Below are 125,774 nucleotides of genomic sequence, written 5' to 3' on the forward strand. Positions count from 1 at the left end.
GCTGACAGGCTCAAATGTGCGGGGTTTGACCTTTTGCTTTTCATTAATGGGCGTTGGGTGTGGACAGCTGTGGCACCAGGGAAGTGCAGTGTAACAGCAGCAGAGGGGTCCGGCTCCTGTTCTTCAAACCAAGAACATTGTGTTGCTTTTTGCAGACAGAGAAACAGTTGTTGCATTGTAAAAAAATAAAAATAAAAAAAAGCATGGATTGTGCTGATGCCTCTAAACAGCACACTGGTTCAGATTTGGAGATGAAAGCTCTGCACTGCCCGCACAGAGGCTTAGCTGAAGGATGAGTCAAAGCAGAGTATAACTATTTTCTATATTATTATTACGTAACTCAAGGGCACTGTATGTGAGCTGGTTTCTACTAATAACTAACTTTAAGTGTGAGGTGCTACTGTGTTGCAACAGCATCTGTCCATTTCAGCTGCTGGTTCACTTTGTTTACTGCAGAGACAAAGGGTCTACACATTTTTGCTAAAAGCTCCATTGTGCGCTTTTTGTCTTTCGTTCTTCTTTTCCTTCTTCTTCTCTTTCTTCTACTTCTTCCTCTTCTCCTTCTCATTCTCCTTCTACTTCTCCTTCTCCTTCTCTTTCTACTTCTTCTTCTTCTTCTTCTCTTTCTACTTCTTCTGCTTATTGTTCTCCTTCCTTTCCTCCTCCTTCTTCTCCTTCCTATCCTCCTTCTTCTCCTTCCTTTCCTTCTTCTTCTCCTTCTTCTCCTTCCTTTCCTCCTTCTCCTTCCTTTCCTCCTTCTTCTCCTTCCTTTCCTCCTTCTTCTCCTTCCTTTCCTTCTTCTTCTCCTTCCTTTCCTTCTCCTCCTCCTTCTTCTCCTTCCTTTCCTCGTTCTCCTTCCTTTCCTCCTTCTGCTTCGTGTTCTCCTTCCTTTCCTCCTCCTTCTTCTCCTTCCTTTCCTCCTCCTCCTCCTTCCTTTCCTCCTTCTTCTCCTTCTACAAACGTAGCTTTCCACCACTGAGTATGGAGTGAATGTACAATTGTCTCATGTAAAGCGCTTTGTGACTCTATGTCTGTGAAAGGCGCTATATAAATAAAGATCTTCTTCTTCTTCTTCTTCTTCTTCTTCTTCTTCTTCTTCTTCTTCTTCTTCTTCTTCTTCTTCTTCTTCCTCTTCTTCACCTTTATTTAGTATAAAACCATTGTGGATAGATAAATCTATGATGTTGTTATGATGATGTCGAAATACACAATCTATTGAAACAACTACAAACAAATGTACAATGCAGTTGATCTAATACACGTTTAAAATGACCCAGTGGAGGAAATGCTTTAAGTATAAGTAAGTGAGTGCTTTATTTGTCATTGTATAGCAAAACTGCTTTCAGGTGTTGGGTTAGTCCACTTAAAATCTGAAATGATACTGCAGTGTATTCCAGGAGGCTGCTGCCAAAACACTAATAGTATGTCTCCACTAATCATAAACAAGTCAAAAAGAGCCAAGTGCAAATGCTGAAATGATAATGTTACCGGTGACCCTGCTAACCCTGAGTCGGCTTCAGACATGCTTTTAAATGCATGGGATTCTTGTGTTCAGCAGATTATATTTCTCTGTCAAATGTCATCTCCCCTGAAGGTGTTTAAGTGGTGCTCTGTGAACTGAAGTAAATGTAATTGCAATACTCCACTGAATAAAAAAAAAGAACTGATTACCACTCAGCCGTGCAATTTAAAGACACTATAGATGAAGAAAAAAAAGGGATGAAACCTCCTGTCAGCTCCTCCACCCCCAGATCATTCCTGTATGAGCCTGTTAATCACCGCTGGCCGAGTTGGTGGAAAGCTTAAAGCGCTCGTCTCTGGTACTTCAGCGCGTCCTTGGGGTTCAGATAAGAGGACACACACAGATATAGTTCATTGATTACAGACAGGTTGGCTCTCACGGGGTCACTGTGAACGCTCTCTCCATGACGCCTCGAGTTCCTTCCATCACGTTGCTCTGAGCTGTGAATTGAAAAGCAAAACCATTTCTCGCCCGACGCCACACTGTGTCTGCCACAGGAGTCCGTGGGAGATGACGGCTTCAAGGTGGGACAATGGGGAAAATGTGCCAGTCGTCGTGAAGATGCGGCTAATGCGGGATTTGTTTATAAGTCGAGTAAAATGGCTTACCAGACAATGCCATTTAAAGCCTGCGACCAATACAGATTTTATGATGAAACAGATGCCATGCCTTATCACCGATGTCACTGTAAAGCTCCACTAACCCCCTCAGCCTGTCGATCCACTCTGGGCTCACAGCAAATCTTTCACTCTGACAAGTTTGAAGCGAGTCTCTCAAATGTGGAAGACGCTCATATCCCGTATCATTCAGAACAAACTTTGCAACTTCTCTAATAGTTTATTGCTTCACCTAATGATTTGGAAGAAGTTGGAGATGTTTATCAGGGTTTAGTGTGTCTTTTTCATAGGGCTGTCTCGATCGCATTTTTGGTATCGGTATCAGTATAGCCGATCCAGGGAGTTTGAGAATATCGGATCAGATTTAATGACTGGATCAGGATCAATCTGCGGTCTTGAATTTGCAGCAGCTCCAGCGCTTTACAGCAGATTCAAGACGCTACGCTAGGCTACTATCGCTAACCTGCCGCTAACACCTGCGTCTTCTACTCACTGAGGACAATAGGCAACCGCTAAAAACATAATGGCGAAGAAAAGTCCCTTGTTTCCATTGCAGTGCTGTCATTTAGCTTTTACAGAGGAGTCAGAATCCACTCTAACAGCGGAGATGAGGGCGCTCTCGTAGTTACACACTTACATGCATAATAATTAGCCATGTGGTCCTACTGCTGCTTCTTTTTCCGGCCTTACACTTAATGCCTTTAGAAGCAGATAGAGTTGAAACAATAATATCTACTGCTGCTTCTTTTGCGAAGGGGCTTAAAATGCTGCAATTATAAAACTGTTTTGGTTTTACTGTAAAATGCTCATTTTAGCCTGTACAGTACAACACAATAGCCTACCCAACACATAGACATAATATTAATAGAGTCCGTCTCCTCACTCCTCCACGTTTGCCATAATAAGGCAAATAATAAGGTTCGAGGGGTTCCATAAGGTTTCCATAAGGGCGGGATCTGTACTGTAGACTCGGCCCTCGCGACGCGTAGTTCGGTCATTAGCTCTAATGCTAACGGCCTGTCAATCAAAGTCCAGCCCTCTTACGAAAACCAGACTGGTTTCTTTAATTGTAAGTAACCCAGCGTTATCATAGGAAGAGTATCTAGGTGTAGCAAGTTAACTAATAGAAAACTTCATTTTTTTGTTTTGCCCACATATGGTACTGCAGCAATGTCGGCCCTAGTGTCGTGGTCTTAAACGACTATTAATATCCAATAGGTCTGCAATGTCTGGATCTAATATATAAAATATTATATGGTGTATTATATGGTATATAATGATATAACACATAAAATTATAGTACAAAAAGACTTTATCGGAACGGCACTAGAGTAAGCTGCCATGTTTCTTTTGATACATAAGGACAGACCTCTCTTGGGGTTTCCAGCTGTTATTCGTGCCCAAACTCCAGTCGTCAAAGTGTGTAGTCTGGTCTGTTTTCTGCTTCATCTCTGCAAGTGTCTGTATTTTCCCAAAAAATGTCTATCATACTTTCCCTTTCAGGCTTTTCTGAACAGCCATCTTCTGCTTCTTTAATATTAAACCATTTTTCCTATAAAAAACAATTTGAACTCCCATTGAGTAGCAATATCGAATGACATTTAGGCGCATAGTACTTGCTTGCGGTCTAATTGACTTCGAATAAGATCATTTACAACAAGTCTTGCTATAATTCAACTATAATTTCCTCCTTTTTCTTGAGGCGTTGACAGCTTTTAATTTGTTTTGTCACCAAGGCCGTAAACAAACACTTACCCACTTACAAGGGAGTCGAAAGTGTTCACGAAGAGTAGAAGCGTCTCGTCATATGGAGGAACAGCAGGGCCGGACCGCAGACCGGTGCGACTTCAGTGCGATGCAGATTTCGTTGGCTTTTGAAAGGTGTCGGGGGGACAGAGCTTGCCTTTAAGTACTCTCACACGTTTTACCAAGCTGTGAGATGAGGCGGCGCGGTGACAGATGACGGCTCTGTCGGGTGTGTCGCTGGGAAAACGGAGGAGGCAGGGGAGGGGGTGTCAGGGAGGTGGGGCGGTCCCATCTGTGGTCATTAGCGTTCCTAAACAGTGTGGAGGGGGAACAAAGAGTCTCATTACAGACTTTTTCTTTGTTTTAATGTTCACTGATTTGTAAAGTTATGCCAGAGTCACGACAGTATTCTCAGGGGTTTCACAGGGGGAAAAAAAGTATGAACAGTGGACTAAGCAAGTGTAGCGTCGCCCACCTGTTCTTAGACATTTTACCTCAATAGTTACTTAGCTTTGATGCTTGTATATGTGCAATAGTTAGGTTGATTATTCCACATTCTTTTAATAACAATTTACTTATTGTTTAGCTCCAGCCTTTCCCTTTAATCTTACCAAATTAAAAGTAACTCTCGGACTCTCATTTTTAGAGAATCTACTCTTCCCTCAGCTCTGTGTTCGTACAACATCACCTTTGAACTTATGAGAACAGAAAAAGAAAATTGAGACCTACGCATTTCATTTTTTCGCGTCACGTGTTGTTCACGAGCAGCGTCACTCACAGGACACAGAGGTTCCTTAAAAAACAGTCAATTAACAGTGCACGAGAGAGAAACAGAGCGCGTCTCCTTCTGTTCATTTCTGTTACAAGGGTCTGGATCTTCACAATTGAGCTCCGTTATCAGGTGGGAGGGGCGAACTCCTTTGAAACGATTGGATCTGATTTTTTCGCTAGCATTTGATCGTGACATATGTAATGCGCCCGAGTGAGTGAAGCAGCTATCATTACTCTATCAAAACTCTTGGGAGCATTCCTTGCGTATTCCAGGTCTTCAGTTTTCATTTCTGGATATTTGGGAGCCGAGCCAGGACGGATTGAAGAGCTTCCATTACTTTCGTATCCGCCGCCATTTCCAAACTACAACCAGCAAATGCGGCGCAAATGCTTGACGTTGCCTACAACCCCCGCCTCCCCCGCACGCTAAATGGTAGGTGGAAATTCAACCGATGTAACGCGGCCACTGAGATCGTGGCGTACATGTAGGGAAATTATAATTGACTGGAGTTTACTGTTTGCTTGTGTATCTATCCCTGTGGGAAATGGAATCGACACAGCGGTGACCAGACTCACCCGCTGGTACAGTGGTGAGTCTGATTCCCAGTCTACCAAGAGCCTCCCCCACACCTGCAGCACAGTGGAGCCGTCACAAGAGGCAAAACAGGAAACAACCAAAGGGGCAAACGAGGAGAAGATGGTGAAAGACCTCTGTGGAGCGGAGGGAGCAGCGGAGGTGGAGGAACTGACCAGTGCGGGACACCACGCACTGAAACAGGGACAAACCCAGGAAGCGGTGCACCGTTTCAGAGGAGCACTGAAGGCAGCCAGCCAGGTTTCTTCTGGGTGCTACGGTTTTCCCCATCTGCAGAACATGCTGGTCAGGTTGGCCCACAATGGCGGCGCGCTCAGTCGCTGCGGCTCAGGACTAGCCCAACAACTGAATACTTACGTACTTAAAATATATAATATTATTATATATATCGGTTTTGGTCAGTTTATGAGTGAGTAACCCCCGGGTTCCTTCTGAAATGTGTGTTGTATATCTGTCGGTTGGAAGATCCATTATGACAATTTTTTTATCGTTATATTTATTTGCTTAATCAGGACTGACCACTGGGCTCATTTGAATTAAATCGCCCTATCCCCTCCTCACTAAATGCCAAAATGCTGTTGCACAGTTTATTTCTCTTCCTGTCAAGTTTTTGTAGAAATGCAGCAAGCCTTGGGGAGCTGCTTGTCTGGAGAGCTCCAGGTTGGAGACCTCTGGTATTACTCATCTGTTGGATCAAACCACATGAACCGGCGTGCGTCACCTGACGGTTAACCTTGCTTGTCAATCTTCCCACAACTTTTGTCTGGGTCTGACCTGTGCAGAGTTGCAATAACCCACGCAGCTTTGAATCACACTTCACAACTTCTTTGTCTTACCCGTACAATATAGCGCACTTGGCTCAAATATATCCTCTAATTGCACATTTTTCTTATACGGTAGGCCAGTGGAGTCCCCAGAGGATTTAAAGATGATATAAAAAGAAAAATACTATTTTTTTGTTGTTGCATTTTTTGGGTGTTAAACAGCATATAATTTATGTAATCCATTCAAATACTCAAAATAAATACATATTAACTCGATTTTAAATATATTTCTGTTCTAAAGTAGCATAAGAGCCAATGGGGATGGGATATAATGACATTGCCTTGCTTTCTGTTGCGTTTGTTCTCATGCATTGAGTAGAAAACACATTTTCATTTTGTCCCCTGTGGTCCACCTGCCGACTGTCTCCATCTGCATGATTGGACTGTAATCGCTTTAAGGCTCAAGTTCAGGCTCAGGCATATCATCTCCCAAAGCCACAGATCCTGTTTCTGCTGCTGTCTAAATGCAACATATGAACATTATAATGGGTGCATGTGTGACCAAATGAGAGCAAATGGCACAGTAACATGAGAAAAGGCAGGACGTCACGGCCCCTTTGAATAGTCTGTGAAAACCCAAAGGTGATGAATGCCTATTAATTCTCATTTGAGGAAGCAGTTATTATGCCCTATTCCATTAAGAAGATCCGGTTACCTATTTGGCAGACTTGCTCTAGGCGTTTGATTGGACACGATCAGAAGGACTGAAATTGCTTCTGCTGCCATAAAATTATTACCTGTAAAAGTACTCAAAGTAATGATGTCAGACCCAGACGTACATGTAGGGAAATTATAATTGACCGGAGTTTATGGATGGCTAAGGCCAGGCTAAGTTAGTGGTTGTGTGAAGCCATTTATAGTCAAACAACTGAGTTTGCTATTTTTAAATCATAATGAAAGAAGAAAGCCAACATTACCCTGATCACAAGTTTACACACCCCATGACAGCTTGGATTCTTTTGTGGTAGCTGTGGATGAGATTCTTTAATTTTTAAAATTCTTCTTCGAGGTCAGGAGACTGAGATGGCACTAACGGCACCTTCACTTTATTCTGCTGGAGCCACTGGCATTAGCAAACCACCTCCATATTTCACAGTAGGCATGATGCACTTTTTTGTTGTCAACAAGGCCAGTGATGGAATTGAAAACCTTTGAGCACAACTCTAAGTAAATAAGTGCTATACTGCTATACTATACAAAAGTGCGTTCAGGTGTTGGGTCAGTCCTGAGACTCTGCGACTGAGTGCACCGCCATTCTGGGTCAACCTGACCAGCATGTTTTTGCACAAAGAGGAAACATGGCTGCCCTCGATGTGCCTCTAAAATGATGCACCGCCTCTTGTGACGCCTCCACTGTGCTGCAGGTGCGGGGGCTTCAGTGTTTCAAAAGAAGACATTTGTAGGTCTCAAATGTCTTAAGCAAAATATAAATAAATATGTCTTTAGCTCATGAGCTAGCTGTTGTTTGCCTTTAAAAAGTTGGGTCCTTCATAGCTGCAGTAAAAATCCACTGAACCTCATAACAACACAGCGTAGAAAAATGCCAAAAATGTTGTTGTACCAAGAGAGAGGGAGGCCTTGGGATAATGTATTCTGTGCTTCAAGAAATGTTTTTCGTTTTCATATTATGCAAGATGTTTAGTGACAGATTTGGGCCTTTAATTTGTTTTAGTCAATGTCTTCTTTGCTCACCTTCTGGTTCTCTTTATGTTCAAACTACTACAACTACTGTGCTTGCACTACTACAACTAATAGGTTCACGTTTTAGAATAATTAGAGAAAGTTCAAGTTTTTCTCCAAATGATTTCCCCCTTCCATGACCATATATGGGCGATTCCAGAGATGTCGTCTGTATCTATGGAGTGGAAGATTCCATCTGTCGACATGGTTACTATAAAATGTTTGCTCTTAAAGGCTGTGCACAGAGCAGACACTCACAGCTAAACCTCTTCAGTCAATTGGCTGGTTTACCTGTTTTCTTAGGTAACTTGACGGCCTAGTTAGACATCGTTGCTACTATCGCTTTGCTAGTTACTCCAGTTAAGGTATCTTTAGTGTTTTAGGGTAGTTTGCATTACTTTGAAGATGGCTAACCTACTTTAATTCACCCAACTTTAGTTTGGCTAGTGTTTGTAGGGATTAGGCTAGTTTCCCTAGTTTTAGGGACTTCTAACCTTTTTCTTTTTTGCAGTTAGTGGGGTTATCAGTTATTTCTGGGTAATTTCTTGTAGTAGAGGTAGATTTTCTTGTTTGTGCACTCTTATCTCGCTAAAACTGTCTTTCATCTGTTAATTGGCCCAGCTTGCCTTCACTATCATGCCGAAAAAGCATCGCAAGAAGAGAATTGCAGGATATGGCAGTGCAGCAGTGCGCCGGATCAGGAGGAGGAGGCTTTTGCGGACACGAAGAATCATGTACAAAGCTTACAGGTCGAGTCCCAATTCTGTTGTCGGCATCAATCAGCTCCGAAGCTCTGCACCTGTACAAAACCCAGAGGAGGATGTCCATGCAAGTACAAGCTCTGGGACGAAAGGAGGCCCCTCAAACGTTGCCAGTGTAAAGGCAACAGACAGTTGCGATGAACGTGTCCCGAGTACAAAGAGAAACCCTGAAGACAGAGTCAACAAGAGACAAAGGACTGATTCCAATGAGAGCTCAGAGGCAGGGCCAAGCACCTCCACCGGAATCAGGTCGGGATTTCAGCTCAGGACGCTTCCCGAGCTAAACCTAACTGATGGCAACACAGATTCTAGCGGCACAGAGCCTGAATCGTCAAATTCTAATCCCAATGAACTGTCCGAGCTGTCTTCAGAAAGAAGTTCTATCTTTAATTCACTACAGTGGGATGAATTGGATGAAAAGAGTATTGCAGAAGCTGATGAATTCCACAAATTGTACCAAATTACAGGTCTCCTGGACAAAGGAGGCTTTGGCACTGTCTACAGCGGCTTTCGGAGAGAGGATCATTTCTCTGTTGCCATCAAACATGTTGAATCCTGCTGCATTGAGAGAACATCAGTATTTCTGCATGGGAAAATGACCAGTGTACCCATGGAGGTTGGTCTGTTGATCAAAGTGGGGGCGTTGTCTGAGGACAATGGTGTGACTCCAGAACTTGTGGACTGGTACGAAGTGGGCAATCAGATTATCATTGTTCTTGAGAGACCAGACCCTTGCATGGACCTGATTGACTACGTCAACAGTATGGACGAAGTCATGACTGAGCATGAGGCTAAGCAGATCTTCAGCCAGCTGGTGGACGCTGCTTTGAGAATCAGGGCTTGTGGTGTTTTCCATAGGGACATCAAACCGGACAATGTCCTGATCGAGACAGGCCACCCCGACCCCAGGGCTCGCTTCATTGATTTTGGCTGTGGAATGGCGTGTTCCCCATATGAAATAGTATGTAACACTCAAGGCACAGAGGTTTACACCCCTCCAGAGTATTACTTAAAATACAAACTCACGCCAGACTCTACAACGGTGTGGCAGCTGGGATTAGTCCTCTACAGCATGCTGAACTGTCGACGAGCCTTTGCTTCAGTGGAAACCATCTGCTCCTCTTATGAGCCTCCGATCAGTGCTGAGATTAGTGAAGATTGCAGAGACTTCTTAAGAAGAATGATGGACAAAAATTATCATACCCGCATATCGATTGAAAAGCTCAAAGACCACCCCTGGATGAAATGAGGTCTTGCTTCCAACTCTAGTCCAAACAGAATTCCCAGATTTTGTTTGGACTGGTCACAGCTTGAACTCTCTCTTCTTTATTTGTGAGGTTCAATGACAAAATATTCAAACATTGTTGTTCAGTGTTGAAAAAAATAAATTCACTTCCCTATTCAAACTTCAGCCTCTTTTATAGTGGTCTATTTTTGACAACATTTTTAGCTTCAGCTCTTGTTGCCCGGTCACTGTTGGATGGGAGTCCCTCTGCAGATTGGGTTGAAGACTGTGGAAGAACGTCCAGTCCCTGTTGGAGCTTCAGGTAAAGCGTCACTCATGCACTACATTCTTTACCACAAATGTCAGTTTTCAGTTACAGTCAGTAAATAATCAGCAAACCATTTCTTCAAACAAGTCCCCATTGAAAAGTTGTAATGCCTTTGAGTGCTCATATCAAGTGCCTAATCACCGGTGCATTGTATCTCGTATCTTCAACAAGCCCCGAAGTATCAGCTTCCCCTGTTACCGCACTTTGCCGCCTGCCCCTGTCTGCCCCTGAGGTCTCACCCGGCGCCCTCTCCCTCTCTAAGGCTCCGTGTTGTCAGACATTAGTGAGGGCAGCTCTGGTATTATTAGCGTGGAGGTCAGCGGGTGTCATTGTGAACTGTAGAGCGATGGGACAGTGTGTTCCAGTTGTTTCCGAGTCTGACAGGATGTGTGAAAGAGGGACAAAATTGGACCCTTAATGACTCCTGCCCAAACAAGAACTGGCATTAAGGGCAACTGACATGCTTTTGTTTCTATTACATTGAAGAAAACATGAATCTTGTGAAACCCGATTATGTCATGATGGTTGTTCATTTACTTATTCATTTGCACCTAGGGGTGGGAGATATTGACAAAAATTAATATCTCCCCAATATCTTTTTCAATATCTCGATATCAATATTCTGACGATATTTTTGCAATCCTTCAAAGAAATGTGTGCAAACTGGCAAAGAAGGTCCAGTTCTCCAGGTCTTTTGACTTAATGTATCTGACCTATTATTGTATAGAATTACTAGTACATAAAGATATGAGACATCATTGATTTAAACATCAGGGCAGGGCAATATAAACAAAAATGTATATCACGGTATGAAAAAGAAATATCACAATAACAATGTGTTTCCGCTCAGATACACAGGAGGGAAAGAGAGAGAGATGGAGACGAGTTTGTCCTGAGACTTACGTGAGATCTGAAGAAAACAGGTGAGAAGGATATTATTAGCCTTAACCGCGTTTGTATCTTTTTTTTTTCTCCCAGTATTGTCAGTTAGCGCCAGGCTCAAAGTTAGGAAACTTAGCCAGGCAGTGCTACAACTTGTCCTGAGCCCTTTCCTTGCCAATATGAGCGACTCAAGTGACAGACTTCATTCAAATCATCAGATTCTTCATCTCTGTAATCGCTCCACGATTCAAACAGTCAAACGAGTCAAAACAGACTGTGTTACCATAGACTGTATAGGGGGAGGGGGCGGCTGGCTCGCACCGCGCTACGGTAACCCACAAGGACAATGTGACAAAGTCCGTAAAAACTGTGGTGGAAAAAAAAACGTGTTTGGGGTCGGATTGTTCAAATTATGAAACATCCGATATCCTAATTTTGCATATCGTCCAGACAACAATTTGAATATTATCATCTAAACGATATTCCTCCCACCTCTATTTGCACCCTGTTGGGCTTTCTTGTTCATAGGAAAATTAAGTTGTGTCAAGAAATAATGGGGAGAAAAAAAGGAAGAATAGTTGATGCTCAAACCCACAATGCTACTGGGTATTCATTCAAAACTCTTTTTGAAAAGCAGTGATGAATCTCTGCGCCTTCTTTGAGTTTTTTTTTTAAAGCTACACCGCGTAGAATTTTACCCAAAAAATATTTTAATGACAGATATTTTTATCATTGAATAATACCTCGTAAATGTACAAACAAACATGAGCTTTTGCTGTGAGCGGCTCAGCTCTACTAAGACAAGGCTGTAACTTTACTGGGAGCGGGTACGTCTCCAGCTCGTCTCCATGGAGATGGTGACTAAAGTCAGCAGAATTTGAGATTGAAATTGGTTAGGTTCTCATCCAAGTCCATTCTTTGGTTACCCACTGCAGTAATAGCATTTTCTGGCCATTAGGAGCATGTTTTGTAGTGATGGCAACAGTATAGTCCAAAATGTTACGCAGTGTGCCTTTAAGTTATTGCACAGATTAACTTCACATACACAAAAGCTTGATTTTATGTATCTATGTTTGTTTTCAAATTGTGTTCCCTACAATATTCTACAAGAATATGTGCTTGTGTTGCTTCTACTATTGTATTTGGCATTATAATCAACTGGATCAATAAAAAAACAAAAAATTCAGTAGATTGTTATCCTGGCTTTGACCTTGTTGTGGTTTATTTCTCTTGTTATTATGCTAATAAAAAGCCTTGTTGCTCAAATGCTCAAATCCTCAAGTTATTTTCACCAAAAGAATATGAAAAATGTGCTTGAAGTTGTAGCAGTTTGATTCCAGTTGTGCCAAGTGAGTGTGCGCCACTTCTTTAATTTTAAATAATTTGTGAATAAATTCTACCTGTGCGACATATTCGTGAAAATTAGCCTGAAGAATTTCTTCATTGAATAACTTTGCACCGCACATTAGTCTTCCAGACATTTCATCATAAAATCAGCATTAGTACAAACATTATTTAGGGAAAGGGCTACAAGATTTGTGGGCTACATTACTTTTTAAATCACATTTTAAGTGGTTTTGTGTTTTATACATTGGACTCCACTGATCAGATAAAGAATTTATCAGCATCAAACCCAGAAGCAGCACATTTGGAATTAAAAGTGTTGCTTGAATTAGATTTTGCATTATGGAGGACAGAGCCGGTGGGGTTTGTACGACTGAAGTACTGTATATTTCCATGAGTCGAGATGAAAGCAGTCTCTTATGGGTCTGAGTGAAGAGATTGTCTGACGCACTTTACTCAGCTTTGCCCCCACACGACCCGCACTGAAACCCACGTCACTCAGTGCGGTGTTTGAAAGTTGTGCACGAGACTGCACAAGTTTGTCCTCATTGGATTTGGTCTTAAATATTCAACTTCCTTTTTTGTGTGACATTAATGAGCAGTACAGATTCTGGATACAGTACTTCCACTGTTTTTCAATTGCATTTTTAAGCCTATTATTCCTTTTGAAAATTTAAATACATTCAGGGATAATGTTGTTTGTCCTACCGAGCCAACTCACTATAATGACATTAATAACAAATTTTAATCTATATGATCATGACATTCATTGTTTGAAAGAACCTCCAGAGGTCAGTCACTGAGCTTTAAAGGAACAGGCTACCATTTTTCCATGCTGAGATATTTTTTTTTACCTGAGCTTAGATGAGTAGATGCGTACCTGTCTGGTCTTTGTGCCCGTGGAAGAGCGTGGTTGCTTCTAAATTCACCCCCGTTTGGAGCTATAGGAATATGTTGGGAGAGGCTAAATGCTAACAATATCTTTGGTCGTTTTGCGTGACTGAGGGCTCGCACAAAGACCAGACAGGTACGCATCAACTCATCTAAGCTCAGGTCTCAGTATGGAAAAACGGTGGCCTGTTCCTTTAACTAATGGAGTCCTGCACTAATCCAGACTTAAATTGCGGACATGGGATTGTGGAAGAGGGAGAGCATCTCTTCATGTTCATTGCCCCACATCCATCAGATCACCAAAACTGCCTTTTTCCACCTCCGTAACATTTCTCGCCTCCGCCCCACCCTCTCCACATCTGCCGCAGAAACTCTCATCCATGCATTTATTACATCAAGACTCGACTACTGCAATAGCCTCCTGTACGGTCTCCCTTCCTCTGATTTACAAAAGCTGCAATATGTCCAAAACTCTGCCGCCCGCCCGCCTCCTCACCCACACCCGCTCCAGAAACCACATCACCCCCGTCCTCCAACAGCTTCACTGGCTCCCCGTACAACAGTGCATCCACTACAAAGTTCTGCTCATCACCTACAAAGCCCTCAACAACCTGGCCCCCCCATATCTCACAGACCTCCTACAAAGCCACCGCCCATCCCGTCGCCTCCGCTCTGTTGACTTAAACCTTCTCAAACCTATTACCAAATCAAATCGCCATCGCCGCCCCCACCCTCTGCCCCCATCCACATCAGAAACTCAGACTCACTGGACACCTACAAAAAACTGCTCAAAACTCACTTGTTTCAGCTCACCTACAACCAACAATAGCTCTGCCATCTTTGTTTGTTCGTCTCATTTGTAAAGCGTCTTTGTGTCCCCCGAAAAGCGCTATATAAGTATATGTATTATTATTATTATTTTTATTGCAGAACTGGTTTCACAGAATCCAACAGTCCTAAGTATTGCGATAATTCTGCTTACTAAGTGCTTACTTTTCAGGTCAAACATAACCACTTTTAGTCTTCTTTCTTTCTTTATTCGGACCATAAACAAAACATAAAAACACAAACTCAGACGAACTCAAAATACAACCTGCCATGATTGTGGCAGTTGTGAGCTCAATTTCAGACGTGTAGCTCAATATATTTACATCATAGTACAAACAATTTTGTTTTACCTTTTGCACATTTGAGATTAGGCTGTCCGAAAAGGAGTGGGGGGAAGTAAACACTTATTTAGTCCCACCCCTTTTAAGTACTGTCAGTCTCTATTATAGTTTTGTTTCTTATAATAGCCTTAACCTAAGAAGACAGTATGAACCTTCTACAAAGACTACTGTCATTCTCTTTTCCTATTTACTATTTAGGCTTCCTTAAAACAGTAATTTGAGCACTGTGATCTAAATCAAGTTGTCATATACAGTGTGAATACTACCTACCAATCAACCTCAGGTTTACAACACAACAGCTGAACATGGAAAGTCAGAGATTTTCTTCCGATACATACTTAGAGAATATCCATTCTTTGTATTGATATTTAAACTGTCTGATATTTGGACATCGTTTAAGGTCTACGTGTAATTTATTCCATATTTTAGGACCACAAACGGACACACAGAAACTTTTTCTGGCTGTCCGGGCATGGGCAATTTTAAAGTGGTCCAAGCCCCTTAAATTATATTTTCTCTTTCAGAAATCAACTGCTGAATTTTTAGAGGTAGTTGCTTATTTTTAGCTTTGTACATTAATTGAGCAGTTTTAAAAGTTATCATGTCTTGAAGTTTTAGAATCTTGGCTTTAATAAACAGTGGATTGGTGTGGTCTCGGAAACCAGCTTTATAAATAGTTCATGCAAAATGCCGGATTTCAATTTGTCCACAATCCTCCAAGAAACCTATCAGTAAAACCAGTATTTGTTTTGAACATGTTGACCTCATAAATTGGGGCAGAACTAGGTCATGTTTCTGAAAAAGGAACAAAAAAACATACACACCCTACCTTTAGTCTCTTCATCTTGTGCTTCAGCGCCACCACAGCAGCCACGCCAGCAGACACCCCTGTGACTTTGCCCTTGAAGATACTGAATCAGAATACTTTATTAAGCCACATGTGAAATTCATCAGTTGCCGCTGCTCCAATAAATATACAAAATATTAAACTGCTTGCGCGACCATCAATAATAAAAGCCATCATAAAGCATGCTGTACCCTCTGCACAGCATGCTGGACGATCTTCCCCAAGATCCTCTTGTCCATTACCGTTTTCAGAGAGTCCATCTCCTCCCTCACTGGCCTTCCGGATAAATGTATTGAGCTTGTTAAAGTCAGCTACCTTCAGCCTGCTCCCACACTTCTTTCATCACATCACTGACACTTCACAAACCTGTGCCTGGCCAATACCAACCAAAAGGTATACCACTTTTTTTTTTTTTTGCTCTTGCCTTTTCCACCAGTTGATTTGTCTGTCATCACTTGTCCAACAGTTTTGGCACAGTTTTTTTTTTCCTCCCCATCGTCTCCTGAGCTTTTATTTCCCTGCTGTCTGTCCCGCCTTATCTGCCTTAGACACGTCGCAAACATTGGCGCCGGCGCTGCCGAAATGACAAGTTGTGTTTGGGAATATTACATACATTTGGTGTTTGTCCCAAATGCATTTTTATCACATTGTGTCAGTCTCACAGTGACATTCAAAATAAGGATCCCTGACACCTTCCTGTTTACCGCTTCACTCAGACACGCAATATTCACCGGAGGATTCAAGCTGGCAAGTTGTCTCCCGCTCTGCAACTTTCTTCAACACATGGTGCAAACTTATCTTGTTTATAAGAAGTGATGCTTCTGTTTTAGTGTTTTCTGAAGTGTTAAATGATTCAGGAAGGGATTTAGGGACTTACGGGGGCTTTTGTTGCATAAAGCAAATATGGGCCGAGGGTGAAAGTTAAATGAGTGCTTGGTGATGACTGAAGGCTGTAGACTCCAGGGCAGATGTTGAGGAGTTAGAGCCAATGAGTATGAAAAATGAATGAACAATTCACCAATTAAACCAATTGAGCAAAAAAAAAAACATGCCTTCTATCCCTACTGTTGTTCTGGCTACTGAACATTCACTGGAGAAGAAAGCAGTCTCGACCCCTCCTCATAGGACTAGCCCAATTATAGTTGTATTTAATGCCTTATGAGTAAGACATTCTCAACTCAAACAACCCAGTCTCATCAGCAATATTTGAAAACCTCTACTCTGACGGAAAGCGACTGAGAGTTTACACAAATAAATTGGCAGATAATGCTCGTGCACAAGGTCTCACATCCACAAAGAGCTGAACATGTTTTCCATCCTCAAACTTGATGTTATTGTCTGCTTTACAGTTTCTAAATAACATGTGTGCATTGTTGACTTAATTGGTCCATTTTTGTGAATTATCACTTAGAAACGGGGAAACACACTTCGCTAAATAAGCTGAATGCCCATCTCGACTGCGCATGCATGGGTCAGTCAGTCTCCTAAATTTCATTCATTTCATTTCATTTTATTTATTCTTTTTTCAAGGTAATGCAACCTAAAATAAAGCAACAATCCAACAAAAAACAAACAAACAATACATTCCATGAAAAGAAGAACAGGAGTTGGATGAAGAAAAAAAATCTTATAAACTCCAACCCCATTCTTGAAGAGAAACTTACAAACTAGATGGCCTAACCGATGTAAAAAACAGCAACAACAAAAAACAACAACAATTACATATACACATACATACACATATACACACATATACATACATTTACACACATATACACACAATACACACATATACATACATTTACACACATATACACACGCAAAAAACAGATGTAATCAACTTTCGATTTTAACTTTTTATTTTTTTATTTTTATTATTATTATTACTATTATTATTAATGATTGTTTGCTAAAACAACAGTGATGCAATGGTGACAACAGTGGCAATGGAAACAACGACGAGGCCACCAGACCACACAACGCACACCCACACACGCACACAGGCAGGCATGCACGGGCACACACAGGCACACACACAGCACACACACAAAAGGAAGAAGAGGATGTATGGATGTATATGTGATGAGCCCTATGCTGTGTATTGCATTAAAAAACAAGGTTTGAGTGGGCATCTGTCGAAAGATGTTTACCCTCTCACAGCTGCCCAGCACCTGCTTGTCCTACATTAGTGATTGACTGTGTGATGCCCTAAAATAGGTGGTGTGTTTAAAAAAAAAGACAGGAGTTAGCAGAAGTCCAGAGGTGCTACGCCCCAGACATTCCCCCACTCCTGCTTACCCTATACTGAGGAGGATGTGTATATTCGTGATGAGCCCTATGCTGTATGGTGTGTTAAAAAGCCAGGTTTGTGTGGGCAGATGTTGACAGATGTATGACCTCCCACAGCTGCCCAGCACCTGCTTACCCTGCACTAAAGAATCTTTAATGATTTTATTATTATTGTTTTTTTTCCTCTTTATTACTTTTTTTAAAATTATACTTTTGTTTCATATACTGTAAGCATACCCGTATGCACCCATACACACACACCCATACACATGCATAGGTACACGCCACACAACCAGACAGTCCCGCCACCGGCCCCATCACCACCGCCGCACCACTACATCACCACCGTCATCATCATCATTATTGTTGTAAATTTTAACGTTTTTCACATTCGTCTTTGTACAAGTTAAGTGTCCTCTGTTTATACTTATATTTAAATTGAAGAATATTTGAACAACATTTTAGATCATTTTCAAGAGAGTTCCACTGTATCACACCAGATACTGAAACACACATTTGTTTAAGGGTTTTTCCTGCGAAAGGTTGATTAAAGTCATTATTTCTTCTGCTTGTCTCACTATTTACTGTAAAAAGCGCTTGCAGTCCATGCGGTAACAGGCAGTGTTTTGCCTTGTGAACAACTAATAAAGTTTGTAAAGAAACCAAGTCCTTCAATTTGAGTAGTCCTGACCTCAGAAACAGTTCTGTAGTATGTTCCCTTGGAGCAACTCCATTAATTATTCTTATAGCCCTTTTTTGTAAAATAAATAAGGGCATTAAATTTGTAACATAACAATTTCCCCATACCTCCAAACCATACATTAAGTATGGCAAAATAAAGGAGCAATATAGGATTCTCATTGCCTTATAATTCAACATAAACTTTACTTTACTCAAAACTGCAATGTTTTTACAAATTTTATTTCTTACGTAAGCTATGTGTGACTTCCACTTAAATTTATCATCAATGAGGACTCCTAAAAACCTAAATTCTGACACTTTCTCAATACTTATTCCATTTAAAGTCAAAGTAACACTTTCAGGGCATTGATGATTTGTAAACAACATAAATTTAGTTTTGCTTAAGTTTAAGGACAATTTGTTTTTATTAAACCATTTCTGAAGTTGAACCATTTCTTGTTCAATAGTTTTCATTAATGTTCTTAAGTTCTTCCCTGATACAAAAAAATTTGTATCATCCGCAAAAACAAACGTAAAATCTTTGATTCCTCACAGAGGTCATTAATATATAAAGTAAAGAGTTTAGGCCCCAGCACAGAGCCTTGAGGGACTCCACACTGTATTGTTTCTAACTTGGATTCATGGCCTATATGCTCTACATATTGTTGTCTATTTTCTAGGTAACTACTAATCCAGTTTAACACTACACCTCTAATACCATACGTCTGTAATTTAGATATCAATATACCGTGATCGATCGTGTCAAAGGCCTTTTTAAGGTCAATAAAAACTCCAACTGTGTGATTTTTATTCCCCAATTCTGTTGTAATGTCCTCCGTGATTTTCATCAAAGCCATAGCTGTTGAGCGGGTGCTTCGAAACCCAAACTGATTGTCATGTATCAAGGAATGTTTCTCAAGGAAATAGTCAAATTTATTAACAAAAAGCTTCTCCAGAATTTTGGAAAATTGAGAAAGCAAAGATATAGGCCTGTAATTTGTAAGACTATGCCTATCACCAGATTTAAAAAGGGGGACAACCTTAGCCACCTTCATTTTATCTGGAAAGAAACCTGTATTAAAAGACAAATTGATAACATATTTTAATGGTCCTACAATGCAATGTATAGTTTCTTTGACAATGTACATATCTAAGCCATCACTATCACATGAATGTTTACTTTTTAATCTGGAGACAGTAGAAATAATTTCACTCTCACTGACTTCGCCAAGAAATAGAGATTGCATGACTCTGCTTTCACCTGTCCAGCTTTTATTTTCGTTATGTAGTGGTATAGATTTGGCCAGGTCAACTACAAAACAAACCACACCGCCAACGAAATGTGTGAGCGAGTTCAGGTAGCGGAGCGTGAACACTTAAGTGTATCGAGCCATAACCGTGAACCGTCAGGCTTACGGGCATTGGTTTAAAGCCTATAAGTCTCAAGTGACATTTCTTGCAAATATTTATGTTGTCAATATCTTGAAAGTGAGGGAAAAGTCAGGACGGCGGCTCCGGAGGCAAGAGCGGACCATAGCGGACAAAAAAAAGTATTTAGATGGCATAGCCTACGTGTATGTGGATCATTCTGGGCACAATTAAAACAACAATTTTGTTTACTGTCCACCTCCTTATTGACCAAATCTATCGCCGTGTACGCAGCTCTGGTTGTAAAAATGGGCTTTAAGCTAATATTTAATTGAAAGCTCGACGATGACAACAAAACCGCTTTAAATCATCAACTTTCCAGCGGTCCAAATGGTCCAAATTATAGCTTTCTTCGTTGCTTTACGATAACTATCAACATTGTAGCCAAAACAAATTCCCTTACCCATAATGCAACGGGAGACCCGAGATGGGCATTCGGCTTATAGCGTCCACTGAACAGCATTTAAGGCTGAGAAAAGCTCAAAGTGGCTCTATTAACATCACTGTTTCCAGATATGCCCTAGTATAGGATCCAGTAATATTTTGACTCTTATCATTGTGTCTGGGCTTTACGGTCTCAAAGTTTCCCTCACTTTTGTTTATTAGGATCTTGGTTTTGTTCTTTGCTCAGTAGGTTTCTTAAATCCAAAGTGAACTTTCACACAGGACTGTGTATCAGCCACATAGCCTCAGTAATTCACAGCTTGATTTGTTTTGGTGGCGTCTGCCTTGATAAAGTGTGGCAGGCAGAGGGTGTTGTGGGTAGAGTAGACAACGTGAAATATCATCCAGTGCATAAACAGTATTCACCGATAACACAACACCGATAAAAGTTAGTGATGAATTAGCATTAAATCTACAAAAGCTCTATTCTGTCCTGACATGTTCCGCTGTAGGAAATCTTTTCAACACAACATGACTATTTTTCTTTCTCTAAGCCTTCATGCCCATCTTACCTATTTGTTTTTGGAAGATGATGATAGTCTTCTCCTCTACATCATCTTTTCTCACACCGATTAACTAAATATCCTCTCACAAGACATTCGTAAAGTTCATAAACATCCTCTTCGGTCTTCCTCTGGGTCTCCTGTTTCTTGGCAGCACAACCTCAGCCTCCTTCTTTATTCACCACACTCTCTGTACATGTTCAGTCCGACCTCTCTGACCCCTAACATGGGTTAGTAACGTCCATAGCATTTCAATTATTTTCAGAGAAATCACCTTTACCCTTCAGCAAGATGTCACTGCATGTATGTTATGGTCGGGCATCTGGCATAAATATCTGCCATGAGAGTCTGGGCCGACACATAATTACTACTATCAGGTTTTAGGGTGATTCAGTCATAGCTGTTTATTTGTAACATGTCAAATACTGTATCTCCTGTATCTTTGCTTCGCTGCATTGTTTCTGAGGTATGTGTTTATTCATTCAGTTTCAAATATTTGCCACCATGTTTGTTTTGATACAGATTTTGATGTGGATTTTCTGATTGGTAAATCCTCCTCCCAATCACACCCATTACAACTTGATGAGCTGAGACAAGGTTCCAGACTAAACATATTTGTCATATATTTATCCATAATTTTACCCACAGCGCTCGCTATGTCAGATTGGTTAGGATTCCCAAGGTTTGTCTAAGCACCATCTTCTCTCAGGTTGTCAGTCATCAGTCATCACTCGACTCCTGCTCAGACTGAGGAGCGGCGCTATCAGTATCCCACTTCACTTCAAGCGTGCACAAAATGACACAGGACTGAGTCTGCTGCTGCCTTTGTGCCGCGGCTTTGATCTCCGGGAGCTGCAGGTCTATCAACCTGACATCTCTGCGATTGGATCCACGTATTGTAGTTCATGACATCTTCAACATCAAGCTCTTTCATCCACCATGCGTGACTGGAACATGGAGGATAAAGGTGTGTCTGTTTGTAGCCTTTTTTTTCATGTCCCCCCCCAGTATTTTTTCCAGATCGTATTGTGTGATAACATTTGTTTATTGGAGAAAGTCCCTAGTTTGCATACCAAGTGAGAGACTTTGAAGTCTTCTTTGAATCCTGTCCAGCTTTTTGCCTTCAGGCTTTAATAGACTGGGCAGTGAATGAATGAGGAGGGAAGAGTGTGAAGAGACCAACTGTCTGAGCTGAGAGTAAGAGCCACAGTGTCTCCCTTTTGTCTATTCCAGGTTTGAGACCTCTGAAATGTGTTGATAAATTTGTGATTAGATTCCCTTTCAGCCAATGAGTTACAGTGACGGTTGATAAATTTAACTTTTATGGATTACTGAAGCATCACTATTAGTATTAGGTGGAATAAGGAACAGGCCACCATTTTTCCATATGTTCTTACCGGAGCTTAAATGAGTTGATGCGTACATGTCTGATCTTTAGAAGCGACCAAACTCTTCCACGTTTTCCCTGTTTAAATACAATTACGTGAGTAGTTACACGATCCAAGTATAGTCACACAAAATTAAACACGTCGATTTCCTATAAGCAGATAAAAGGGGTACTATATTGCAGTGGTTCTCAACCTTTTGGAGCCGCGACCCCCATTGTAACAGGTAAAGTGGTTCGTGACCCCCCCGCCCTGGTCACACCGTGAGAAATAGAAACATTAGCCTACATAATTCTGAAAAAACAAATGGCTGAAATAAAATTCATCAAACTACGAACAAATAATGGCACTCAACACATAACACATGCTACAATAAAACATTAGATTATATGCTAATGAAAATATGTATATTATATTCAAATGATCTGGCGACCCCCCAAATTTGTCTCGCGACCCTCTTGGGGGTCCCGACCCCCAGGTTGAGAACCACTGCTATATTGTATGGCGTAATAATACCTTAGGAGCACTTTGACGTCAGTGCAGTCACATCTTCAGACAAGCTTTTCTTTAGAAGCTTGGTTGCTTCTCTCTTCACCCCCTTCTGGGTCCATAGGAATATGCTGGGAGAGGCTAAATGCTAACAACATTTTCACTTTCCTTTTTTTTTAGTCCGAGGGGGTGTTGTGTTGCGCAATGAACAGCTGTAAACCCGACATTTCTCTCTTGCTCACTGGAGCATGTTTGACAAAGCAGAGCAGCTTCCCATGGACAGATCGAACCAGTTGAGATCAACGTTTCTCTGAGTTTTTAAATGGTCAAAATTGATCCAAGGACGACTGAGAAACATCCTGTTAAAGTCTTCAATCCCAGAACCAGGCTGTTTAAATGCACACGTGATATAAAACGATCGATAACACGCGGCGTTTCAAAACAATATTGTCGTTGAAAATTTACTTGAAACAGAGATATTTAGGCATTTTCCTCTTCTCATAGTGTTAATGTCCGCCCAGAGAAGATAGAGGAGGAGAGAGTTGGAGAGCGGAGTTAATCAGAAAGGAGTGTGTTGCAAAAAACCCACCGTTATCTCCATTTCTGTGATTTTGATCAAAACTCTAGCCTCTGTTTAGCTTAGATTTCATGTACACTTAAACTACGGAGAGCTTACAGTCTCACCTTTCAAACAAGCCATAGCATGTGTCCATAGCTACAACACAGAATACGTTGGGGTGCGTTTGTGCAAAGATATATTGTAAATGAGAGAAACCAGTGAGATGCATGTGTGGAAAACCGCTGTAGCATGATCGGAAATCTATAGGCAATAAGCTATATCTGATTCATTTGGACAGAAGGTCTTTTTTTCCACAACACTGCAGCTTCCTTCATTAGTACTTGAGAGGTGAGGTAATGATCTGTAGAGGTTCATCTGGATCTGTCAAATGTAATGGATAGTTCATGAATGTTGCATGAGGACGAGAAACATCTATATTCTGTGTCACATTCATAAAAATTGTGATTAATTACAAGTCATTACTGAAGTTTTATCCCTGGATGTTGTGGTATCATTTTAAAATGTAGGTAAAAGATGCCAGCCGGAAGACGGGCTATAAACCAGGATTTATATTTACGGGATGAAAGCTACAGCAAAATCTCACAGTACGGGTTTATAGTTGGTATAGTTTGGACCTCACACCGTCATCGTTCCCCTGATACTGTGGGAAGGCAAATTGTAAATATACCAGTTTTTGCCGGCAATTTTACTTTTGATATTGCTCTGAAATCGCAGTTGTTGTTGTGCCTCTATGTGGTCTAGACTCAGACGCAAACTTAAAAAAAGCAGCATTGCACAATTGTAGCCGATGTCCACAGTGGAAAAATGACCGTCTTAAATGTGATAAATGGCTTCAAATGCCAATGAAACAAGCATAAATCACACTTGAAATGATACAAAATAATGAGAAAAATAAGATAATAAGATAATAAGATGTTTTATCTAATACCAGATCAAATCTACTCAGACTTTAGACTTTACTATCTTAATTAACAAGTTGTTTTATGTCATTTCTTCCTGATTATTCTTTTTCCAGTGCAGTGGGTTATTTTTTAATTAAAGATACCAAAAAAATATCTGAAGAAGGCTCTGTCGAAATTGTTATCTCTAATTCAACCTGGATAGACTCAGACAGACAAAAGCAGCGATTAGGAAGTTTTATTGACATGTGTATATTTTATTTGGCGCTCAGACCCCGGCAGTAGACATCGATATATGAATTAAAGGCAGTATGGATTGGAGTTAGGGATGTCTTCCCCTGGTGGAGCCTGGACACTGGTGGTGGTATGGGAGACCAACGAAGGACGAAACAGGGTAAAGCCGTGGATAGAAGAGGTGGTGAAGGGGTGGAGGTGGGTCGCAGAACAGCTGGGAAGCGGCTCAAAAGCAGGACTGCGGGCGAGGATTGGCTGCAATGGAGCCAATCCATTGCCGCTCTTGCTCTGATGGGCTGAGGTGAAGGTGTGACCCTCACGGCTGGAGGCAGGTGATGCTGAAATGAGTCTCCCAGGTTGAATTTACACCTATGCTTCATTTAATAAATACACCCATTGGACGTTGAGTGTGCATTGCTGCTTTTTGGAATTTTAAAGATTGTTCTCAATATCAGTACCTCTAACATAATCTTTGCTGTGCGTTCCATCTCTTTCTTACTAGACCCATCCAGAATTGAAACTAAAACAAAACAAAACAAAACAAAACATTTAACAGGTATAACATCCCCGGAGTTTTGAGTAATGTCTTTACTTAAGATGTTTCTTCTTCTTCTGATGGATGTGTCCACAAACACAGTTTTTTTTTCATCAAAGTAATTCCCCCGTCTGCCAGTGGAAACCGATCCCAGCCTCATATGAGCTCCCTAGAAGAGTAGTTATCGCTCATCAACTCTATTTTCCACGCACACACATTAATTTGAATCGTAAAACACAAAATATCAACGCTTACCTTCTATGCACAAAAGTGTTCGCTTTAAAAGAAACCAGACCTGAGCCAAAACCAATAACAACTTGCTCTTAAAAGTAAACAAGTAACATAATTATCATAAAACTGTCAGGTAATGTGTAAGTTATGAAGTGTTTTCCGCCTTTGTCCCTTGTAACAAAAAGTTCGGTGACACTTGGAGCTTCACATTTACCCGTGAGATGCGCAACCAAACTGCATTCAGCTCTGGAGAGCGCTGGCATTTCATCATTTTAATTGGTCTTTATGTGTTGGTCTGAGCTCTGTGCATGTGAAGCCAGTAAACAAACATGTATTAGAGGAGGAGGAGGAGGAGGAGGAGGCGTCGACTCTCTCCGAACTAAGTGCTTTTGACAGAGCGAGATGCGGCGGACCTATGCTACAGCCCTGCTCCTCTCACCGCTGTCAGCACCACTTTGAACCGCTTAAGTCTCCACCGGGACGCCGTGTCAGCTGCTCCAACGCCGCGGTTGACTGCACGTCCCAATGGAAACATCCAGCCAATAACGTCTCTCAATCAGAACAAAGAGCACATGGAGGAGGGAGATGATATTTGTCTTTTCTAAATTAATTACTATTGTTGGTTGGTGTGATATACCCCCCCTGGAACCGCCATCATAATGTGGTGGAGGGGTTTGAGCACCTGAATGATCCTGGGAGCTCTGTTGTCGGGGACTTCGTACCCCTGGTAGGGTCTCCCATGGCAAACAGGTCCTAGGTGACGGGTCAGACAAAGAGCGGTTCAGAAGCCCCTTATGAGAGACCAACAGGCCTGGTTATCGTGAGGCCGTCCTTCTATGGACCCACCACCTGCAGGAGGAGCCATAGGGGCTGGTGCAATGTTATTTTGGGCAACTCCAATGGCTGTCCCGGCAATGGATGGATGGATGGATGGATGGATGGATGGATGGATGGATGGATGGATGGATGGATGGTGTGATAGAATGTAACCTTTCCATCCTGTGCATCACTGAATTACTCAATAACCGCTATACAAACTCCTTTGTGCGATGTGGGTGCTTTTGTTTTTCTGTCATGTCCGTTCTTGCATTGTGTTTATGTGTGGTATTTGTATTTTTGACTCTCCTCCAAGACAAATTTCTTCCTCGGGAGACTACGATAAAAAAATGAACCGTGAATCATTCTGTCACCCTTGGGAAGAGATAGAAAGAAATTTAAATTTACAAACTTTTCACAGCAAGTGCCAACTCATGAAATGCACGAGCAAGTCTATAAAATAAGTCTAAAATAGGCCTAAATCAGGCTAAAGCATGTCTAAGCGTAAAGTCTGTTTAATTTTTAAATACATTCCTAAAGCATGGATGAAATAATCTCTTGTTGAAATGAATGAATGTCTAAAATTAGTACCGTATTTTCTGGACTATACATCGCTCCGGAGTATAAGACACACTAGCCAAAAAATGCCTAATGAAGAAAAAAACATCAGGCTGAATAGGCGTACGGTATGCTAACGTCACATAAACAGTTCAGATAACTATAGCATAAAGAACATACCAAACTCTCGATCTCACTCCAAATCCATTGAAATCTTGCACCGTTGACTACCCTCTCCTGGCAGCACGTTTTTCAAGCTCTCATTTGCAAACTCGTTCCTCTGTGGCCATCTGGCTTTTAGCCCATGATTAGTTTTGTTTTGTTTTGTTTTCTTCTCCGCTTCTCGCTCACTCCAAACTTTCTTTCTGCTGCTCGATTAGCCTGCAGTGCCCTCTAGCAGCATGTAAAATTATATATTTGAATTTAAAGGGGCTAGATGCAAGTTCGTCATTTTATACTCAGCACTGCCACCTCAGGTCATACATGTAACTGCACCTTCTATATAAGCTCATGCATGACGGCATTTCGGGCCGGAAGCAAAACATTTTTGAGTGACAGTGCAGGATTTTAGAGGCAGTTGTGGTCTGGGCTCATTCTACTCATAAGGACATTGTTGGAACATGTAGGGGGAGGAAAAAAATGACAGATTAGTCGTTCCAGAGTATAAGACGCACCCCCTGCCAAACGATGAAAAATAGTGCGACTTATCGTCCAGAAAATACAGTACCACCTGAAGAAGCTCAAGCACTGATCTACATCACAATTATGCATTCATACAGAAATATTTATTCAGAATAAAGAATGAGTGAAGGTGGGTAAGTATTCCTGAAATTGCAACATAGTCCACCCTAAAGAGAAATCTATTTGTTTGTACAAAAACAGCAGGTCCTTTAATGACATTTATGACATTTCACTAATGCACTGTAGCCGTCTGTCCTGCTGTCTGCTTCATGACTCATTGTTATTATTGGCTCCAGCAAAGTGGATAGTGCTTCAGCCAAACATTTAAGCCAAGACGCTTAGCTTAGCTTAGCTCAAACTTGGGTCCTGCCAGACGGTTCACTGTCCAGGTGTGTGCACCATGATGTTGATGAACTGGGATTGGGTTATGACATCCTGAAGGCACGATAAATGTACATATCAATAACATCAACATAGACTGAAAGATTGACATGTATAGGTGTGAAAGCAGCTGTGTTACAAACAAGGCCCTCTCATGTAATGAGCGTGTGATATTCCCAGAGGTGTCTTTGATGATGGAAAAAGAAATGCCTTATTTTGAGGTTGTTGTTTTTTTCAGGTATATGTTAAGACTCCCAGTGTCGAGACATGAGCTCTCCAATCAGCTGGAAGGGCCCTCCAGACCCACCCCTGCTACACACCCCGACACACACACACACAAATCTGAGACCAGATCGGGTCACGCAGACTGAAGATCTCTCTACAATCATCTCTGTTTGGAACATCATACTCCTAGTGAACATAATTGTTTTGTCTGAGAGCAATCTCTCTGAATAAATTGGAAATGCTAATGAATTTGAGCCATCTTGTCATTTGATCACCATATTACAATGTTGAATCTAAATAAAATGCCACCTTTAGTCGTGTTTAACTTTCACCCTACCTTCACAGCAGAAAGGTTGTGTGTTTGAATCCCCTGGGCAATACATTATTCATTATTAGAAGAAATGTGAAGGTTAAGTTATCCAAAGAGGTTACGAAAGCCACAATAAAGCATAATATATTATTATATCTAGTCATATTGATGTTTCACCCTTCTTCCCTTCACTATCACAGGAGGACTCCGGCCCTTGAAACCACAACCGGTGACAAAGGGCAGCCCTGGCGGAAACCAACACGCACTGGGAACAGGTCTGACTTACTGCCGGCAATGCGAACGAATATGAAGAAATAATGTAAAAGAAAATTCTACACAGTCAGCAGAGGTGTCTTCAGCAAATACAAGTTGACAGTAGTCCCAGTCTCTGTGTATTAATGAATTATAGAGAATTATTCTATGTCAGGGCTATGTTGGCTCCTCTGATAGGGAGATTCTCCGATAGCAGCAAATCACAACTGACTGCTCGTCCCATGGCGTCGAGATTTAGCTGTCACAAATGTTTTTGATCACTGTGTTGCCCGCACTCATGATTCCAGTTATAATGCACGGTGAAGTGAATGCCACTGAAATACACCACCAGGAAGAGCAAACTGCAGTTCACAGGACTATATATACTCGGACTTTCAGCCACTGTTGTGAAATTGTTTGTGTTTTATGATGAACAAGGGGGACTGCTTGATTTTTCTGACGAGTTTTTCTGTTCACAGTGATACAATGGAAAGTGCTAATTGTTCCAAGGGGAAATGAGATAGATTGTAATTTCTACATTGAATATCCGTATGAAGTTTCACGTAGTAGTTTCAACAGTTTTGAAAAGGTCCTTGGCAATGAAAAGGATTGGATTCACAATGGAAGAAAATCACAGCCTGAAGGAATTGTAACAATAGGCCAATTAAATCAAATGGTCACTTTAGTTAAATTATTAATAACACCATTACAAAGATAAATATTAAAGACAGCCTTTAAAGGCACTGCGCAACATTTTGGTTGCTAATGCCAAAACAAAGCTTGCTCCTCATTTAAGCAGTACTAAGTAACTCTTGCCCCTAGAGGCCACAAGCGCAACTGCAGGTGTCGTAGCAAGTTGTGATTTTTTAATTATTGATTGTCCTTGTGAGTAAATACTATGCTGATAGAAAAGGCGAAGGGAGAGAGGGATATTGTACATCCAATTACACGATGGAGATATTTTTTTCACTCAAACTTAAAGTGGCGCTAGCCTGCAGCTAGCTTTGCCCGTTAGCCTGTTAGCTTCTTCGTCATGATTCTATTGGTCACGTTTTCACAGACTGTCCCTCCCGAGCCGACGATCTAGCAAACACCTTACAGTATGTGGGCCTCAAATCTGTCTTATGTAAATGAGAGATTGCTGAGCAAGTTAAAAATCTGCAAATGACTTCACTGTTGATCCACTTCTGCACGAATACTCGATTTGCATATGAGCAAACACTTGGTAAATGACCCCCTTTGTCAGATGAAAATGGAAATTGGCTTCATTCAAACTCTGAGGGCTTTTCCATTTGGTCTCATTCAATCTCAAAAAGAGATGCTATTCAGGGTCCACACATTGCCAGTCAGTCATACATAACGGACCATGGTCTCTTCTTCTTCTTCTTCTTCTTCTTCTTCTTCTTCTTCTTCTTCTTCTTCTTCTTCTTCTTCTTCTTCTTCTTCTTCTTCTTCTCCTTCTTCTTCTTCTTCTTCTTCTTCTTCTTCTTCTTCTTCTTCTTCTTCTTCTTCTTCTTCTTCCCCTTCTTCCTCTCCTTCTTCTTCCTCTCCTTCTTCTTCTTCCTCTTCTTCTTCCTCTTCTTCTTCTTCTTCTTCTTCTTCTATCTTCTTCTTCTTGCAGTAATCATTTGCCTGAGTGATCCTAACTTTATTTTTGTCACATATTTGAAGCACTCTTGTCTCTTTTTTTTGTTGGCTTTTGTTGTGTTTTTTATCACATTTTTGTCTCTTTTTTGCTGTGTTTTCGACACGTTTGGTCACATGTTGGTTGTGTTATTGTTTCTTTTCTGGCATGTTTTTGTTGCTGTTTTGTTGCTTCTTTGTTGTTTCTTTATCACACTTTTTGTGGCTTTTATCACTTTTAGCGATGCTTTTTTGTTGTATTTATCTTGCTTGTTTATTTGGGATACTGTTGCTTTTTGATTTTTGTTGCACTTTCATTGCTGTTTTGCCACTTGTTTGTTGCTTTTTGTCACATTCTACACTTCCATGTACATGAATAAATGCAGGTAATGCAATAGGGAAATCCATCCACTATACTTTGCATGATACAGTATATGGCGAACGTCCCAAATGATCAACTGCTGCCCCTGGTCAAAAAAGCCAGACACGACAATCTGTATTTCTGTTTTGTGCCCCGCTGTATTCCGCGGCCGTGGTTTTCTCTCTGCACTTTGATCTACAAGCTCAGGTGTGGTTATTTTTCTTGCTGGTTAACGGCAGGGCGGTCTGACACAAGCCAAACAGGCCATCTGTTCATCCACGGCAGCAAACATCACCTGCTGCATCACAAAGCCTGCATCTGCGGAACCTTTCCCCCCCCTCTCCTCTCTCAGATCGCTTCCTCAAACTTTCAAACGTTTGACATTTCTTCATACGCATCAAAATTCAATCCCTATTTTGTTCAATAACGCCTCTTAAATATTTGCCTTCCCCTTCGAAATGGCATTAGGAACCTTTGCATCTTTTTTCTCCTATAATCCTTATTTACCCACAGGCAGCAGCTTTCAATTTCAGCGGCTGATTAATCTATGCAGAATTATCTTGCTCACAAGTTAAACAAAATAAAACAAACCTGTCTTTTGAGGGAAATTGGAAATGTATTATTGGCTTGGACGAGTGTAATTGAGGTCGTCTTTTTTAAATCCCATTTGAAATCGTGGGTAAACAGCGGCGTTATTGAAAAGCCTGACTGGAAACCTAATGGCGGCATTTATCTTTCTGTTACGTCTCATTCATAATGCAGCCAACAGAAGGAAAGGGCAAGTCTCCCGACGATTAGCTGGCGATATTAAATCTCATTTTTTCAGTTCGGGTGAGATTTAAATTTTCTTCAAAAGTTACAGTCTGATTCTGAGCTACTAATCAAAGTGGTGGAGTGTTGTGCCGGGGAGGCCATGCCCACATTACCTACAGTAGGCAGGGCAAGTTCATTTGTAGAGCACAATTCATACACAAGGCAATTCAAAGTGCTCCACAGTTATAAATAAAGAATCAATAAAGAATCAATAAAAACATCAACATACATTTATCAATTACAGTAAAAGGCAAGATAAAAGTGCAGATAAAATACTTTCAGTCATATGCATGGGCAAATAGAACTGTTTTCAGCCTGGATTTGAACATTGTCAGAGTTGAGGCCTGTCTCACATCCTCGTGAAGACTGTTCCAGATTTTAGCTGCATGAAACTGAAACGCAGCCTCACCGTGTTTAGTCCTGACTCTGGGAGCCACCAGGAGACCCCTCCCTGAAGTTCTCAGGGCCCGAGATTGTTCATACGGCTGTAACATGTCAGAGATGTTCTTCGGTGCTAAACCGTGAAAAGACTTGTAAACAAGCAAAGCTGTTTTAAATTCTATTCTCTGACTGACAGGAAGCCAGTGCAGAGACCGGAGCACTGGACTAATATGGTCGTATTTCCTGGTTCTGGTCAGGACTCGAGCAGCAGCGTTCTGGATGTACTGCAGCTCTCTATCTCTTACTTGAGTAAATTAAAAGTGTGGTCACACTTACAGTACCTTGATACATTGTACCAAATTAAATTTAGTACTATGTAATCTGCTTTGTAACGATGTGTAATAACTTGTATGTAATAACTTGACTGGAGTTTATAGCTTTATAGGCCAGAGTAACACCTCATTTGAAAGCTTAGACCTACAAAACTAATCGTAACTTGCGCTGTTGCAGAATTTTTGAAGCTTTTTTGTCATGTTTTGGTAAGTTTTTTAAATCTTGTTTTTGTAGTTTGTCATTGCTTTTTGTCACTTTTTAGTCGTGTTCTTGACACTTTCGTATTGTGTTATTGTCGCTTTGTGTCACTTTTTTGTTGCTTTTCTTGTCACGTTTTTTTGTTTGTATTTTCATTCTCGTTTTTGTCGCTATTTTGTCACTTTTTTCAAGAAGCTTTTAGATTTGGGTAATGCCAAACTGGAGAAAATGTGCTCAGTTAAAGTGGGGGGTTAGAGATTAATAACTGCCAGTCCAAATGAAAGTAAAACATACAACAAAACAATACATTTGAATATCATGTTGTTTAAAATACAAACCAAAAGAACTAATTTGTTCTGAGTTTGTGATATTTGCAATGACTGTTTGGTGAGAACGAAAAGCTCTGGGCAACATTATAATCTCATCTGCACCAGCCTGTTCACCGAGGGATAGATATGTGTTTCTGTCGACTAATGTATATGCATCAAGCAAATGGACTGACATGACGCTGTATATATCACACCCATACAACACCTATCCCTGTGATATTAAAATGTGGCCTCTCTGTGCTAAATATCTGCATCATTACTGCCAAGGTTTAAGGGATTATTGAGAATTTGAACCTTGTTAGAAAACCGGCACTTTGACTTTACAGATTTTAGTCGTGTCCCTATACAAATAATAAAGCCCAAAGCCCAAATCCTCCACGACCGTGAAACCATGCAACTAGTATCTTTGAAAGAACTTTGGCTTTTGCAAAATATTGCTGTTATCGCTGCACAATGAGCCATTGATATGTGGAGTTGATTTTGCATTATACGCTTTTTGCCTTCTGAATAAAATGCTCCTTTGCATCGTTACCTTGCAAAACCGTGTTGCTGCTGCTGCTGCGTGCAAGTGCTGGGGAGCAGGTGTTCAAACAGGCTTTATGGCACGGCCGAGAGGAGAAGTGCTCCATTTTGCATTTCAAAGCTCCAGGACCAAAGGCTGAGCAGCAGGAAGTCGCTGGACACTGGCACACAGACGGTTTGTTTACACAGCGATAAAAGAGCGGGCTGCATGGGACAGCGGTATTGAACGGGTCCTAATTGAGACACTTTATCTACAACTGGTTTCATTTTTGAATAAGGCTTTATCTCAGTTTTGCAGGTCTGGACGCCAGTATTGCCGGTTACTGGAACACACGGCATCCCATTGTTACTGTGGAGACAGTCATTGCACAGGTGGTCAATGAAATACTCATCAATGTAAGATTTATTGTTGTTTACTAGAGGGCTGACCGAATGAAATGACCAAGAGCTAGTGATGGGAAGTCTGGCTTTTTGCTCGCTCTGATTGTGCCAAGTTTTATATGATCAAAGCAGGAGCAGCAGTGACGCAGCAGAAAGAGCTTGTGAGTTCGATCCCCTGCCGGACTGGGCCTTTCTGGGTGGAGTTTGCATGTTTCTCCCTCTGTCTGGCTGTATAGATTTCTTACGGGTACTCTGGTTACTCTGGTTACTCTGGTTACTCTGGTTTCCCAAACCACTTAATGAACAGTAAGGATGGGACAATAAACAATAATATCACTAAGCGCAATAAAAATTGCAGCAATTAAAGGGACAATAGACCCTTTAATTGTTTGTAAACATTCCAGGCTTAGCTGGAGGCAGGAAGCTAGATTCCTATCTATTTCCATTGTAGCTGTTGTCATAATAATGATAAACAAATGTTTAACTGTTTTTGGAAATATCAGATAAACCTTATTTTACCATGTCAAATGTCATTCCTCTTGTTCTTGCACCTTAAAGCCACACTGCGTAGAATTTTACCCAATAAATTAAATGGAAATACAAGCATTTATTTTATGACAGATATTTTCAGCATTGAAAAACTCCTCATAAATGTACATATACAAACATGTACTTTTGGCTCACCTGAGACATGACTCTAACTTTACCGGAAGTGGGTACGTCTCCAGCTCGTTTCCACGGAGATGTGGACTAAAGTCAGCAGAATTTGAGATTTGAACAGGCTAGGTTCACATACAAATCCATTGTCCATGATGAGCTGATCATTAGGAGCATGTTTTGTACTGATAGGAACAGTATATTCCAAAATGTTGCGTAGTGTGCCTTTAAGCCACAACAGGACCACATTTTTTAGTTGTATCTTATTTCTCTTGATCACTTTCTGCCTCTAGCTGATGTCACTGATGATGTAAGTTGAAGGGTCTCTACGGAGTTTAAAACTAAAACTAAGTATTTTCCTCCCCCTACATGCACAAGCTTAATATAGAGACTGCAGTTACACGTAAGACCTGAGGTGGCAGCAGTGAGTATAAAATGACCAACTTGCATCAAGTCTCTTTAATCGATCACCACATTTTTTGATTATCGTGCTCGAAGATCATCGCTAAATCCATCAGACAACCAGTGCCGGTAACTCTACTGTGAGCGGGTGAAGTCAGCAGTATTTAAGATTTCAGTAGGTTAGTTCCTCATCCAAATCCATTCTTTGATTACCCACTGCAGCAATAGCATTTTCTGTGCCGAGCTCCTCATTAGCTGCATGATTTGTATTGATGACAACAGTATAGTCCAAAATGTTACACAGTGTGCCAGTCACAGTGGAGCGAGAAAGAAGGAAGGTGCATGGGGAGAACAAAACAAAACTGGGCAATAATAGACTGGCAAAATCAGTGTGGGTCTGGATGTTGACCTCCTTTCTGTCCAGAGCTGCATCATACGGGTAGTGCCACCTTCATCAGTAATCACCCCTTTCAAATCGTCTGAAGTTTAGTTTGTAGAGGTTTTCACGCCCCCACAAGCCAAAAGGCCAGTGGTTGTGGCATGATCTCCACAATACAGTTTCAATTTCCTCTATAGCAAGCAATTTCCCCTACATTTTGATTGTAATGCAAGTCTCAGCGTCTTGAAAAGCACATTACACAGTATGACTAAGACTGTACATGTCCAGGACTCAAATCCACTGGAGAGGGTATGCAGATAATGTCACCGCAACAGAAGCCAAATCAACATTGATGTACTATTTGTTTTGACATTCAGTCCGGAACGTTAAGGGTTCTCTTTGAAAATGTAAATTATGTAAGTGCGTGGTTCTGAATTGGAAAAATCTTCAGAACGTTTGTGAAGGCTCTCATTCATCCAGGGAGTTTTCATCGTGAGGCTAAATCGTTGACTGGACTGGGTTTATTCAGCTTCTTCTTAGCTCTTGTGGTCAGAAAGTCTTTCGGACCCACCATCAACGTATGACAACCTACTTGGAAATATTAACTGAAAATTTGGCCTTGAATCAGTATATTTAACCCTTTTATAGGGCACTCATCGAAACACTTTGAAATAAATAATCTCAATTTAAGAGTGGTATTGGGGGACATAGCACAAGTTAGTTTCTGTTGTAACATATTTCAAAATGTTTCATTATCATGCACAAAATAATTGTGAGCAAACTAACCATATTTAGTTAATTGCCCTTTAAGGGGTAAAAGAAAAGTACAAAGGTTTATACATAAAACATACAAAAAGTACTTTCAGGTCTCGGAGGTGCTGGTATTCAGGAGGCATTGTGTATTGTGATATTGATGTTTGAATGATCACACCTATATATAAAGAGTCATATAAAGAGTTTTTGCAATGTGATTGTGCTTTCCGTGCAGTGGGCGGGGTCAGTCACCTCCAATATTGTTTGCCTCAAAATTTTACTAAAAATAATCTTTGGCAACATAAAAACATAGTCCTAGGGTTTATTGGTTCTTTTGTCAAGAAAATACTGTCATGTCCAAATATGGATAAAACTGATTAAGGTTGAACCGGGGCACATGATCAAATATGGTGCCTGCCTTTTTCATGCTGTAATTTCACTTATTTCACTACGTCCTTCAAAACCAACACATACATCATCACTTAGTGCAATTATTCACCAATAAAATGTGTGAGTTTCATCAACTTAACATGGTTAGTTTTCTAGTTATGTAAAGAAATGTACCATGAGTTTAGCCAGACTTGGGTCTTTTTCAGACTTCAGAGAAAACCGGAAGTTGAGAGCGTGACTGGTCTCTGCTGATTGGTCAAATGCCACAGTAGTGGGATCTGTGATGTAGGTTGACCTCTTCTGATTGGCTGAGTCAGGACTACAAGCTTCTTTATGTATATGTAATATGTGTGGAAATGACCAAAAATAGTCGCTTGGCCTATGAAGGGTTAATGTCAACTATCTAACTTTTTGGCTAAATCTGGCAACCCCCTGAAACTACTTGTTGGGTCCTGACCACCAGTTGAGAACCACTGAGGGCCCAAGAAAACATGGGGGATAATTGTTCAGATTCCCATAGAACTGTGATGATACAACAACTCCACAGTTTCAAGTCCTTGTTATTTGTCTAATTACTCCCTGTAACTGCCCTTGTTTATTTTATTTTCAATTCTAGACCTGTGTCGTTCAGTAACAGACTGTTCTTAGGCTGCCTAGTCATATAGACCCATACTGTTGTCCTGGTAAGACCCGTTATCAAAGCCTAGTGTGGAAATTAATTGGAATGCCTTTGTATGTTCTGTTCATGCCATTAGAGAAACAGAGAAACTGCCTTCACATATCAGAGAGGCAAGGAGCTGCTTGTAACACTATTTGATCTCTCATTGGTTGCACAGCGAGCGCCCTCAGAGGGGAGGGAGCACGTTTGAAGCGCTTCCTAGACACAAAGCCGAGACTTGCATCGGGATTATGTAATTTCACTCCGTGTTTTTATTTGAATTTCATGAGCAGTGTGAGTTACACACACAGCCTCTGGCAAATACAGCATTCAGCCATAGAGGAATGTTGCTTTTATAGTATTCTTAAGGTGACAGCACAGGGTCAAGTGCCAGCCCCATTGAATGAAGAGTATTACACCTATCGCTTGCACACGCTTGTTGAATACAGGTTAAGGATATACTGTAGTTTTTGAGCACGATGACACAGGCAGTCGAGATGAGGATTTTAGCCAATTTGTTTTACATTCTCGAAACATGTACTATTTATGTATATATAAATATTTGAACCAAGGACATTTTCTCCACTTTGGCTTGACTCAAATCTCAAAGCTTCTTGAAAAACGTGTATCAAAAAAATGCAACTGAAGAGTGGCAAAAACGTGACATAAAAAGCGATGATAGAGTGACAAAAATGTGTGACGAAAACGCAACCAAAGAGTATCAGAAAAGTGACAAAAATATGATGGAAAACTGACATAGAAGCCACAAAAGAGCAACAAAAAGTTACAAAAAGCGATGAAAATGTGACAAAAACGCATTGATGAGTTTTGTAGGTCTTAGCTTTCAAACAAGGCGTTTGTTAGAGAAATAACAATGGTGTTCGAGAGGATAGATGAATAACAGGCAGCAGTCTGGATGTCTTATGCAGGAGAAGTTTATTTACCATCGGTGCGGGACCCGGAGACATGAACTCGAGACATTGCGCAAGTCCTACCATTCAAGTCTGTCTATGCTTCCACAGAAGAGGGATAAATACCCTCTCAGAGCATCATACTGATACGCAAGCATTCAGTGGCTGAGAGTGGCGCCTGAGCACCACAGTCAAGGCTATGACAGAGATAGTACGACTGTACAGCCTGACCCAGTATGATAAATAGCGATTTAATGTTATCCTCTAACAGCGTTACATAGGCTGTAACCTTTAAGATTTGGCTAAAGCTGAACTGGAGAAACTACACTTGGTTAAAGGAACAGGCCACCGTTTTTACATACTGAGATATGCTCCTACCTGAGCTTAGACAAGTTGATACGTACCTGTCTGGTCTTTGTGCGTGTGCTCAGTCTAGCAAAATGACCAAAGATGTTGTTAGCATTTGGCCTCTCCCAGTATATTCCTATGGTTCCAAACTGGGGTGACGTTAGAAGCGACCATGCTCTTCCGCAGGCACGCACAAAGACCGGACAGGTACACATCAACTCGTCTAAGCTCAGGTAAGGACATATCTCAGTATGGAAAAAGGGTGGCCTGTTCCTTTAAGGCCGGGGGTAAGAGGTTTACTTGGTATACTTTATTAATCCCCATAGGGAAATGCATTGACCCACCCATCGAAGTATGTGGTTCAGTGGTGACTCACCATCACCCTGTAATGACAAGCCACCACCAAAAAGCAAAAAAGGATTTTGTTATAAATAATGTTTGTCCTTGCGCAAAACTCTTTTTTATATTTAAAGCCCCATATTTGAACATAAAAACATCATTAATTTGACACATAGTAGAAGGCAATAGCTTGGAGCATGATACAGTAGTAAATGACCTAATACGAAAGAACCTAGCGATTTGATTTCTAGTGCGACCCTATGCCCCCATCTGAGTGCTCAATCATGTTCAAAGAGTAGGTTGATCTCTGTGTGTACCTGCCGTCCTGCTCATTATTTCCACACAAATCAAACCGATGCATCAGCTTTCGACACATCCCTCATTGATTTGCGCTTCTCACACATTTTTCTGCCATATTTCACGGATGGATTTTCTGACCAATTTATAGCCGTTTGAAAACCCAATTACCAACGCTACGCAAAATATCACCGCAGCTGTTAGAGTGATGGGCCGCCCGCCTCTGGGTCTATTGAATATTGGAAGCAGCACAGTTAGCATTTTGGTTCAAGTATATTACTGATTTTTTACTTCCTGGTAAATTATTTCAGTCGATTTTTCCCCCAAGAAAAGCAACACATTGGTAGGACATTATGAGCGCTGACTTGGCTGTAAATACATTTGTCCTCAGAGATTGTATAGCAAGCGTAAATGCTTCTATTCGTAAACAGCTTTTTAGAAAATGTATAATAATCAGGTCAGGTTGGCTCACAGTCGCAGCGGATGTACAATGACAAATAAAGCACTTACTTAATGTTCTAACCTGCATAACATTCCAGTATCACGGCACCGTAGCCTTAGCACAGCGGTTGGCGCTCGTGCTTCACAGCTAGAAGGTCCGGGTTTGATTCCCACCAGGGACGGGGCTTTTCTGTGTGGAGTTTGCATGTTCTCCCCGTGTCTGCGTAGGTTTCCCCTACCACTAAAAACATGTACAATAGGCCAGGATGAAAGAGTGTGTCTGAGAGACAATCCGGTGTGGCTTATTCATTATCTTGCACGGTCCCGACCAAATAAACCAATTAATAAAATAAGCAAATAAAATATTCCAGTATATCCAAAGTATATTCATAACATAAGAATTTTTTGTCCAGTAGTAGTAGTAAACTTTTTTTTTCTCAAAAAAAATGATCCAGTTATGGAAGCTCAAAGGGAGTAGACTGAAGCAAGAAGCTTATAAGTGCCTACCGCTTGTTCATGTAAATTACATTTGCATTAATGATCTTACACATTACATTTACATCAGATAAACAATCCTTTCTGAGTTTTCTGTATCACTTTCAATGTTTATGAGTTCACTTTTATCCTAATGCAGTTACAATTGTCAACATACATTCAGCAGAATTAGCTTTACAATTAGCAGTACTGCCAAACAAAGTTTTAGCAGCATTTTCACAGCATGCTAATAAAAAATAATTATAATGAATAGTTATTGTTATAGATCATAACAATTATCCTTCTGGTCATTATCAAAGAATATTTGATTTCATATCATAAAGGAACATTGCGCATTATATTCTATCATCTTGCCATTTCCGTGTTGTCATTACTATCCACCATTCATGTTGTGATGATGTCATGAAGTGACAACTTCTTTTCTTCTGTGTTTCATTCATCTTCCTTTGACTGTTAAAGGTGCATTATGCAACTTTTTATGTGAAAAAAAAAAAGTTGATATGTGTGCGTATTTGTCCTTGTAGTGGCCCAGGGACCTATGAGTTGTCAGCATGGCGCCTTTTCTTTTTATCATAGTGGTCTTTACAACGCTACTGGATCAATTGTTCTGCAGGTTTTCTGGTGAGAGGGTCTGTCAGCGGTGAAAACCTTACAAACAATTTAACCTGTAGCATTGTAGAGACCACCATGATGGAAAGTAAAGGCGCCATGCTGACCACTCGTACAGCCGCTGGGTCACTACAAGGTCAAATATTCACAAAAATCAACTTTTTTCCCCACATAAAAAGCTGCATAATGCATCTTAAAAATTGCCTTGACAAAACATGTCTTGCATAAGATAAGATAGGGCTTTATTGATCTCACAATGGAGAAATTAATTTCAGCCGTCAAGCACAAGCATGATCAACACATTACATGGACTCCAATGGCCAAACACTACAAGGAGAAAGGACATGATCACAGGCACTCTTAAAGCTATGGTCATTGAAACTATACCACTAAACTTTAGAGGAGGCAATAGACTCAAATCCCTCCTCCAACGTGAAACCTATTGGATCTACAAACTTAACGCAACATGCCGACCTGGTTTGAATGAGGAGATCGACTTTTCTCCTTTTTTATAATCACCTAGCTTTGCTTCTCCATGTGTCCATTATATTTGTATATCCCACTGTCTGTAGAGTTATTGTGTTTCGATGTGGCGAAACAGGTACGATCAACTTTTGCGTGCCTTGCCCCTTTGTATGCTATGTGTATATATCTGTGAATATTTTGTTTTTGTCCAACAATTATGTCACGTGACAGTTTGTCACATAACACATATCACATGTCCTGAACTATTTAAACCGTCATCAGGTACAGCTGTGGTACATTGCCTTGACAAAGACCCGAAGGTCGAAACGCATCAGTGTCCGAATAAAAAGAATATAATTTAGCCTCATCCAGTTGTGCCTCGGATACTTTATTCTCCTCATTCATCAGATTCTGCCTGTTCCTTCCGAAGAGCACCTGGTACTACCAGACACGATCGAGATCCAGTGAGTACCTCCGGCCTCCTCCTCACATCACACAGACTATTTTATAATCTCAAATATTTGCCCCAAACTGAGAGATTTATATATTTATTTAGGACAGAACAAAGAGCATGACATTTTCAGACGTTACCAAGGCCATGTCAATTTTCAGGCGTCCGTCGATAAGATAAAAGGAATGCATCCAATTAAAGCCCTGTCTGAGCTATTGCTTTAAGCATTAGTCCAGTTTCTTCTGTTGGCATCATTGGTGTTTTAAACAGTAGGTCCAGAAGTGACAACTGTTGTACAAAGTTTGCCAACAAAGAGACCATGGCACGCTAAAGATCAGTTCAGATTAACCAAACTCTCACAGTTTGCTGATTCTGTAAGTAAGTTTATAAGTAAGTTTATTTATGGAATGCCCCTTGAGATGTTCCATCTCGTTTGCGAGGGGGTCCATTAACACAAAACACTAGTTACACAGTAAAAGACAGGACACAGACATGACAAAACACACATTAGGACAGTCACACAGACAAAACAAACTTGCTCCATAGTCCTCCCAAACCCCTCCAAGATACTTAGACAAAATTTACAAAAAATAAATAAATAAAGATAAATAAATAAAAAACAACAACAGAAATATAGTCAAAAGAAAACAATAGAAAACAATTCCAAGAGATGAGGTAAAAGTACAAAATTACAAATACACTTAAAGACATAAACAAGGTGTTTTTAGGTGAGAAAATAAGGAGGCTCTAAACAAACCAAACAATGTTAAAGAACGAATGGATAAAGGTAAACTATTCCAATCAAAGGGGGCTTTGAACTGAAAAGCTCTGCGACCTATTTCTTTATTAATACGTGGGACAGTAAAAGTAAGAGAGTGAGTACTTCTGAGTGAATATGTGGATGTAAATGGAATAAAAAAATGTTCCAGATACTGCGGACAGCTAAAGTAAATACATTTAAAAATAAACATAATCCAGTGATAATGGCGTCTATTGTTTGGCTGCAACCAGTCTGTAAAAAAAAAAAGTTTGAATAATATGCACAGGACAATTCTTCATTGAATTAAGTTCTATGCTGCAATTGGCAACTTGTACTGCTCTGTAAAATTCGTGCCTGTTCAACTATTCAAACATTTTTATTCCTTATTCCAATCACACTTTGATGACAATATGATTAAAACATGTTGTCGGCAGTTTCCCGTATTCCCTGACAGCTTGATTCGACTCTGCTACCAATTACCGGTGAGATTGTGTGCATAAATCCTTCACTTATTTTAATTCAAGTGATTTAGCGAAACAGAACGTGCCGCAGAAAGCCGGTCGTGACAATTCAAATAACCAATGGCTCATTCTAAACTTTTTAAATGCATTTCAGGCACTTCTCGGCTCGGAAATTGCCCTCATATATACATTTGCGACACCTATCTCGACATAATTAATGCAATTATCCTCAACGCAGCAATTCGGTTATGGAGACACTTCCATTAATGTGTGTCTGTACTGATTTGAAACCTGTGGAAAGCCAAGCGAAGATAGCATTGGACTTGGAGAGGGAGGAACTGAGGTAACTTTGGTCATTCAACATTCTACTGTATATTGAAAGTGCAATTACTCAGGGATGGATGGATGGACAGAATCATTTTTTGTTCTGTTCAGCAACTCACCAGGCCCTTGTAATGAACAATCTCTTTTTGTTCCAAAGGCTTTCACTCTCTGACAACCAAGAGAGTGATTCATGGCCTGGTTCTTTTTACCTCCACTATGGAAGTTAGATTCTAAATATAGAAGATATTATGCAGATTGTGTCAAGGCAAAAGAGTGTCAATATTGAGTTATGAAATGTGGACAATTTGCAGCATTAGGAGGTCTTATTTACTGATATCAAAATCAATATCAATCAAAAACATCTTAACAGGTCAAGTTATATTTTAACATAGAGCTCTTCTTTGATAGCAGCTTCAAAATTCTTAAATCCATTAAACTTCAGAGTTTTTGGAGAGTTTCTGCAGGATGCTAACATCCTGCAGCCACCCAGAGCTGCTGTTTGGATGAAAACTGCCTCCCACCCTTTTTTTTGTTGAGGCTCCAAAGGTTCTCAATAGGGTTGAGGTCAGGGGAGGATGGGGTCCACATCATGAGTCTCTCTCCTTTTATGCCCATAGCAGCCAGTGATGCCGAGGTATTCTTTACAGCATGACATGGTGCGTTGTCATGCATGAAGATGATCTTGTTAGGGAAAGCATGGCTCTTCTTTTTGTACCATAGTAGACAGTGGTCAGTCAGAAACTTCAGGGAGGCTAAAGGGGCCGGCTCTCTTCCCATGTTCCTGGCCCAAAACATGACTCCGCCCCCTCCTTACTGACGTCACAGCCTTGTTGGGACATGTTGGCCTTTAACCAACCATCCACTACTCCATCCATCTGGACCAGCAGCTTCAAATACCTGTAGCAGCCACTAATCTCTTAACAGTGCGATGATTACGCCTAATCTTTTGTGAAATATTTTCATATCTAGTCCAACTTCAACTAGTTCACGCTTTTCATCAGCAGAGAGATCCTTTTTCTTTCCCATATTGCTTGAAAATGGTGGTCTGCTTAGTAATGTGGTAGTGTTTCCCTTAACTGGGCTGACCTGACAACTAATTATCACAGGTGTCTGAGACTGATGTCAGTGATTCACAATACCATCCGTGAGTTTAATTGAAAAACTTTTTTTTACCTTTATGACAGTGAAATCCAATTTGTATAATAATTTGGAACATACTTTAAGTACAGTTAAAATCCACACAATTGTTAATTTTGGAAGCCACAGTGCTTCAGACATCAACCTAATTAGTTTGTTTTTGATTTGTTTTGGAAAGTTTTTTGTCTTTTACTTTTGAAGTCCGTCCCTGATCACCCTTGTTCTCATTGACGTCGTCTTGTGCTCGTATTTCGTCAGTTCTGTGGCAAGTGCAATTTCACGGGAGAGCTGTCCGCAGACAAACGATTTGACCGAAACTGCTTATTGCGCACAATGTAGCAGCCACGGACAAAAGGCATTGACATAAAAAGATGAGCAGAACACTTCTCTTATGGAAAACAGAAGGATTTGGTCTATGGATACCAAGACGTAAGAGGGATCCTGTACTTGTTTAAAGAACAGCATTGCTTTGTCACCAGCTTCTGCCTTACGCCTTGACAAATGGACATTCAATACTTAACCATGAGCACCAAGCACAGACGCCTCTTGTCAGGTCGGTAATTGCTTTAGTTCCCTTGGGAGACGGTGCTAAAACTTCTTTTAAATGGTTTATGTGAGAGGTTAGCCACACCATTATGTTTCGTAATAGTGGAACTTGCTGCACTTAATGATAAATGCCATGAAGTCTTTGGTAGTTGTTTAGTGGGAAATGATTTGTATTGTTGCTGAGAAATGAGGACAAAATGTGCTGACTTCTTATCCAAAGGACTTTTATCTCACTACTACTACTTTTTTCCCACGCTTTGAATCTTGCGGCTAATACAATGGAGAGCCTAATTTATATATTTCACGTTATCAATAACAATGCACCTACATTTAATATGAGTGGGTCCAAAAACACTTGGTTATTTCTGATGAAAGGACTCTGACGTGAGAAAGATGCATTAACAGAAATCAAATCGAAACATGGATGTGGAGATGCTAAACTTACAAATGCAATCCCTATTGTGTCTGTCTGCGGTGCTTGCTGCACACCGGGGCAGCAAGATGCCCTCCCGCGCTTTAAAGGAGAAATCCGCGCAGTAATCTTAACGTTACTGTGCGGACGCCAAATTACTCCTAGTATTATTACGCCTTACAATATAGTTCCCCCTTTTTTCCGCTTAGAAAATCCACATTGTTTAATTTTGTGTAATACTTTGTAGTGTAACACTTCACGTAACCATATTTAAATAGGGAAAACGTGGAAGAGCTTGGTAGCTTCTATCTTGACCTGTTTTGGAGCTATAGAGGAGAGCAGGAGAGGCTAAATGCTAACGCCGTCTGCGCTGTGTTTACTTGACTGAAGGCACGGGTGAAGACCAGACAGGTCCTAAAGAACTCGTCAAACCTAAGGTAAGAACATATCTCAGTATGTAAAAACGGTGACCTATTCCTTTAACGTGGCTTCAGGTGCAAAATCCATGCAGCCTCGAGTGATTCACCACAAACCCAGCTCAGAGCAGCTTCGAACACCGGGACCAGTGTGCACAGACATCCCGAGGAGGGCAGCGCTAAACATGGCCACACTCCTGTGGAAGAGTCGCTGTGTAGGCAGTGCTTTGGTTAATATAATATAATATAATCGAATAAACTTTTATGTTCTTAACACACTTTTATAAAAGGAAATGTACCTGTAGGCTGCCGTTCTTTTTAAATATTTGACCGCACACGAAGAGAAAAGTCCAGCATTTCCAGTGCACTGATGGAGCTTCAAATGCTGCGGCTCATCGACCAGTGCAACCTATAAACAAAACCCTGTGGCTCAACAGTCTAATTAAAATGAAACTTTGTAAATATTATTCCACTGCTAAAGGCCTTTAACTTGAAACTGAATGTATAAGCATAACTCCACTTTTATATGTATATATATATATTGGCTCTCCCTTTGTCTCCTCGTGCCCTTTGAAGTGAGCAGGGCACGTATCTGTTGTGTAACACATACAGTCATGTGTCGGACTCTGTGCTGATGAATAGCCATATTGATTCCTTTTGAGGGTACGCCGGGTTACTCCTCCTCAGCGAAATTGTCTTGAAGCCTGTGGTCGCCCCTCCTGTAACATCCCCCGACACCATGAGCGGCTGTCCCAATGGAAACCTCGTGATCTACTCCCAAGAAGACAGTTATCGATTGATATGTTTGATTATTTGTAAGTCACGTCAAATGATGCCACGGCCTCAGGAGAATCTCTCTCTCACCAGTGTTAACGTTGATACTCACTGCCAGATCAAAAATAAAAGTTGCCTCAAAAAAGAAATCACACAAGATCCAGTGTTGCATTAATTTTTCACCAAGATCTTGTATTGATTGGAGAGTTTGACCACTGCGCAAAGCCCTCTCCAGCACATCAAAGATTCCCAATGGGGTTAAGATCTGGACTTTGTGGTGGCCAATCCATATGAAAATGTTGTCTCCCTTAACCACTCTTTCACAATCACGATTCCTGGCTTTTTTCTTGTGCCGTCCAGGAAGAACAAATCCATAGATGGAATAACCTGGTCATTCAGGATGTTTAGCTGATCTTATTGTTTGGGCTCATTGTGTTGCTGAACGTAGACCTGACCAACTCAGAAACCCCAGATCATAACTGATGGTCAAATCCATGTTATTTGCATGTTATTCTTTTTGTTTTTCCATACATACTGGTTTTCCTGCTCTCTGCATGGCTCCTGAGTTTTTGTCCCAGTCCATTTCTTGATGTCATTAGACCATTTGCCTCTGCCTTCCACTTGTCCCCCTCGATGCATCATTCCGACACTATATTTGGATGGTCTCTTCCACTTCCTCGCAGAATACGACCAGCATACCTCATCTTGTTCGATGCCAGTTGTGACTAAATCTAAAATTACTTTTCGAAGCGTTTCAGTACCTTCTTCTCAATTTATCTGGGTGGAAAGTATATGGCAATTTGAGTCATTTTGGTCATCATCAACTACTTTAAATTTAGTTATAGTTCAGCTTTAACTAAAACTCATTCAATCCAGCATTTGAAGTCCGAGTACCATACGACAGAGCTTTTCCAACGTCCACACAGTCTGCAGCAGGTGTTATTGTAATGTACGCAGCCAGCAGCATTTTCTCAACATATTGGTTATTATCTGCTCTTTAACTATTACTTTTTTCCACCCATCAGTTGTTAGAGCTCATAGATTGAGTTAAAACCCTTTTCACCAAATCAATATAAAGTTCATGAGAATAATTAGAGCACAAAACCGAGCGTAGTGTGTTAGAATTGCGATTGATTGAGGAATAAAGTGCAATTTGCCAGTTCAATATGGCTTCAGCAGCAAAGATTCACAATTATTCCTTTCACAGAGGCTTTTTGAGGCTGCCTCTGTTCAAAACGTGATAGTGCTTTGATTGAGCATTTAAAACTACTTTTGCCCCATCGCCAGGAAAGAGTTCAAAACAAACAAACATTTAAACTACAACAATTCTGGCAATATTCACTTTACTGCTTCATTCCTATTTGGAAAATATAAAATAATAGGCAACTTTCCAAATATTTTTCCTCAAATGTCAGGGATCTAGCGCAGTGGTTCTCAACTGGTGGGTCGCGGATAAATCTTCAGTGGGTCCCAAGCCTTTCCCAGAAAACATTTATTTTAATATTTAAAAGCAACACTGAAGAGGCACCAAGAGACCCTACGGGAGGCGCTACAGGAAACAAGGAAGTGACGAACAACGAGGTATCCGGGCAAGACTCACCGCTAAGCCGCACATGCCTTCTATCCCTGTAAATGTTCTGGCTAATGGACGTTCACTATACACAGATATAGCTCAGAAGACGGTGAAAGACTGTTGTGGAGCGGCGAGAACTGTGCAGGAGGAGGTGGAGCTGACCAGTGCAGGACACCACGCTCTAAAACAGGGACAAAACCAGGAGGTGTGCTACAGTTTCCTCTACCTCCAAAAACATGCTGGTCAGGTTGACCCACAGTGGCAGTGCAACTCAGTCGCAGCGGCTCAGGACTAACACCTGAACACTATTTTAATTGTATGGTTGTACAATGACAAATAAAGCACTGACTTACTTGTTTAGAAACGTAAATAATGAACACTGATCTAGGGTTTCAACTCTGAATTTATTTACTTTTTTTTTTTACATTTGTTTTACTGGCAGTGCCTTACCTTTAAAATCGTTGAAATTATGTATTTTCCTCCCCCTACATATTCCAGTAATGTCCTAAGGTGTAGAATGAGCCCAGACCTGTTCACCAAAATCCTGCACTGCCATTCAAAAAGCCGTCATGCACGAGCTTAATATAGAAGGTGCAGTTACACATATGACCAGAGGTGGCAGTAGTGAGTATAAAAAGGCCAACTTGCATCTAGCCCCTTTAACCCATGAAGGGGCTTCCTGGATGATATATTGATGGCATGTACGAATGAAACCAAACACCAGGTAAACATAACATAAAAGCTCTTGAATAATAAGTCGATGTTTAATCATATAGACCGGTGGTGGTTCCCAAGCTTTTTGGAGCCGTGTCCCCCCTGATGCCTTGCGTGACCAGTTCGTGTACCCCCTACTTTGACATGATGGAAAACATGTCATGTGCTATGGGTCATTTGTTTCTGTTTATCCTACATGTTAGAGTCTGATGACGATTGTAAACGAGCGCCCTGCTGCTGTTTGTTTACTCTGGTGATGCTGCTGCAGGTGGAGGTTTCCTTTCAGGCGCCACAAGAGCCGATAATTACCCATTCATCTCCTGCTGGGGACAGGATTACAAAGCAACTCGTCACACTACACTTTAGGTCCCCTTTGGCCGGATATGTGTAGAGCGGAGGACTATTTGTGCTTCTTTATTTGCAGTCACCAAAGAAAGTTGATGGAATCTGAATTGTGGTCCTTGTCTTTCAGCGTTTCTTTCTGCTGTGGTGCTTAGAGATGATCACTACTGTTGGTGAAGGTTGTGTGAGCTTGGCAATACGGGAAAACTACAAATGAAAAAACATGCTCTGGGAAGACAGAAATCAGTCAGAAAAGGAGTTCATATTTGATTGGCTGTAGGTTCAGGAGCAGGACCACGACCATAGTCTCACCCATGATCATCATCTCACCTTTAATAAATGCTTCATCGCACCTTCTGTTGTGGTGTGGGCAGTTTCAATCATTGCCGTGGGGCTTTTTATCCTGACCTTTATTTGACCAGTAAAGTATCTCTGATGCACTACAGTTCGAAAGAATCCGATCTTAATAATGAATTGGAAGATTTTGTGAGGAAACCAGTCACCTCAGATCTGGAAACCACGAGGCAGCACTTGAGCTGGACTGATGGATGGCACTGCAGGGCTTGGGGGAGATTTGAGAGCAGGAAGTTTTTTATTTCATTTGTTGTATTTGCAAGTTATGTTATGCTTGTTTGTTTTTGAGAGAAGAAGAATCTTTTCAGTGGATTTCAAAGATTTCAAAGATGTTGCCATTTCTGTAAAAGCATAAGATTTTTTGGCAATAAATGGTTTGAAAGTGAAAAGCCTTGAGGGTTTTTTAATCTCTTAACCTCACCCGAACAGAGCACCCTTTCTCTGGTTTGTCATTACCCAAATCTTAAAGCTTCTTGAAAAAGAAAATGTGTGAAAAAGTTATTAAAAATGTGGCAAAAATGACACCAAAACTCAAAAAACCACAAGAGAAGACAACAGGGCAACAACACGAGGAAAAAGATCCCTTTAGATCCGTTTTGTTGGTCTTAGCTTTCACATTACACTTGCCTATACGTTTGCTAAGTGTGACGTCACGACTTCTGCTTCCTGGTCCTAGCAGACTGCCAAATATACGAGAAAAAAACAATTAATATTTCTGAAACTCAACAGAGAGTTACTGAACCTACTTATTTCTTTGACTCAGCCAAAAATGCCGCACCTACTGCTAAAAAAGTAATATTAGCATTTATCTCCGCTACAGACGGCCTCTCTGGAATCACCCATATATGGTCATGTTTGAAAACAGTTCAGAAAAATCTAAACTTTCTCTAATTATTCAAAAACTAGGCAACTTAACAAATGCTGAATTATAAATATAGTTTTTTTCTAAATAAAGATACAAACATGGAGAGGAGCAAAGTGGTGCAACAGCCCATAATTATATAAATAACGGAGAATGCTAACATGATGCTACATGGTACCATTGTGCTAATGCTAACGCTAGCTAGCTGCAACTGTCGTTTTTTCACCTCTACAGAACAATCTGCTGTGAATAAATATCCACATGGACCCATATGTGATAAATAAGCCCCCTTCTATGACGAGATGTCTGTATCTATAGCTCTCCAGTCAAGAAACTTTAGATTTGGGTAATGCCGGCCGAACTGGAGAAAATGTACTCGGTTAAGGTTAAGAGGTTGAAGGTTCAGTTAAGACTCATACATTAGATAGATACAGACGGCATCTCTGGAATCGCCCATATATGGTCATTTTTGAAAACAGTTAAGGGGGAAAACAATTTTGAAAAAATGGAAATTTTCTCAAATTATTCAAAAACTACCGTAACAAATGCTGAAATATGAACATAGTTTCTACTAAATAAAGAAACAAAGACATGGGGAGGAGCAAAGTGGTTCAACAGCCCATAAATACATGAATAACGGAATGCTAACTTGATGCTACATGTTAGCATCGGGCTAATGCTAACGGTTAGCTAGCATTATGGGCCCGGTTTACACTTGACTTTATTTGTATGTGATAAATAAGTTCATATTCCACCAGAAAATGGCAGAAAAGAGTGGAAAATTGTGTTTCTCTAAAGATTCTATTTCCCCCCCTCGGCGAAGCCACGCCCCCTTTTATGACGAGATGCCGTCTGTATCTATATTCTTTTATTGTATCCGTGAGGCAGAATTGAAGACGCCTTTGACCAGTCGCCCTCTTTATTCTAATACGGCTGCCCGGCAGGAGGACGAGGCTTTTGGACAATGAACAAATGAATCTCTCCTCAAATAAGATTACAGAGTGTCTCCGTTCATTTTACCCACTTTGTTTCACCTCCACTGCAGAATTTGGACATGCTGTTATTAGTCTGTGTCGCACATAATTCCAGCCTTGATTCTGAATAACAATATTTAGTTCACGGCGGCGTCCTAGTGTTTGTAATTGACTTGTTTGCTTAATGGTGTATTAGTGGGTGCAACAGATTAGTCAAATTGCAAACAATCCCAGCATGCATTTAGACCAATTCTTCACAGCAGTGTCGCTCTGAAGAAGCATCAATCACCAAGGGACGTCTTAAATAAACTCATCGTGGACTCGAACGTGCACAGTGAATTGTGAACAAAGCAGCCATATGTTCACGAGAAGGACTTATCCAAATAACTTTGTGCCTTCAAACACATTACAATTGTGCCTGAATCCCTGCTCTGTACGGCAACACGACGGGGACAAACGTCCTTCCTTGTCATGAGTCAAAGGCATATCTGCACAGCGCCACCTACTGTTCATAGAGTGTGTAATATTAGGCTTTTAAAATAAACATAACACACATTTACTTCATACTCTTTAGCCTTTATAGAAATGTTGTGGAGTGGAAAGTATTATATTTATCTTTCAAATGTAGTCTTGGGGAAGAAAGGTAAGTTTTCAGAAGAAGTACTACTCATGTAAAGTACAGATCATCAATGTTTCTACTTAAAAACAGTATATTTAAGTATAATTACTTAGTATTGGGCTAAACCAATACTGAACTTGGCTTGTAAGTTACTAAGTAAGTGCTTTATTTGTCATTGTACAGGCGTACAACAAAATAGTATTCAGGTGTTAGTCCTGAGCCGCTGCAACTGAGCCGGACCGCCACTGTGGGTCAACCTGACCAGCATGTTTTTGGAGGTTGTGGAATCCGTAGCACCCGCAGGAAGCCTGACTAGCTGCCTTCAGTCTCCTCTGATCCTCTGAAATGGTGCAGCGCCTCCTGGTGTCCTGCACTGGTCAGCTCCACCTCCTACTTCCTCTTCCTCCTGCGCAGCTCCCTCCACTCCACAGCAGTCTTTCACCATCTCCTGGGACAGCCTTCCAGCCTATAGGCCAGTGTAACCCCGCATTTGAATGTGAAGAACAACAAAACTGATCTAATCCTTTTTCTTGTATTGTTGCCATAACTTTTTTCACGTTCTTTTTCCATCTCATTTTTGCCACTTTCTTCTTGAGTTTTTGTCACATTTTTGTTGAGTTTTTGTCACCTTCTTGTTGCTCTTCTATGGCTTTTTCATTTATTTTTTTTCAGCAGTTCATTTTGACACTTTTCATCCTCGTTTTGTCTATTTTGACGCTTTTTTCAAGAACCTTTTAGATGTGGGTAATGCCAAACTGGGGAAAATGTACTTGATTCAGGCGAGGGATAAGAGGTTTATCCCACAGTAGCTCACGCACAAACTGGCCAACCTATGCTCAACACATCACTGTGCATTTAAATGTGCAGCCGCTGATCCAGCCCGTCTTCGCAGTGCGGCTTTTTGCCTTTTTGTCAGCCATGTTTTCACCTCAGCATAATGGGGGCAGGTCATTCCCTTCTACACAGATGGAGCTGGGAAAATCTCCTTGTAGATATTGATTTGCTGTCTTTGTGCTGCGGCGCTGGTGGAATGAAGGCTTAGGCATTCAGGAAACCCCGGCAGGACTGACACAGATGAGATGAGAGAGAGAGAGAGAAGCCTATTCTGGACATCGTATGCTGAGATTGTATGCCTTTATGATGGCTTTGCAGTTTTAATTCCAATTGTGTGCAAATTATACCGTATACGATCTGGTCGTTAATTTCAGGGAATATAGAATTTAATTGCAAGAATGGAAATCCTAGTTAAGCCAGAACTGCCTAGTTTGCAGAAGCCAAGACCATTCAGTCAGACTCATTGTCCAAATGCGTGTTATGGGCAGGAAAAGGTTCACATGCCTCCCGAATTTAGCTACGTTCCGCTAGTTTTGACTTCTTCTTATATCTTACTTGTATAATCATTTTATTTTCTGTTCCAATTTAAAGCAGGTTTTTTACTCACTAATTGTCTGTGAGAGTGAATACTACGCTGACAGAAAATACTGTGTAAGTGGCGCAAGCCCACAGTTAGCTTTGCCCGTTAGCATGTTAGCTTCTTCTTCATGAGGAAGGAAAGTTGCAATTATGGTTTTCTGGCCAGAGACACCAGGGGGAGATGAAAGACCCCCTCCAATCATCCCATTAACACTTGCATTACCCCCAGAGGAACTATGGAAAGGATTTATTAAAATAAACAAGTTACTTAGTACTGGCGCATTGAGTTGCCTTGTGTACGAAATGCGCAATATAAATAAAGTTGCTTTGCCTACTGCTTTAATCAGATTATGACAACTGCCACTTTTGAGATGCTTTCCCTGAAATTTGGCTGTTCGGTACATCCGGTACATTTCTTGCTTCGCTTTATGGTCGTTTTGTTTTTGTTGTTTTTTGTCAATGAAGAGGAGGCAATTCTTCACAGGGATGAGCTTTAGGGTGTCATGGTAATAGGCTATTAAAAAAAAGCTTTAGTAATAATTATAAGGCAGTGTTGGCAAGTTTCTTAAAGCGCAACACTGAAGTTATTCATTCACGCTATACTCAGTGGTGGTAAGCTACAAGCTACAAGCTACTATTGTAACCAAAAGAAAGTTGGAGTGTCTTGCCCGAGGTCACAATGACAGTCTGTACTTACAGGAGCTGGGATTCGAACGGGCAGCCTGTTGATTATAGGACGATCCACTCTACATCTCAGCCCCTGTCGCCCCAAAACAAATAATCCACTACAATAAAATGTCAGATATTGGCCCTTAAATAAAGGACTACATATTCATATTTGCCTGAGCTCTGTGTATATTAGGAACAGGAGTCCAGTGTTTAATATTTTAGCTGCTTCACTGACCAAATCACTTTGAATGGGACAATAGCAAATAAATTCTCCAATAATCACTTCATATTTCTTCCTCCGCTATAGCCGATAGCTACCTCATTACAGTGATGTCCTTTATGTACTCTACAAAGAGAATTATGGGTTTGTTCCAGCCTTTAATACGTCGCCTGCCATGAGGGACAAAATTAGAGCATTAACTACGGCCTATTAAAACAGCATTACACTGTCAAACAGCTTATCGACATCTGGCAAGCTGCAGTGTCGCCACATTCCCCCAAACGAAATTAACCACACACAGGGAAAGTAGCAAATAAGCATTTATTATTAATTTAATAATATAATTAATATTTGATAAACTAACAGCGAAACCCTAGTTTCAAAAATGTTGGGACACTGTAGAATATAGATGCAGCGATTGGCAAACCTCATAAGCATATTTTATACACAATGTGAAGAATACATAAGATGGTGGGAATTTTTCAATAAATTAAGTTGAAGAAAGTATAACATTAGTAATGTAAAGAAGTATTTAGGAAATACAATAAGTAATCACATGCATTCTGTTGCCTATTTCAACTTAAGCAGGAACAACAGGAGGTATTGTTGATCTTTCTTTCATTCCCAAACGTGTGTATGTTTTTTGTTGTTAGCGACATGATAATGATCAAATATATGCTTTGTTAAAGGGGGGGTATTGTGCAAAATCGACTTTTTCAAGCTTTGCATCATGTTATAATGTCTTTCCCTCATTAAAAACATGCCTGAAGTGTTGCTTGGCACATTCACGTATTTTTGAGTAACCTGTAAAAGCTCTGATGGCAGACATTTTAGGTTAGGTTAGGATAAGTTTGCCTGAGTCCTCCTAGGAACGCCCCCATCTCCTGGAGACGCCTCCGAGCTTTCGTCACCAGCCGAGTAACCAACCACTGCTCCTCAGCAGAACCTCCTCCCCACTGACGCCACAGACAGCGTGTGGAGGAGGCGTGTCGGAAAGGGTCAGAGGTTCTTAAAGAGACAGAGGCCTATTTCAAGACATTCGCTGCAGCCATGTTGAGAGAGAAATTTTATACAAGGCAGTTATTCTAATTTACTGCATTTACAGACCAACAGAAGGTCTCGTCATCATTGTAGTGTGATATAGACTGGTGCTATGTGATTGAAAAAAGCATAATACCCCCTCTTTAAAACTCCAGTTGCCTTCAGTGTCCCAGCTTTTTGGAACTGGGTTTGTCTCGGTTGCAGTGGTGCATACAGTAAAGAATGGATTTACATGCACGTCTCTGAACTCATTTTAAAGCATGAAGTCTGTGCGCAGCCCATTTGTGTGAGAAACCAAGCAAGAGATAAATCACAGCAGATCCAGTTGTGTCCTTTCAAATGGTTAAAGTGAATCATCTTCCTAACCAGGCATGAGTGCAGAACTGTTCATTGTCACCAGTTTTCTTTCACTCTTTAGCTGTCGCCACCAGCCATCTTGCGCAGCTTAGCGGGCAGTTTGTCCTCCGGCCTCCCCCCCGACAGCAGCGGGCTGTGGATCGGCACCGGGGACGGACACAGCGTGGGTTGAAGGCTCTGCTGGTAGAGGTCTCCTGTGGACTGGGTCATGGGTTCAAATCCCACTTTGAGCGACTTTAGCTGCAGCCTGTTCTCCGTGTCATTTACATTAGACGAGCTGAGACGCTGCAATTTCAACGGCAAGTCCCCCGTGCTGCACGCCTTCTCCGAATGTTGTGAGCTCAGTAGTAGAACTTTCCTCTGCAAGTCCTCCTTCCCAGACGAGCTAATCCGTTGTAATTTACTCGGGAGTCGAGCGCTGCCTCCTCCGTGCCGGCTTTTGTCCTCGACAGCGTTGATGCAGTCCACGGAAAACACTCGATCTCGCCTGGCTCCGTGGCTGTCGCTGGTTAGGGCCAGCGTGGGGGTGGAGACGGGGGAAGGGAGCGAGTTCTTCTCCTCAAACTCCTTCACGCTGTGGGGCGGAGTGGGCACTTCGAAGGTGCTGTGGAACTGGGAGTAGTCGACCCGGAAGAAGCCCTCCTCCAGAGACATCACCGGGAGGAAGCGATGGCCCCAGAGAACTTCGTCTTCTGTGTACGAAGTCCGAGCCTGGCATGTCATACCTGAGGGTAGAAAAAAGGACATACGTTTAAATATACTGTATAATAACATGTTTATATGCTGCATGGCCAATAATAGTTATCCAGATTTAACGGGGAGAATAGGACCGTTACTGCATATTCAGCAAATGGTGCGCCCAATTAAAGAAGCCTGCTGACTGAATATATACTAAATCACCAGGTTACTCCAGTAATTTATTTATTTTTTCTTCTTTAAGAAATTCAAACAGTGAGTGCTTCAGTTGGTGGTAACACAGGCATATTTGTCACATTCCCCCTGTTTCAAACTGTGAAAAAGGGGCAGGAGACAGGATGAATTTAAATCAAACAAACAAATTGACCTTTCCCAAAAGCCCCGCCCCCTTAATCAGAAGAATCAGAATAGTATTTATTGCCATTGTTTGAGAACAGGTTCACATACTGGGAATTTTGCTCGGTACAATCGTGCAACATGAAACATATAACACAAATTTTAGATAGAAATAAGCTACTGCTTTAAAACTATAAGGCTATAAGGGCTAGCATTAAGAAGATTAAATAAAAATAAATAAAAAGTAACATGATAAAAACGACAACAATTTGACATAGAACAACAGCGGGATTGTATTCACAGATTGAGGACATGTTTGCTAGCACCGTCAAGAAGTGGAGTTTAACATATGTCAAAACAAAGTGCGTGTGCGGCATCCGTCAGATTGAGGCTAAATGTGTTGCAATGTGCAGTCGAGGAATATATTTAGAATATGCAAGGAAAGAGACATCACGAGAGGCTAAAGCACCAGAGTGCTGTAGGAAATCTGAAAATATCATATAATATAAATAAATATAAAAATAGCAACCTTAAATGCAACCAGTACTGTCATGCTCTTGCACGGTAAGTTACTTTCTTTTGTTAGTCGAGTATTGAGTAAAGCAGAATGTACTTCGCTCTTAAATCTGAAAGTTATGGCTTCCTCATTCTTGCCACCTGTGACCACCTTAACCTCTTCACCCCCGCCTTAACCGAGTGCATTTTCTCCAGTTCAGCTTTAACCAAATCCATAAGGTCACAGCCTATAGGCCAGTGTAATGCCTCATTTGAAAGCTAAGGCCTACAGAAGTCATCTAAATGGAGTTTTTTATTCACGTTGTTGCTTTTTTTGGTCTGTTTTTTGTCACATTTTGCCACATTTTCATTGCTTTTTGTCACTTGTTGTTGTGTTTTTGTGCCTGTTTTGTTGCGTTTTCGTCACACATTTTCGTTACTTTTTTGTTGAGTTTTCAATTGTTAAACGAGTCTCACCTTGGCTTAAAAGTTAGCAGGCTGTTTTTCAGCTGTGAAAGGGCAGAAACAGGCTCTGCTCCATTAGTCTCTGTAGGAGTATGGGGAATGGTAGCATCGGTTGCTTTGAGGTATGATTAGACCAGTGGTTCCCAAAATGTTTTCCTTGAAGCCCCCCTTGCATATGCTGTATTTGGGCAGCACCCCCCAAGTCCAAAACTGTGGCCCCCACAAATGTATCAAAAATAATTGCTAATATGTATTTATTTCAAACAAATACACTGAAATTGGAGTGTTTAATGCACCTGTATGACTGTAAGAAATGACTGATGATTTTAGACAATTAAATAATATCATATGACTTGACCCTCTGACCAGGCAAAGCTCTGGCCCCCCCTGCAATCCCCGGCGCCCCTTGGGGGCCCGCTCCACAGGTTGGGAACCACTGGATTAGACAATGAGCGTTTTTGGACGAGATTTTTACGAAAGGTCAATTACAAACATTGACTGTGTAAAAATATTGCTTATTTTGGGGGGGGAAAACTGTTTGAGTTATCATGTATTCTTAACCACCTTAACCTCTCCTTGAAGCAATGAGACTTTCTGCTTCAAGTCTGTCTCACGTCAGGCAGCTTTGTTGTGATGGCAATTTTGACCTCTATGAAAGGAGATGATAAAAAAACTAAACACATGTCCATATTTTAATGAGGAAATGGCGTCTTTCTAAATCCTGGTCCAGTTAATTTGAATCCTTGAAAGACAAGTTTTATTTCGTAAACTCTTTTTACACAGATTCCCACCACAGCATTTAACATGGACTACAGGTTAGGGAAGGGCATGTTTCCTGCTTGCCCTGTGCCCTGACATCACTGGCCCTTTCTATCTTATCGACATAATTATCAGTCACTCAGCGCCGAACGCGCATCAATACATCAACGGCGAGAGTGCTCTGTTCACAAGCCTCAACTAGCCCCATTGTGCGGCATATTACACCGGTCACAACCTCTGCTCCTGCGCGGGGAATTTCTATGAGCAATTTTCACATTTGTTCATTATAATCTAATAACAGTGATCAAGATAAAATATAAAAATAGCCTCTGTATGCTGGCAGTATCGGGATTTCATAAGAGCTGGACAAAGCCCCTGGAGGCCATTTGTTCATATTTCAAGTCACATTGTCAGCTTTTGTTATTTCTCTTTTTTTCGTTTGACATTTAGATGTTTGCTGTCAGGCTCATGCAATCAATAAGCACTTAGCCAATGTTTATCTGATAGAATGGCTCGGGGCGCAAAGTGAAAGCCTTCTGCAGTGTTTAGCTCATGACGTCGCTTTAAACTGCTTTTGTATTTCGATCGCTCAAAAAAAAAAAAACACTTGGAGCCTCCCTTTAAATCAATGCAGCTAAAACATGATTAGAAATGTGCATATTGGAGAAGCTATTCCAGAGTCTATCACGGTTTGTTGTTACAATGTGGTGACAGGCGTGGGTTAAGTGTTTTGAACCTAACCTTCACCCACATAATCTACTGAACAATTAGATGCACTGGAATCGAAATTGCATTATGAAGGATTGTTGGAAATGGATTTTCTCAAGGAACCAGCACAACATCCCGTCTCCAGGAGGTCTTGTTATGTATGAAACCTGCTAATCTTGTACTTTAGACCTGGCATATTAAAGGTCCTATATCATGCAAAATGTTGTTTTGCTATTTCCTTTTCATAAACACCCCGAGAGTGGTTTTTGGCATCATTCACACAGTTTTCAGCAATGCTCCGCCCTCTCCTGGTAAACAACTGACTTGTTCCCTTCTCACGTCAGAAATGAACGGAAGTGCTCGACGTCTGTAATTGAATGCTTTATATCCATCCATCCATCCATCCATCCATCCATCCATCCATCCATCCATCCATCCATCCATCCATCCATTTTCTTCCTCTTTTCCGTTTCCAGGTCATGGGGGCAGCCGTTGGAGCTGCCCAAATCACATTGCACCAGCCCCTATGGCTCCTCCTGCAGGTGGTGGGTCCACAGAAGGACGGCCTCATGGTTCTAACCGGGCCTGTTGATCTCTCATAAGGGGCTCTTTGAAACCGCTCTTTGTCTGACCCGTCACCTCGGACCTGTTTGCCATAGGAGACCCAACCAGGGGCACGAAGTCCCCGACAACAGAGCCCCAGGATCATTCGGGTGCTCAAACCCCTCCACCACGTTAAGGAGGCGATTCTAGGAGGGGAAGGCCAGATTTTAATTTGTAAAACAGCTTTTTCATTATTTCTGTCATACCGTTAATGGTTGTGAGAAAGAAAGAAAGAAAGAAAGAAAGAAAGAAAGAAAGAAAGAAAGAAAGAAAGAAAGAAAGAAAGAAAGAAAGAAAGAAAGAAAGAAAGATAAAAAGGAAGAGCTGGACGTGTTCGCGCTGCCCCTGCGGAGTAAACAAACACACCCCTGAGCGTCAGATGTCATGTTTGCACCGGAAGCTGTGAAGAAGGAGCTCTTTCTAACCTACTCTGGGTACAAGAGGACAGACTTCATTCAACCCTCCTAAAGAGTCCGGGATTCAGCGACTATCAGCCAAAATAGTGTTTGTCTGTGGATGTCACTTCACTGATGGATGCTTGGTGAACCTTGGCCAGAACCAAAGTGGATTCAACTCTTATAACCAGCGATGATGGAGCGGCCAGAGCAGCGGTGAGTCAATCAAACACAGGTTAGCTTGTGTGTGTTAGCCATTTATGAAGCTGTGTTGCAGATGTCAACTCCTTATAACTAAATTGTGAAGTAACTGCAAATGTTGCATCGGCTGCACAACTCGGGGAGAGGGGGCGGAGTTAACTGAATCCAAGCGTCTTGTCTTTCGGGTTTGCAAAAATACCTCCAGAAAACACTTGAATTATCACAAAAATGAGTACTCCATAGTGGTAGAGGTACAATATATCACATAATTGCCTATACTTTACTTTGGGATGGATAAAATAGCATGATTCAGATCCTTTTATTAAGATCGACTGCTATTCGTTTGGTACAGGTCTTCCTTCGCTGTTTCTGATGTTGCCTTCTCCATTTATCAACTTTGAGACTTGAGAGACTTGACATCTTTGTGAGTTCCTTCAAACATCACAATACAACACAATACCCGTATGAAACATTCTTCCCATACGAATGTCACGATCTTTTTAAGAAAACTATGCCTATGGAGACCTCACTGTATTTAACAGCTTTCATCGCGCAGTGTAAGGAAAAACTCTTTGCCTCATTATTCCCATGTCATAAAGATTTCCAACCAGCTGCTTAATGTTGAGTGCACGCTGCGCGATCTCGAATGAAAGGGCGTTTGCATCGACTCTTCTTGGCAGACTGTGGACAGCGTGGAGTCTCAGAGGGGTATTTTTGGCATTAGGCTCGGCTGGCTCGTTTCCTGTTGCATTATTAAGCCTTTTAACCAACGGCTCTGTTTACCTGGCGTCGCCAATGTTAAAAAAAAATACACTTTGGAGTCTGCTTAACCTGCACCGACAGTTATTTCCCACAATGAACCGTTTGACTGGTTCGTTGTGGAGGCTAAATGCTTCCATCACACTGACACCAGACTATTTACATCAAAGGACACGGTTTGAAGACGATGTTTTCAAGGGCAGTAACTCGGGTTCATGCTTTAAACTCTAAGTCTCAGTCAACCTCTTAACCCCTGCCACTTTCCCCAGCTCGGCTTTACCCAAATCGGAAAGTTCACAGCTTATTGGCCAGTTAATGTCTAATTTTTAAAAATATCTTTTTAGTTACACATTTTTGCCACATTTTTTCTTTTCGTCACTTCTTTGTTGTGACGAAAAAAATGAAATGGCAAAGGTTAGTTATTATGGAATATGAAATAAGTCTGATTTTGACACAACCCTGAGCTTTGTGATGATGAGATCTTTGAGAGTAAACAGTTCTTCAGAGCGAACGGTGCAGTGAGTTGCCACATGATGCCACATGAAATAAATAAATGAGGAATAATAATGAAATACGTGTCAGCTTTACCTCCACCGAGTATGGAGTGAATGCATTGCAATATTGTATCTATTGTATTACATCAAATCATGTTATTGCCAGAGCAACAGGTGCCTGTGCCACTGTTTATCCAATGTGTCATTATTAACCTCTTACCCCCACCTAAACCAAGCACATTTCTCCAGTTTGGCTTTACCCAAATCTAAAAGCTTAAAAAAAAACCCATCAAAATAGTGACGAGAACAAAAAATGTGACAAAAACACAACAAAAAAACAATGAAAAAATGCAATGAAAAAGAGACACGACAAAAGCGTCTTCTTCTCTAGTTGAGAAGCTTTTAGATTTAAAGCCTCATTTGAAAGCTAAGACCTACAAAAGACATTGTAACTTTATGACACATTGTCGCCGCGTTTTTGTCACACTTTTGATGTGCTTTTGTTGTCACTTTTTTGTTGCTTTTTCATTGCATTTCTCATTGTTTTTACGTTGCTTTTCCGTCACATTTTTGTCGCCCTTTTGTCTCTTTTTTGTCTCTTTCATCCTCGTTCTCGTCACTATTTTGATGTTTTTTTCAACCTTTTAGATTTGGGTAAAGCCAAACTGGTGAAGATGTGCTCGGTTCAGGTGGGGGTTAAGAGGATAAGTATGACATTGTAGTTAAACCTGATAATTGAACCCACAACCGTTGCTAAATTTTATTTTGCGGGCTCATTTTTAACGCTTGCATTCCCCCAAACACTGACATATTATCGATAGTTAAAATGTTTTTCCTGTAGCAATTTTGGCCACCTCAGAATTATGTCAATTCACAAGTCGCTTCACACCTACAGCCCACTGTGTGACTGCCATCACTGCTGACACAATTTACTGCAATAAACTAATAATATTTCAAACTGTCAAATGAGGAAGTTAATAAACACTGAATTTCCAAACCGGTTACACCAAATTCAGTTGTCTAGTATATACGGATGCCTCACCAGGATCGAGGTTTCTGCTAAAGTGTGAATCTAATATAACCTGACAGAGCAATAATGGAATCTCTATAGAGGCACAGGGCAGAGCAGCGGAGTCTGCAGCATCTGAATGTGAGACATAATTCCTATATGTGCGACTCTAATGTACAGTATATAGATCCCGACAGCACAGAGGAGAGCTTTGAAAGTTTTCAAGCTGGAGCATTAAAATGTCGCTTGGGTGAAAGATTCCCTTCCCGATATTGAACCAGTATCTGACTCTAGTACTACATACAGGTGAAACTCGAAAAATGTGAATATCGGGGGGAAAATGCATTTAATTATGTTATTCAACTTCAACTGTGAAACTAATATAGACTGATTACAAATTAGAATATTTTGAAAATGGACTGTAAACCATAAAGGCTTGACATATGTCGCTTTGCATGTAATGAGTCTATATCATACAGTATATTAGTTTCACAGTTTAAGTGAAATTACAGAAATAAATTGACTTTTGAACGATATTCTAATTATCCGAGTTTCACCTGTACAAGGGAACTGGAGTACCAGGAAGAAATCCACCTAGAGCTGGGGTTGAATGTGTCCCTCAGACCGTTCACACATCGTTAGAGATACTTAGGTACGGAGGTAGTTTTTTCTGCAATATTTTTCTGCAAAGGGACTATACAGAGTTTAAACATTTTAAAATGATGTATTTTCCTCCCCCTACATGTTTCCACAATGTCCTAGGGTGTAGAATGAGCCCAGACCTGTTCACCACAGCTGCCTCTAAAATCCTGCACTGTCACTCAAAAAGTTTTTGCTTCGGGTCCGAAGTGCCGTCATCCATTCATCCATCCATCCATTTTCTTTCGCTTTATCCGGGGGTTGGTCGCGGGGGCAGCAGTCTCAGCAGAGATGCCCAAACTTCCCGGTCCACACACACCTTCTCCAGCTGTTCTGGGGGGACCCCGAGGCGACACCAGGCCAGCTCGGAGACATAGTCCCACCACCGTGTCCTGGGTCTTCCACGAGGCCTTGTCCCACTAGGACATGCCTGGAACACCTCCTGCGGGAGGCGACCAGGAGGCATCCGGAACAGATGCCCGAGCCACCTCAGCTGGCTCCTTTCGACATGAAGGAGCAGCGACTCTACTCCGAGCTCCTCCCGGGTAACTGATCTCCTCACCCGATCTCGAAGGGTGCGCCCAGCCACCCTGCGAAGGAAACTAATTTCAGCCGCTTGTATTCGCGATCTTGTCCTTTCGGTCATGACCCAAATCTCATGACCATAGGTGAGAGTGGGAACGTAGATCGATCGGTAAATCGAGAGCTTTGCCCCCCGACTCAGCTCCCTCTTCACCACGACAGACACTCCATTCGTCCCTCACTCGTGAACAAGACCCCTAGATACTTGAACTCCTCCACTTGAGGTAAGGACTCCCCACCAACCTGTAGAGGGGAAGCCACCTTTTTTCAGTGGAGAACCATGGCCTCAGATTTGGAGGTGCTGATCCTCATCCCGGCCGCTACACACTCGGCTGCAAACCGCCCCAGAGCGTGCTGAAGGTCCTGGTTCGTTGAAGCCAACAGAACAACATCATCCGCAAACAGCAGAGATGAGACTCTGAGGCTCCCAAACCGGACACCCTCCGGCCCCTGACTGCACCTAGAGTGCCGTCATGCACAAGCTTAATATAGAAGGTGCAGTTACACATATGACCTGACGTGGCAGTAGTGAGTATAAAAATGACCAACTTCATCTAGTCCCTTTAATAAAGATGTGGTTGTATGGTTAAAACGCCCAAAATGCCATAAATGTCAACCAATTTCACTGTTGACATTCTGACAAATTCTGACAAAAATTTCATTAGAATTTGCCGTCAATGGTGACTGTCTGTTCTTCAAAAGGAGGAGTTTGCATATTCTCCCTGTGTCTGCGTAGGTTTCCTCCTGGCACTCCGGTTTCCCCTACCACCAAAAACACGTACAATAGACCAGGATTAATGAGAGTGTGTTTGAGAGTGTGAGCGCGGGACAACGGTTGGAAATAAGCCCAAGGATACGATCCAGCGTGGTGTGTAGCGTCCCATGTATGTTCATTAAAGGAGCTAGATGCAAGTAGCCATTTTATACTCACTACTGCCACCTCAGGTCATTCGTGTAACTGCACCGTCTATATTAAGCTCGTGCATGACGGCACTTCGAACCCGAATTAACACCTTTTTGAGTGCAGGATTTTAGAGGCAGTTGTGGTGAACAGGTCTGGCCTTATTCTACACCCTAGGACATTGTTGAAACATGTAGGGGGGGAAAATACTTCATTTTAACATTTTTAAACTCCATATAGTCCCTTTAACCCCTAAAGCTAAAGCGACATATTATGTCTTCCTGCAAGAATTTAGCATCAGCTTGAAAGCAAAAACACATGCAATCTCTGAGTGAGACAGTTCTTCTCCTCTGCACACCTTCATGACTCAAGACCATATGTAGCCAAGAAGAGCCATACAACTAAAACATGTAATATATTTTATCCCACGAGCTTTAACATTGTTTTATTAATCTGTTGTATAGATGTTTTTTTTCTTATTCTATTGCGGTTTTTATTCTGTTATAACATTTTGTTCTTTCCTGCTATGTCAATGTTAAACCTAAACCTAAAAACACGGATAATATATTTTTTATATAATTGGAAATAAATTCATGCGTCAAGGGGTTAACATGCACTATCCCGACCAAATACACAAATAAATAAAATAAAAATATGGCCCATGATGAAAAAGATTTGGACCCCTGACCTAGAGCATGTGGACTGTACTAGCATTGCCCACTCGGTCACTAAGGAAATCAAACTTGTCGACTTTTTCCACGGGAGGGAAACCAATATGTCTCCATTGCTCAAGAAACTGCACTCCTTCTGATTTGATTTGGTTGGTTGGCAAAGCCATTAACTGAATTCAAAAATAGCCATTCCAGCTGTAAATCTAGTGTACTATATAGTCAATCTGTAGTTAGAAGCCAAATCAACATTTTGAAACAGATAATTTTCCGTGACAACCCAATACAAGGACCGGCTCTTAAGACGATGGCGGTGCTACAGTATGTGCCTTTATTAAAGAAACAGGAGCTGAACTTCCCCTTGCCTCTTCTGCCTTGGCTCTGCGAAACTAAACTTGTGATTTAATGGTATTATCAACAGAGTGCAGGCCTCCCCACTGATCCTCCCTCGGCTCTAAGCCTTTTCAGAACTGCACTGAGAGGGAGACACCAACAGAACTACAGAGATACCCAGATTTATGGTTCTTTGAGCTTTAGGAAAGACTCACTTGCTGAATATGCACCAGAGTCGGATCCCTTTCCCCACGGGCTCCTCCACAACAACAAACATAGTCTGCTCCAAGGACGTTGCTTCTCATTGGTTCACCAAACATTTCATAGATTCTGATCAGTGCAGCCTTTGTGATAAACTAATTACCATATTATACAAATTCTATTGCGAATAATCTTCTCGCTCTATTCGGTGATATGAGACTATTTTGTGTATGAAACTAAAAGATGCAGCATGTACTCTCGCGGAGCTGGAGATCAGCCGCATTAAAAATGGGTTGGATGCCCTTTGGCTGTATGTGCTTTTCAACCATCTCACATCAATTACCATCAAAGGAGTTTTCAAGCCGGATCTCAACCAGGTCTGAAAAAGAAGCATTCAAGGTCCAACTGAAACAAGAAAGTTGTCCTAAGCCAAAGGAGGCCAATTAACATACACGATTGAGTCTACGTAAATTAATGAGGAAGAAAGAAAGAAAGAAAATAAGGAAGGAAGGGAGGTAGAAAGAAAAACAGAAAGGAGCAAAAAAAAAGGAAAGAAGGAAAGGAAGAAAGGAAGGAAGGAAAACAAGAAAGAAAGAACCAAGAAAGAAAGAAAATAAACAAGAAAGAAAGGAGGAAAGGAAGGAAGGGAGAAAAGAAGGGAGGGAAACAAGCAAGAAAGAAAGGAAACAACAAAGAAAAAAAGAAAGAAAGGAAGGAAGGAAGGAAGGAAGGAAGGAAGGAAGGAAGGAAGGAAGGAAGGAAGGAAGGAAGGAAGAAAGAAAGAAGGACGGAAGGAATTAAAGAAGGAAGGAAAGAAAGGAAAGAAGGAAGGAAATAGGAAAGAAGGAAGGAAGGAAATAAGAAAGAAAGAAAGAAAGAAAGAAAGAAAGAAAGAAAGAAAGAAAGAAAGAAAGAAAGAAAGAAAGAAAGAAAGAAAGAAAGAAAGAAAGAAAGAAAGAAAGAAAGAAAGAAAGAAAGAAAGAAAGAAAGAAAGAAAGGGGGAGAACATGCAAATTTCAGAAAGGCGTGGAAGGTTCTACCCCTGGAACCTTCTTACTGTGCCCAATAATGAATGGAACTGACCACCTGAATGCCTGATATCGTCTGCCTGATATCGTCTGTCTGATATCGTTTGCCTGATATCGTCTGCCTGATATCGTCTGCCTGATATCGTCTGCCTGATATCGTCTGCCTGATATCGTTTGCCTGATATCGTCTGCCTGATATCGTCTGCCTGATATCGTCTGCCTGATATCGTCTGATCTTGTGAGCTCAGATGTGTTCTTAGAAACTAATAATAAAATGGCAGTGGAACCTTAGTTGCACCTGTTCTCCACTCTGAGAAACACTGCTGTATGGGGGACAATGAACCTGACCTTATTATTAGCGACCTTAGCTAATCCCCAGCTCTATGGCTTATGGTTTTGGTGGTCAGTGCCAAAAACATCGGCTCATCATAGCAGAAAAACTGTTTGTCATCATAACTGTGCTCAGTGTCTTCCAGCTGTAGAAATCCCTCCGCCTTGAGCTACCATCTGAAAAATGGCTCACAACAGCTCCCAAAAGCTTTCCCCATTCATCAATGTGACACCCATGACCACCGGCCTGTATTATGCATGGGGCGCCCATAAACCGGTTTGTGTGGTAGTAAAGACTCCTTTATAAATCAGGCCCACTGTCTTTCTCGTGCCTTGTCCTTATACACATTATGTTCCTATACATACTAAATTATAGAGGAGGATAACAAGTCAATGATTTTTACATTTCTAGATGGAGCTATAATGCTGGGTTGATATTGATGGTGGAATTTACATATAGATTGATACAGAGCAGGAAGGTTTAGGACTCAGTGGCGCCCTCTGTTTTAATATAGTAGTGTTTAAGAGGGAGTGCGCCCAGTGTGGATTGTAGGCGAGACTCGGTATTGGCGGCCGGGGGGCGCCTGGTATCAAGGTGGACACGTCACGGGCCCGAGAACAGAGAGGAGACTCAGATCACGCAGCATCTCCAGTTTGTTAGAAAGAGTTTGTGAATGAAACTGTTTCAAACGTTGTCTGCTTCTCCCACACAGCAGACGCCAAGGAGAGACTCTCCTCTTACAGTTTACAGTTTAGGATTAAAATGGATAATGCACTTCTGCTAACGGCATATGTTTGGCTCTCTGTCAAATATTAAGCATTCCAAAGGAGATCACTGTGATGAGAAAAGAGGAGAGGCTGCGGGATGTTACTTATAAAAGATAAGTCAGACCCAATCATTTGTCAGTCCGCTGTCGGCGCACGTGTTGACCGTACTTAATTTCCCATCATCCCTAAGGGCTGTCTAGCAGCTTTGCCTGCCTGATGCAGGCGCTGCAGTCGCCTCGCTCTCACATGAGGACCGGCTCCGTCGCACAGGTTGGGCCTGGTATGTTGAAAGTTATGATTTCATAGTAGCCTTAGTGCTGTCAAGCTTATTTTATTGCTTTAGTGATTATACAAGTGAAAAGGAGAAACATCTCACTTAATACAAGCATATTTTTTTCATTATGGGTGTTGTAACTGGTGAAAAAAATCTAAAAACAACAACATGTGTCTTTGCTGTGACCAGTCTCATCACTTCGGAGACCTGAGACCCTTTTCTGCTTTTCTTTGACTTCGTGTTGCAAAACATGACTTTTAAAACATTAGGTTTTCTTGTATTCAATTCAACTCTATTCCAGACTCGTAGCCCATTAAAAATAAAATAAAAGGACTTAACAAACAATTAAGCGGGCAATCATGCCAGTGTCTCCACAAGTCAGACTGATAATGTGTCACACTCTATTTTACATTTGTGAGGGACACTATTATTTCATTTTCAGACACATTCAGTCTAAAGCTGTGCATCAGAGTTCGTAGTATGGCCTGTTCAATCCGGCATTGACAAACATTTCGGTGGCACTTGACCATCAAAAGAACACACTAAGCATCATTATAGACCACCTGCAGCCTGCATATGCTGGCTTTCTTATACTGATCGAGATGAGCCGCATACAAGGGAGTACAGCACATAGCTGTTGTTATTGTCAGTGTCTGTCTGATTATTGGGGTCACTTTTGGTTCATCTTGTGGCACAGCAACAGAAAGTTGGTAATGTTCCGCAGTGTGGCTTTATGAATTGGTACAGTCACTTTCAACGGTCATCTACATGGGGGACTCAAAGCACTTACGTAATGGATAATGTATAGAATGCTGGTCATTATGGCCAGACCGCCTTTGCTCTGCCCGATCCCGTCAGACCTTGGAAGCTAAGCAGGGAAGGGCCTGGCAGGACTTGGATGGGAGACCGTTTTGGAACTCCTGGAAGCCTAGCGAATGCAGTGAGTGAGTGGTTGGTGGTGGTGGCTGATGTGCACAGACTGGTTGCCTCGCTCACCATCACCGAGTATGGAGTGAATGAATAATGCTCGAAATTGTGAAGCGACTTTGAGCGTCTGGAAAAGCACTATATAAGACTAATGCATTATTATTATTACTATTATTATTATTATTATTATTATTATTATTATTATTATTATTATTATTATTAGGCCCGAGCGGCCTGGCAGGGCTCGGGCCTATTGTAATTGTACGGCAGTGCGCGGAGCGCACTGATGAAAGACGTGCGCGTAGCGCACGTCCCGAAAAGAGCGCGCAGCGCTCAAGAAACAGAGCGCGGAGCGCTCCCCATGCATTAGACAGTAATGGGGGGACTCCCGGCACCACGCCCTGTCCGGTGAAATAGGCGTGTGCCGCGAAAGCGGCACATTTGTAACTGCTCGCATGAAAAAAGGTGAAAAATCCAGTGAAGGCGCAACATTGACAAGAAAGTAGTACTAGAGTGACTCAGGGCATTAAGGCCTATCCAATGATATAGGTGTTTGCCGCGAAAGCGGCATATTTGTTGTTGCTCGCACAAAAATCTGGAAAAAAAACGCATTAAGAAATATTGACAAAGAAGTGGTAAAATACGAGCGCAACGCGCTCGTATTTGACAATGAACCTCACGGGTGGGTTACTGGACGTGAGACCTTTCCGACGATATAAATATGGGCCGCCGCAGGCGGCGCTATATTGTTATTGTAAGGGTTTTTCTTATTAGGCCCGAGCGGCCTGGCAGGGCTCGGGCCTATTGTAATTGTACGGCAGTGCGCGGAGCGCACTGAAGAAAGACGTGCGCGTAGCGCACGTCCCGAAAAGAGCGCGCAGCGCTCAAGAAACAGAGCGCGGAGCGCTCCCCATGCATTAGACAGTAATAAGGGGGCTCCCGGCACCACGCCCTGACCGGTGAAATAGGCGTGTGCCGCGAAAGCGGCACATTTGTAACTGCTCGTGTGAAAAAAGGTGAAAAATCCAGGCAAGGCGCAACATTGACAAGAAAGTAGTCGATGACGAGCGCAACGCGCTCGTCATCGACCATGGCCACTCCCCAATGCCCAAAACACTACTAGAGTGACTCAGGGCATCGAGGCCTATCCAATGATATAGGTGTTTGCCGCGAAAGCGGCATATTTGTAGTTGCTCGCAAAAAAATATGAAAAAAAAACGCATTAAGAAACATTGACAAAGAAGAGGTAAAATACGAGCGCAACGCGCTCGTAATTGAAAATGAACCTCACGGGTGGGTTACTGGACGTGAGACCTTTCCGATGATAGGAAGATGCGCCGCCGAAGGCGGCGCCATATTGTTATTGTAAGGGTTTTTCTTATTCTTATTATTATTTTTCTTCTCCCCCCCCGGAGGCCGTTTCGGCCACTTCCCACCGACGAAAAGTCCTGAATTTTTGCCCAAAATTCAATTAGGTGAAAAAAAAAACTTTCACATCTCCAAATTTCAAAAATTAAAAAAAATGGCGCGTCAGCGCCCCCTGGAAAAACCACGTTAACATTGCGGCCTATGGCCAGACCCCCCAAAATAGCGAAAAACCCCAAAATTTTAGTTCGTCGTAGACGAAAAAAATTCGGCACAGTGATTGGTCACATGGAACCAAAAAAAAAAAGATATTACGCGGTTGCTAGGCAACCATCTGTATGGTGGCCATCTTGGCCAGAAGAGCGACCTGGCGCCAAAGGCGCCTTTTCGTGCCCTCGCATTTGAACGAACTCGTCCTAGGGCGTTGAACGCAGCGACTCCCCGGTCGCTCCAGATCATCTACACATGTGGGGCATTAAAAGTTATTAAAAACTTTCTAATAGGATTTCCGGTTTTGTCATGGCAACGCCATGAATTTGGCGTTCGTTTTTGGCGTTCGCCGTCGCCTTCGAAGAGTCATAACTCGCACAAACTGTGGCCGATTTTACTGTAACTTGAATCGTTGGTCGAGTCGTCGGCCCCGGATGTTTTGATATGGGAATTTTGAAAATGGGCGCGATAGCGCCCCCTGCAGAGCGCCGAATAAAAATGAATGGGGAAAAAAAGTAAACTTTGTCGTAGACAAAAAAAAATTGGCACAGACATCCGTCACGTGACCCCGATCAAAAAGTAAATTATGGCCACGCCCATTTTCCCACCGTGTTGCCATGGCAACGACCCGAAATAAAGTTTGGCGTAGCCAAACCAAAATTGGTACACACCTTTGTCGTGACGTTCCGAACAAAAAAGTACATTACGTGGTTGCTAGGCAACCCACACAAAGTCGGCCATTTTGGGAAATATCGCGTGATCTGGCGCCGAAGGCGCATTTCTTGCCTTTGGTCTTTTATAAACTCGACCGAGGGTGGCAGCGACAGCAGAACCACGTAGGGCGCGGCAGCGCCCCCCGGTTGTTGCGGTGGCGTGCGACGGCGTGCGCCAACCGGCCAACGCTGCTCGCGAGGGCCTCTAAATGCCGCTTGCGGCTTTAATTAGGCCCGAGCGGCCTGGCAGGGCTCGGGCCTATTGTAATTGTACGGCAGTGCGCGGAGCGCACTGAAGAAAGACGTGCGCGTAGCGCACGTCCCGAAAAGAGCGCGCAGCGCTCAAGAAACAGAGCGCGGAGCGCTCCCCATGCATTAGACAGTAATGGGGGACTCCCGGCACCACGCCCTGTCCGGTGAAATAGGCGTGTGCCGCGAAAGCGGCACATTTGTAACTGCTCGTGTGAAAAAAGGTGAAAAATCCAGTGAAGGCGCAACATTGACAAGAAAGTAGTCGATGACGAGCGCAACGCGCTCGTCATCGACCATGGCCACTTCCCAATGCCCAAAACACTACTAGAGTGACTCAGGGCATCGAGGCCTATCCAATGATATAGGTGTTTGCCGCGAAAGCGGCATATTTGTTGTTGCTCGCAAAAAAATCTGAAAAAAAAACGCATTAAGAAATATTGACAAAGAAGTGGTAAAATACGAGCGCAACGCGCTCGTATTTGACAATGAACCTTACGGGTGGGTTACTGGACGTGAGACCTTTCCGACGATATAAAGATGGGCCGCCGGAGGCGGCGCTATATTGTTATTGTAAGGGTTTTTCTTATTATTATTATTATTATTATTATTTTTTTTCTTCTCCCCCCCCGGAGGCCGTTTCGGCCACTTCCCACTGATGAAAAGTCCTGAATTTTTGCCCAAAATTCAATTAGGTGAAAAAAAAAACCTCCACATCTCCAAATTTCAAAAATTCAAAAAAATGGCGCGTCAGCGCCCCCTGGAAAAACGACGTTAACATTGCGGCCTATGGCCAGACCCCCCAAAATCCCGAAAACCCCGAAAATTTTAGTTCGTCGTAGACGAAAAAAATTCGGCACAGTGATTGGTCACATGGAACCAAAAAAAAAAAGATATTACGCGGTTGCTAGGCAACCAACAGTATGGCGGCCATCTTGGCCAAAAGAGCGACCTGGCGCCGAAGGCGCCTTTTCGTGCCCTCACATTTGAACGAACTCGTCCTAGGGCGTTGAACGCAGCGACTCCCCGGTCGCTCCAGAGCATCTACACATGTGGGGCATTAAAAGTTATTAAAAACTTTCTAATAGGATTTCCGGTTTTGTCATGGCAACGCCATGAATTTGGCGTTCGTTTTTGGCGTTCGCCGTCGCCTTCGAAGAGTCATAACTCGCACAAACTGTGGCCGATTTTACCGTAACTTGAATCGTTGGTCGAGTCGTCGGCCCCGGATGTTTTGATATAGGAATTTTGAAAATGGGCGCAATAGCGCCCCCTGCAGAGCACCGAATAAAAATGAATAGGGAAAAAAAGTAAACTTTGTCGTAGACAAAAAAAATTGGGCACACACATCCGTCACGTGACCCCGATCAAAAAGTAAATTATGGCCACGCCCATTTTCCCACCGTGTTGCCATGGCAACGACCCGAAACAAAGTTTGGCATAGCCAAACCAAAATTGGTACACACCTTCGTCATGACCGTCCGAACAAAAAAGTACATTACGTGGTTGCTAGGCAACCCACACGAAGTCGGCCATTTTGGGAAATATCGCGTGATCTGGCGCCAAAGGCGCATTTCTTGCCTTTGCTCTTTTATAAACTCAACGGAGGGTGGCAGCGATAGCAAAACCACGTATGGCGCATTAGCGCCCCCCGGTTATTGCGGTGGCGTGCGACGGCGTGCGCCAACCGGCCAACGCTGCTCGCGAGGGCCTCTAAATGCCGCTTGCGGCTTTAATTATTATTATTATTTTTCTTCTCCCCCCCAAAATCCACTTTCCCACCGACGAAAAGTCCTGAATTTTTGCCCAAAATTCAATTAGGTGAAAAAAAAAACTTTCACATCTCCAAATTTCAAAAATTCAAAAAAATGGCGCGTCAGCGCCCCCTGGAAAAACCACGTTAACATTGCGGCCTATGGCCAGACCCCCCAAAATCCCGAAAACCCCGAAAATTTTAGTTCGTCGTAGACGAAAAAAATTCGGCACAGTGATTGGTCACATGGAACCAAAAAAAAAAACATATTACGCGGTTGCTAGGCAACCATCTGTACGGAGGCCATATTGGCCAGAAGAGCGACCTGGCGCCGAAGGCGCCTTTTCGTGCCCTCGCATTTGAACGAACTCGTCCTAGGGCGTTGAACGCAGCGACTCCCCGGTCGCTCCAGATCATCTACACATGTGGGGCATTAAAAGTTATTAAAAACTTTCTAATAGGATTTCCGGTTTTGTCATGGCAACGCCATGAATTTGGCGTTCGTTTTCGGCGCTCGCCGTCGCCTTCGAAGAGTCATAACTCGCACATACTTTGGCTGATTTTAGTGTAACTTGAATCGTTGGTCGAGTCGTCGGCCCCGGATGTTTTGATATGGGAATTTTGAAAATGGGCGCGATAGCGCCCCCTGCAGAGCACCAAATAAAAATGAATGGAGAAAAAAAGTAAAATTTGTCGTAGACAAATAAAATTTGGCACAGACATCCGTCACGTGACTCCGATCAAAAAATAAATTATGGCCACGCCCATTTTCCCACCGTGTTGCCATGGCAACGACCCGATATAAAGTTTGGCGTAGCCAAACCAAAATTGGTACACACGTGCGTCATGACTATCCGAACAAAAAAGTACATTACGCGGTTGCTAGGCAACCCACACAAAGTCGGCCATTTTGGGAAATATCGCGTGATCTGGCGCCAAAGGCGCCATTTCTTGCTTTTGCTCTTTTATAAACTCAACGGACGGTGGTAGCGTCATTTTAACAGCGTAGGGCGCGTTAGCGCCCCCCGGTTATTGCGGTGGCGTGCGACGGCGTGCGCCAACCGGCCAACGCTGCTCGCGAGGGCCTCTAAATGCCGCTTGCGGCTTTAATTATTATTATTATTATTATTTTTATTATCGGGAAAATAAGTACCGACAGGGCGAACCTGAAGGTACTCATTTTCCCCATAATGACCAGCGTTCTACACATTATCCCACTTATAATACGCCCAACTGAACACACAAAATAAACTTCATACACTTTTATGAAGGCCGAAAGGTTTATTTAATGATTTCGGCAAATACTGTACTTCCAAAAAGTTTGTGCGTTTCTTGGCAACGTTTATTATGATTCCAGGCAGTGTGGCTAGGCTAGTAGCAGCAAGGCTAGCTACTTATTGCTAGCCTAGCTACTGGGTAAGTTGAAAGTCGGACTCCCGTTAACTTCACGAGCGATTCCCCCAACTTCTCTCGCAGGGATGAGGACAGAGATAGTGTCCGCTACTACTACGTGCGGAGTGATATGAAAGACCTGTATTACAAGCAAGAACACCGTTGCAATTGGTTCTCAATCAGAAAATAATGACCCGTGGAACGTTGGAAAATCCCATTCAAGTCAATGGAGCGTTCTACTTGCATTGTGAAGCCATATAATAAATGTTATTAATTTACCAGTGCACACAGAAAAAATTGGTAGAAGCTGGGATTGAAAAAAAAAAAAAAAACTAAGTTACTGTCGTCCATAAGCAATGAAGTATATGATTTCCAAACACATTTTTAAAAAGCTTCAAAACGGATCCTACATAAAACAGCTGGACTCACCAGTCGTCTCCACGATGCCCTCCAGGATGACGACGATCTCAAACTGCTCGTTCATGAGGGAGCGCTGGGACAGGTCGAAGAAGGGGCTCTTGGTGTTGATCTCGTGACAGATGGTGAGAGGAGACACCAGGAAGAGCTGATCCGCGCCCGTCCCGAACCCCACGTCCAACTCGCACTGGTCCAGGGGCAGGAACTCTCCCTCTGGGGTCTGCCGTGACTAAAGACCACAGGACAGAGGAGGGAGAGACAATTGTAGTATCACAGTATGATGATAGGATGTGACGCCATTGTAATAAATATGAATTACATCTCGAACCAAGTATGAAAACTGTAAATTATCAGGGAACATTTTCTTGACAATAATATGAGAATATGGCAGGGAAAATCAATTTATCCCTTACTTTTCCAGCTAACATTTGACTTCCACAATATTACCATGCTGTTATTGTGCTTTAAGTGAAGCGTGACCTAAATAGGTTTCACTTCTAATCCGAGTGGCTTTGTCTATTAATTAATTTCAAATAAAAATGCAATAAACCCTGCCTGAGGCCTAATATTTGCTCTTAGCCTTGGTTACTCTCTCTTTGACTGCTTTGGAGGTTGTGGGCGGGCCTCAAACACAAACCCCCGCAATGTTAACCGTTAACTGAGGCGGATGACTTTAATTGCATGAATAACATTACGACCTGAGATGTGTTGTTTCATCTTGCTTTAGTTTCTCTATAAATGCAGCTTTGTAGCCTAAAACCCAGCCTTTTGTAGAGAGTAATTTTGTTTATTCGTGACAACCTTAGCTCCGATAACCAATGGATGAAATCCATTGGTCGTTAGAGTAGCAGCACGACAAACAAAGAGATACATCATTATTTCTGTCCTCAAGGCAGCACCGCGCGACTTCTTTTTAAAGACCGCATTTTGATGTGAAGACTTCGGAGGCCTAACAAACTCCTGATGTTTTTGAACTTATGTAAGTTTCTGTCTGGACAAAATGAGGTAACGCTAAACCAGGCACAACACGATCTTTATGTAATTTTGTACATTTAGATAAAACACAATATTTAAAAATATATGTACACAATATTGTGTAATAGAGGGAGGGAAGAGTTCAGCTTCCTGAGGACGTGCTGAACCCTTCAGCAAATTGGACCTGGCATGGATCAAGAGTTTGTCTTACAATGAAAAACAAAACTTTTCCAATTTATTTCTTTATGACTTTGCCCTTTTTTCCATTTTGCCAATTGCATAACTTTTTGTTTTTGAATCAAAATCTTGCCTATCTCAAGCAAAACTACTCTGAAATCATTTTAAGCCTCTGTAAATTCTCCTAAACCAGGGGCTCTCAAACTTTAAATCAAAAGGTCTGAAAAATTAAATTCACTGTAGTAAAAGGTCCGAAAAATGTATTCTTAAACAAAACCAAAAGTGCTCATTGCACTAAAATAATGGTAAATGGACTCAACTTATATAGTGCTTTTCTACCTTTATCAGGCTCCAAAGCGCTTTACAGTGAGGAACCAGTCACCCATTCACTCTCTCATTCATACACCAGTGTACACAGACACTGGAGATAAGGCGGGTGAAGTGTCTTGCTCAATAAATCAGGCTAGGAATTAGATATAAAAAAATCCCTCTGAAAAAATCTTCAAAATATTGTTCAGTCCAAAACTGTCTTCAGGAGCTACTGACAGAGATAGTGTCTCTACAATGATGATGAAAATGTGTTTTGAGAAAAAGGTCCTTTTTGCATTGAAACATTGTATCAGTGCAATATTTAAACATGTTATCATGAAGATTAGATACATTTTTTCTTGTTCAGCAACCAGTTTGGCCCAAAACCTGAAAAAAATGACTTTTGCCGGTTGTTAATTAATACTTAATTATCAGAGTGCATTTTTACATTTACAAAAAAGCATAATATTGGAATTTATAAAAAAAAAGTTCTAATGAGAGACATGGCACTGCCTGTCTCCTAAAACGTGCTCCTAAATTGTGGTCCAAAGGGACTGATCTAAATACAGTGATCTAAATAAATAAATTACTCAGACAGTTGTGATTGGAGTTCATTTCTTCATATTTCTGTTTAGATTTATCCAGATCACTGCAATATTTTATTTTCAATTCCAAACCACCTTGGGTGCTGGCCCTTCTGGGGCCCTAAGCAAAAATCCACCCACAGTACGCATCCCATGGTTATTCGACGAAGAGCGAACACGTTTACGGTCAAAGACGGTTCCACTGTGCAGTAGTGCAGGGCAGAAGTGGGAAATAATTACCTCAATTCAGGCCCTGTCCCTCTGTGTGAGAACCACTAACCACTAACCCACTGTGAGACTGGGATTTAGGACTACAATACATTTTAAAATGGTAAATGGCAAATGGTCACATTCTCTCACTTATGGTCCCTGACCCACAGTTTGGGAACCACTGATTTAAAACTAACTGAAACCTGCATCTGACGGTTATTTCTGTCTGACCACTGAGAATTAGCCTGTGAGTCGCCCAATTTGCTTAAGACCGTGCACATTCAGAGAACCAGAGTTACTGCAAGTAACTGCGCGCCAAAGCTACAACTTCAACCAGCTCTGCTTTGGCAACAAAATTCACAGCACAGAGACGCCACCAGGGTCCGGACCAAATCACCTCGAGGTCCGCATCCGGACCCTAGTCCTGAGTTTGAGAAGGCCTGTCCTAAACCAAAACTGTACTGGGAAGTTTCACCTGTCACCTCAGAATCTTCGGCTTAAGAATATTTAATGATGGAAAAACTCCTTTACAAATGAGAGCTTACGAACCCGTGAACTTCATTTCTTTGCACAGTATTTTTGGACTTGGAATCTTATGTCAAATGATTATGAATCAAAACAAAGAAGCCAATAAGAAAACAATACGCCGTTCTTGATTGATTCCTTTACACACATAATTACCCCAAAAAACTTCCCCAAAATAGACAAACTGAATAAGGATAGACCACAAAAATGACAAAAGATAAAATTTCTATTCATGGAAATACAACCTACAACCAATCATCCGGATGCGTCAGGCCTGGCCGCCCACTGCCCGCCTACACTCACTCTTTCTACATCACTACAATGTCCCACAATCCGCGCACAGCCCCTTCTCAATAACCTGACTGCCATCTTTTTGTTCTAGTGGTAAAGCCCAAAATAAAACCAACAAAGGCCGTTCTATTTTTCATTGTCATTTGCTGCAAGAAAATGTTTTGTTTTTTTCCCTTTTCTGTGGACTATTGTTAAACTGAAATTGCTTTTTGCTCTTTGATTAACCCGAATGGGAGGATGACGATGTATTAAGGCAAATTCGGCAGCTTTTGAGTTTGTTTTTTTCTTGCTTTGCTGTGTTTTGTAAAAGAAAGCACTTGACAGGAAATTATGGAGCATCTCGAGAGACAACACAACTGATGATAATTATAAAGCCCATGCAGCTTTTGGGCATTGTGGAAATTGGAGGAGCCGATCGGCCTCTAGCTTGTGGTCTAACCAGTTTCTGAAGACAAAAGTGAGAAGAAAAGTCAACTCAATCAACCCAGGCCAGTCGACGACATAAGGAAAATCACTCTATGATGTGTAAATTGTTTTATTGTTTGAATGCAGTATCCTTAAGCCGTGTCAAAGATGAGGTTCTGTCTCTGGTGGGATTGACACAATACAATACAGTTTTTCCTCATCCTCTTATCTAAATCCTGGATGACAGAGAAACTACACAAACTTTACAGCAAGAGAGTCCTTGGCCTGATTCTCGGATTGTGGGTCTTTCTTTGTGTAGTTCCCCAAGTGTCCCCGTCAACCCACAGCATGCACAGTCAGCAGCATCTGACCAAGAACCTGTAGTAGATGTGGAGGGAGGTGGGTCTCTGGGCGCTGCTTTGGGTTCGCTCACTGCTCCTGATGGGATTCTCCGTTGAAGGATGGATCAAATGCAAAGGACAATAAAGTCTTCCTATTGGTCCCGCCACTGTTATCAATCCTCTTTCTACCTTCCAACAGTTCTGATACTGATATATTCCAGTGTAGCTTAATACAATCAATCCACCAGTGTTAGGGCTTACATCATATTGCACATAAAATAAATAACAATAGACAAAAATAAATAAAAGACAAAAAGGAATATTGAGGATGGTAATGACAACAGGGAAGTTGCAAGATCACGGAATATAATATGTATTGCTGGGTTGCAGGTGACATCACAGAGTTCTAAAGGCCAATACTATTAAATAGAGGAAAAATTATTTGTTTTTTGAGGAAATTTTTGGTCTTGTACAGAGAGATCATGCACTGACTGATATTAATGATGATTTTTTAAATTCATATATTTTCTTTTTAGCTAAGACTTGTGAAAGTGTAGTGCTGTTAATAGGAAAAACTGGCTCCTGCCCCCCGTTGGGTCCGATGACATCATCACATTCTAGAACCTGCAACCCAGCAACAGTACAATATGTATATTAAAGGGACTATAAGGAGTTTAAAAATGTTAAAATTAAGTATTTTCCTCCACCTACATGTTCCAGCCATGTCCTAATGTGTAGAATGAGCTCAGACCTGTTCACCACAACTGCCTCTAAAATCCTGTACGGACACTCAAAAATGTGTCACTTCGGCCCGAATTGCTGTCATGCACGAGCTTAATATAGAAGGTGCAGTTACGCATATGGCCTGAGGTGGCAGTAGTGAGTATAAAATGACGAACTTGCTTCCAGCCCCTTTAATGTGCCTTTTTAACATACAATGAGTGACTTTTGGTTATGTTAACATTGTTTGGTATTGATGGCCATCTGAAAGAAAGTTGTTATTGATCACCTTTTGTTACTCACTTTGTACTAGACATTGTACATAAAACAAGACAGCTGTTGTAGTTGTGCTTCGTTTCTAATAAATTCTGTTAATTGATTATGTTGATTAATTATGTGAATATTTCAAATAAGAGTTTGTTAGTTTGGTCTGTGTTAAAATATAGCCACTTTGAAGTGTAAGGTTTTCTTTTGCAAATGAGGCAAATCAAAACTCGTTAATTGTATAATTGTATGATTGATAATGTAACTACAGGACACGGTTCATTTATAAACATGCATGTTGTGTGTATGTGTGCGTGCTGCAGGGGTCGTGCATGCGACTGATGCGGCACCTTAGGTAGAATTATTGTTTTGTATACAGTGTTACTCCTTTGTGGAAGATTTATACAGTGTTTCAGTTATGTAATGACTTATGTAAATGCCATCTGTAAATGGTCTTTTCTACCATGATCAGATACTTCGAGTATAATCTATTTTTTTTGCTGTTGTTTCCTTGTAGTTTTTTTCCTTTGCACTATGTTCCTTTTGCACTATAGTCCTTTGTATTATTTTACTGTATGGATTTTGGGGGTGGGCACTTATAAGCTCTTGCTTTGGCCCACTCCTTTTGAGTAGAATGTTAAAAGGGACTATAGGGAGTTTAAAAATGTTAAAATTAGGTATTTTCCTCCCCATTCATGTTCCAGCCATTTCCTAATGTGTAGAATGAGCCCAGACCGGTTCACCACAACTGCCTCTAAAATCCTGCACTGTCACTCAAAAAGCTGTTCATTCGGGTCCGAAGTGCCGTCATGCACGAGCTTAATATAAAGAAGGTGCAGTTACACGTATGACCTGAGGTGGCAGTAGTGAGTATAAAATGACCAACTTGCATCTAGTCCCTTTAACTGCTCAAATAAACAAATAAACTAAACTCAAAATACACAAATATAAACAACTGAAAGTCATACATTATTTTAAAGATATACTTGAATGAATGGACACTTCGTTGCTAGATCCACAAGAAATCAAATTAACCCAAATAATGAATAAAAAACAACCCGAGATAAATAAAAGATCTGTTATGTGCATGCCACCCATTCAACCCAACAGCACTAGGTTTCCACACTGAAGTCAACATAAACCAAGCACCTCTGACTGAGTCCCTCTCAGTCTGCTCTACCATCCCCATGACCTCTTCATGACATTGCTCTATATTAGTCAAACACAAATTATGAATGGAGCGCACGAGCATCCTTGACATAGCCGGAAAACATGCCTATTTTTATCTCCCGTGCATATCAATGAGTTGTTTTTCCTTGTGGGGAGCTCCACTGTCACGTCGCGGGGCCATTGTTCACTTGTCAGGTGCTTAGGGGTGGCTGATTACCGTTTGGCATCCTCTACATGTGCAGGGGTTATCAAAGGCTATAGCTTACGGAAATGCTACTTCTCACGTTCTGTCAGGGCCGCTTAAGATTACTAAGATGGATGGCTATTGGGGGGTGTTGACAGGAAAAGCTTCTTTCACGGACCCTCGGGCAGCTTTCTGTGCTTCCAATGTCGACACGTTTTCTCTCTCTCTCTTTGACACACTTTTCTCGAAATGTAGACATAAGGGTTTGAAACATCAACAAAAGACAATCTAAATGAATTGTTTACAGGCCAAGAGTTTCCCACGGTGATTACTTGCTATCCCTTTCTCCTTACAGATTGGCAGTAAAGATGCAGTGGACATATTTCCTTAACCTTACGCAAGCAACTCTGAGGACTAAATGTTCTTCACCTGCACCACTATGTTTGCTGTTCTTTGTCGAAATCAGGGGTACCCAAACTTTTTGTCTCCGAGGGCCAAAACCCCGGTGGGTCACGGGCCAAACACGGCAATGTCAAGCGTGAAAAACATATAACTGCAAATAATAATACTTAACTCAAAGAAAATGCCACATTAGGTCATTTTGAAAGTGTCAGTTCAGTATAAATTCTTTTATAAGTCAATTTTTAACATACTGACTAATCAACATTGTTGATGTCAACATCCTCTGCAAGTTGGAAAACTGGGAAAGTTGATGCTACAACGCTCTGTAATTGATAAATACCAAGACACCACAACAGTGTTTCCTTAACTTTGCGGAAGGAGTGAAACAGCGCCCCCAATTTGACGATTGAGAATAAATGGGAGAATTAGTATTAACCACACACAGCACAAAAACAGGTCACCCTCTGGCGGGCCAACAGAGTTGTTTCACCGGGCCAAATTTGGCCTGCGGGCACCACTTTGGGCACCCCTGGTCTAAACATATTCATCAATTGCACGATAAATGAGGTGAATACGAGCGATCGTTTACTTCCGCGATTTTCGCCGGATGTTTTGGTGAACGGTAGGCAACAGCTGATGCATACAGGCCTCTAACTCGGTTTTATAAAATGATAGATCTGTTACAGCGCAAGAGAAGCAATGCCCTGTTTATGGACATTGTTTTTGCTGATCATAGCATTTTAGTAAAATGCTTATCAAATATGTAAATGTAAAATGCCTACCACGGCCAACGGATGTAACGACATCGCGATCGCTCGTATTCTGGTGCGATAATGGACACGGTCGTTATTTTATCCCACCAAACCTGTTTTGCTAAATCCTCCTCCATTGGACCCACTGCAGCCGCCTCCAGTGAAGAGCTACATAAAGCCACAGACAAATAAAAATGTCACAGAGGTTATTAAGATTGCCTATTGCAGTTACAATACCCCTTATTCTTGAAAATCCAGAAATGCTCCTTTAAATGAGATGTCTGCATTGATTTCTGTAATAGTGTCTTGTAGGCTGTAATAAAACAGGGGAAAAAAGAGAGAGAATTTGACACATAACAAGCGAAGCCAGAGAAAGCAGTACACAGCCCCGAGCAGAATCAAACATGGCCACTGTTCTTTTGGACAGATTCTTGGCACAAGGTTTACAAGAGCTTTGAGGTTTAATTCCTCATACCACACTAGAGCCAGTGCACCAAAAAGTTGTGTAACATGCTTCTTTACAGAAAATGATGGGCTTACAAGTCTATCGGAAGGAATTTGTATGTTGTATTGCACATAAATCACACACATAAAAGGAGATGATTTATGACGATTAAATACATTTCAAAGCAAACATAAAGAGCTTTGGTAAAGAGGAAGAAACAGCCAAAGTGAACAGGACGGGTACAGACGGCATCGTGTCATAGAAGGGGGCGTGGCCTCGCCAAGGGGGAAGGAAATATCTTTTGGGAACACCATTTTTTCACCCTTTCTAGCCCTTTTCTAGTGGAATATTAACTTATTTATACACACAAATAAAGTCATGTCTAAATCAGACCCATATGGATGTTTTTTTCTCAGCAGATTGTTCAGCAGAAGAGAAAAAACGGCAGTCATAGCTAGCATTAGCATGTAGCATGATGCTAACATGAAGCATTAGCATTCTCTGTTATTTATGTATTTATGGGCTGTTGAACCACTTTGCTCCTCTTCATGTCTTTGCATCTTTATTTAGTAGAAAACAATATTCATAATTCAGCATTTGTTAAAGTAGTTTTGGAGTAATTATAGAAATATAGATTATTTTCTTATTATTATTTTTGTTTTCCCCCTCAACTGCTTCAAACATGACCATATATGGGCGATTTAAGTGAGGCCGTCTGTATCCATAACTTAAAACTGCATGAATGAAGCTGTTTGCTGTTATTTTTCCAGTAAATACCTCTGCTTTTTATCCGGCTGTGCTAAGTGGTACTTGAAAATTCAAGCCCTATTATTTACATGTCATAGTTCCCTAAAAGCGACAACACAACAAGTGCACTTCACCAAATGACTGTTGATGAAACCTTCCGCACTCCCAATAGTTTGGTGTTTTTTGTTTTGTTTTTATAACCAGGTTTTGCTTGCTTTTAAAATGTCTGTAATACCACACATTTATAGTATGGAGACGTGCAGATTAATGATATATTGTGGCCCCATGACTCAGCTAAAAGCATCAGTGACTGAGGAGGCGCTGTTCATCATTTGCCACCTTCTCCTGAAGGCGCAGATTACATTACAGACGTGTTTTTCACAGTGCCAGTGTGGTCAGCACAAACACAATGCAACAAAAGAACAAAATAAATTACTGCCTGAAAGCATCATACATCTTTACTGATGAACAAATGTACAGTGCAATCCCTGAAGCCTCCTGTAGATGCTGAAACACTGAAGGTTTTGTTCAGTAAATCACAGTTCTTGTATTGATGTTGGGCTACAAAAGCACAAAATTCATTGCTTGCCCTGCCGTACTTGCCTATATATCCTATAGACTTTGGGACATTGTGCTATCTACCAGAGTTTGGATGAGATGAACAGGCAAAACTAATATGGCGACTTGCAGGAGTGTGAAGAAATGAAAAAGAACGAAAAAGTTAAATCAGAGGAAATATCTACTTCCAATTTTTGGAGCTAAAATTGCAGTATATGACTGTGATCGGACAATCCTAAAATTGGATGATAGAGATTATTTGCCGGGACCATGGTTCCAATCCAGACGCTCAAACATTCGAAAGGAAAGTGTTTTTGAAGTCAGTACAGCGAGTATGTAGTAAAAAAAGTAAGTCTCTTGCTCATTCCTGTGCGGCGTTATGAATTTTTAAAGAAATAACCAGAATGCTCACTCCAGCCACTAGGGGGCAGCTTAAATAAAGAAAGGAAAGAATTCCACACGTGTCTAGCAGAGGGCACTGACATAATAGGAGATCAGGATATAAACAACACATTATAGCCATGTGGTAAATGGACAGTCTGCTCCTGGGCGGCTGTGGCTACAACAATAGCTTACCACCACCAAGTGAATGAAAAATGACTATACAAGTGTAAGCCAAGATACAGTCCTGTCAGGCTCATTATTATTCATTTATTGAAAAAAGTTTACTTAATAGTGTTTCCCAATCAAAACATATTTTTCTGCAGCTTTTGTTTATAGTTTATGGACCCCGGCAATACACCCATGATATATTTTGGTCCCCAGCTAAATTACCCTTGGTCCCCTGTTCTATGTCCTGATCCTAGCTCCTCAACCTTAACCTTTCATGGAGTCAACTGTTTTCGATGCAGTTTGTTTCAGCAGCATTTTCCCAATTCGACCGTCCTTACCCAAGGTGGAAAACACAGGGGAAGTGACATCACCAACAGCTGTTTCAGAAAAAACACATTACCCATATAGACTTGGACTACAAAAACATTCCTACTCCTGGCTATGGACTTCAATGACTCAAACATAAACCACGATAATGACATGAAGCCACACAGAAAACAACAATGATGATAAAAAGCTGTTTCAGGTTTACCTTCCACAGCTACAGCTTCATCACAGCAATAAAAAAAATACTCTGATGAAATATTCCACCAAAATCCTATGTGCCATCCCATAAGCCAATGAGTTAGCATCAGAGGTCCCTATGCTAAAGTGAATATGATCATTAGCATACAGGCTCCTTTTCCTAACTCCTTCCTAACTCCTTCCAGGCCCAATTCGGGGGCTCCTTATCATGGTGGACGCTGACGGTTTGGCGCTAGACCTCTTACCAATTTAAGCATTTCGGATGGGGCCATAGTTTTATGCTTAACTGCTCACCTTAGATCCCTCTGCGTCTGAAGGGATCAGGAAGGGGACTACTTTTTCTTGGAAGTGCTAAAATGTCCAAAGGTATTGTGAAAAGCCACTACAGGATGTTTAACAATACACATTTTGTATATTTCCCACTGTTTCCTCAATGGTCCTCCACTGTGTGTGCAGTGATTTGCTGCCGAAGTCGCTCCGATTGGTGTCACAATGTTCTTGGCCCTGGACGTGTCTAGTGTGTTGTGACTGAGCGCGCTCTGATTGGTGGGAAATACTCTCACACGAGCTCAAAGTGTAAAGAGGCAGAAGATGTGGTGGCTTGTAATGTCACGCTTTAGCTCTGGGGTTACTGACGCGCTCGGAGGACAATAGGCTATTACACAGATACGTGCCCTGCCTTTTATTGGTAATGCTGGGGAATAATGTATATGCGCTTTTTGTGTGATGCTCTTGGAGGCCAAAACACTAGCAAGCGCCATGGTAACGCACAACTAAGTGTTGAAGAATGAAAGAGATGTTTAAAAATAATGCTTTTATTTCTATTGTGGTAGTAGTAGTAGTAGTAGTAGTAGTAGTAGTAGTAGTAGTAGTAGTAGTAGTAGTAGTAGTTTACAGCATAGAAACAAATAGGAGAAATGTCCTTAGTGGCTTCGTTCCATCGTCGAAATACGGACGCCACGCCGCCATCTTGGTCCGGCATATGTTATTACGCCAGCCAGTGTAACTCATCATAACAACAAACGCAAGTCTGATCATAAGGATTAAGGATTGCTACTAATCACAGTTTATGCAATAGTCTTGCCACATTAAAAAAAAGAATCGAACGACCCTTCTCCTCTTTATTTCTATGGTTTACAGCAGTGGTTCTCAACCTGGGAGTTGGGACCCCCAAGGGGGTCGCGAGACAAATTTTGGAGGTCGCCAGATCATTTAGATAAAATATACATATTTAATTAGCATAAAATCTAATATTTTATTGTAGCATGTGTTTGCTATTTTACCAGAGTATCATTATTTGTTTGTTGTTTGATGAATTTCATTTTAGCCATTTGTTTTTTTCTTTGTTTTTTAAGAATTATGTAGGCTAATGTTCCTATTTCTCACAGTGTGACCCGAGCGGGGGTCACAAACCCCTTTAACTGTTATAAAGGGATCTCGACTCCAACAGGTTGAGAACCACTGCTTTACAGGACGACATTGTGCCATATTTGTTTGTTTTTTATTATTTGTAACTCAGAGGTTAGAAATGTTACTGAAGTCGGAGATCCTATAGTCAGAAGTGCATTCCATTTGAAATTCACTGGTAAGAGCTTTGAAAATCTAACCTCGGAGGAAAACTGAATTTTTTCTGGTCAGTTCTTTACCCGTTTAAATCATCAAAATACCATTCACAGGACAAATCAATGGTGACCGGGCCACAGCTCACGTTTTATGTGAAATGATCAATCACTTCCCATTTCCTCTTCCTCCCACTCACGCCAGGGTCATATTTTCAAGCAGGCTCCGTGAAGCTGCAGTTCAGGCGGGCCGTGTGTGAACGCTCCCCCTGGCTTGGAAGTCTGCTTTACTCAACCTCAAGGAGTACAAGCGGTGCACTAAAACTTTACTTAGCCAAGTTTACTTAGCAGAACTCTGAATATTTTACTATCAAGTGGAAATTGAATATAGTGTTATCTAAAGTTCGGGAGTAGGACCACACCTCACATATGTCCTTTCCGGTCTCCGTCATGTAAATACCTCCCCGGTCCCTCTCCTCAGCGGTCCCATTAATGTGCCCCTCCTCTATAAACATGTTCTGAAATGAGTGCGATTCTTGTCTCTCAAGTTGTTCCACATGCGTAAGATGAACAGAATCTTTTCTTTTGATGCTGCTTTCACACTTGAAGCAAATCCGGGTAAACTTCCTGGGAAGATCCGCTCTGTTTATGCGGCTCGCCCGACACTGGACTAATCAAAGCAAACTCTCTGAAAGTCTGTGTTTGAAAAAGTCTGCGTTTTTCTCAATGCGCTTCCACTTTATTTTAGTTGAAAATGGAATGGAAGTTTGTTTGTATTATGCAAACTCCGCACAGAAAGGGGGCGGGAATTGAACGCTGCGCTACAGTCCCGCTTGGTAAGTCTTGGAGCAAACCCGGGTCAGGCAGTTCACGAGCAGCAAGAATGAAATGGATTTTACTGGATATGGACCTACATGTGAGCTGAATTATACGATTTCTTGCTGCATTTGCTGCAATAAACATTACTGAAAGCCACTGATACACAGGTTTCCAGAATAATTCTTCATATCAAAATGCTAGGACAGCAATGCCAAATTTCTTTCTTTCTCTTTCTTTCTTTCTTTCTTTCTTTCTTTCTTTCTTTCTTTCTTTCTTTCTTTCTTTCTTTCTTTCTTTCTTTCTTTCTTTCTTTCTTTCTTTCTTTCTTTCTTTCTTTCTTTCTTTCTTTCTTTCTTTCTTTCTTTCTTTCTTTCTTTCTTTCTTTCTTTCTTTCTTTCTTTCTTTCTTTCTTTCTTTCTTTCTTTCTTTCTTTCTTTCTTTCTTTCTTTCTTTCTTTCTTTGTCTTTCTTTCTTTGTCTTTCTTTCTTTCTCTCTCTCTCTCTTTCTTTCTTTCTCTCTCTCTGTCTTTCTTTCTCTCTCTGTCTTTCTTTCTGTCTTTCTCTCTCTTTCTTTCTCTCTCTCTTTCTCTCTCTGTCTTTCTTTCTCTCTCTCTCTCTTTCTTTATCTGTTTCTTTCTTTCTCTCTCTCTTTCTCTCTCTCTCTTTCTTTCTCTCTTTCGCCCACTCTCTTTCTCTCTCTCTCTCTTTCTGTCTTTCTCTCTCTTTCTGTCTTTCTCTCTCTTTCTCTCTCTTTCTCTCTCTTTCTGTCTTTCTCTGTCTTTCTCTCTCTTTCTGTCTATCTCTTTTGTGTGTACTCTTTATTTGTTGTAAATTTTTGTAACTAGCACGTGGTGTGAATGTGAACATGGAAGCCGTTAATAAAGGTTTGGTTAAAAAAAAAAAAAAAAAAAGTCTTTCTCTCGCTTTCTGTCTCTCTCTCTTCTTTTTTCTATACTATCCCTTCAACTAACAATCCAGCAGAGCACAGCTGTCCAACCCGTGAGCTTCATTGTCACCTAATCTCGCTCTTGTCTGTGTGGATCAAATTTGCATGTATCTATTCAAATGTATTCCCCTATCCCACTTGCATATCCGGACTGAATGGCTGAGAGGCACGGCTTTCTCTGCCAATTTCACCTCAACTCAGCTGACTCACTCTATCCACCAGCACGGCACGGACCCTTCGAACTGTCTCATACTAGATAGCTCCAAAATATCCAAACATCAACCATAGACACACTTGTTATTGCATTTAAAAAAAAACCTTACTCTACACAAGTCAAAAGGGTAATGTTACTCCCAATGCCCCTTCACTTAAGAAACAAGTAAACCCTTTAAGTTAGACGTGCAAATTACTTCTGCCACCACAGGCAAAAACAAAAACATATTTTTTTATAGAGAGAGTGTCGTGTGGGAGCAGACGATACAAGAAAAAAGTCTCTGTTGCTCCCCGGACATCAGCAGAGGAGGAAAGAGTGGAAAATGACCACTTCTAATGAAAGGTCAGTCCGGTTTGGCAGAACATCGACCAAGAGGGAGACATAGAAGTTCGAAACAGGAGTGTGACGTCAGCTTCGAGCCGGGAGACCAGAGACATCATGATCTTAGTTTTATTATTATTGTGAAAGGAAAGTTGGCCACAATAATTGCTGTGGGAAAAGTAGAATCTTCAATTTGTTTTCTGTGTAGTCTATGATTATATGACAATGTTAATAGTTAAGAGGTTATTTAAAATGCCAATTACATTTAAAGATACACAGGTTAGAATAAAAGGTGTAACAACACAGTGTATTTTAACAGTTCAAATACTCACATAGCACAATACAGACACAACCTGAACAGTCTGCGTACACTCTGCCGTCTTCACAATGGTTTCAGCTGTTTTTATAGACTTATCTCAAGGAAGTCTGCAACACAGAATTGACTCTGTGCATAACTTCAAATCATAGCAACGACGCCCAAGAAGTGACCTCCTGTTTCGATCCAGCACAAAATAAAAGCACACAGCTCGTCTCATTGATTAGTTCAGCAGGTACTTGCAACATTACAAGAATATAATTAGATACACACATTTTAAGTGTTTTGTCTGTTAATAGTTAGGCAGAAAGAAGGTTGAACTTATGAACTGCTGAACTAATGAATAAGATGGTGCTTTTATTTTGGTGTGCTGGATCGAAAAAGGAAGTCACTTCTTGGGCGTTATGCACCGAGTCAATTATGTGCTCCGATGTAGTGACTCAACCATGTGGTCTTGTCCTCGTCTAAACTGCGTTTTTCCAATGCAACACAGACACAGCACTTACCCCCCGTCTGAACCGAGCGCATTTACTCCAGTGGCTTTATCCAAATCTAAAATCTTGAAAGAAAGGCATCAAAATAGTGATGAAAACAATGATGAAAACACAGCAAAAAGTGACAAAAGAGTGCCAAAAAAGTGCTGGAAAAGCAATTAAAAAGTGCCAAAATGTGTCGAAAACGTGACAAAAAAATGCAACAAAAAAAGCATCAAAAATCGACAAAACCATGACAAAAAGCGCCTAAAAAAGAGATGAAAACACGACAAGAAAATGTGGCCACGGCCATGTTTGTAGGCGCTAGCTTTCAAATCAGGCATTACACTGTTGCTCGAGAAGCTTGTAGATTTGGGTAAAATCTCGGTTCAGGCGGGGGGTAAGAGTTTAACTAATTCATACTCACATAACAAAGAGCAACTGTACAGCCATAACATTTGCTTACAGTGCCTCATTCAAACATTAACACTCACCAAAAGGTGCGTCTTCAAATTTGACCCATCATTATTCACAGAACTACAATGTAAATCATCTTTGGAGTCCTTATCTCTAAGAACAGTTTGATACATCACAAACCTCAAAAGGTTACTCAGTCTGAAGTTGGCTTTATATTCAAAAAAAGGTTTCTTAGTGTTACTTTAATTAGTCTCACTTTTAAGGGGAAAATGCCATGAACCCAATTACCACTGCAGAACCTGTCCCTACAAAGACGACCAGAGACACGGGGGATCATTCGAAATATTACTGCCTCTAAAAAGATTTACAATCACAAACAGCAAAGTGTCGTAAACATGCAAACCTACATGGGAATCAAATGTTCAGACTCACTCAAATCTCAAGCACGCTTTCAAACTTTTCAAACTTTATTGTTAATTGAATTCATTTTAAATAGGAGAAGAAATGTCATGAACTCAATTTCCCCTGGGAGTGGCTGTACAATTCGCTAAGAGCTTTTGGAAATGGTTGGCAAATTTAATGCTAAGCTCTTGAACTCGGTCATTTTCCGCTAGTGAGTGCGTTATGGACAATTTCTGAAACACAATGTTGACCAACGGACGAGAAAATGTAGCAGTTAATTGAAATTCTTCACTTTCTGTCTTGCTTTGTCTGGAAGTCTTACATATGCATTCATTGAAGACCCAACACCATGGCCTCCCCACATGTACTGCACTGGCACAGATCTGTCGGGTGCGTTCAAGGTAAGAACCGCGCTTATAGGTTGCAAAGCGAACGGCGCGGCTTACAGACCTAATGCTCGGAGGTTTCTTGGAGAATAACTAGGTTTTGTTGTCCAGGCGCGGTGACTCACTTTGATAGTTTTCTCTGGCAAAACTCTCGGCGAGGGAGGCTCTGAAGCGAAAGAATAAGGTTAGACCACACAGCCCCGCAGCGCAAATACAAAGAACATCCAAAGCAGAGCGCGGAACATGAGGTATTTATTGTACTTTACGGCGGCATGAGTGAAACCATAGGGGGTTACCTTGGAGCCGCTTCAGTCGGTTATGGGCATTGTATTTCTCTCGGAAGGAAAGGTGGGTTCATAAAATCGCTGGCAGGGAGGAATCAGCAGAAATGAATCTTCACATGTACAGACTTTCAACCTCAGGATTCAATTCTTTGTGTTTAAAAAAAAACTCTGCAGAGCTGAGCTTATACTGATTATGGGCCTCACAGCCTGAAGGCCCTTGGTTCAATTCCCTGGCCGGGTCTTGCTTTGTGGAGAATGCATGTCATCCCCATGCCTGTGTCTGTTTCCTCTGGATGCTCAGTTACCCCTAACACTGAAAGCACAAGAGGCTCCTGTCTGAGAACAAAGCACTTCTAAAAGGATATTCTGAAACTCAGGAAAAAGGGGGGGACTATACAGAGTTTAAAAATGTTAAAATTTAGTATTTTCCTCCCCCTACATGTTCCAGCAATGTCCTAAGGTGTAGAATGAGCCCACATCTGCCTCTAAAATCCTGCACTGTCACTCAAAAAGGTGTTAAATCGGGTCCGAATTGCCGTCATGCATGAGCTTAATATAGAAGCTGCAGTTACGCGTAAGACCTGAGGTGGCAGTAGTGAGTATAAAAATGGCCAACTTGCATCTAGCCCCTGTAAATAAAGATGTAATGACCCTGACTTTAAATGTCAAATGCCTCTTTTGTTTTGGGTATTGGTTAGTGGGTCTAAGGTTTACTTTGAAAACAGGTTAAATTGAGCATGTTTTAGGTTGACTGGAGCAGAGCGCTCAGAAGAAGTAGGGCACAGACACCCATATTGACTGAGCAGTGCCATGCAATGTGTTGCTCAGTCCCCCAAAAAAGGTCACATGGTCTCGTATTTTGTTGGACTGCCTTTAGCTTTTGCAACAGTAATGGCATTATTTCAACGAACTATGCAACGTCAAAAGGTTCATTTCTATCCATTGATCTTTTAAAGGAACAGGCCACCGTTTTTACATACTGAAATATGTTAGACGAGTTGATGCGTACCTGTCTGGTCTTTGTGCGTGCGCTCAGTCAGGCAGAACAACCAAAGATGTTGTTTGCATTTGGCCTCTCCCAATGTATTCCTATGGCTCCAAACAGGGGTGAAGTTGGAAGCTACCACGCTCTTCCATGGGCACGCACGTACGTATCAACTCGTCTAAGCTCAGGTAAGAACATATCTCAGTATGAAAAAACGGTGGCCTATTCCTTTAAAGCTGATGGGAGAGTGTGACCACAGCTCAAAGCCTTCTCCAGCACAGCCCAAAGATTCTCAATGCGGTTAAGATCTCTCTGTTGTGGTCAATCCATGTGAGAAAATAACGTCTCCCTGAACCAGTCTGTCACAGCGTCAGGCCGATGGCATTATCATCTCTGAATAAACCTGTGCCATCACAGAAGAAGAAATCCGTTGATGGAATAACCTGATCATTCAGGATGTTCGTATTGTTTGGGCACACAGTGCTGCTGAATGTTGGCGGGTTCGTCGTGCATCTGTTACAGTTGAATTTTAGTTTGAAAACCCACGGCTGTTTTACACTGGGGTATGCGCCCTTGTAAAATGACTCCAATCCATGTATATAGTTTATATACAGGGGCGGACTGGCCATATGTCCATTCTGGAAGAGCACAGAAGGGCCACTGGTTCTAGGGCCACCAGTCCCGCCTCAACCGAGCTTTACCCAAATCTAAAGGCTAAAAAGAAAAGCATCAAAATAGCGAAAAAAAGACTTGAAAACATGAGAAAAACACGGACAAAAAAACAAAAAATGATGGAAAAAATAATTTAAAAACAACAAAAATATGACAAAAATGTGGCGGCGTGACCAAAAGTTTCCGTCACTTTTGTGGGTCTTAGCTTTCAAATGAGGCGTTACATTGTTGATCTCCAGTCGAGAAGCTTTTAGATTTGGGTAAAGCCCAGTGTAAAAAAACATGAATCTAAAGGAATTCCGTGGAGTATGGTGTACCACAAGGTTCAATTTTGGGACCATTATTATTTATTATTTATATTCATGATTTTGCTTCTGTTTCTACGACCGCCTTTCCCGCTGTTTTTGCTGATGATGCCAATCAAAATAATAATAATAAAAAGCAGAACTGGGGAAAATGCACTCGTTCATGTTAAGGCGGGGGGTAAGAGGTTAAAATATGTATTTGTGGAAGTCACAATTACGCTAATTTGGGCCAGGCTGGTCAGAGTCCAGGGCTGTTTTTCAGTCCCAGTCCGCCCCTGTTTATATAGGTATCTTATATGAGAGGCTGCAGTAATGTTTTTTCTTTTTACTTTATTGGCCACAGATCTTCTCCGGAGTAATTCTCTATCCGTCCATTTAAACCAAATGGTGCAAAAGGTTCCTTGATGCATTGCTCTATGTGTGATGTGATGCATCATTAGGCCGACCACAGCCGCTCTCCGTGGCTGTGTGTTTGGTGGAGAGTATGGGCATAAACAAGCTCTCGTGAATACTGTCTTTTTATGGCCCCTTGTGCTGCACGCCCAATGCCTGTGTGGCTACAAGGGCGGAGTTTGTTGAGAGTGATTGTGTGAACATGGACTCTTTCTGCCCATTTGTGCTAATGCTGCCAATGAGCACATCAACTTACTGGGCAGACAGAAATGTGTAAAAGGAAATGCCTCTGAGAATTATGGCTCCAACTGTGCAGAGAATTATGAATATCAACAATATCTTTATGGTTCCAAGCATTTGAGTCAAACACACTATAAGCGTTTTATCTCTAATGAGTGGATTTAGAGCATTTTGGGGTCTTAATTATACCTAGGTTTTTTATCCATAGTAATTGCAGCCTTTTATTTCTTTCTTTTTTCATTGTGTTCATTCAGATTGCGATCTCCATTCAGTCATATTGATGTCTTATCAGACTGTGCGTTTGAAAGAAGCACCTGCCTCACCGAGCTGCAGCTGAGGATTATGGTCGTATCCCGTTAAGCCTGTTTTGTTGAACAAGGTGCGCGCTGAGCAGGGACACGCTTTGGCACAACTCTCCTCCGCTTCCCCACTAAAATCTAATTTAGTCACTTTAATTCACGGAAAGTGACTCTGTGCCCTGTTGAAAAGGCTCAGTGATGTGTAATGTAAGAAAGCATAAGAAATATCGCTGATTTAATTTATTAATATAGTGAAGGAAAAGATCACTGTTTTTGTATTTTTCCAAATAAACAAAATTAACTTTATATTGTTCACTTTTGCCATATTGTGCTTGACTTCTTTGGTGCACTCTATAAACTCAAGGCACGCTTATTCATATTCTGTTTGTCTTTGGTGCAAGGTGGCAGCTGGAACAAGTCATCTGGATACATCTGGCCAGAGCATGACGGTAAATACGAGACAAAATAACAAATCCTGTTTTATCCTTCCTTTCCCTGGCTCCATTGCCCATATTAACACGTTTGTTCATCGTTCACAATAGTTGTGTTTGTGGATGATTGGTAAATTGGAGTATGCTAACACTGTGTTGCCAGAGGTGGCAGCTGTGCATCAGGTCATTCTGAACTTTAATGTATTTTATTGTACATGCAAATTTCTCTTTGCAAAGCTGTGTTTTTCATTACCAGAGCTGTTTTAGTGCCATCGCATGTGGTTTATCAAATGCACACAACTTTAGCCTCACGTGGACAAACTGTTTGGGCACAATTACGCACGGCTGTCGGCTTACCTTGATGAGTTTGCAGCGGATCTGTGCAGACACCATGTGACTGTTCCTCAGGTTGCCCACTCGGAACATCAGGCACAGTTTCCCGTCTCGCTGGGAAATCACCGCGTCCTGGCTAAACATGAGCGTCTCCGCGCGCTTCTTCGGCTGGGACATTTTAATGAACATGCACCCGATGAGGAAAGCGTCCACTATGGAGCCCAGCAAAGATTGGAACAGGAATAGGATGATCCCTTCCGGGCACTTCTCCGTGATGTAGCGGTGACCGTAACCTATCGTCGCTTCGGTCTCGATAAAGAACAGGAAAGCGGAGGGGAAGTTGTAAACATTGGCCACGCAGGGGGTGTATGAGGCATCGTGTCCGCGGTACAAGTCTCCGCGTATGTACGCTATGATCCACCACATTGACGCCATCACCAGCCAGGCTATCGTGTACGTCAGGATGAAAATGAGCAGGTTCCAGCGCCACTTCAAGTCGACCAAAGTGGTGAACAAGTCCGAGAGGTACCGACTGGTCTCCCCGCCGAGGTTTCCGTGCTGGACGTTGCACCGTCCGTTTTTCTCGACGAAGCGCTGGCGTTTCTTCTTCACCTGCGCGGAGAACGAGGGCGCCCGGTTTGTTGTGTTGACCACTTGGTAGTCCTCTCCAAATTTCCTCCGAAGTGCAGCCATTTCACTGCTTTCTCACAGACTTTATACAGACGCTCAATCCATGGTTGGCGCTTGTTACCTGCAGTGCGTAAAAGTCGCCATGGTCACTGTTGCGCGCGCCTGTTCCTATCCAAAAACCAAACTAGATCCCCTTCCTATCAGTAACATCAGCAGGGGATGTGTATGTTTTGCAAAATATCCACCAGTCGCGTACACTTTGGTGCTTTAATCTTAACGTGCCATCAGATTGAGCGCGTGGGCTCTCGTGCGCCCTGCTCCCTGGCACTATATGACTGACTGGAGCTGTCTGACCATTCACAGCTTGTGGCGGACTGTAGAGAAGGATGGGAGGAAGCGTGTCTGTGCGCGCGTGTGATGTGGGAGGAGAGGGGGGCAGGGAAAGAGGAGGGCATAGTTACACAAGACTGGATATGTGCGCGAGGAGATGGAGAGACAGCCGCGCTACCATTTCCCCAATTTACGATTTTCTTAATAAGTGACCCGGTAAATCACAGCGCCGTTTAGTGTTTCGTGTTGATAATCTAAAGCGCTCATTCATGTCTAATAAGTGCACAGATTGCTCATAGTTGACCTTTTTTTTTTTTTTTTTTTTAGATGAACACAATCGAGAGCCACGCGGAGAGAGCCGGTGCTGGGGTCCTGCTTGGCTTTCGTGTCTGAGTGCGCCATCTACTGGACGCACAGGCTACATACACAAGAAGTTGGTTCCAAACGCGCAGAAATAGATGAGATTATATCCTTCTGAAACCATCAGTGTTGCGGAGAATACTTTGAAATTGTATTTAGTTACTGAATACTGAACACTTGCCCTAAAATGCATTTTGTAACATATTCCGTTACTTTGTTTAATCAGAGTACTGTATTCTGAATACTTTAAATACTTTTAGAATACTTTATGTGAAGACGATTGTTGGAACATTTAAACTCACTTATCATTCATTTGGAACTAAAAAACAGCAGATACAGTATCATGTGACACATGAGCAGTGTTTGTATGAACTGTGGCGTAAGGTGTTTTAAAACTTGGTTTTATAGGAGGACAAACAGGCCAACATTAAAAGTTCTTTCTTAATAATAAGATAAGATAAGATAAGATGGTACTTTATTGATCTCACAGATGGAGAAATTGCATTCGATGAGAGAGCATCCGGCAGCTGCACCCATTCAGTGCGCACCACTCTTTTTTTTCTTTGGTGAAAGATGGTTGTGTCGCGGCCGCCATCTTCACTGTTTTGGTCACAGGAGGAGCACTGGTTGATGGGAAATCCGTAGACGATGACCACGGCGGTGGAGCTCTTGCGCTTGGCCACGATGTTCTTGGCCACACAGGTGTAGTTGGCCGTGTGGGACAGACGCGCCTGCTTGATGCTGTGCAACATGGAGCTCACATTTAATGATGATCCTGGGATGTATTCCCTTGATATTTGGAAAGTAGCTGTATTCTAAATACTCTCAAATGAAAGTGTAACTTTGCCAGAATACAGTTCTCAATAATACTCATACTCAAAATGAGTATTCTAAATATATATTCTAAATACATGTATCGAGTTACTCCCCAACACTGGAAACCATTCATATGGGAAATGTACCGGCACTAAATATAAAGTTATTGATATGGTGGTCTATAGTTAAGGGCCGTGTTTGAACAATGAGAGCCACTAAATAAAAATGTCGTGATGAGCTTTCAGGGTTTCTGTCACAGAAATGCTTTTAAAAAAAATAGCCTGCAAGTTTATGAAATAGACAGTGTTGGGGAGTAACTGAATACATACTCTGTTAAAGGGGCTAGATGCAAGTTGGCCATTTTGTACTCACTAATGCCACCTCAGGTCATGCGTGTAACTGCACCTTCTATATTAAGCTTGTGCATGACGGCACCTCGGACCCCAAGTAACAACTTTTTGAGTGACAGTGCAGGATTTTAGAGGCAGTTGTGGTGAACAGGTCTGGGCTCATTCTACACATTTGGACATTAATGGAACTCTGTATTTTTTTTTAACTCTGTATAGTCCCTTTAAATAATAAGGCAAGGCAACTTTACTCATATTGCACATTCATGCGCCTTGAATTGAGTTAAAATGTCTGTTTCATATTCATGAGCATATTCATAGCTCTGTGTTATTTGCTGTGGGCATTTTCAAAGTGCTTTCATACATTCTGAACGAGCGGCAAACAAGTTCGTAACAGGCGGTGTAACAAGTGTAGCTGCATGTTTTTAATCATATGCCGCATTTACGCAAGAACATTACGCATCAACATAAACAAACAACAAAGTATTCTAAGTATTCAGAATACAGTACTCTGATTGGACAAAGTAACAAATACGTTACTAAATACATTTTAAGGCAAGTATTCAGTATTGTGTAACTAAACAGAATTTCAAAGTATCCTCCCCAACACTGGAAATAGATACATGTTTTATAATCAGATGCAGTGTGTTTTTGGCTCAAATGTCTGAGGAGGATGTAATGAAGCTTAAATTGTCATTTGGGTTTGGTTGAGCTGAGGACGTTTCGCTTCTATTCATAGAAGCTTTGCTCATGTGCTCAGAATGAGAAACAAAAATCAGGTTTCTCAGCTCAGCCAACCTTCCACTGCAGTTTACTTGAGATCTCCCAAAGTGTATTAGCTTTATTTATTTGTAGAATTGTCAGCATGAAGCTTTTGTCACAACCTGCTTGTTTGGTTTATTTCGAGTTCATTCAAGCAATAATATGGAATAAACTACATGTAGACCTCAAACGAAGTCCAAATATCAGACAGTTTAAGACTCAATACAAAGAATGGATATTCTCTAGGGATGTATCTGAAGAAAATATATGACTTTTCATGTTCAGCTGTTGTAAACCAGATGTTGATTGGTAGGTAGTATTTACTCTGTACAACGTGGATTTAGATCAGTGCTCAAATTATTGTTTTAAGGAAGCCTAAAAGTAAATAGAACAAGATACTGACAGTACTTAAAAGGGGTGGGACTAAATAAGTGTTTACTCCCCCCCCCCACTCCTTTTCGGACAGCCTAATCTAAAATGTACAAAAGGTGAAACAAAATTGTTTGTCCTAAGCTGTAAATGTATTTGATATTGAGCTCACAACTGCCTCAATCAGGTTGTATTTTGAGTTCATATGAGTTTCTGTTTTTATGTTTTGTTTATGGTCTGAATAAATATGTATTCATTTATTCATTCATAACTCTAGAAACAACACGTCCTATAGATCAGTGTTTCCCAACCAGGGGTATGGGGACCCTTGGGGGTACTTGAGCACTTAGCAGGGGGTACTTTGAATTATTGTCTCGAATTTCGATGTTTTTCAGTAAAAGGTTTAATTTTGAGAGTAATTTAGCTTCATAGTGAACATAACACACTATTAAAAACTGAATAATCTTAATTTAGTAGGTCACTGTGTGATGATATTGGCAAGATCCTCGAGGTAGGGGGTACTCGGAGTATGAATGAACAACTCAAGGGGTGCGCGAGACAAAAATGTTTGGGAACCACTGCTATAGATAACTATCAAACACCATATATAGGCCTACTTTTTTTTAATCACGGTGCGACTCACTTGTGGGAGTAACTATGTCAGAGTACTGTTTCTTTAAAACAATTAGAATAAAAAGTGTGCTGTGTCGCTGATGACAACTCAGTAAAATACTTCTGTGCAACAAGCGTCGTCACCAATGAAACTTTACTTTAGTTTAGCACATAGGCAGTTCTTCATATTTACAGTGTTCCCTGTAAATAGGCTAAAACCCATGTCCTTCTGTCCTATTTTTAAATCTAACCATTAAATCCACACCCGGTCTCCCTCCTCCATTCTTCATATTGATTTAACATTGGACGTCTTCCAGCTGAGGATTTCCTGGACTCCTACTCTCCTGGTGTACGGCTGTGTAAAATACCCACTTCATTTATCTGGCATTAACAAATGTGTACTTACTCTTTGAACAGTATAGATCTAACAAAGTAGGTCTGGGCTGAACTCTCGCTCTCTCTCTCTGCAACTATAACTTTTATTTAAGATCATGGAGTCTGCAAATGCTCATGACATCATTTATTGATTCAAAAGTGCTTAAAATAATCTGAAAGATGATCTAAGAGCATTAACTCAATAATAGATGCGGTGAAGTCATGTTGAAGGTTGGATTTTTAGTGCAGTACTCTTCAGTCGAACAGTATTATTAAGAACTAATTATTATTTAAGCTGTGAATCCTGTTTTGTTCATTTTGTTCAAGAGTATATTTGGTTTACGGGCAAGGCTTTAAAATACTGCTCATCTCCAATTCAAAATAAAAGCAAACCTTGCAAATATTGATTGGATTATTGTAAATATGTTTATTTATGGGTAACTGTGCACTTTAGCTGTATGGGTTTGAAATCATTATAGGTGCCATTTCTACCCATTCATCACATAAATAGCCAATTTGCAGGGAGGCCGGCAAACAAGACGCCATTATTCAAACAAATTAAAAAGATAAAGCTTTACAGAGCAGAGTAAAAGAGGGTGACTTGAGGTAAAGAGCCATTTGATTAGCTGCAGAAAATCAAGGCAAGGTCAGTGGAGGCTAATGTTTCATAGGTCACATCAGGGCACAAGAAACAAACATGAGTTTTGTTCATTTCTCACATAAACAGAGAGGGTCATAGGGCCTCCAATATAAAACAGGAACACATTAAATGCATACGTTATCATACCTTTTATTAAAGCCGCACTGCGTAACATTTTACCCAATAAAAAATATTGAAATACAAGCATTTATTTTATGTCACATATTTTCAGAATTGAAAAATACCTCAAACAAACAAGCGCCTTTACTGTAAGCGGCTCAGCTCTCCTAAAACATGACTGTAACTTTACCGGGGCGGGTACGTCTCCATCTCGTTTCCATGGAGATGTGACTAAAGTCAGCAGAATTTGAGATTTAAACAGGTTTGGTCCTCGTGCTAATCAATTCTTTGTTTACCCACTGCATTTTCTGTGTTGAGCCGGTCATTATTATTTTATACGGTGCAGTCCAGAAAGTTACGCAGTGCACCTTTAATGTATGTATAACATGTTGAGTGAGTGACCAAGGTCCTTGCTCAAGAGGTCGCTTTCGTACGGCAACAGGAAACAGGTTTTTCCTGAATCACATGTGTTGCCATTAATACATGGGAACATTATGATTGTCCCATGTATATGTAGAGTTTTGCACACTGCCAAAACATCATAAAGAATGTTTTTCATGTCTTCAAAATGTGCAAATAGAAAGATGGACAATTCACTCATGGCACTGTATGGTTTAACTCTATTTATGTCCCAGCTTATAAATAAAAAAGTAAAATGATGAACACCACAAACGCTAGAGAAAACTAGATTCATTTTTATATTGTGTAAACCTTTGTGTATAGTCTCACCTGTCATATGCACTTTAAAGGATTCAAAATCAGATTTTTATAGCTTACCTAATGACAAACAGTATATTTGAAAATGTGTGTGTTGATGTCCCCTACCACAAAACTTGAAAGGCTTGTTGTGTAAGTTATTGTGTTTTCTTCTTCCTAGCAATGTCTTCTTCAAATAATGTGTACCCTATCTCTCACAACAGCAGGTCCCTAAGTATTGCTGTGATTTTTTTTTTCTTTTGCAAAAGGGGAATGCTTTCCATCACCAGTCAGACAGGTTTCCTTGTAGGTAATGGGTATGTGAACTCAAACTGAGGTCAGGCGCATAACTTTGTTCCTTCCAAAACTATTCATCAGTCTCTGCTGCAGTGAGCTGTCAGTCTGCGCTACCTTTAGTGTTCGGAAATGACCTCTCCGTACTACAAGAACATTTAGGATGTTCATGTGTCCACGGAGGCACAGTGCGTACAAAGCGATCGCCCACCGACTGTACGGCAGTCGGGTCAAACCATGTTGAACTATTTTCGCCCATGTTTAGATTGTTTTTGTCTGGACTTTGTTCCTGTTTTGTGAAAAAAGCTGGAGCACCACTGCGTTAATGGATGGGTCTTTATCCTTGTCTCAGCCGTGCCCAGGTTCCTTAAGTCCAGACGAGGGCCTGTCTCAGCTGACGGAGCCCTGTATATTCCAGTGATCCCTCAACAATGATGGGGATTAGAGGTTGAGACGGGATCACCATCTGCTCTGTGGAGGCATGAGGATTTCCCCTGCAGTCAGGCACACGCAGTCTTACGGTCTCTTCAATTCAACTTCAGGCTTTTCCCCCCCTTTGTTTCTTTATTGGGGTAAAAGGGTGAGAGTGATACAGCTTAGGTCTCTTAAAGGGATATTTCAGGATTTTTGACATAGGGCCTCATTTCCTAGTTATCCAGAGTGTTGCTGATTTCTGGAGATATTTTTTTTTGTAATTCATGCAGTTCTTATATTTGAAGAGCTTTGTGGCGCTAGGCTAGTTCAAGGCTAGCACATTTCTATGGTATCAGCTAGCCTGCATTAAAAACAGTCTGACACACTCCACAGTGCACCTGAAGCAAATCACTTATAACACCAGACTAACCATAGAAATGTCTGTGTCGATAGAATAGTTTTTGGAATATAACTGACCTTGCATCACATGAATGATCGCATTTTGGGGGACTATTTTCTAGCAGATCACTCCGCCGCTGCGTAGCTTATACAACCATGAAGCAGATGCTGCTCAAATATAAGGTATTTTAAAAGCCAAATGGTTAAAATTATTCTATGGACACATACATTTATACGGTTAGTCTGGCGTTATAAGTGATTTGCCTCAGGTGCCCTGTGGAGCGGGTCAGACTGTTTTTAATGCAGGCTAGCTGATACCATAGAAATGCACTAGCCTTGCACAAGCCTAGCGCCGCGTAACTCTTCAAATATAAGAACCGCTTGAATTACAAAAAAAAATATCTCCAGAAATCAGCAACACTCTGGATAACTAGGAAATGAGGCCCTACGTCAAAAATCCTGAAATATCCCTTTAAAAATGCAGATTTTGTTGGACTAATTTGCTTGTTTTGATAAACTTCCTTCCAGTCTTGCATTCATTTTTCCACTGAGTTGTTGTTGGAGACCAAAGCGCAGAGCCATCTCCAGCACATTCTAAGGTTTCTCAATGGAGTCAAGGTCTGGACTCTTGCCAATCCATGAGTGTCTCATGCTCCGTCTTTCACAATTTGAACCCAATAAATCCTGGCGTTGTCCTCTTGGAATATGGGAAAAAAATCCTGTAACCACAACATCCAGTATTCAGATCTCATTCTTCTGCCACAAAATGTTTATGAACCTAGATCCAGGTGGTGACTTTATTTTTAGCTGTGTGTAAGATCTTCATTTTTGTTTAGTTTTCAAGTCTATGTGTGATATCTTCCAAGACAACAACAATATGATTCTGATTCTACCGTACAATACCAATTTGTTTCAGAGAACATTATGATTGTTCCATGTTATACTTTATTTAAACATGATTTCTCTGGCTGTGTGCTCTAAGATAAGCAATTTACGGGAGTAGGAATGTATTACCTTGCGCCTATATGCGCGGTGGTTTCACAGTGGTCTTGTTTTTATTAGTGGTATATCATATTTATTCAGCATTAGTTTCGCTCGTGTCCGCGTCTGTCACAGATTTATGAGAAAACGGGGAAGGTGCGCGAACAAAGGCCCACCATACAAACTGAAATATTAATGAGGAGGCAGAATTGATAACCACCCATGTCATGTGATACATACTGTGATATATCCCAGACATAGAGGCATCTCATCATTTTTTCTTCTTTTATCCTTTTTTGTTTTATAATTTATAATCAGGCGTAGACAAGTAAGAAAAACTTCATTTATTTATAAGATGTCAAAAAAAATAAAACTGAAAGACGCAAGGCAGGGCTGAAACTCAAAAAACGCTTCACATTTTTTTGTGAAGGAGAAATTACCATATGCTATACCTCTGCTGTTGTTTGTGCAATGGAAACTAGTTAGTAAAATGTAAAGAGTGCTATCACTACTTAGCAACTACTGTATTATCATTATTTCCAATACCAGTGCATTCTTTTGCCCTCTTTGCAACCAATTGTAAATAATGTTTATGTAAACAAAAAACACTAAAAACCTATGTTTTACCAATGAAGCTGAAGTAATAATTGTATTGTAGAAGGAACAATAAAACTCCAATTACTATTGTATTCTTTCAGGTTGAAGCATTTTGTTTAATCAATTTGTTAAATAAGATGTGTCCGTCCCCTAAAAAATCTATCTCAGGTTTAGTATTGCAAAGACTTGGATCCAATTCTTTTTCTTGTCCTTTCCTTCTTTACTTTCTGTTGAATGTTCTTTAAAGGGACAATACAGAGTTCTACATGTTCCAGCAATGTCCTAATGTGTAGAATGAGCCCAGACCTGTTCTGCCTCTAAAAACCTGCACTGTCACTCAAAAAGTTGTTACTTCGGGTCCGAAGTGCCGTCATGCACGAGCTTAATATAGAAGGTGCAGTTACACGAAATACCTGAGGTGGCAGTAGTGAGTATACAATGGCCAGCTTGCATCTAGCCCCTTTAAAGTAACAGGCCACCGTTTTTCCATACTGAGATATGTTCTTACAAGAGCTTAGACGAGTTGATGCGTACCTGTCTGGTCTTTGTGCGTGGATCAGTCACACAAAACGACCAAAGATGTTGTTAGCATTTGGCCTCTCCCAGTATATTCCTATGACTCCAAAAAGGGATGAAGTTAGAAGCGACCACGCTATTCCACAGACAGACAGGTACGTATCAACTCATCTAAGCTCAGGTAAGAACATATCTCAGTATGTGAAAACGGTGGCCTGTTCCTTTAATAGATGCAGTCGATCAGAAATGATCACAGTCCCTGCATATTTAAACTGTGTGAGATGAGGCTCTTTTCAAAGTCTCCAGTCGGCGGTTGAGTTGTCATTGGGGACATATCAAAGCAGCTGAGTGCACTCGATGACCTCTCTTCTTGCATTGCTCCGCTATCCACCTTTCATTAGGCTCCGCTCACTGAATTAATTGGTTCATTAGTGAGGGATATTTGGATTTGGAGCACACTGTCTGGTTCCGTGCTATAAACGCAAACATCCACCCACCATCAGAAAGCTTCACTTTTAAAATGCATGATTGCGAATGAATGGACCTATTGTTCAATACAGGGAGAGTGCAGTGTAACCTCTGGCATCCAAGGTGAGCTCCCTGTGTCGTGATAGTCAGCATCTGTTTCATGTTATAAACTTTGCGTCACTATTTTGTATTTTGACTGGATTTACCTTGTGTATATACAAATGACAATAGAAGTAAGCGACGAAGAAATGTGTACATACAAGTTTCCTCGCTCTATAGGTTCGCCATAACCTTTCTTTTGTGTGCAGTTTTTGGGTCATGCTGCTTACGTAAACAAAGAAGCCACATGGCCAAATACTGGCAGCAGGATGTTGGTTTACCAAAACATGAACTTCTACTTCGAAGCGGAAGGTCAGTCAGGTCTGAAACACAAAATGCAATGTCAGAATCAGAATCAGAACACTTTTACTGGCCATTGTTATAGTGAACAGGTTCACAACTAGGATTTTTGTCCCCAGTTCAATTGTGCAGCATGAAACATATAACACATAACTTAGATAAACTATAAAAACTTAAAACTATCAGGGCGGGCATAAGAAGATTACATGTAAAATATGATAAAGACAAATGTTGCTGTTAAAATACTCATGCTCATATTATCTTTCCATATTATCTCATAAGATAATTATCATGTACAATAATTACACTATAAGATCACATAAGAGCCTTTTTTATTGTTATTATTATTTATTGGTTTATTCATTCAACATCGAACAATGTTAAAATCTAAGGCTGTAAACAGTGAAATCTAGACTCTTCATTCTTCACTTCACAATATTTTATAATTATTTATGCTTTATTGATTGTACAATAATTCTGTGTGTCATTTTGCGTTTTCGTCTTTTTTTTTTTTTTAATCTTTTTTTAATTCATTTTTTTATTTGCCACGATGACGCTCATACTGAACGACTAAAATACATGAAAGTAGAACTATTATGTAAACCCGTTACATATGTCATGCTGCTGGCACACATGCGCCGCAGACTGGCTGCTATAGTAGCACCGTCAATGATTAGTAGTAGTAGTAGTAGACGACTAGTATCCCGTTGGTACTAGGGTAGTAGGGCAGTAGTTACACTCCTCCTGCGGGACCCAGAATCCCACGCGCCGAGTCAAGATGGAAGAGCCCAGCTGCTGCAGGAGAACAATGTTTTGGCTCTGAACGCTCAAACGCACCGCTTGAGTTGGGACTACGGGAACCAGATCGCGGGTCGTTGTCATGCGCCGGTAAGTGCGTGGTTAGATGTGTGATTTCGGTGGAGATTTTGCCCGGAATGGCGCATAGATCTCCGTATGGGACGCACGACAAAGCCCGCACCGCTCCAACGCTGCTTACGGGACTCGCTAAATTCCAGGCATTTCGTCCTGAGTAGGCGTGGTTTAGAAACACGTACGCTCAAATCTATGACACATTTTGGTTTATTTTATGAAAGTAATTTTTGTTCGGTTTAGAAATCGACTTTTGGTGTGTTTAGGAACAGGACAATGTGAAAAGTAGGATTACAAATTATTATTATTTTTTTTCAGACTGAAGTAGCGATAACTGTTTAGTCTCATTATCACTTGTATATTGCGCTGGTAGCACGTTAACAATCTTCCTCAACCATTTATATGACACTAAAGAACCCTAACTTTAATCGCGTCGTGCTTTTTCCGACAACATTTCTCTCAATGAAAGTCAGTCCGCGAGCTCGTACGTGACGTCCCGCCCCCCGAGTGAAACGCCAAGACGTTAGCACCGCTAGCTAGCCTGCCGTTGCTAACCCTCGGCTAACACTCGGAGCATCATTGTTCGCTGGAGTTGTATGGGCCGTTTGTTATGGGTCATGCCTAGTGTTGTCGCTCCATCACATACAGTCGCTTCAGTGCCGGGAAACCGAGCCAGAAACTTAAGGTAAACCCGCACACTTATCACTTCACATCACTTGACGTTGCCCTGCGTTTCTTTTGCGAAGATTTAAGCTCAAATGCTGCTCTTTTTCTCTTCCCTGCTCGCAGATTTTGTTCAGGTCGTGTATCGTAACGCTGGTGTGCATATGTATCGCCGCTAAGCCACATTTCTTTTATTCATTCTCCAAAAGTACAAAGAAGAAACTCTCTCGTGTTGTTTTGCTCACTTTCACGACCGGACTCGGTTCGTTTGTTGTTTTTGATCCCACGCTTTTTCTGGCTTGATGAGCCTTGATCGGCGGCTGCTATTGCATGGCCATATTAATTATTGGCTGATCCCGCATCACAAAGAAGACGACGGGCCCCGTATGAGTGGTTAGCCCAAATGCTAGAGAATACTGGCTATTCCAAATAAAATGTTTGTTGATATAAGACCACGCAGACCGGGCGGTACTTTGTGTATTTTGAAGCTAGAAAGAGAAAATCTAGCCCGGGTCTGGCCCGTGTTCACGTTTGGGAAAAGTTGGCTTTGTGTGCGCGGCGTATGGTAATTCAGCTCAGCTAGCGTACCATCAAAGCTCAAGGCATCTGGCAGCAGTCTGTTAGCATTGATTAGCCACTTGGATCGTTACTACACCAGTAATGAAATAATCCATCCAACCCCTACTTTTGCCAGGCGTTATGAAAGTTAAAGGAAACGCCGGATTGTTTTTTAAAATCTCGTGCGTAATCCAACATTGGCGTTCGTGGATGTAATTACGCACAGCTAGTAGACGATGCGTGTTATGTCTTTACTCTGGATAAAGCTCAGTTTAGCTTCAGTCTGACCCATGGAGCAGACACAATTACACCAACGGTGAACAGTCTCGCTAATGCAGACCGTGGGCACTCTCATTGGCAGATAAACCCATGCAAATAGGATGACTGGGGTAGACATAGAGCCATCAAACAGATTAACCCACGACGGGGCAATCCTCCTCTCTCTCCTCGTCCCATGTTGTGTCTGGGACTCTGGCAACATTGACCCTTTTTGCCCTGTAAAACACAGCCTTTACGCAGCAGTAATCGGAGCCCTCGGAGCACGTTTTGTTTTTGCTTGTTTTTACAGACGTCCAAAGCAAAAAAAAAAAAAAACCCGCAGCATTTTGTTGACCCACAAAGGAGCTGGATTAATCCGACCATGAGACAATTTACCATCAGAGGGCGTGACATCAGTTTCCCATAACAAAGCTCATCTGCTCCCAAAATAGATTTACTTTCTGTTTTTGTATAGCTGTTTTATGCATTTTTCTACAATCAGCGTAAATGATTGTGCTGATAGTTGGTTAAAGGTTTAATGATAGTATAATAAATGTCTAAGTAAACGCAGTGTACCTGATTTTTTTTTTTCCATTGCCAAAATCTGTTGTAAACAAACCGGCTGTTAGATCAACTGTGAAGCACTTTGAATTGCCTTGTGTATGAATTGTGCTCTACAAATAGACTTGCCTTGCCTAGATAGTTGTTAGTATTACTGTGACATATAACTACTCCCCGAAAGTGGTCAAATATGCTTATAAACTCATCCTTGTGAATTGAAATGTTTGGAAAGTTTGAACCTCAATTTACAATTTAAACATTACTCGCTTGTTCCCACTCATTGTTCCTTAACAAAAAATAGGGTACGGGACCTTAAAAGTAAGTAGTCACATAAATTAATACCCCATAAGTATAAGTTAACCTTTGACTTTTCAGGGTAAATGACAGAAATGACTGGGAATGACCACTGTGCTTTATGTAATGCACTTATTGGTTGCGCTGTTATTGTCACAGATCTGTGATTGTTTAATTTGTGACATTGTTCTCCTTTCATTCCAGAATGACACTAACCAGTGGCCCATAGTTTTCCTGCCCATCAAATTTCACCATGAGCCTCATTCAAGACAAACTTGGCAACGAGTTCCTGCGCTCCAACGGCGGCATGGACTCCAACTTCGGCGCCGGGATGATCATGTTCAGCCACCTACCTCCGGTCACCAGCTTCACGCGGCTCGCGGCCCAAACCGTGATGCAAGACTTACCTCCACAAGAGATGATCCTAAAGAAGGAGCGCGACTCCCCGGACTGCAGCATGGGACTCCAGGTCGGGGAGACTTTTTGTCGAAACTTAATAATGATGGATTGTGAATTCATTTAGATGTAAAAAAAAAAAAGAACAGTATTGATAATCTATTTGTTGTAATAAGCAATATGCAGTACAAGAATGCAATGGGTCACACAGCAAACCTATGACCTATTAAAAGCTTTACATAGAGTAAATCTCGCTTTTCTTCCTGATTTTTACTAGTTTCGTTCACGGTGTCCACAGTTTTGACTCCTGTATCGCCTTTCACAGTAATCCTAATGTGACACTTTTACTCTATCCTTTACCAACAGGGCGGGGGCATGGGGTGTATGGGCGTGGGCGACTACGTTCACTCCATGGGCATCAAGCAGGAGAAGATTTCGGAGCACGATTACCGGCTGCCGTTGTACCCCGGAGCCCTGGGCAAGAGCGCCGAGCTGCTGGAGGTGTCTGTGGGCAACAACCAGGGCCTCATGGTGCACGACCTCAACATGGGCAGCGTGAGTACATCTGATTACTCTGCAAGTGCAGGCACATATACAGCAGAGGAATCATCATGTATCGCCATTGTTTTTGGGTGTTTCACTTTGCCTGTCACCTTATACTACATTTTTTCGGTAAGTTCAATTGTTAAGTAGTATAGGCTATTGTAAATGATTTTCAAAAGCAGTAGCAAAACCCCAATACCTGCTCCCCATACATCTTTATTGCTAGTCTTACTTTTACCCACTTTGTCCCAGATGGCAACAATGCTTTGGAGCGCCTGTGTATAATTAACATAGGCGTATTTAATGACCATAGCATAACATTTAGGAATCAAACGCAATATGCTCACTTACAAATCTCACGGCATTCACTATCTTCATAATATGTTGTGAAATAATAAACAACAAGGGACAAATTCTGGGTTTAATTGACTAAAAAATTTTATGAATCCCAAATCAGGATTTCAGTCTGGTGAACCAAACTTGCAGTTATTCATGCCAGCAGTCTTATGTAAATTTCCCCCCTCTTGAATTAAACATGAGCTATAAACCCTGGCCCGTATCAGTCTTTCCCAGCAGCGGTGCTATGTCCCGTGTCCCGCAGTGGCCTTTAGAGGGGAGGAGCCTGAGCCGGGACGTCTGCTGGGGTGGAGTCTGCGGCCCGGGACATAAATCTGCTGCATACAAAATAATAAATGAGCCCCCCCCCCCAGCTCCCTTCTTCGCGGGTTCCCCTCTGTCGCGCTGCAGGGTGATGTCATCAGCGAGAGCCTTGGCAAAGGACACAGCTGTCTTGTTTGGGTCCGCACTTCATTTCAGACGCCTTTTGTGCTCACTCAAATACTAATACATAGAGCCACACAGGTCTCACAATGGGCAGGAATCAAAGGTCAGCAGCCTGAAGATGCAAGGATATTCACGGAGCACAATGAGTTCTCGCCGTCTAGTGCCCCTTCGTTTTGAAAAACTGTCTGTTCATTAACAATTTCAACATTTCCAACACAAGAGTCTCGCACAAAAACAAGTCAAAAGCACCTTTCCACAGGCAGACGGGAGTATTGTAATTAGTCGTGTTGAAAGTAGTGTCCACAAGAAAGAAAAAAAAAGGACCGAAATATATATACTGTGATAGTGATGCAGTAATAGGATAGTATACTTAGCTTTAGGTTTTTTCTTTAGGTTTTTTATTCTAATTATTGAAAAACATACTTTGAAAAGTCTTGTCAGCTTTGCATCTGTCTGTGGTTTGAGTTTCAGTGTTTGTCATCATGTATTTCATTTTATCATTACACAAAAACATTTGATCTCCTACTGGGTTACATGAAGTGAAACATTTCTATAACAATTCGTGTTTCATTATTCTTTATCATTTATTTCCCAATACCAATGATTGGTCGTAGGACATTTTCTGTATTATTCCCTTGTCATGAAAACGAGCTCTTTCAATGCTCTGGTGAGCACTCTAATTATTAGTTCCTACATTTTGGGCTGGTTTTAGTGGCGAGCAGGTGCACCTCCCTTGACCCTGTGAGTGGCCATATGGCACTGAAGGGTTTTGCCTGTTGTCTCAGAATGAGCTGGCAAAGATCAGGATAAAACACTGAGCTGCCTTATGCCTCACCTTCTCTTCACCACAGTTCTGTGAACTTAAGAAAAGGGAATATTTGATGAACAGCTACCTCTATGTGAGGGCCATTGTTGAATGACTGTGCAGTGAATTATAGCCTGTATCCAAATACATGTTTTACGAGTTTCTTTCCCCAATTGGAAAACAGACTTGACACGAGACATAGGCTTTGTTTTAGTGATGCAGGTATGGATTTTTGTAGTGTGCGTGACATTTAGGACTGAAGACCCTTAACCTCTCATCAAGTAATTTCCATGTGATAGCCGCTCTCACGGCCCCGCCCTCTTCCTTTGTCGTCCAAACAGCTGCCGAGTCAGTTAGGAAAAGAGCCCAGTGGGAAGAAAGGTCGCAGGTCAAATGGTGATGGACAGGAGGGTAAACCGAGGAAGAAGCGCAGTGAAGCCAAGGTTGGTCATAAATCTTTACATTTCATATAATATTATTGAATGTGTATTTCTTTTAATGACAGTAATGCCCGGGTTTTATATGGCTCATCTCTGGACACTCAAAGACCCTTTGCATTGCATTATTTATTTACTCCATACTGTGTAAGCTTGAATTGTAGCCATGTAGCCTTCATATCTAAACTACAACAGTCTGCCAGAGAGAGAGCAGGGATTCTAACCACCAGCCTTCTGGTTATAAGACGGCCCGCTTTGCCATGTCGCCCCAGAGGCTCAGATGGTGATGACACTGTATCATCGCGCTGCCTCACAGTGCTTGATTCAGTCTGTGCCCATGACATGTTCACAGTTGGTGAGTTTTCACACTTATCTTTCTGGTGTTTTTCACAGCAATCAATGATGCTGGATGCAGATGGAGGCAGCCTGTCACCGGGAAGCAAACCTCACATCTGTGAGCATTGCAACGCAGCCTTCAGAAGCTCCTACCACCTCCGCAGACATGTGCTGATCCACACAGGTACAGGCTCTGCAAAGTCATACCAAATAACATATATCACTGTTTGGGGTATGGTTAAATTTTATACACAATTTTGTATGAGCAGCCAACTTTATGAACCTGATTTACTTTGAGAAAAATTGCTGATACATCAAAAAATATCTAATTGACTCCGAGGTGTATTATTGACTCGTTTCAAATCTTCACTTTCAAGCAAGTTGTCTCCTCATCATTTTAGGTGAAAGACCGTTTAGGTGTAATCAGTGCAACATGAGTTTCATTCAGAAGTACCTCCTACAGCGCCATGAGAAAATCCACAGTGGTAAGTGCTTACACAAAATCTCTTTATATGCAAATATTGAAGCTCATGACGCTAACAGCCCTCGTATGTTTGTAGGAGAAAAGCCATTCAGTTGTGACCAGTGCAACATGCGCTTCATTCAGAAGTATCACATGGAGCGGCACAAGAGGACACACAGCGGAGAGAAGCCCTACAGATGTGAGACATGCCAACAGGTCAGTTCTCTGCTCTATAAACTGCACTTATCCAAATGTCTTGGTCTCGTCTTATATGGCGTCTCTTGTTCAGTATTTTTCTAGGACTGACCGGCTGTTGAAGCACAAGCGTACCTGTGGAGATGCCATAAAGAAAGGGCTGGATCCCGGGATGATGGACATGGACTGTGTGGACATGGGACATGGCAGCTATGGAGTCACTCAGGGAAACGGCGGCAGCACAGGGCGCAAAAGAGGACGCTCCAAAAACAACGCAGAGGGAGGGGAGCGCAGGAAGAAGAAGGGAGATGGTGGAGAGAGGGTCCCTCAACTTCCCGGGGCAGTGTCAGGGGGCTACAGCATCCACGAGTATGCAGTGGAGAATCAAACCGTGTCTTCCACCACAGCGCCTGGGCCCAGCATGCAGCATCATGGCCGCGCCCCCAAAATGGCCTTCAAGAAGGCCAATCGCAATAAAACAGCTCAGGACAAGCACGGGCAAATGGAGCAGGGGGGCGTCATGGACGGGCTCATGCAGGAGAACGGCCACAAAGCTGGGCCAACAAGCAACTACGACGATGCCATGCAGTTCATCAAGAAGAAGCGCTATCTTCATGCAGCTAATAATGCAAACTCCACAGCGCCCGTGGTGTCTGCAGCCACCAGCAGTGACTATGATGTGGGTCACATGTCCTCTCAGGCCATTATCTCCGGGGTCATGGACGCGGACGCTCACCTCAGTCTGGACAAAGCCGGCATCCCCGACGAGGTTCTGCAAAGCCTGCTGGAGCACTACAGCCAGAAGGGGGACGGCTCTCACGAGGTATTCGACTTGAGCGACCAGCACGTGGAGCTGTCTGCCTCTGAAGCTGCAGGCCTGGTGCACAGTGAGGGCTCCAGCCCATCCATGGACAAAAACATCATGATGAATGAGTACTCGCGCTTCCTGCTCCAGGCCTTAGAGCGCACCAGCCACAGTGCCACGTTCCCTGTGGGCCCTTCGCCTCCTGCCTCAGGCCCATACACAAGTTCACACCCGGGTACCCCGCTGTACTCGGACAAGAGCATCTACACCAGTTCTCCGCTAGAATGCGGCTTTGGCCAATCAGTGGCCTCGCCTTCATTGCCCTCCGTGGTGCCAAAGTCTCACTTCACTCTTCTGACGGGCTCGTCCCCTCAGCACAGCTTCCACCTGACCGGCCTGGACCAGCAACTGACGCCCTCGCAGGAGCTGACGGAGCAGCTGGACAAAGGCCACTCCTCCACGCCCCCCTCCTCTTACCTGGGCCCATCAGACCTGAGCGCCTCCAAGGAGCAAAAGAACGGCCCTGGCGTGTACCCCCTGGTGCCCTCTCAGGAGCTCACCGCTCTGGACTCCACCAAGCCCTCGTACCAGATCGAGAACTTTGCTCAGGCCTTTGGCTCCCAGTTCAAGTCCGAGGGTCTGGGCTATGGCACTGAGTCGGGTGGCGAGGTGGACCACCGGACGCCCGTGTCTGAATTCTCAGGGTATAGTTTGTTGTCTGATGTCAATGAGCCAGTAAGTACAGGTTCCAAAACTCCAACAAGCCAAAGTTTCAGATGAGCCTGAGGGAGAGACACTCTGTCATTAAACTTATTGAATTTTCTGTGCTTCTATTTTATTAATATTGTTATTATTTTTTTTAAGTGACTTTATTTTAATTATAATGTTGATCTGTTTTTGTGCCCACTCCTCTCCCATAACAAGCCTGCAAGGCTTCTGCAAATGCATTTGAAACTGTTGATTTAAGTTAATAATGTATTGACTTATTACTGTTGTCATGTAGTGATGTTAGCTCTGGTCAGGATCATGATGTTACACTTCTGCGTAGTTAGGCTTAGAGTAGCACCGGACACACTTTTGTGCTGAAGTGTTTGAGCAATCAACTTTACAATTGTAAAATAATAATGGAAGTAACCGTGATGCAGGGAATAGCCCAGAACTGAAATAGCAAAAATGTTTTGCCTGTTACAAGGTTAAAGTATTACTCAGGAAAAAGTGCAAAGAAGAAGCCAAGGGTGCAGGGGCACCCTTCGAGAAGTTTAAATTTGGGACTTCTTATGTTTTATTACTTGTTGAATGAGTGTGACATAAACAGACTGCTGCCAGCTCACTTGAACACTGAAAACACTTTCTACTTGGCTTTATAGAGATTATGGTACTTTCGTGTCAATGTGAAACTCATTTTCTTCAATAAGGGCCATATATATATCTATATATATTTATAAAAATATATATATAATGTAAAATAACAGATTTAATCCTTCTGGGGAACAGTTGAAATAAAGGGGGCGGGGGGCAGGTACTGGGGTATATGTTGTCCTGTTATATTTTTGGAGAACAAATGATGTTAGGGCTTTTCTTGGGCCAATAGGGGTTGCTGTTGGACAGCTATAGAATGGCCTTCCCCTTTCCTGCGCTCCTTGTCTTCCTCAGCGGTCTGATTTCTTTAAAAGAATCCAATTAGCACTTTGAGCTGTTGTAAAACATTGAGTAAAAGGATCAAGAAAGCTGTCAGAATGGACTGCCTGTTGGACACACTCAGAGGCTGTTTGGGCATATGCAGAAGGGACTGGGGCTGGAGGGGGGGACGGGTTTGTATGTTTGAATGGGACTTTGTAATGAGTTATTTCTCCTTATCTTGGGGAGGGTTAGTTGTGGGGGGGTCCTGAGGGAGGGTGAAACATTTAATTGGGTTATTGTAAATGTATAAAAAATACCCTTAGTTTTAGTTTTTGATTGTTACCCCGCTTAGCTTTTTGCTTTTTCCTCCTTGAAATTGATGACTGTTAGTGATTGATTATTCCTTGAACTGTTACAGAAACGGCCATGAGTTTAAGTCTGGCTGACCATGAACTGGATGGATCCAATCGTCTGATCAGGCCCTTTCTTGTGTGCTGGCAGTACCAGAAAATTTGTTCCCCCTTTTTGCAATTTGGGTGCCTCATCCTGTAAAGTGCAGGTACAAAATATTGTCTAGTAAGCGTTAGGTGTACTTTAATATGTTTTTTTTTTTTTTTTAACTTGTATTTATGCTGTACTTTTTGTAAAGGCAAAAATATGAGCGCTGTCTTCCATGTATAGGTACACAAAGCCAATAGTGCTGGATCTAGTGACCTCTTTGTTGTTAAAGCAATCATGAGAATGCCGGAGTGAATGCTATATGCTGAAATTATGGAGCGAATAATAAGATGCCATACAGTGAAGAGGCGATTGACTTTGCCTCACAGATACCTCATATCGCATTGAACCCGAGGTGGTTCGATGTTTGTAGCAGAAATGCTGTTGTATTTAAAGCTGTCATCTGTCTGTGTTTATTCCTTTATTCATGTGGCATTTGCGTGACCCGTTAAGACTTTCGTTTTCTTGCTTAAGGGTTATTTTTGCGAGAGTCTCATACCAGCCAGTGTTCAGTCTTCATGGGTTATTTAACACAAATTGTTTCTCTCTGCTTGTTTACAAAAATGTACAAAACACTACACATTTATTTGCCTGATTCTTTCCCCGTGTATAAATTTGTTTAGTTTCTTTCCCTCTTTGAAATCACAGCCAAATTTTGTAGTAAAAAAAAAATCTCCCATGTTTTTATGTTTTCTTGTGGATATCTGCACAAGGCTGTACTGTCCAATGAAATGCAAATGAAATGGGGAGAAAACAATAAAATGCTCTCATTTGTAAAAAAGCGTAGAGTCTTGTATTTTATGGCAGTTTTCAATGAAATTCACAAATCAAGTATTATCGACAAATAAAAGTCAGATTTGATAAAATAAGATGAGAGAGCATCCGGCAGCAGCACCCATTCAGTGCGCACCACTCTTTTTTTTCTTTGGTGAAAGATCGTTGTGTCACGGCCGCCATCTTCACTGTTTTGGTCACAGGAGGAGCACTGGTTGATGGGAAATCCGTAGACGATGACCACGGCGGTGGAGCTCTTGCGCTTGGCCACACAGGTGTAGTTGGCCGTGTCGGACAGACGCGCCTGCTTGATGATCAGGTTGTGGTCCACGGTGATGTAGAAGTTCCTGTCCTCGGCCGGGTCGATGATCTCGTTGTCCTTCAGCCACTCCACCCGCATGACCTTGGAGGATGGAGAAACTGTAGCTGCCCTCTGTCTCCTCTGATCATCTGAAACGGTGCACCGCCTCCTGGGCTTGTCCCCGTCTCAGAGCGTGGTGTCCTGCACTGGTCAGCTCCACCTCGTCCTTCCTCTTCCTCCTGTACAGCTCCCTCCACAGACTATCACCATCCCCTCGTTGGTCCCTTTTGTTGTTTCCTGTAGCTCCTCTTGTGACGCCTCCTCCGTGCTGCAGGTGTGGGGGCTCTTGGTGCCTCTTCACTGTTCAGTGTCTCAGAAGAAGATTTTTGTAGATCTCAAATGGGTTTAGCTGATAAGCTAGCAGTTTGTTTACCTTCAAAAAGCTGCTTTCGTCAGGACCATTTTGGACTCTCAAAGTAAACAAATCCACAAAACCTCCACAAAAACACGGTAAAGACGTACAAAGGTATCCAGAAAAACAACGTGGTTCACTGAAAAAGGCAAACAATTCAGCCGCACCAGGAGAGAGGGAGGTCACTTCCTGTTTTCACGTCGCCATGACGATGAAAAAAAAGAAGAAAAAAAAAAGTTAAGTTAAGTTTAAGCGAGTCTAAAAAGTGTATAAACATGGGATTAAAAGTACTTCATAGTGTTTCCTGCTTATACATGTTCCTACTGCGACCACTAGATGGAGTCATTTTTCTCCAAGTGTTTTTTGGGAAATCGTTCTTGGCCAGTATTTTCAATGTTAAGGTGAATGAATGAATATTTGACTTCCTCTTCCACACAATCTTTCTGTCTATCACAAATGTAATAGTTAAAGACTTTACAGCAGTGGTTCCTAAAGCAGAGGGGCCTCCAAAGGTTCACACATCATTCAAAGTCCCACTGCATTTTGGATTATACTGTAGCTCGCAATACAAAACATGCTCCTAACGACCTGGTCGACACAGATAATACTATTTGTTTTTGCAGAGTGGAATCAAAGACTGGATGAGGACCAACATCTCCATGGAGACGAGCTGGAGACGTCCCGCTCACAGTACAATTACAGTCAGGTCTGAGAAGAAGTGAGCCGCTCACAGCAAACACACCTATGTTCGGTTATTTATTATAATTGTTTTAATAATAATATCTGTACTTGCATTTTATCCTATTTTAGACCGGGAGCCAGACCCGCTCCTCAGGCACATTTTTGCTACCTTTTCCAAACTAGTATCTTTCAATAGAGTATATCCTGGGTCATTACCAGTGGGGACCCCCCATTGCAACTCGGCCCCGTTCGGCTGTGGGACCCCAAAAACCACTTTAGCGGGACAGGCTTCAAACGGAACTTTGTGAGTCTATCCAAAGTGGTGCTGTGGTCACATACAGAGTCACAGATTAATGAAATTTAGAACAAAGAAAGCTGACATGATGAGGAACAAAGGAATATGACAGTTTTGGGCTTTAGCTTTTTCTTTTTCCATATATTCAACTATATATCTGCAAAAATGAAAAATAAATGCCATATAGATAAGAAAAGCACTTCACAAATGAGTGCATTATTGTCTTTTTTGTTTATTTTTACCTTTTCAAATGTAAATAGAAAACTGCCCCAACTCATTAGCTTCACATTAAGCCCAAGATGAGCTCAGTACCTCAAACGGATCACCAGCTGTAACAGAACATGTGTTCCATGTTCCTTCTCAGAGCTGTGGAATTCTCATGCATTTGTCCATATAGGCCTGTGAGAACATTCCATGGTGAAGTTACAGCTTTTAGGATAACAGCTCAACTGAACCTTTTTGGATTTGCTTCAAACTTGGCACAGTTGATGTTGATATACTAAATATTCTGTGAATGAAATTTGAGCTGCATATCTTTTTTAATTTATGAGTTTTAGGGCTTTTCAAAGGGGGGTAGGGTTAAAATCAGGCCTTGATGCAACTAACAACTTTCACTAACTTTGGGGACTTTGGACATTTGTGACAAACTGTTGGGAATTTTATTACTTATTTCTACTTTTCAAAATATCTTTGACAATGAATACCGAATATGTTGCCGGTGTCATCTCTAAATAAGATACATGATGGTTTAACGCAAGGGTCACCAACGAAAGTACTTTTTTAAAGATAAGATAAGATAATCCTTTATTGATCTCACAAAGGAGAAATCCACTTGTTACAGTCGGCGTTCAAGAAGATCACTCCGAGTTAATAAAGTGCAGCTGATACAGAGATTATTGCACATGTTGCTTTACAGTCTTATTGCACAGTCTGACAGCAGTGGGGATGAAGGCTTTGCGGTAGCGCTCCGTCCTGCACTGAGGGTGTCTCAGTCTGCCACTGAGAGAGCTGCTCAGCTCTTCTACAGTCCCGTGCAGTGGGTGGGAGGTGTTGTCCATGATGGAGGTGAGCTTGGCTAACACCCTCCTGTCACTTTTAAGGTGTAAAAGACTTATTTTTCTTGAATCAAATACAAATACAGTTGTTTTTGTTCATGTGACTCAATACGAGGTTAAAACAAAACTATTTTGCTATAATGTGGGGTCAATGTCCTATAAGTACACGGAACGTCTAAGTCTTTAGGATTCGTTTTTAACTGGTAACTCTCAAACAACTTAATGCTCTTGAAATCGCCCTCGGCTGATAAAAGGTTGGTATGGTTTAACGATATAACAAAAATACATGTGATATCATTCATATTTGATAACACCTCAGGAACTGTGGACTGTTTCTAAAAATTAATCCCATTTCTACCCTCGACAGTGGCTCAGATGGTAAAGCGGAGTCGTGAATGTGAGGTTGCCGGTTAGAATCCAAGCTCCCACAGGTGCATACTGCCATTGTGTCCTTGGGCAAGAAACTTAGCCCTTGTCTATAGATGAATGTAGTGTGTAAGTGAATGGTGCTGGTCAAAACATATAGTGGCAGCCTTGCTTCCATAGTCACAGCTCCCAGGGCACCTGTGGCTACAACAGTAGCTTATCACCGCTGAGTACTGGAGACTCAAGCGTTGGTGGTATTGGTATTTGGTAATATTTCAATCATTTCAATTTAAGCTTGTCCAATCCACTTTAAATCCAATCAAAGCCCATCTAAACATCACATCTAAGTGAGTGTGAGTTGGTGGTCTAGATGTAAGCAGCCACGCTTCTGTCAGTCTGCCCCAGGAGAAACTGGCTGCATTGCAGCTGGTATGACATGAATGAAAATCCCCATTCCTTTTGAGAAGAACTTTGGGGGACTTGTGTCATGAAACACAATATATAAGATAAGATTCCCTTCCCCTTTACCCAGTCTAAAGCTGACCTGAGTCTAGGGTTGTCAGGTCTCAGGAGTCAAACCTGCCCAAGGACCTGGCAACCCTGCCTGAATCAGTCTAATTGGAGCTTGAGTTAACACAGTCTGAGTCTGTGTTTACCGATTCAGAGCCTAAACCTGTTCTTTTAAGGTTAGACTGGGTTTAGAATCCAAAATCCAGTCTAACCACACATAAACCTGGTCTAAACCGAAGATTAAACACAATAGGTGTAGATAGACTCAGACTTGGTTTAGATTGAATTTAAAAACAACACTCAATTGTCCAGAATAGAGATAAGAATACTCTGTTTTTCAGAATAATGAATAACCAGCCATTTTACAACATAGTTGTACTGAAATTCTCTGGCCCAATGAAGAAGTGAAATGGATGATTCCTGAAACGTTGGTCTGTGTAATTAATGATTTGAATCCCCAAAACACAAGGGATTCAAGGTTCTATAAATCAGGCTAGAAATTAGATTGAAAAACCCTTCAGACAAATCCTTCAAAACCTCACAAAGGCTTTATAAGTTGAAATGTGTTTCAGTTATATGGTAAATGGTATCAACCTATAGCACTTGATGGTAAACCAAAGACAAATTTAAACTGATGTCGACATTAAAGTTCAATCTACTCTAATATAACAGCATCAGGCAGGTTAGGTTTTTGTGAGTGGATGATGCGTTACACACATTTCTAATAATTTTAGGAAAAAATCCAAAGGTCAATATTCACAAATGGTCATTTTAATGTGTAAATTTGGTCCAATATTTACTTTGACAATAAAATTAAGATGTTGAGGGGGAAAACATAAACAAAGAACCTAAAATTGATGACTGTATGAAAAAAAGTTGTGTCTCTCCTCAATACGTTGATACCCACATGTGGACTAGTAACACAGCATGTGCAATAAAAATGCATAGAAGAGATGGCATACCACAAAGCAATACATGTTGCTTCAGTAGTTTAAGTAAAGTTGGATTAGGCTGATGAACAGGTCCCAAACTGTTCTTAGTTGTTGTTAAGTTAATGTTTGAACCGTCATATATCATACTTAGTAATGACACTGGCAACATATTCTTATATATTGTCGTTGTAATGTTTTGATATAATAATGTATATTGTATATTAATTTAATAAGTAATAAAATTCCCAACAGTTTGTCACAAATGTCCAAAGTCCCCAAAGTTAGTGAAAGTTGTTAGTTGCATCAAGGCCTGATTTTAACCCTACCCCCCTTTGAAAAGCCCTAAAACTCATAAATTAAAAAAGATATGCAGCTCAAATTTCATTCACAGAATATTTAGTATATCAACATCAACTGTGCCAAGTTTGAAGCAAATCCAAAAAGGTTCAGTTGAGCTGTTATCCTAAAAGCTGTAACTTCACCATGGAATGTTCTCACAGGCCTATATGGACAAATGCATGAGAATTCCACAGCTCTGAGAAGGAACATGGAACACATGTTCTGTTACAGCTGGTGATCCGTTTGAGGTACTGAGCTCATCTTGGGCTTAATGTGAAGCTAATGAGTTGGGGCAGTTTTCTATTTACATTTGAAAAGGTAAAAATAAACAAAAAAGACAATAATGCACTCATTTGTGAAGTGCTTTTCTTATCTATATGACATTTATTTTTCATTTTTGCAGATATATAGTTGAATATATGGAAAAAGAAAAAGCTAAAGCCCAAAACTGTCATATTCCTTTGTTCCTCATCATGTCAGCTTTCTTTGTTCTAAATTTCATTAATCTGTGACTCTGTATGTGACCACAGCACCACTTTGGATAGACTCACAAAGTTCCGTTTGAAGCCTGTCCCGCTAAAGTGGTTTTTGGGGTCCCACAGCCGAACGGGGCCGAGTTGCAATGGGGGGTCCCCACTGGTAATGACCCAGGATATACTCTATTGAAAGATACTAGTTTGGAAAAGGTAGCAAAAATGTGCCTGAGGAGCGGGTCTGGCTCCCGGTCTATTTATTGAATGAAATGTTACGTGATGTGGTACAGGGGGGAAATAACTAGACAAAGTGCTCAGGATGTCAATGATAGAATTAGTAATTGGGGGGAAGGTGCTCTTTGGTGTTTGGGGAACTAAGACTCAAAAGAAAAACCAAGGCACTCCTCCACATTATTATTCTGTATTTACTTTTAAAAAGCCTTTATTCTGCTGGGCTGTGTTAAAATCATTACGTGATGTGGCTTTAAAGCGTATAATATGACAGGTTTTAATGCTTTTGACAACATGACTCATTTAGATGAATAACATCTGTTGCATAATTTTAGTGAAGCATGAATTTAATGAAGAAATGTTTTAATTTTTATGCTGCAGACAGGAAATGACATAGAAGAAGGTAATATTCCGCATGGATACAGACGACATCTTGTCATATAAGGGGGAGTGGCCTTGCCAAGTGGGAAAACAGAATCTTTTGGGAAACACAGTTTTTCACTCCTTTTAGCCATTTTCTGCCGAAATATAAACGTATTTATCACATACAAATAAAGTCAAGTCTAAATCGGGTCTATATGGATGTTTATTCACAGCAGCTTGGTAAAAGCGAAAAAACGCTGCATAGCAAGCGCCAGCTAGCGTTAGCATTAGCTAACAATGCTAACATGTAGCATGTTAGCATTGTTAGCATTCTCCATTCGAATTTATGGGCTGTTGAACCACTTTGCTCGTCTCCATGTCTTTTTATCTTTATTTAGTGGAAACTACAGTGCCTCTCGAAAGTATTCATACACCTTGGACTTTTGCACATTTTGTCATGTTTACAACCCTAAACATAAAGATTTTATTTTGATTTTTTTACTGAACGTTCACACACAAGTAACAGACAACTGTGAAGTGAAAGCAAAATGATACATGATTCTGTTATTTTTCAAAAAATAGAAAAGTGAAAAGTGGGGCGTGCATAAGTATTCATACAGCATTTTCTGAGCGCATTAAATTGCCTTTAAAACATTCATAATGACTCCAGAATGTTCACACCTTGGCCTAACCATTAAATAGAGGCCACCTGTGTGTAATCTACTCTCAGTATAATTTCAGCTGTTTTTTTAGGCCCTCAGAGATATGGTCGGAGTGTATTGGTCACTAAACAACATCATGAAGGTCAAGGAGCACCAGAGAGGTCAGGGATAAAGCTGTGGAGAAGTTTAAAGCAGCGTGAAGTTATACAAAGATTTCCCAAGATTTAAACATCTCCCAGAGCACTGTTCAATCCATCATTCAGAAATGGAAAGAGTAAAGCACCACTGCAGACTTACCAAGACACGGCCGTTCACCTAAACTAACAAACCGAACAAGGAGAGGACAGGTCAGAAATACAACCAAGTGCCCCATGATAACTCTGGAGGAGCTGCGAAGTCCTGCCACTGAGCTGGGGGAATCTGTATATGGGACAACTATTAGTCGTGCTCTACACAAATCTGGCCTTTATGGACGAGTGGAAGAAGAAAGCCATTATTGAAAGGAGGCCATAAGAAATCCCGTTTGAAGTTTGCTAGAAGTCATATGGAGGACACAGCTCCATGTGGAAGAACGAGCTTTGGTCAGATGAGACAAAAATTGAACTTATTGGCCCAAATGCAAAACGTTGTGTATGGAGCAAACCTGACACTGCTCATGGTCCTGAGTGCACCATCCCCAGTGTCAAATATACGGGGGGAGCATCATGCTGTGGGGCTGCTTTTCCTCAGCGGGGACTGGGGAGATTGTAAGAATAGTTGGGAACATGGATGGAGCCAAATATGGGGACATTTTGGAGGAAAACCTGCTGGAGTCAGCAAGAGAACTGAGGCTGGGGCGGAGATTCACCTTCCAGCAGGACAATGACCCTAAACACAAAGGTAAATCTACAATGGAATGGTTCAATAAAAAACATATTAATGTGTTAGAATGGCCCAGTCAAAGTCCTGACCTAAATCCTATTGAAAATCTGTAGAATAATTTGAAAACTGCTGTTCACAAACGCTCTCCTTCTAATGTGACAGAGCTTGAGTTGTTTTTTAGAGATGAATGGGCTAAAATGTCAGTCTCTACATGTGCTAATCTTGTAGAGTCAAGCCCCAAAAGACTTTCTGCTGTTATTGCAGTAAAAGGGGGTTCCACAAAGTATTCATTCATGCTGTATGAATACTTATGCAAGCCCCACTTTTCACTTTTCTATTTTTTGAAAAATAACAGAATCATGTATCATTTTGCCTTCACTTCACAGTTGTCTGTTACTTGTGTGTGAACGTTCAGTAAAAAAATAAAAATAAAATCTTTATGTTTAGGGTTGTAAACATGACAAAATGTGCAAAAGTTCAAGGTGTATGAATCCTTTCGAGAGGCACTGTATATTCATAGTAGTTTTTGAATAATAGACCCTTTAATTGTTTGCAAACATTTGGGACTTAGCTGGAGGCAGGAAGTTAGATTCCTATCTATTTCCATTGGAGCTGTTGTTATGGCAACGATAAACAAATGTTTAACTGTTTTTGGAAACATCAAATCAACCTTATTTTATCGTCTCAAATGTCATTCCTGTTGGTCTTGCACCTTAAGCCACAACAGGACCACATGTTTTCGTTGTAGTTTTATACTTATAATCACTAGTTTTAGTTTAATCTTATTTCTCTTGATCACTTCCTGCCTCCAGATGATGTCCAGTTAAAGGGTCTATTAGAGAAAGTTTAGAGATTTCCCCCTTAACTGTTTTCAGACATGAACATATATGGGCAATTCCAGGGATGCCGCAGTTTGACTCACTCATTTCCCATTGGTTTAACATGGTTGCACGGCAACAGTTTACAATTGTTTACCTTCTTCTATGTCACTTCCTGTCAGTGTCCAATAAGGAAGTGAAACTATAAATATCACAAAAATGGCCAAACTAAAGAAAGCTGGGAACAATCTTTAGCAAAATCTGAAATATAATCGTGTTAACTATGTTTTAGCAAAACTTCTGTCAAATGTGTCATATGCACTTTAAGTTGAAATTATCCTTTGTTGTATTTGTTTCATTATAATCAGTATTTAGTTTGGTATACTCACTATTATGTGCAAGTAGCTATAGTATATAAAGCAAAAAACAACAACATTACATTTACTTTGGCGTCTTTTGAACTAAAATGAATTAATATAATCAAAATCAATGTTTTATTTATGAATAAATCAACAACAAACATTTTCTGATTTCTGGATAATCCTCTCCTTTAACCATATTTAATACCAGTGCCAATCCTTTATGACAAATCATGCATCATCCGCTGTGACTGATGAAAATGGAAATACTGATGGACAATGACTGGGCTCGGCATTTATAGACAATTTTTAACCAAATCTTTATTACTTATCAACCTTTCACAAATGCGTGACTGTTATTATGATGGGAAATATTGCTTCCTCATAGCGATGGAGAACTGTGTTTTTCCACTCAAGTAACTAGATATGATTTCAACACATTACCATGAGTCGCTTTGTAATAAGTAGCCACTGATGCATAAAGATTAAGCATTAAAACTATAAAAGTCACGGCAACACCCCGCCGAATGTTTTTGAACTGTGGGGCAGCATGTTGAGAAGTCCCTGGGTTTGGACGTGCTGACCAACAGTGCTGGCCTTATCTTTCAAGCCAGGAAAATGATGCACATTGCTTTGAGTACACAGACCGATATGAACACGAGGGAACAGCCATAAAAAGGAGAGGCAGCAAATAATAGAGTATCATTAAAGATTCAAATACATTTTCCACGGTGCCATTTTGCATGAACTTAAATTAAAATACATGGTTTATTGGCTGCACGGTCAGGTCGAAGAGTTGACCTGAGTATGAGGAAAAACATCCATCACCAGGATTATGATAAGTTTACTTCTGTATTTCCCTGTAAAAGTCCTTCAAAACAGTAAAGCACTGTGGACTGAGAACCAACAGGAGATTGACATAACAGAGGTGCTTTGCTCATGAGTATTTGCATAATGATAAGACTGAGGTCAGCATACAGATCAAAATGTGTTGGGCCTATGTCTTTCAGCTGTGCAGTTACAGTATCAGCCTTGGGGACCTAATACAATGATAAAACGCCAATATAGTTGAAAAAATTATATTTAGCATATTTGGAACCAATTCGCACAAAAACCCATCCATCCATTTTCTTCCACTTTTCCGTTTTCCCGGGTCATGGGGGCAGCTGTTGGAGCTGCCCAAATCACATTGCAACAGCCCCTATGGCTCCTCCTGCAGGTGGTGGGTCCACGGAAGGACGGCCTCATGGTTCCCCCCCACCACGTTAAGGTGGCGGTTCCAGGAACCCTCAAAAACCCTCACAGTAAAATGTTTATGCTCATCACACTGGTCAAACTGTTACTTTTTGGTATAATAGTATATATAATGTTTTTTGTTGTTGTTTATACAGCCATTTATTGTAATTGACTTACTGTTTTAAGTTGTGCAATTTAAAGCAATACCAAGTAACTTGTTTACCTTAATAAACCATTTCTGTAGTCCCTCTGGGGGGTAATACAAGTTGGAGGGTCTTTCCTCTCCCCCTGGTGTCTCTGGCCAGAAAACCACAATTGCAACTTGACTGCCACCGGGTTGGAGGCCCCAATACACATTAATGGAATCACGAAGAAGCTAACATGCTAGCGCGCAAATTTGAGTGAAAACAATTACAATATCCCTCTCTCCCTTCGCCTTTTCTATCAGTGTAGTATTTACTCTCACGGACAATTACTACGTAAAAAAAAATCGCAACTTGCTACGACACCTGCAGTTGCGCTTATGGCCTCTAGGGGCATGACTTACTTAGTACTTCCTTAATTATTTTTGAAAGTGATATTGTAGGTGTGTGTTGGTAAGAGTGGGACAGGCCAAAAACTCCCAAACATTCTTACTTGGGGGCCCCTTTAGTGGCCCTCTGTGTAGCC

At 41.4% G+C, this 125,774-nt stretch overlaps 2 protein-coding genes across 2 annotated transcripts; one reads left to right on the forward strand and one right to left on the reverse strand.

Moving 5' to 3' along the window:
* Positions 1 to 54,681: 54,681 nt before the first annotated feature.
* Positions 54,682 to 95,290, reverse strand: kcnj19a (potassium inwardly rectifying channel subfamily J member 19a). Its single transcript, XM_079564479.1, has 3 exons — positions 94,252 to 95,290; positions 74,310 to 74,526; positions 54,682 to 55,352 (listed from the first exon to the last, which is right to left on the reverse strand). Exons 1-3 carry the CDS (start codon positions 94,918 to 94,920, stop codon positions 54,685 to 54,687), a joined length of 1,554 nt encoding a protein of 517 aa, XP_079420605.1. The 5' UTR covers positions 94,921 to 95,290; the 3' UTR covers positions 54,682 to 54,684.
* A 9,626-nt stretch (positions 95,291 to 104,916) lies between these two features.
* Positions 104,917 to 115,199, forward strand: znf281a (zinc finger protein 281a). The gene is made up of 8 exons (XM_079564102.1): positions 104,917 to 105,240; positions 107,761 to 108,025; positions 108,319 to 108,507; positions 110,425 to 110,526; positions 110,914 to 111,040; positions 111,258 to 111,341; positions 111,417 to 111,535; positions 111,609 to 115,199. Exons 2-8 carry the CDS (start codon positions 107,810 to 107,812, stop codon positions 113,097 to 113,099), a joined length of 2,328 nt encoding a protein of 775 aa, XP_079420228.1. The 5' UTR covers positions 104,917 to 105,240; positions 107,761 to 107,809; the 3' UTR covers positions 113,100 to 115,199.
* The last annotated feature ends 10,575 nt before the right edge of the window (positions 115,200 to 125,774 follow it).

Source organism: Gobius niger (assembly GCF_951799975.1).
Source record: "Gobius niger genome assembly, chromosome: 10".
Classification (NCBI taxonomy): Eukaryota; Metazoa; Chordata; class Actinopteri; order Gobiiformes; family Gobiidae; genus Gobius; species Gobius niger.

What these genes read in the sequence shown, in the direction of transcription:
- kcnj19a (XM_079564479.1), bottom strand. Translation starts at nt 94,920, where the DNA reads ATGGCTGCACTTCGGAGGAAATTTGGAGAGGACTACCAAGTGGTCAAC. An exon ending in TCCGCTGCAAACTCATCAAG is followed by an intron (nt 74,527 to 94,251) that starts GTAAGCCGACAG and finishes TGTGGTCTTTAG; the next exon opens with TCACGGCAGACCCCAGAGGG. An exon ending in GGGCATCGTGGAGACGACTG is followed by an intron (nt 55,353 to 74,309) that starts GTGAGTCCAGCT and finishes TTCTACCCTCAG; the next exon opens with GTATGACATGCCAGGCTCGG.
- znf281a (XM_079564102.1), top strand. Translation starts at nt 107,810, where the DNA reads ATGAGCCTCATTCAAGACAAACTTGGCAACGAGTTCCTGCGCTCCAAC. An exon ending in ACGACCTCAACATGGGCAGC is followed by an intron (nt 108,508 to 110,424) that starts GTGAGTACATCT and finishes TCGTCCAAACAG; the next exon opens with CTGCCGAGTCAGTTAGGAAA. An exon ending in GATGTGAGACATGCCAACAG is followed by an intron (nt 111,536 to 111,608) that starts GTCAGTTCTCTG and finishes TCTCTTGTTCAG; the next exon opens with TATTTTTCTAGGACTGACCG.